The following is a 121,964-nucleotide window of genomic DNA, read 5'->3' on the forward strand; positions in this document are numbered from 1 at the left end:
GCACCTGCACGTAATGCAAGTCTGCTCCCACTGATGAGACCTCAATAAAGGTCGAAATAGGTCTGGGTAGTGGCCCTTTGCCTTTAATGCATAGCATCATACATCTCCTCGAGGAGATGGACTTTGCATTAAGGGTAAATATTAAGAATAGTGATCAGAGCTTATTCCACCTTTACCACGAGCTGCACTACTTTGCGGGTCACCTAGACTTGCATTATGTGCAGGTGCAAACTTGACTTATTTGTCTGTTTGATTACTTAAGAAATGGAGTAAAACCAGGTTTAAAATAGCTTGGTATCTTTAACATATATTATGCCGAAGGTAAAAAAAACTTTCTAATACTAGGAATGACACAAAAGATAGGGCACATACGTACAATAGAATCCAAATTGCGTGCAGTGGTGCATTGCGGCCTGAACTTAAATTAAATCAAAATTAAATTACAATTAAGTTATTTTTACACAATTTTGTATGACAATTTCCCATACTTTAGGGATGGCAAGAACATCATCGCAGTTTAGACTTGGTCTGTGAAGTAGGGCTTCAGCACTTTCTTTCATATTTATATGAAGATCTGTGTAAGAGTTTTGTCTTTTCCCAGTGGATCTTGTGGTTTGGGTTTTTAACTCTTGTGTTGAACGAGGCCTGATTTTTGCGGTTTGATGAGGCGGATATGGTCTTGATGATCCGAAATGCGTTTAAAAACTGATCTGCCTGTTTGTCCATAATAAGAAAGTTTACAGGAGCATGGAACCTCGTATACACTAGGTAGTAGCATAGGTGAAAGTTTGTCTTTAGGCGAAGGTAACAAGTTGTGGATCTGGTTGATGGGTTTGTAGGTGGCAGCAAGATTGTATTTCTTCATAATTTTCAAGAGCCGTTTGGAGATGCCTTTGATATAAGGTATGGGAAACCTATGGGCTTATTGTTGTCTAGGTTGATGTGTGGAGAAGTTGCTGATGATTTTTTGATTTGTTTTGAGATTGTATCCATTTAGAGTGGCTGTGTTTTTGATTATTTCCAATTCTTGTTTTAGAGAATCCTCAGAGGAGCAAAATCTGTGTGCTCTGGTTACCTATGATTTAATAATGCCAAATTTTTGAGAGGGATGATGAGCAGAAGTATGGTGAATGTAGCAACCTGAAAATGTCAGCTTGCGATAGACAGAGGTGGAGATGGAACCGTCTTCTTTTCTTTGGATGCGTAAATCCAGAAAGGGGATGCCCTGTGGGGATTCTTTTTCTAATGTAAATTTGATGCGTGGATGAGGAAGGTTGATTTTATCTAAAAACTGAAGTAGCTCTTGTTCAGAATGACTCCAGACTGCGAAGATATCATCAACATATCAAAGCCAGAGTTTTGGTTTGGGTTTAAATACGAGAATTTTTTCTTCAAGATGTTCTATAAACAGTTCTGCCAAGTTGGGTGACAAGGGGGACCCCATTGCTGTTCCCTCCTCTTGCTTGTAGATTTTTCCACGTGAAGTAACCGAAAGTGATAACAAATTTGAAAAATTCAACAATATCCGATGGAAATTTTTGATTTAACAAGTCTACAGTTTCTTTATGGGGGGATATTGGTGAAGAGAGAGAGAGACGATGTCGAAGTTAATTAGCACTTCAGTTTTCAGCAGTTGAAAGTCTTTTATTTTGGCATGAAATTCTGTGGAATTTTTTATTGAAGAGGTTGAATGGCCTATGTGGGACGGAAAACGTTGGATAAGAATTTTGATAACTTGTAAGTCGGGCTGCTAATTGAATCAACGACAGGTCTGAGTGGGACGTTGTTCTTGTGAAGTTTGGGTAAACTGTATATTCTCAGAGGTCTAGCATGGTATGTCTTGAGTTTTTTTTGAAGTTTCTTCATCTAACAACTTTGTTTCATCGAGTAACTTGTTCATTTCTTCAGCTGTCTTTTTGTGGGATCATAGTCAAGATTTGCATAAGTATTTCGGTCTTGGAGTAATAAATTCATTTTTCGGTCACATGAAACAGTATCAAGAACCACTGTGGTATTTCCTTTGTCGGCTCTGGTGGTGGTTATATTTTTTATTATGTTTTAAGGAAGTAAGAGCCTTCAATTCTGAAGGTGGAATATTTAAGACTGAAGGTTTGGCATCTAAAATTATTTTTGCTATTTCAAAACGATGTTTCTTGGCTTCAATACTGGGAAGGTGGCTGATGTTTCTTTCAATGTTGTGTATAAAATCTAGATATGGGAGACATTTAGGGGGAATGGCAAACTTATGGCCTCTTGCTAGAACATTTAATTCATCTTCTGTTAGTGGGAGGTTAGATAAGTTATCCACCCATTTTTCGGTCGGTAATTTATTGATATTTTTCTTAGATCGATTTAACAGGTTAAGGTATTTTTTCTGTACGTTAATGTTGCTTTTATCGAAAGCTTGGATCCCTGAGTTTTTTGAGATACTAATAATCACTTGTATCAACTCTTGATTTAGAGTGTTTGACAAATCTGCTTCTAGTTCTATAATTTTTAAATTATTTGTTACCAATTTATGTTTGGAATCTCATTGATTCAGCAGTAGTGAATGGCTTGCTTTTTGATAGATTTTATGGGCACATGGTGATTTAATCACTTCCTTTAGCTTGGTGAATGTTGGAATAAGTTTATTGCATCTGCACTTTTTTAAAAAAGAGATATGGGCACGTAGCTTACCCTGTTTCAGTTGGAGTTTGCCTAGTAAGTCCGTCTTCTGTGCTGTCATTTCCCTGTGCAGGAATAAGACTTGATTATATAGAGAAACCTGTGGAGAATTCATGACTAAATTTAACACATGTGAACTACAGTAGTAGGTTTTTTATTACATAAATATTTCGTTCTAGGTATCTTAGGACATCATCAGTACAGCAGAACAATACTAGGAATGACACAAAGGATAGGGCGCATACAAACAATGGAAAAATGGATGGTTAACTTATCTAACCGCCCACTAACAGAAGATGAATTAAATGTTCTAGCAAGAGGCCATAAGTTTGCCATCCCCCTAAATGTCTCCCATATCTATATTTCATACACAACATTGAAAGAAACATCAGTCCCCTTCTAAGTATTGAAGCCAACAAACTTCGTTTTTGAAATAGCAAAATAGCAAATTAGTAGCCCGACTTACAAGTTATCAAAATTCTTATCCAACCTTCTCCGTCCCCACACAGGCCATTCAACCTCTTCAATAAATAATTCCACAGAATTTCACACCAAAATAAAAGACTTTCAACTGCTGAAAACTGAATTGCTAATTAGCTTCGACATCATCTCTCTCTTCACCAATATCCCCCATAAAGAAACTGTAGACCTGTTAAATCAAAATTTTCCGTCGGATATTGTTAAACTTTTCAAATTTGTTATCACTTCCGGTTACTTCATATGGAAAGGAAAAATCTACAAGCAAGAGGAGGGAACAGCAATGGGGTCACCCTTGTCACTCAACTTGGCAGACCTGTTTATAGAACATCTTGAAGAAAAAATTCTCGCGTTTAAACCCAAACCAAAACTCTGGCTTCGATATGTCGATGATATCTTTGCAGCCTGGAGTCATTCTGAACAAGAGCTACTTCAGTTTATAGATAAAATCAACCTTCCTCATCCACACATCAAATTTACATTAGAAAAAGAATCCCCACAGGGCATCCCCTTTCTGGATTTACACATCCAAAGAAAAGAAGACGGTTCCATCTCCACCTCTGTCTATCGCAAGCCGACATTTTCAGGTCACTATATTCACCATACTTCTGCTCATCATCCCTCTCAAAAATTTGGCATCATTAAATCATTGATAACCAGAGCACACAGATTTTGATCTGCAACTTGTTACCTTCACCTAAAGACAAATTTTCACCTATGCTACTACCTGGTGCATATGAGGTTCAATGCTCCTGTAAACTCTCTTATTATGGACAGACAGGCAGATCAGTTTTTAAATGTATTTCGGAATGTCAAGGCCATATCCGCCTCATCAAACTGCAAAAATCAGGCCCCACTCAACATGGAGTTAAAAACCCAAACCACAAGATCCACTGGGAAAAGTGCTGAAGCCCTACTTCACAGACCAAATCTAAACTGCAATGATGTTCTTGCCATCCCTAAAGTATGGGAAATTGTCATACAAAATTGTGTAAAAATAACTTAATTTTTAAATTTAATTTAATTCAATTTAATTTAAGTTCAGGAGGCCGCAACGCACCACTGCACGCAATTTGGATTCCATTGTACGTACACGCCCTATCCTTTGTGTCATTCCTAGTATTGTTCTACTGTACTGATGATGATGTCCTAAGATACCTAGGACGAAAGATTTACATAATAAAAAAACCTACTACTCTGGTTCACGTGTGTTAAATTTAGTAATGAATTCTACACAGGTTTCTCTATATAATCAAGATACACCATGATACTTTTGGACTTTGCTAAGGATTTTGACAGAATACAGTATGGAAGGAGGATTAGATTATAAACTATTAGTTTGGATAAGAGTATGGCTGAACAGATTCTTATTAGCCATACTCTTATCCGTAAAACGTAACTGTAAGTCTGCAATATCTGAAACGACCAAGGTCGGATCACTTGAAATCTGTCCTTAGTCATTTCAGACTAGCAAACAGGAGAGAGAGAGAGAGAGAGAGAGATAAGATAGATAAATACAAACTTTTCAAAGGGTAATACTGGATACCAGTAGATGAAATTTTTCATTTTATAGAAGATGTAGATAGAATGAGAGGGCATCCATGTAAGTTGAGAATGAATGCAGTTAAGAAAAGGGGAGTATGATCAGGAGCAAGCCGAATGGCTTGCCTTTGGAGGTGGTGAGTACAGGTAGTGTGAATGAATTCTAGAAAAGGTATACAGCCTCCCTCACTGAGTCCCTAACTGCCTGAGAATCTGATCGGACTCTCAAGCAGTTAGGGAGGCCACATATCCCTCCCCCACACACCAACTGCATACCTTTTCTAGAATTCATTCACACTACCTGCACTCAGCACCTCCAAATCTGTAATGAAATTGTTTTATAATTTCTACTGTTCTATATATATATGAAAGGACATAATTAAATATACATTTTCTTACCTTGAGCTGTCCATCATCGGCTAATAAGTCATCGATCATACTACATAAAGAAAATTAAAATTAAAAAAATGAAGTTACAAAAATGTGAGAATTATTAGTAAATGTCTGCAAACAGCCTGAAGTTTTCTTTAAACACTACAGCAGCATAATTAGTTAAAAACCTGTAAAACAAATTTTCTTTTTAAATATTACCTGCACTAAGGTAGGCAGTATTTAAAAAGATAAATTGTTTTACAAAATAATAATAATCCATGAGACTTTTACAATGTTATTTTAACATAAGCAATATTCTGATGCAGAATCATTAGTAAATATTTCCTTAGAATAAAGTTTTCTTTAAACAATATAGAATTATATAACAAAAACTTTGTAAAACTAAATATCTTTTTGAATATAATACAAACAATTGATGTATTTTACATAAATTCTGAGTGCAGAATTCTGCACAGCATAGTTGTCTTGAAACTATGAAAAAAAAAAAAATAGCAGCATAATTACAGTATTTTACAAGAGCTTCTGAATTCAAAACTAGGATAATTTACAGGGTGCTACAAAATACTAAAGAACAAAACCAAAATCTAAAGAAGATGAAATCAGTTTTAATGAAGTATCCTAGTGGTAGCATCTCCTCTCCACCCCCCCCCCCACCAAAAAAAAAAAAAAAAAAAAAATCCATCATATACTGTCTTACCTATACCCTCAAGATACTTTTGAACTGCAGTTTCATAATTTCTGGTTTGAAATATATTAAATTTGTGACATCAATAAGCTTCTATGATTGTTATTCATATTAGAATGATTTCTGGTACTGCCACAATAATTTTTTTTAATCAATTATACTAGTTTTTTTACATAACTCAGGGTACTTATTTGAGTATGCAAAATGAAGTTAAAAAATGTATATCTGTAACTTTGCATTCTGTTAAAGCTACTGATATATGCATGTTGCTTAAGTCACATACATGCCTCAGTTTTCATTTGGAAAACATAAATGTTTAATCCATCAGGGCCAAAAACTCTACAAAATGAAGGTACTCTATGGAGGATCATAACTAGTAAGATGAAGCCTTGATTTTTGTTGTTGGATTTTTACTGTGAACATCTTTTAAATGATCTTTCATATGAATTTCTCCTGAGTGGTTCATCTGTCCTACATACAACAAAGGAACAGATTATTTTGTATATACCTGGATTCTTTAGATATGGATGAGGTTGCTGTAGGCTTAGGATTGAAGATACTTTTTTTCAAAGTTCTGAATGTCACATTCAAGTTATACTGTTTGAAAATAAAGGCTATTTGATCCATGATGTTTCTAATGAATGACGGCACCTTAATAGTTATTATTTTTGACTGCTTATTTTGTCTTTAGAAAGTTTAAATAAATAAATCCTCAATGTCTTTCACTTCCAAAGGGAGCACGTACACAGCACCTTTAGTGTTAACTTAGTGTTAACTAACTTTATTGAAGATGAAGTATCCACTCTTTGGCCGACTTCTTAGCAAAAGTCTGGAACACATTCCATTGGTTTGAAACACTGCCCAGAGCCTGGATACAATGCTATGTGAGATTGCAAACTCTCTGGCAATATCAGTATCAAACTTTCCAATAATTCTTCCCCATGTGAAATCATCTAGTGATGTCTTTGAGACATTACAAGACATCCAAGTGTGCAACTTTTCCTTCACAAAAAAAAAAGCTTCCTTCACGCACAATTCACTTAGTGCTTGAAGGAAGCACTAAGTGAATTGTGGTTATGTGAATTGTGGCTAAGTGATTATGTGGTAACACTCAACATCCTGTTGAGTGTTACCACATAATCCCTTTGGGTGCAATTCAAAAAAATTTAAAAGTGTGCCCACTTTCTACTCAAAATCATCAGCTATACAAATTGCCACAAGTTGATTCATCTGAATTTGCAGTTGTAATCTTGAAATGTGTTCGTCCTTAAGTTTTGAATATCGATGTAACACTGAAGGCAAAGGAAAAAAGTTCCATGCCTGGTCTTTAGAGCAGGGTTACTGGATTATCTAACCTTTGACTCACCAATATCTAGTACGTAAATATACTGGAAGTTAATAAGAAATACCAACCTTAACAAGCCATTACTAATAAAAACTTAATAGATTATTGTTTATAATAAATTTATAGAATAAGTTTATAATAATTAATAATTTTATTGTAAACTTCACAACCCCATTTCACTAACTAATAAAAGATAAGCAACTTTTAAGCTTAAAAAAAAAAAGTCAGAATTCTTTTTATTTTTTTATGAAATTAACATTATTAGAATGGATGTACTAAGTGTTAGATAATTCAAGAATCCTACTTTAGAGACCAAACATGGAAGCCACTTCATGTCTACAACAAAAAGTTGTAGACATGAAGTGGCTTCCATGTTTGGTCTCTAAAGTACATGATATTCACTGCTCAGTGTGATCTCACACTGAGCAGTGAATATCATGTACTTGGGATGGGACACTGTATATCAAGTGGGCACTATTAGGGAGGAAGCATATCCATCCAACTAATAATGTTCATCAATTCACCTAGACATACCACAAATTACATGCGCAATAACAGAGTTCTAAATAAGCAAATCATCCTATATAATTTATATGTGTATTTATTTTGCTTTTGTTTTCAAGAAAGAATTTTGTTTTATTCAGTAATGATTATGATCAGTATACACCTTTTTTACATAGCAACAAATCCTAGATATACTAATCTAATATCTTGCTGGAGATCACTCAAACACACTTCTTTTCTTGTAAAACACAGGATTCATTTTACTTGTAAAACACAGAAGCATTGATTTTTATTCCCAAGAATAGAGAGATTTTTACTCACTGCCCCTATTCATTCCAAAAAACTGGAATAAAAACATCCCTCCCACAGACACTACACAGCATAATGGGAAGCAAAACAAATTAGAAGTTTTATTTAATGCTAAATATCGTATCTAACTAAATACAATGCCTAAACAAACAATTTCAAAATTTGGTATAGAAAATACATCAAATACATCATTGGGTTCAGAAACATATATATTGAAAACTTTGTAAAACCCAACAAGGACAAGACATTTTATTCTCAAGTTCTTGCCTAATGTGCAACACATGTGAGAGACAACCCAGCATTAACACAAGTTTAATTTTTTTTTTTTTTAATTAAGTATTATTACTTTACAGGTACAATGTCGAGGTGATATCTCCTTTCGATAATTTGGGTTATAATCTCATAAAAGTTTCATCTCTAGTGAAACAATCTGCTCTCAGACACAATCTTGCCTCCTTTGAAACTACAATGCCAAGTGGGAAGATCAAGACTTTTTCCTCATTTAAAATTCAGACTACTATTTCTTGTCCTTCAACTCCAGATGCTCTGTGAACATGAGAGAAGTTATTCACATTGAAATAAGGACCTTCAATCACCACTCTTCAAAATTCCTGCTCAGCATATTAACCACAATTTTCCAAGAGGTATGCCAGGTTGGTGAAAAGAGGAGGAAAAAAAAAGCATGTAAGTGGCCTGAGACAAAACTCCAGCTCCACACATGGCCTATACAGAAACCCACACTATTTGTAAAAGTCATTAATAGAGCTATTAAATGTAGAGAGCTCAATGACAGGCATGCCTTCTGATTACCCTCAAAAGACTTTTGGGTGCAAAGGCATGCATGCCAATGGCATAGGCAGTGAGCTTTCTACATTTAATAGCTCTATTAATAGCTTTTACAAATGATGTGGTCTTCTGTATAGGCCATGTGTGGAGCTGGAGTTTTTGTATATAGATACAGTATTACCTAAAGAAAGCTGGCTGACCAGTATCATTCTTCTCAATCAACCACTGTAAAGATGACCAAGACAAATCAACTATCTTTACCTGGAAGGTCCATCGCATGCCTTCTGCAATCTTTTGCTAAAAGACATCAGAAGAATCATTGCCAACTGGGATATCAAAAAAAGGCTTCTCGTCCTCATGTTATCCCACCAACTGTGCTCAAGAAATGCTTCTGAACTAATGTCTGTCCTTTATCATCTCTAACATTACATCAGTGTTTCTCAAAGTGTGGTACGTGTACACCCCCCCCCCAGGGTACGCGAAAGGTCTTCAGGAGGTACGTGGCAATTTTCGGCTATGCATCATTAATGCATCGAATTATTATTAAGAAAAAATAATAATTTTATATGTATATATTTCTCAATAAATTATATTATGTAGGAATTCTCCAACTCAAATTGTGAGTTACTATTGCCACGACGTTCACGTCCTGGTGGTAGCAACTCACTTCCTACAGTAAACAACATGCCCTCTGTAACAGCATTAACTGAAGACACAAGAAAAACAAGTAGTTTTATTGTATCACTGAATAAGGTACAGAGATATTTGCAGTCTGTGTAATATATTTCTCAACAAATAGTGCAATTACAGACAACTGGGATAAAAATGGCATTAACTAATGAATAACATCTCCCCTCCAACAGAAACTGCTGTATAGACTCAAGCAAAACCATTTGTTGCCAGTGCAACAACATATGGTTTTGCTTGACACTACCCTGTCATGAACATATTAAAACTAAGAAATGTATAGTAAATGTGTTTCAGATATTGAATTTGGTTGAAGAGAATTAGCATTTCAACTCAATTGTTGGCTTGCCTTTGTCTTTGGTTCGTGCAATCTTTTGTTAATACCGTACCAATCATATGCACTTCTTCACACCTGCTTTATCTCTACTGGCCTACCATTGCTGTCTGTTTTGCGATCTGCTTTTACTTCTCATTAGTCATTCTCAGTAAGTCACAGAATTTTCAGTTTTTTTCTGAAAACTTTAATTTCCGAAATCCCTGCATATATCTCGCACGACGATTTTTTAGCTTTAATTCTGGGAAAAAAGTGCGAGTTATATTCGAGTAAATATGATAATTTTTTTAGCTTTCAAATTCTTAAGTATGGATGATTGGTTATAGACTGGATTTATAAAATGCACAAAAGAAATGCACAAAAATATAGAAAATGTTGATATATCAAATGAAATTGATAAGGATGTGTCATTTGACATCTCTAGAGAACCAACTAGGAAGAAGATGAAAAATCTTCGAAGGTATGATATGAATTACGGGAAATAAAGAGTAACCAATAAATTTCGTTCTATTAAAAATAAATCATATTTTTTGTTTACATGAACATATAAATTCAAATAAAATAGACATTTACAATGAAATATACTTTATTTATTTATTTGTTATTATTATTATTTTGATAAGGGGGTACTTGGTAATAATGAAAATTTAAGAAGGGGTATGCAGATATCTGAAGTTTGAGAAACACTGCACTACATCATTGCAATCAGCCAGGATCTCAGCCCTCAAGGCATGGAAAGCAAGTCCACGTACATAGCTGACTCCAAAAGAGAGAGAGAGAAAGAGAGAGAAGCATACTACTGCTACCAAACTATTGACTTCTGCTCTCTCACATCAGTGCTGCCTAAAGTGATGCAGAAGATCAACACTTGGAAAACTGCCAACTAATATGGACCACCATATGGATTCTGCCAATTCATAACAGATCACCTTGCCTGCATCACCCACTTCTAGACACATGGCATGTAAAGGTTTTGAAGAAACCCATACTGTTGCACACCTTACATTTCCAACGCATCTAATAGGGTTTGGCATCAAGAGCTTCTCAGCAAACTGTCATCTTATGGTCTGCCTTCCTTCATCATTGGATTGCTAGTTTTTTCATCAGGTCATTCACTGCATGTCATAGTGAAGAGTGTTCTCTCTTCAGATTTTCCTCTTAATCCAGACATTCCTCAAGGCCCTGTTACTTTACCCACTCTCTTCCTCTTATACATAAATGACCTTCTCTCACTGACATTAAACCTTATTCTCAGTTTTGTAGATGACAGCAGTCTCCATTCCTCCTATTCATAATAAACCTTGCAACATGTTGAAACATCGAACTTAAAGATGTGACAGTTGTACAGAAACAGCCTTCCTCCACCCCATAAATCTATTTCATCTCCATCATATATTTGTATATTTTACTTTCAAGATCTTTACATTCTTTTTTTTTTTCTATTTTATCCTTTACAGTTTTTATGTTTTTAAGTTTTTAATCTTTTAATATTTCTTTTTAAATTTTACAAGTTTTATAATTCAATTACTAATAATATCACTTCATTCATTACCAAAGTTAGTCTCATCTTTAATGATATCCTATTATTTATTTTTAGCTTCTTTTCATATCTCACTTTTAAAATTTTAAAAATCAACAGAGCTCCATCTTACTATTTTACCAATCATTGATACCATATTTGCAAATCACCATCTGCAATCTCTACATCAAATTTCACAGATCATTACTGCCAAAAGCACTACAAAGGTAGGCAATATATATGATCACTTCATAAAATTCTTATTTTATTTTTAAGTAAAATAGTTGCATTCAAAAGACATGTGCTGATCTAAGGAAGGGTATAATGTTTTTTTGTGAGGATAGGAAGACAAAGAAGGGTGGGAGGGAGAGTGATGCTGATGATAGCAGGGGAATCATGTCCACACAAAGTTGAGATACAAGGAGAAAAAAATAGTGACAGTGGTTTTGAAGCAGCATGGTGTGAGGCAGAGATTGATAGGATGAGATATTTACTTGAGTGTTGCTATTGACATGGGAATGGGAAGAATGGAGAAAAAGAAATGTAGAGGCAAATTAACTTAGTAAGCAAGTGATCATTATGGGTAGTTTTAATTATGGTAATACTGATTGGAATGAGATCACAACAGAGAATAAGATGAATCAATTTCTTGAGTTTCTAAGGAACAACTACCTTATAACACAGGACACAACAGAGTTAAGTGTCTTGGAACTAATTACATCATCAGAGGATGTGACTGTGAATGGCATTTCTAATATTCTCCAGTTGGCAAGTGCCTATGAGGTTATAAAGTGAAAGGTAAAGCATGGAAAGAGGATATGAGTAAAAAAAAAAAAAAAAAAAAAAAAAAAAAAGACATGCTGCTTGGGCACTAATCAAGAGATATTTAACAGCAGCAGTACTTGAGCACAGTGCAAAGATGAAATGGCTAAATAAAGTAGGAGTAATATAGATAAATGAAGGGCTTAAAAATGAAATCTGGAAGAAGGTACTATAGAGACAACACAAGATAAATTCTAGTAATAATCAGTTGCATGAAGAACAGAGAGCAAGCTAGGCAGGGGACTCAGTTGGCAAAGACAGCAAAAGTACAATATGAGAAGAAATTAGCCAATCAAGACAAGAAAAATCTTAGTTCTTTTAATATGTGGAAAGTTAAAATAGTGGATATAGATGAAAAATAAGTAAATAAATTTTAGAAAATCTCTGCAACAATTAGAATACTGAATTCAACAAGATGAGAAACCTAGGCTTAAATTTTATAAAGTAAAAGCAATTTCCACTCTTGTATGGTTCAGAAATTTGGACTGTTAAAAAATGATCTATGTAAAATATAGGCAGCACAAATCAGATTTTTAAGTACAGTTAAAGGATGCACAAAATTAAATTATATAAAAATGAATATATTAGTCATATTTATAGTTAAAATGAAAAGAAATCAAATGAAAAATCAAAGAACACAGAAACGGAAAGAGCATTTATACAATAAAGATACAGACCAACAATAGATGCAGATAAATACAGAGCAAAAGATAAAATGAGAAAGGAAGACCCATTGCAAGAGAGAAAAACCAGTGAAGCCAGAAAAGTCAAATGCCTAATTACAGATGAGAAGAGATCTGTAACAATGATAAGCCATAAACCTGAACACTTTTCATAATGTATTTAAGAACATATTTAGAGAGAGTCAGGTTTGATAGCTGATTATCAAGTATTAAAAAAAAAAAAAAAAAAAAAGTCTGTTTATCATCAAACAGGTTTGAACCATACAAATCATCAAAATTCCTTGGTCCTCGCTTGGTATATGATTTATCTCCATCAGTATAATACCATCTCCTTAGTTATAAGCCACCTGCAGCAAGATTAACTATTTTAATTTCCTGACGTTTCAACCTTCATATTAAGGTCATCATTTGGAGTATATACAAATATACAAGGACAAGCTGAGTTACATTTTGCACAGTATGCTAAAGAGACAATGATTTAATCAATGGTTATTCTACTGGCATGACCTCTAGTGAAAATATAATATTAAAAATAAATAAATAAATAAATAAAAATTAATAATTTATATGTATATATATAATAAAAAAAAACTACATCAAAGCTAAATTCTAATTAGGATAACATAAGAGAAACATTCTTTCATATAGATAGTTTTCTTACAGTAACACTGATGTCCTAGTTTAACATGACAATTACTATATTAGATTTAAGATTCTGGATTACTTACAGTCTGTTTCTAGTTAACTCTTAGAGAGAAAGGTTGAATGGGTAAAATATGTGCCTTCCATATGCATGGGGTTTTCAGACCATCATTATTGTTCAGATTAGGGTGGTTGATAAAAATCTCACAGGTTTCCTTAAATTTACGTTCATACCATGTTTTGGCATGATGTAAACAACTGGTGCTTTTCCGGTCAATTCTATGAACACTTTACATAGAATTGACTGGAAAAGCACTAGGGTATGAGCAGAGTACTTCGTAGTCTACGAAGTACCCTGCTCGTGTGATCAAGCCTACTACGGTCAAACAGGAAGAACTGTGGACATCCGCATCAGTGAACATAAAAGATACATCTGGCACTATCACTATGGCAAGCTGGGCCTAGCAGACCATGCTTTGGATACCCCTGCACACAGGATCAACTGGAAGAAAACAAAAGTACCACACAGAAGCTTTTACAAATCAGAGATTGTCCTTAGAAGCAACAGAAGCCCTGAAACATACTCCGATTCTCAACAAATATGGCTGTATAAATTTGCCTAAGATTTGGGAGAGTCATCTTAAGACATAACTAGTACCTGCTTTTTCTCTCGTTTTTTTTTTTTTTAGGACTTTAGTCTTTGTGTTGTTGCTACAATTTTGTTCAACTAGTCCCTTTGTTACACCATGTTGTTATGGTCTTGCATACTGTGTCAAACTGTGTTTTTGTGCTCTGAAGATGTTGGCTATAACACCAATGAAATATCAGCAATAAGTCAATAAATAATTATTTACTTATAATTCTGTGTTTTGATATATACCATCAAAATTAAACAACATGAACGACGAACACGTAAGCCTCTCTACACGTTTTACATGAGAGAGAAAACTGATTACACAGCTAGAAAAGATGAACATAAGACAGGTGTTCACTTAAAAAGCTTTTATACAATCTAATCAGTGGTATACATTTTTTTTTTTATGACTCCCACACATGAAAGATAAACCTATAGTAATTAGTACTATGGATGGGCTAAGGACAGTTTTCTATTTTTATGCATTTTTAATATACAGAAACCCTGCTAGAAACAAAATATGGAATTTTTATAAGTCACTTCATACCTCAAATAAGTGGGGCAGTGGTCTCAAACCAGATGATGAAATTCATCCCTCCTCCACCTAAAGGCATTCACAAACATCAATGCCAACAACTGAATTTGAACCTAAACCTGCAGACTGTTGGTTGGAGAAATTATGAATTCTACCATAACAAGATGAGGATGCTGGAGAAGCTATGATCTGATAAAGAATTACTGAGAATTATCCTCCCATGAGGAAATTTTCCTTTGAACCTCTTATAAAAAAATTCTCGGTAATGGATTATTTATTTGCTGACATAAAAAGCTTCCTAAAGCTCTGCCATTATAATTGGTCATTCTGATCTCTTTTGGGGGGGGGGGGGGTTGCATTGTAGAGAATGGGTATAATAGCCTTCTAAACTTGCAAAGTACATTTCTCCGCCAGCCCCTGGCAGAGCCCGCAGAGACAGATGTATTTTAAGATTTTTAGAGAGATACATTTGCTAATCTAAAACTATGTTGATAGCAGTTCGGCCCTCAAAGAAAATACAATAAACTGTTTTTACACGTTACTTATTAAGATTGCTTTCAAGGTTATCGAAGTTAGATAAATGAACTGACAGCACCAAATATGCTGCCGTTTAAAATTTATGACAATCAGAATTTATTATATGTATATAAATAATCTTACCTATCCATTTCGTTGCTACAATTATTGCAGTAACAGAATCACTGGATAATCTGTAAAGCTTTTGCAACCAAAACACTTAAGAAATACCTTCCGTTATACATCAGAAACAAATGCATTACAAAACTTGCAGATTTTTAATTCTGCGATCCAGAGTTTAGAAAATTGTCAACACAAAAAAAATTAAATATGCAATAATTCACATACAGTTCTGAAAGGTCTGCGATGATGTGGCATTGCATTTTGCGATTACATACATTGTTACAAATATATCTGAATAAATAATTCTGAGTAACAGCTTCGCTAATTAAAAACTTGTTTTAATTATTTTCCACATCTACTACCCTTCAAAGATCAACATCAGCGTCAACACTTCAAATAAACATGGCGAGGAGTAGTATTAAGTGACATCTAACGACAACCAGCGATACTAGTAATAAACTTATACATAAATTAAAGATCGAACCACAGTCATAGCTGGTTAACTAAAAACGTTCAATTTTCACTCTATACCGTTTTGGCCTAGCTGAAATAGAGGCATGCTTTCAATGGCCAGTGATATGAGCAACAATACACCATCTGTTTTGTTTAGTTTTATTTTTCTACTTCGGTGGGAACATATCAGTATCCAGTCGATATCGATGATGCTTTTTGGTTAGAAGACCGAGGATTCGCATCCTGTCTAGCCGGAAAGTACATTTATTAGGGTTTTTTCATATGACCGTGAGTTAACCGGTGGTGAGCTAGTAAATGGAATTCCAACCCTCTTCCACAGCAAACTGTGTGTTTTTTTCGTAAAACAAGCAAACTGACCAGAAGAACGCATGAATTTTAACAAACACAATACACCAGAACTCAGAGCCTCAGCAAATTCCAAACATTTACAGCCACTATCATTATCAGCCATTATCGATTCGCTGCTGTACAAATGATCCAAGACTGTCTGACGATTTGATCACTACAGCTCCAATTTTGGCCATTGCCACGATTATTTTACTTTCCTCAGAATCCAACTCCGTACAATTATTATCCATCCTAGGTATGGTTTTCCTGCAATATGCCCAACCGATTGCGACTACAAATGTTCTACTCTCCATATTAGATCAGATATTTTGGTCTGATTATCCAAGTATTTATTATACCGATCTAGCCTTGAGATAACAAGAATATATCTTTCAGCGCTAAATGTATTCTTTTTAGTTTTTGAGTTTAGGGTTAGATGGCAGCAGTCGTCTACAATACTCTCTTCATCGGATGATGAAATCATTAGTAGTTTGGGCCAGTTACCTCCGATTGTCTTAGGATGACGACTGAATCCCTTCTTCTTTAGCAACATTGGTTCCAACCAGGGATGTAGTCCTAAAAGAAATAGGGCCAGGGCTCTACCTCGGAAACAAAAATCTAGAACACGAAGTTCGGTATTATTATCATTATTATTGTTATTATTATTGTGACGGCCATATGGTAGAGAGATTGCCTTGTTTTCTGAAACGAAAATGACAAGTATGGCAAGCTGGTATTTTTTGACCGAACGCTGGAAATGCATTATAATTCTCATTATTATAATTCTTATAATTTATTATAATGAATTTAAAACTTTTGATAGTTTTAAAAAAGTATCAGGGCATCGCCCTGGCCCGACTATACCCCTGGTTCCAACAGAAACTGTAGACAGGCAGATAACATTTCTCCATTTCTTCCTATCCTTCCTAATTCTTGCTTCTTGAACATTGTACCAATGTGGGTTTCTTTTTTCTAAATATTCTCATATCTGGTATCTGCACTTTTTCCGTGGTATTCTTCTTGCTATCTTCCATTCAAATTTCATATTATACATTAGGCATTTGACAGAATACAACATGGAACTCTGTTACGCAAATTATAACAAAATCGTTTTCAGTCAGTATAGACGAAACACTTTGGTCAGAATGACTTGGGTTCGATTCCCATCTGTGATGTAAGGAACCTTTATCTGGTCTCTTTCGACTAAAGGTGAGTTAATCGATCTCATGCGGGGGTAAGGGTTTTTTTCACCTGAAAACTCGGGTTTTTCGTCCCCCAGAACAGGCAAACCGGTCCCCTCGAACACTCTCATCTATGGACATGGGACACACCGTGAGGCATAGGGCTAACGACTTTATCCTCGAACGGGTATCGTGGTTTCAAATCGTAATAGGCTATGCCTAATACGAACATAACGGACCACTAGACCTAATTTGTGAAAGAAAAAGGAGGAGGAGGATGTGGATAAGAGGATGGATACACAAATATCAAAAAGTGGTGTATCAAGGTGCAGAATCAAGACGAAACACACTAACTAGTAGTGTCCAGCAAGGTGAAGTGCAGTGGTGGCCTGCATAAGCACTGCGACACTGCAGCACCCCTAAGGAAAAAATGAAAAATTAAAATTTTGTTTGTGTTTGTAAATAATAACAATGCCTACAACATTATATAAATGTAGTACAATATGTTAAAGGTTACAGCTTATGTTTCGACAGTGACTGAATAGTTAATAATTGGGATTATTCGATTAACGCTTTACATTACGCAACGAATACACTGCGATCTAACGCAGTGTCGGAATAATCAAATTCGACCAATTGCAGCCAGTCTCGCCAATATTCGTTTGCGCTTGTGATTGCACGTTACAAGTCATTCCAACACTGCTTTGTTGGGCAGTGTATCATATGCTTCCGCGCGTTATTTCTGTGAGATACAAAACTTTTATTATTGGTGGTGTTCGTGGTGAGGGCGAACTATTTTTTGCAAAACTTATTTTATTCTGTTAAAATAACATATAACTATTTATTTATTATAGATACAAGGCTGAATTATGACCAATATCACTGTTGAAAATATGAAAATAATTTTATTTATTTTTCAATTATCGTTACATGAAACAAATACACTGCGATCTAATGCAGTGTGAGAATTATTTCGTTCGGCGAAATGCAGCCAGGCTCGCCGATAATCGTTTGCGCTTGTCATTGCACGTTACAAGGTCAATCCGACACTGGTTGGTTGGGCAGTGTATGATATGCTTCCGCGTTATTTCTGTGAGATACGAAACTTTTATTATTGATGTTTGTTTGTGGTGAGGGTGAAATATTTTTAATAAAGCAATTTTTAATATGTAAATTTATTTATTAATAAATTGGTTACTGATTAAGAAAAAAATAATTTTTTAGTTTTTTATTTTGTATATGCAGCCACTTAAAATTTTCACCGGCCGCCACTGGTGAATGCCCACTCAGTCTCTGAAAGTTAGATAGAGCTAAAACGGCCTCGTCTACTCCCTATACGTCAATAATATACGTGAGCATATTATTCACGTATAAAGGCATTAGCTGATTTTTTAGAACTAATCAACTGAAAAACGTATCTCAAAACGCCAATCACATATTCAGTTGTCCAAGATAAATAATTATTTATTTATCTTTTCGAAAAAAAATAAGATTAAGAAATAAATAGAAAAATAACATTATTATTATTATTATTATTATTATTATTTTAACGGTGTCTCCATGGAGTCAAAAGACTCATCGCGGGAGACCCGACATTGACACACTAACCATTATTTACACAATACCTGTCATATCTCTCCTTAAATTCATTCACAGTTGAAGCATTCACAACCAGATCTGGCAAAGCATTCCACCCATTCACAACCCTCCAAGTAAAAAATCTAGTCCTAACACCCTTGTTAACCACACTCTTACACAATCTCCAGGGATAGCCCCTCGTTCTCTCACATCCTGCATTGGTCTTAAGAATATCATCAGTATCAATCCTGTAAAATCCCTTTAACAATTTAAATACCTCTATCATATCTCCTCTCCTACGTCTATCAGCTAGTTTTTGGAGCCCACAGATCATCAATCTATCCTCATAAAGAACATCCCACAGACCTGCAACAATCTTTGTAACCCGCCTCTGAATCCTCTCTACCACTTCCGCATCACCAAGAAATCCTGGCGACCAGATCTGTGCACAATAGTCCAAATGCGGCCTTATTAATGCCTTATAGAGTGGAATAATAACTCCCCTATCCCTGCTTGTTAGTGTGTTCCTCAACAACCATGTAATTTGATGTGATGTTTTGGCAATCTTAGCAATATGCCCTTTAAACTTAAGTTCTCTGTCCACAATAACTCCCAAGTCTCTTGTCTCATCAACTTCCTGCAGTTCAGTTCCGTTAATATAGTAAACAGCATGCGATGTCATTCTCCCGAAGTGCATCACCTTACACTTAGCCACGTTGAACTGACAGCGATTTACCTCAGTCCATAGCGTCAGCCTATTTAAGTCATCCTGTAAAATATCCACATCATTTGAATTGATTATCGCTCTTCCCAATTTTGCATCATCAGCAAACAAGTGGATATTTCCATTCAAGGTATTTCCAATATCATTGATGTACAAATTAAACAATAGAGGACCAAGAACTAAGCCCTGAAGTACACCACTAGTCACTTGCCTTTTCCTGGACTCAGCTCCTCCGTAAACGACTCTTTGTTATCTGTCCGCCAGCCATCCTTTAATCCAAATCACCATCTTCGGATCCAAACCCATTTGCTCTAATTTATGTTACAGAGTTCCATGTGGAATCCTGTCAAAAGCCTTTGCAAAGTCAAGCAGTATCACTGAGTAAGGATTTCCTTTATTCAACTCCACTGCTACTTTATTATAGAACGTAAGCAAATTACTTAGGTAAGACCTACCTTTCACAAAACCATGTTGCCCCTTATAAAGTATCATATTGCTGTCCACCCAGTCCTGAATTCTAATTTTAACTAATTTCTCCAAAATCTTAACCACCACTCCAGATATATTGATTGGTCTATAATTTGCAACATCAGTCTTAGAGCCTCCCTTGTGCAATGGAACTATTTTCCCCTCTTTCCACTCTATTGGCACTTTACCAGAACTGAGGCTTAAATTAAACATCCTGGTTAGAGGAGTTGCTAATTCTCTTGCACATTCTCGTAACACATGGGCCGATATGCCATCTAACCCAATGGCAGTGTTAGCATTAAGGTTCTTTAATATATTAAGCACCTCAATTTCATCTATCTCTATACTCTCATCAGTCAATGGCACATCTGACACTGCACTATCACTACGAAAATGGTACACTTTTGCGAAATGATCACTAAGCAACTCAACTATTTGATTAGCTTCAGTAATTTCCTTACCATCAACACTTTTTAAAGTAATCGTTCCATGGATATTCTTCCTTTTACTAGCCACATAGCGAAAGAACTCTTTAGGGTTTCTTTTGGATTCATCAGCTAGCTTCCTCTCATAATTAGCTTTGGCTTTCCTTACCATACAGGCTACTCTCTTTGCCTGTACCTTATATTGCTCATTGGAACGCTCATCACCTTTTTCTTTATATGTCTTCCACAACCTTTTCTTTATCTGCAACTCTTGTTTAATAGTATTAGTCATCCATTTTACTCCTACTTGATTTCTCCTTCTGACTCGGGGAATACAGTCTGATACAGCTTTCTTCAAATACTCCTTGAGAATCTCCCACGCACCATCAACATCTCTCCCCTTGAATTTCTCATGCCATAATACAGCTGAAAGCTGACTTCTCAGCTTGCCATAATCACCAGCCTTGTAATTCCACATATACCCATTCTTAATAGAATATTCAGTACGTCTTTCAATCTCCCAGGTCAAGACCACATGATCGCTTTCCCCAAGTGGAGACATTGTAACTAAATTACTTATTGATATGTTCTCCGATGTTATGACCAGATCTAACACTCTAGAATTTCTTGTCCCTTCCATCACATGCTGTCTCAGGTAATTATCTCTTAACAATTGTATAAACTCCATTTCCTTTGTTCCTTGTGACCATTCCTTCCCCCAATCTATGTCCCCAAAGTTAAAATCCCCCATAATAATTACTTAACCTTTACTCATCGTGCTAATTTGCCAATACATGCTATCTACATTCTCCCTTATTCCCCTTGGATTATAGCAACAACCAATTACATATTTCGCCTTGTTAATCTCTATCTCACACCAAACAGCCTCTAATGAACTGCCCTCTACATTAAAAAACATAATGTTCAGGCTGCATAAAGATGGTTGATGGTTCCTGTCGTGCATTATTCCAGTCTTTAACTATTGAAGTGAAACTTGGAGAAGACTAAAAACCAGGAAGACAGGTTGCTTGATGTACAAAGAGCCATTGAGAGAAGAATGCTCCACATGACATAAAGGAACATAATTAGAAATAATAAAATTCCATAGATGATTGCAGTAGAGATAAGGTAAAGTATCGTAAGGCATGTAAATAGAGATGAGTTGGCCAGATTAACAGATAAAAAATGGACAAAAATAAGCACTAAATGGATTCCAAGAGAATGAAAGAGGAGAATATGTCATAAAATTATAAGAGAGAGAGAAAAATGATCTACAACGGTTTGGCATAAGATGGCAGACATAAGCTAAATGTCTGCCATCACATAACAAAGGCCATATCCAGAAATGAATGGAAATGGCTGAAAAAGGAGAGAAGATAATGTTCAGTTGAATAACATCAGAAAAGAGCCTGGGTAGCTCAGCATTAGCCTATGAGTCCATAGCAGTAGGCATCTAGAAGAAAGCATGTTCTAAGTTTGATTCTAGTCGCCGAGGAGAGGAACTTTTCTAAGTCTTTCCACTTCCCGAGATAGTCGATCTCTGACACGGATACAGAGGCGTAGCTAGGGAGGATCGAAGGGGGAGATCCGCCACGGGAGGCACTTTGAACCTTTTTGAACTTTGACAGTTCATTCTAAAATACAGTCTCGAGTACCCATTTCCAATTATTGTAATACAACTGCAAATTTTCCTCACAATTGCTGTAGGTGTTGCTAGCTGTGAGAGGAGTTTTTCCAAATAATATAGATTCAGAATTACCTACATTATTATAAAATATACTTCGCCAATGTCGTTGACGATTTTGCTAACAGGAAAGCAAGAAAAACAACATTTTAGAATGTTGAAATTAAAGTTTTACTTCAAAACTTTAATTTCCCTATAAGTTGTTTTGACTTTTTGAAGAATTTTTGGTGTGTATTGAGAGGGGCAGCAAACTCAGGGACCGCTCCAGGCGGCAAAAGATCTATAGCTACACCACTGCAGGGATAAGTAGGGTTTTTCTCCCCATTCCTCCACTGTCCCTTAGGACTTGATGAGCTCTTCTAGGATGGATTAAGTATGTATTTTATGACTGTCGATCCGTTTGTATTCACGGACAGGTTTGCCTGTTCTGAGGTACGAAAACCCCGAGTTTCCAGGTGAAAAAAACCCTCTACCCCCGTATGAGGCTAGCTAACTCACCTTTAGTCGAAAGAGACCAGATAAAGGTTTCTTGTGTCATGAATGGGAATGAAACTCAGGGCTTTTCGACCAAAGGGCTTCGTCTATATCGACTGAGCAATGGAGGCTCTGGTCACGAGGTGATAGAAGCCGATAAAATTGTTGAGTTACTGAGTGACCATTTTGCGAGGATATATCATCCTGGTGAGGTTACTGCTTTTACATATGTGACAGACACTAATGTGGGAAAAATTTGATGCAATTGGCGGTTCTTAGGATATTGCAGAATCTCGGTGTAAATACAGATATCGGGTTAGATAGGATATCTGTTCGGATTTAGTGAGAACGTGCAAGAGAAATGGCAAGGCCTCTGACTAGACTCTATGATTTAAGTCTTAGTACTGCCAGAGTTCCAAGGGAATGGAAACAGAATAAGATAAAACAATTCTGTTGCATAAGGGAGGTTCTAAGACTGCAGTAGCAAATTACAGGCCAATCAGTATCTCAGGCATGGTGGAAAAGTACCGAAAAAAAATTAGTCAGAAAGTTAATTCAAGAATGGGAGGATAAAAAATATGACACTATATGAAGGAGGGGGCAACATGGCTTTGTGAAGTGTTGGTCAATCATTAGTAATTTACTATCTTTATATAATAGAGTAATAGCAGAGTTCAATAAAGGAAATGGCTACATGATGATTCTGCTAAGGAATTTGACAGAATTTGTGTAACAGAATACTCTGTTACACAAATTAGAACAAAGTGGGGATGGATATAGCATTCGTTTAGTGGATAAGAGGGTGGCTGCTTGACAGTTTTCAAAAAGTGGTATATGGAGGAGAAGGATCAAGGTGAAAACAGGTGATTAGCGGTGTGTCACGGGGTTCAATGCTGTGACCTTTGCTGTTTAATTTGTACATAAATCACATAGGAAATAACCTGAAAGCAAATACTGTTGTTTGCTGATAATGCGAAATTAGGTAAAGTAATACTTAACGAACGCGATGTGCAGAGCTTGCACGACGAATTGATTAAATTCAGGCTGTAAATATGGGCAAAAGATAACGGATCTCAGTTTAACATGGAGAAATGTAAAATTATGCATTTTGGGATAAATATATATGGGATATCGATGTACATTGATGGAAATGTACTACAGGAAATAGATGAAGCCAGAGATTGAGGCGTGGTGGTGGTGGTAGACAAAGAGTTAAAGTTTAGAGAACATATTGTTATATATGTTGCTAAGGTAGCCCATAAGATTACTTGGCTGTTGAAGAACACATTAAGAAGTAGAGATAAGGAAGTTGTTATTCCTCTTTATAAGGCCTTGATGTGCCACATCTGGAATACTCTGCTGAAGTCTGTGACCCTGGGTTTCTTGGGGATGAGGAAGCAATGGAGAGAGTGGACTCAGAGGCGAGTGACCAAGTTGGTGAGTGGCCTATGGAATGTTCCCTATGAGGATAGATTGAGGATGTGTGTATTTCAGAAGTTAGCAGATAGGAGAAAAAAGAGGGGGATATGATATAACACTTTCGCATTCTACTCTATCATGCTCATCATCAGACTAGAGCAACAAAATCACTGAAAGGTTGGTCGATTGGTAGAGCCTAGGCGACTAACGGCTAGCAAAACGTTAAGCAAGTTTCAGCTCGGTTAGTAGTTGGAAGGTAGGCTGACCATACGTACTGTTTTGAACGGGACAGTCCTTTCGTTTTAATAAAAATGTAAATTTTGTCCCGTTTTTAATAAAACCTATAAATATACTTTAATATTGGTCGATCATAAATTATTATTCATAACCTATAATCGTATATCAATATCATGGATACCAGTAATTTGTATAACCATGGAGTCGCATTGTTCGATATAAATATCGATATCTGCAGTGATTTATTCAAAGAAAATAATAAATATATTTTGGCAACAATTGCGTCTCAGACGCGGCGTATGTTCTGCTGTAGCGTTAGTTTTTGCTTTGTCTTTATGCAAATCGGTGGCTTTGTTATTCAATGCAGGTGGTTTCAATTTCATAATTTTTAAAGTTTAAAGTTTTATTTTTTAACGCATGAAGTCTATTCTTGCAATGTCAAAGAGGCGAAACTGCAGTTTTAATAACGATCTCCAGAAAGAATTCAAATTTATTAAACTAGACAAGCTGTGTAGTGATGGAACAAAAGTGGTATGCCAACATTGTAATATCCATTTTTCCGTTGCATTTGGAGGTAGAAGCGAGATGATGACTGAGACGTGATGGTGATAGCGAAAGTGATAAAATTGCAGTAAGTGAAACTCTTGTTGCTTATCATACTGTAGGTCACGACCAAAGTTTTTTTTTTCTCTCAAATGACTGCTTGTCGACATTGATCAATAAAAGTTATGAATCTAAATTTTCTTCAGCACGTACCAAATCAGAAGCAATAATTACTAACGCAAATCACTATACATATTGAACAAAGTAAAATGTTTTTTAACCGTCTTACTTTTTTCCATGAATAGAGAATATTACATAACCCCCGTCCCATTTTTGCCATCCCAATGTCCCGTTTTTGTCTCAAGGAAATATGGTCAGCCTATTGGAAGGGGATCAATCGTTCGATGCTGTTGGCACACTCTCCCTCGATGAGCCTTTGGACTCCTTGAAGGTGTCACATAATAATAATAATAATAATAATATTAATAATTGAAACGTTTAAATTGCTTAAATGGTTCAAAATTAAGTGGATATTGAATACCACATTATTTCTTAGCCGAATAAGAAACTCAAAGATAGGAAACCTAATCTAGAGTTTCATGCCGAATATAGAATACTATATAAAGATCGGCGAGTCCAAGCATAAGCAAACACCTGGTAGTGCAATGCTAGGTGACTCGTAGTAAAGGTAGAGCAAGCTCCGATCACTGTTCTTACTATTTTTCCATAATGTAAAACACAGCTCCTAGGACAGGGGTGTTCAACCCGTCGATCGCGGAGCGATTTTTGGTCGATCTCTTGTGTATTCCTCCTTACTTACAAATTTAATTAAAACTGAAAACATAATATTTTATTTATCATTATTTTGTATTATTTTTACTTCGCTTTAAGTGTATTCTGTTGTTTATTTATTTTGTCAAATCAGTAATTTTCTTATGAGTCTGGGTAAATGAATTAATTTTGATCAGTGGAAGACAAACAGGGAGCCGAGTGAATAGGATTATAAGCAAAGTGTAAACACTCGATTGTAGCTTAAATATTAAATATTCCAACGCACATTACATCGATTTTTTACTTAGGTTAAGTCCCATGTGAATATTGTAAAAAAATAAACTTTGTTTGTCTCGGTATAGTTTGCATTAAATGTTTTTGTAAATAACTCTTTTGAAGCTAACTGTATAAACTGCTTTAATAAGAATATGTTAGAGTATTAAAAACAAAGGCAATGGTTTTGTCGCCGAAGCTGTACATGGCGACATTAGAAAGATTGTTATTGAAATTTGTATGTATGAGAAAGGCTTGCAGGCTCTAAGTGCAAACATCTCGAAAGTCAGTCAGAAAGAGTTCAAACAACTTTCCGATGGTCGGCAACTTACAATCAAAAGAAGGCGGAGCAGAACAAAAGGCGTGACGAACTTGAAACTTAAGATGAAAGACTCATACCGATTATTTGGGGGTTGTCAAACTTCATGCGAGGTCTCAGAGAAGGCCTAATAAAAAGGGACTGAATCAAGCAGAAGGGGGTCCGGGTTCCAGAATTTCTGTCAGAGAGGAGGCCGCACGGTCCAGAGTCGCCGTCAGAGAGACTTCCCGGATCCGCGTTGCTTGAGAGAGGAGTTTCCCGCTTCCAGAAAGGAGCTTCTCGGTTCGAGGCGTCGCTCGAGAGGATTACTTCTTCCAGGCCAGGTTAATGTTAGACATTCACCAGTGTGTTGCGTTTTCATTACAATTTGATGAATCAAACGACTTCACTGATATTGCTCAGTTAATGGTATTTAGTTGCATGGTATTTTAAGATTATTCAAGTAAAGAACTTTTGAAAATTATACCATTATTAGGAAGGACTAGGGGAGAAGACATTTTTTCGGCATTTGATGAATTTGTGAAACAACACAAACTTCCGCTTTTTAAATTTGTGTCTATTACTACTGATGGTGCTCCTGCAATGATAGATAATAAATCAGGCTTCATTTCATTATGTAAAAACGATGACAAATATCCAGATTTTTTAATGTACCACTGTATTATTCGCCAACAAGTACTGTGTAGTAAAAGATTAAACAAAAAAGTTGCTTTCGATATTACATTTAAAATTATAATTGTAATTAAAATTCTGTTCGAGGAAAAGCCCTGCAATGGCGGTTATTTAAATTACAGGCAGATGATGATAGGGAACTTCTGTTGTACAATACTGTTCGCTGGCTCAGCAGCATTCAATTTTTAGAAAGATTTCTTGTATTAATTAACGATATAAAAATTTTCTTGATGAAAACGGAGATATTTATCCACAATTGAGTGATAAAAGGTGGTTGTTACACTTATCATTTATAGTAGATTTCTGTACGAAATTAAGCAATTTAAATTTAGAGTTACAAGGTAGCGATAAAAATTTAAAATGTTAAGTTCAATAAAAACTTTCCAACAATACTTACTTTTATTAAAGAAAAATATAAATGACCGCGAATTTAGACATGTCCTATATTTATTAAAATTTTTTGAACAAAATCAAGAAATGCTTCGCTATGATTTAAAAGAATTTATTCGTGAAATAGAATTAGTCGAGGAAGAAATAAATTCAAGATTTAAAGATTTTAATAAAACTGAAATGATCAAAAAAAAAAATCAGCTAACGCCTTTTTATTCCCGTATATATAGTGAATAGAGGAGGCCGTTTTTAGCCCTATCTAACTTTTTGGAGTCTGAGTGGGCAGTTCAATCTCCACTGGTACCCAATCAGAGATAGCTTGACCAAGCCTATCACTAATTAAGCGGCACGCAGTGAAGAGTGGTGGCTCTACATGTGTCGCCATCTCGTGGTTGCTAACCCTAACACGCGTATTTAATGTCTGAAATAATGTGGGTTCTACGGTCGATTTTCTTGAGTTTCCGGGAGAAAAAACCCGCTTGCCCGTGTCAGAGATCGACTAACTCGGGAACCGGTCAAAAAAAGGCTTAGAAAAAAAAATTCATCTAGTTGCCGACTAGACTCGAAACCAAGATGATTGTATCTTTTATCAATAATCCATTTCAAGAAAACTTGAACATCACAGAAATTTCAAATAAAATTAGTGGGCTGTTTGATATAAACCAAGCTGAAGTAGAACTTGAGATAATAAACATTCAGAATAGTTTACATTTAAAAGCAATAAACAATGAAGTCATTTGGAAGTATGCACATGAAAAATTCCCAACATTAACTGATATTGCGCGAAAAATTCTGTCGTCTTTCTGATCGACATACTTGTGAGAATCCGCTTTTTCAAATCTGACCGTCACAAAAAATCAATTAAGAAACCAAATTACAAATGATCATTTGGTTGATTGTCTGCGATTGGCCACTTCTTCATATCAACTTGACTATGAAAATATTACGAAGTCCAAACAATGCCAAATTTCACATTAACTTTTTTTTTTTTTTTTAATCAGCCAGCATTTCCTGTAACTTGTGAGTTTGTAATCAATCTGTTGTTTTTTCTAACTTTGGTTTTTCCAAAATAGAGAAATAAATATTTTATTCCAATATATTTGTTTTTTTGTTGTATTAAAATAATTATAATTAAAAGTGATAAATAAATTTTTAAATACACAAATCAAGCTTTTAGTTGTGTATTTTTTTTTAGTTGTTTATTTGTGGGTAATGAGATATCAGGTTGGGGGAACGTGATCTATATAAGAGAGTAGTTCGCCGAATAACTTTTTATAGAAAAGTAACTCACGTAGTAAAAAAGGCTGAACACCACTGTCCTAGGAGATGTATTACTGTTCTACATTATGAGAGGTCACTACCCAGACCAGTTACGACCTTTTTTTTGAGGTCTCATCAGTGAGTAGGTAGACCTGGATGTAATACTAAGGTTTCAATGGTCAGAACTTATATCTTTACTGTACGAGTTGCCAAAAAAAGGTGTACAAATACAATTCCTGAAAAAAAAGAGCCAACAGGCTTCACTTCGGCAAAGTAAATTATTCAAAATTAAGTGGATATTGAATATTGCTTAAAAGGTTTTATAGGATTAATGTAGGAGAAATGTTTCAGCACTTGGTTGGAGGGGATAGAACAAGGAATCATCCGTGGAAGTTGGATAAGGTGTGGTTAGTAGGGGTGTGTGGACTAGATTTTTTGCTTTTAGATTTGTGAATGAGTGGAATGGATTGCCAGTCAGTTATGAGTTCTTTTTCTGTTAATGAGTTCAAGGTGAGGTATGATAGATTGCATGGCTAGTTTGGTTCTCTGCCAATGAGTCTTCAGACTCCACTGAGGTGCCCGTACAACAACAACAACAATAATAATAATAATAATCTCTTATAGGGAGTTGGCAAGGTCTTCTAACCATATCTAACTTTTGGAGACTGAATGGGCAGTTCAATCTGCACTGGTAACCTATCAGAGATAGCTGTTCCAAGGCTATCACTAATTATAAGCTGCAACCGATGAGGAGATGGGCAAACAAGTGCTGCAAGTTAGATACCAAGCATCTCTTGGTATCTAACTCTAACAGGATATAAATTAAAGATGACAAGAATTTGTATTCTTCATTTAATCCTTTAATCAACCATTATCCAAATGTGAGTAAAGAAAGTTTGTGCCTGTAGTAACTTCAGGACTGGGAAACTCGTACAGAAGCTAATAACTTCACAGCACTTACCTTAGTATCCTATAATGCAAAGCATATCTTTATGGACATGTGTAATTTGCCATGTAATTATTCCATGCGGTATCCTTTGACAAGGTACCGCATGGAATTCTAATCAGCAAACTGCAGCATATGGGGATGGATATAGGGTGGGTGAGATGGATAGGAGGGTAGTTGAAGGAGAGATATCACAGAATAGTTTATTCACTGTGACTGGTGGTGTGCCGCAGGGTTCTGTTCTTGGACCACTACTATTTAATTTGTTCATTAATGATATCAGAAAGGATCTGAGAGAAACTATTCATTTGTTTGCTGATGATGCAAAGTTGGGTAGAGCAATAGTGAATGCACATGATGTCAAAATTTTGCAAGATGATTTGGATAGATTGGCGGACTGGGCTAAGGAGAATGGATATCAATTTAATGTGGCAAAGCGTAAGGTTATGCATTTTGGGGTGAAAAGATTAGCAGCAGTATACCAGATTGGTGGAACAGTACTCCAGGAGATTGACGATGCCAGGGATTTGGGGGTGTTGGTGGATAGCCAGTTGAAGTTTAAGGGGCACATTGCAAAAGTGGCTAAATCAGCTCATCAAATCACTTGGTTACTGAAGAATACTTTGAAGAGCAGAGACAAGCAAGTTATTGTTCCTCTGTATCGAGCCTTGATAAGACCCCCATCTTGACTACTGTGCCCAGATCTGGGTACCAGGGTTTCTTCTTGATGGGGAGGAGGTAGAGAGGATCCAGAGGCAAGTGACCAAGATGATAGCAGGTCTATGGAATGAGCCTTATGAGAACAGGTTGAAGATTTGTGGGTTGCAGACATTGGTTGATAGTCAGAAGAGGGGTGATATGATTGAGACATTCAAATTACTGAAGGGTTTCTATAAGATTAATTCAGAAGATATTTTTCAGAACAGGTCTGGTGGCGGGAGGACTAGGGGCCATCCATGGTAACTGGGCAAGAGTGTGGTTAGCAAAGGTGTTAGAACTAGGTTTTTTGCATGGAGAGTGGTGAATGAGTGGCATAAGTTGCCAGAGTCTGTTGTGGGTGTCATGACTGTGAGTGGATTCAAGGCAAGGTATGATAGATATGCGGAAGCTGAATAGTTGTTGACATGATGTTTAGTTCCTCCCTCGATGAGTCTGAGGACTCCCTATAATTGCCCGTAATCAGTGCTGGATTTACGTATAAGCTAAAAAAAAAAGCTACAGCTTAGGGCCTCAAATAAAAAAACAAAAAGAACAGCTGATGTAATTTAAAACAGTAGGGGCCTCTGGGTTTTGTATAGCTTAGGGCCTCAGCGAGTCTAAATCTGGCCCTGCCCATAATAATAATAATATTACTGTGTATCCTTCTCCTCTGTCCATGGAAGCAGTCACCTTATTGTAATAAGTAGATTACTAAAACATGACCTTCCTTTAGCAAATCCATGGTACAGTGGATTTGCTAAAGTGGCGGCCAGTGAAATTTTAAGTGGGGGTGCTGCCTATAGAAAATAAAAAATTTTTTTCCCCTAATCAGTAACCAATTTATTAATAAATAAATCTACAGATTTATTTATTTAAAAATTAGTTAATAATTAGGAAAAAAATAATTTTTTATTTTTATTTTGTATAGGCAGCACCCCCAATTAAAATTTCACCTGCCGCCACTGAAATCCATGCTGTCCATCAAAGATAATACCATTGTTGTCAACCCAATTCTAAATCCTAGTTCTCACAAGCTTCTCCAACAACTTAACTACAACACCTGACACAGAGATAGGCCTATCGTTTGATGCTTGAGTTCGATCACCCCCTTTATGAAGTGGCACAATCTTGCCCTCCTTAGGAGCTTGACCAAGTGTAAGACTCTTATTAAAAAAATATGTCAAGACCGGTGTCAACTCCCTGGCATACGTGGTGATATATTATAAAGTCCCACAGCCTTTTTTACATCTAGTTTGCTCAACTCCCCACACACCTCTTGTTTACAGTCAGTCTCTCTTCCCCATCATCAACTGCTCTCAATCTCTGCATGAAGTCACATTCACAAGATTGAAAGACCTTTATGAACTACTCATTAAGTATCTCCACCACACCTTCTGCAACAGCTGTCTTTATACCATTCTCTCCAATCAATGTCATCCTTCCAAAATCATTCTTTCTTTTGCTGGCTACATATCGAAAGAACTTCTTAGGATTCTTTTTGGCTTCATTAGCTAACTGCTGTTCATACCTCTCTTTAGCTACCTTCATGAACCAAGTCACCTGCCTTGCCTGGTCTTTGTAAACCTCATGGAATCAGTTATTTCCACTTCTCTTATGCTGCCTCCATAATGCCCTTTTTCTCTGTATCATATGCTTAATCTCTTTATTCATCCATTTCAGATCTACCTTATTTAACCTTCTCATGCTTGGAATACATTTAGGCATTGCATCTACTAGATAGGCTTTGAAAATCCCCCCAAGCTGCATTGATCTCTTTTCCAGCTAATTCCTCATTCCATGCTACACCCGCAAGCTGTCTCCTGAGTTATTCATAATCACCCTCTTCATTTGGTGCAATAGTTTATGGCATAAAGTGTTTTTGCCACATGTGATCAAATATCAAATAATTACTTTCTTCAAAGAGATGAGTATTTTTTATATGGGCCAATATCAAAGAAAGTGATTATTGCAATAAAAATGAAATTATATTTGTATGCATAAATGCAGCAAAATGTAAGGTCTTGAGGTTTGGGACACTGCATAATCCATGGGAGGAGTTAAACTGGAGGAAGTAGGGGAGACAAGAGATCTGGGGTTGATGATTGATAGAAACCTGAAATTTAGGGGACATATTGCAAAGGTAGTGAAGGTAACACAGAGGATTGCTGCAATAATGAGAAGGACACTGACCTGCAGAGATAAAATGGTTATCATTCCGTTGTATAACACTCTGATCAGACCACACTTAGACTATTTTTCTCAGATCTGGTCCCCAGGATTTGAAGGGGACAATTAACCGTCTTTGTACCCTGTGGAAAGGGTACAAAGGCAGATAACAAAGATGGTGTCAGGACTGTACAATGTTAGTTATGATGATCGGCTGAGGGAGTGTTAACTGCAGAGTTTGGTGGATAGAAGGAGAGGTGATATGATTGAGACTTTTAAACTGTTGAGAGGTGGTTACAGGGTCGACAATGGGGAGTTCTTTCACTTGGTTGAACAGTGACAAGGGGCCACCCCTGGAAGTTACGAAAGGAAACTGTGAGAAAGAGGGTGAGGAGTGGTTTCTTTGCATGGAGGGTGGTTGAACCATGGAATGCATTGCTTGATGGAGTGGTGAGAGCGAGAACGGTCAATGCATTTATGGACTGGTATGATAGACTTTGTGTTTCCTAGGAGGGACCTCCCTGGATGAGTCTTGATAGACTTGTGTTACTTAGAAAGGACCTCCCACAATGAGTCTTTTGACTCCATGGAGGCCTGAATAATAATAATACTAATACTAAATATGAAATCTACGTGTATTTTAAATCACAATATTTTACTCTCTCTTTGTTTTTTAATAAAAAAAATCATACATATGCTTAACAACACTTATTGTCATTAATATGATTATTGGCCTGGTTTCCTTGAAATCAGAAGATTGAAATTCAGCATGGAATTCGATAACACACATCATAATTCTGTTCTTTGTATTTTCATCCAAAATACAGGAAATTGAAGTTAATTTTCTTATGTAAAAGTTTACTTTTAAAAAATAAATAAATAAAAATAAAAAAAATATATATATGTATATATATTTATATATATATATATATATATATTTACGCAAGAATATTTAAAAATCTAGAAATACCAATTTGCCCCAAACCCTTGGTCTATTTGCCACATGGGGCTCGTGGTGATAGGTTTAAATGTCAGAACCTCTGAAGAGTTCAATAATTTTCTAAGCAACCATGCAGCTGCTATTCGGGTATATCATTGATATCACTCTATTCAACAGTGATGGAGTCTTTTGTAATGAAAATATGACTATCCTTTGATCAAGTGATTTATGAATGACTTGGAGATCACTAGAACTAATTCCTAGATAGTGAATCAAAATAGAACACATTGGATTTCCAATAAAAAAAGACAATAAAACATCAGGAGCAATACACTATATCAATATTTCACCAAGGATGTACTGCTGGAAGTGGTTTATTCAGAATCTATCTGAATAAACTTTGATCATGTCTACATGGCTATGCTAAACTGTGAGGACATACATCCAATTCATTAAAGGGGGGGGGGGGGGAATCACTCCTGTCTTCATGAACCTTTGGGAAAGAGATTAATGACTGCATCATCATAGTTTCTCATCACTTACTACTTTGAAAATACATTATGAACAATTTAGTAAATTTATTAAAAATCTATCTGTTTATAGGTTACAGAGAAACAACTATTTAGATTAAGAATGGGTGAAAATTGCTTTCTGGAGTTTTTACTTCATGGAGTCTTTGTTGCTCAGTTGGTATAGATGAGCCCATTGGCTGGAAAAACCCAAGTTCAAATCCCTTTTTTATCAGACATTTTCAGTCTGGTGAGTTAGCCGCTATCATACGGAGGTGGACATTTTTTTTCTCCTAGAAAATCAGGATTTTCATCTCTTAATACAGGCAATCAATCCTGAAAACACACACACACATACACACACAGTTCTACAGACATAGGATACTGACTGTGAGATGGAAGAAATTAGAGCCTCTTCACCTTATTTTCTACTTTAACTGTACAGCTAAGAGAAGTTTTTCAGTTCTAAATTGGAAAAAAGTGCTGAAAAGAGCAGTTATTATTCTTAAGATAAAGTAAATTAAAGTTGCAAAGAAATTAAATTCTTGGATTCATCTTTTATCCAAGTGTAAGCAAACAAAGTTTGCATGTGAAGTTACTTTATGCTGGGCTACTTGTATACAGAGGCTTGTATGCAAGGATATGTGCATCACATTATGGGATACTAAGGCAATTGATGTGAAATTATTAGCTTCTATATACAAGTAGCCCAGTCGTGAAGTGACTTTCATGTACAAGCTTTGTTTGCTTACACTTGGATAAAAGATCATCCCAAGAATTTAATTTCTTGGCATCTTTAATTTATAGTATAACCAAGTGAAAAAACTTTTAACAAATAGGATAAAGTAAACTCGCTGATTATTAGGTGCTTTATTAAGAGTGTAATAACCAGCCAAACATCACTCCAAAAATTGAATTTTTCAGAATTCTTTGATACTTTTCACATGGTAAATTGGAAAAAAAAAAAAGAAAGAAAAGAAAAGAAACCTTTTATGTAAATAAATAAATAAAAAAGTATCATTAATTTAAGATTTCGTAAAAGAAATGCTTTTTTAAGAAAAAAATTAGGATTTTATTTATTTATTTATTTTGTGTGTGTGTGTGTGGGCGGGGGGGAACACACCAATTAGCCATCTGTGCATAGTGCTAATATGCCTTAATCCAAACTGCTGATTGATCAAACAAAATTACTTGTATACATGAAAAAAAAATTTAAATATAGGTACACTTAGAATGAGGAAAAATTGTATTCTCAGCTAATTACAAAAAAAACCTTGTCATGTGAAGTGTATTATATAAATTTTGATAATTTCCTTATGCAAGAGCCACAGTAGCTCAGTTGGTCTTTTTATTATTATTATTATTATTCAGGCCTCCATGGAGTCAAAAGACTCATCATGGGAGGTCCTTCCTAAGAAACACAAAGTCTATCAAGACTCGTCGAGGAGAGGTCCCCCCCCCCCCCAAGAAACACAAAGTCTATCATACCACTCCTTAAACTCGCTGACCGTTCTCGCTCTCACCACTCCATCAGGCGATGAATTCCATGGTTCAACCACCCTCCATGCAAAGAAACTAATCCTCATCCTCTTCCTCACAGTTTCCTTTAGTAACTTCCAGGGATGGCCTCTTGTCATGACTCCTTCCTGTTCAACCAAACACAATCAGATAAACCGCCGATAGCTCACACAAAATATATATTTAGGCATACGATTAACCAGCTTATACTACATTATAGTTAAGAAACATCAATTGGGAGACAGGTTGTGGGACCTCAAGGACATGTAATCCCAGATTATTATTATTATTATCTTATGATAACTGTGGGAAAAAGATTAGGCAAATCAGCAGTATTTCTAATATGTCATTATCTCTTTGTTAGGAAAAATGTTATTGACACTGGGTTTAAAATATATATACCCTCAGGTTTTAGAAAATGTATAATATTAAAATGAACAAAAAAAATTCACTAATGTCTTTTATTCCCCAGAGAGAGTAGCAAGGCTACTTACCCTTAACTAATGTTTGAAGACTAGTGGGTAACTAGCCTCCATTTGAGGCTAGTTGCATTCAAATGGAGGCTAGCTTGCATTCAAATAAGGCCACCCCCTTATCCACGGGTTCACTTTCCATGGTTTCAGTTATCTGCAGTTATCTTGGTCTAAAAATATTAAATTGAAAATTTCAGAAATAAACAATTCATAAGTTTTAAATTGCATGCCATTCTGAGTAGTTCTTGGTTATTAGATCAACTGTCGTGGTATAGCAGTGCTTGTGTTCAAGTTGCCCTTATTTTATTAATAATGGGCCCAAAGTGCAAGAGTGGTGATGCTGGCAATTCAGATATGCCAGAGAGAAACAAGTAAAGTGTTTCCTTTTAAGTGAAAAGGTGAAAGTTCTCAATTTCATAAAATAATAAATTAATAAATAAATAATAATAAAAAAAACATATGCTGAAGTTGCTAAGATTCAGGAAACTTACAGTATGTTGTTATAATTGTTCTATTTTATTATTAGTTATTGCTGCTAATCTGTTACTGTACCTAATTTATAAGTTAAACTCTATCATAGGAAAAAACATAGTATATATATAGGGTTTGGTACTATCCATGGGGGGGGGGGGTCTTGGAATGTATCCCTCGTGGATAAGGGTGGGGGACTATTGTAACTCTTGATCAAGTTAAACTAACCAATGCCAAAAAAACTCACCTCCCTTATTCCAAATACTGCTGGTATTAGTGTACATAAACTGCAACACCACCTTCATCCCACAACTTCTTTCACACCTAGGATTGAGTATCTCACTAAAGTTAAAAACCTGGAGAGCTACATTTGGCATTGAGTGAGCAGTCTCCCATTCACTCACCTCTACATTTCTGATTTACAATCACTTGCTTCCCTTTTAAATGTTAGTTTCCCTAACTCTGTATTTCCAGACTCTCACTGAATAATATCCTTTTCTCAAGATACTTAACTTCAAATCTATTCAAATGTAAACTGTCTTCCTTATATAAGTTGTTTTGTCCATTGAACTCACTCCACACTGTTCTTCTTGCACAACTTGCACATTGTCTCATTCACAATTATGACCATTCCTCTCAACTTGTCTCTATCATATTGTGGTAACAGACATAAACCTTACTCTCTTGCTTTTCCTATTCACTTGCACCAGTGATTTTTTCATATCTTCTCAACCAGATATGTAAATGACTTCTAGATATGAAAATATATAAATATATTATCTAGAGTCAATATTTATGCATTTTTATTTAGATGAACATATATGATGACTAATACAATTCAGGTAATGACTAATACAATTGTTATATGTAGATACAATTAACATTGTTTACAAATATTTTTATTATATTACTATTATGTTACTAATTTCAATAAAAATGCTTTTTTGTTAATAACTTTTCAAACTTTTTTCATTTATTCTAATTTTTATTATATTTATGATAGCTGGTTAGATGATTTCATAGGCATGCCTCTCTTCCATAAACATGGAAATTCTTTAGATACAGCACGATCTCCTGGCTGCAGTCCTCCAAGAAAAGGTGGAGATAGTTGCCATGGTCTAGTAACTATAACAGCATCATCTCCTGAAAGGAAGAAGAATCATGTCTTGTTTCCAGTCTGGTGTCATTTAATAAATTAATTACAACATACATACATCAATATTTCAGAAAATAATATTTATGGTTTGGAATATAATACATTATTAAATTAGATAGGTGAATCATTTTATTATTAATTTTCATAAAATATAGTTTAATAGGATTAAGCAGACAATACTACACTTAATTCTATAAATTAAGGAACAAAGAGAAAAATCACGATAATTCAAAAACTATATGATGCATTTTTATGCAAAATTTGCAAAAGTAGTATTATATGAGATGTGAAAAAAACATCTACAAAAATTGTATATATGGATATTATTATTATAGGTATTTCCATGGAGTCAGTAGACTCATCACGGGAGACCCAAACTAGCAAAACAATATCTGTCATATCTCTTCTTGAATTCATTTTACAGACGAAGAACTCACAACTAAGTCAGGCAATGAATTCCACTCATTCATCACCCTCCAGGCAAAAAACTTTGTTCTCACACCCTTGTTAACCACACTCTTCTTTAATTTCCAGGGATGACCTCTTGTTCTTCCATCACTATCACACAGCTGAAACATTTCCCCTGCATCAATCCTATAAAAACCTTTCAATAATTTAAATGTTTCTATCATATCCCCTCTTCTCCGCCTATCAACCAACCTCTGCAATCCACAAGCTCTCAATCTATTAATGTAGGGAGCATTTTTTACATCACTCACCAACTTAGTCACTCTTCTCTGAACCCTCTCCACAGCCTCCTCATCTCCAAGGAATTCAGGTGACCAGAAGTAAAACTCGGACTCGTGGTGAGTGGTAAAGCTGGTGAAAGTGCTGATCATTACGCAGAATGAATGCTCGCTGAGATTAACTGCTAAACCTTTATTGACATGAAACACATAGCAGCACACCACAAATGGATAATAATAAACAAAAACACATACATTCACAACTAAATGTCGCCATCCATACAGAGCGTGCACACACCACACTCTTCTTACTCAAAACCAAAACTAAAACTAAAATGTTTTTCTTCTCGCCGACGCTCCCTCTGCGAAAACAAATGACGTCAGTCACGCCTCCTCGCCGCCAGTACACAGTTTGAAGAGAACTCGCAAGCCTTCGTTACAAAAGTCCTTACACCAGACATGAGCACAGTAATCCAAATGTGGAAGTATCAATGCTTTATAAAGGGGAATCATAACCTCTTTATCTCTGGATGTCAGTGTGTTCCTCAACAACCAAGTAATCCTATGTACAATCTTGGACACCTTAGCAATGTGTCCTCTGAACTTCATCTCCCTATCTACCAATATTCCTAAGTCCCTAGCCTCATCAATCTCTTGGAGTACTGTTCCATCAATGTAGTACACAGCTGGTAATCTTTTAATCCCAAAATGCATAACTTTACCCTTTTCCACATTGAACTGACATCCATTACCTTTTGTCCATTCTACCAGCTTATTTAAATCATCCTGCAAACTTTCAACATTGGCTTGATATTTTATTACGCTACCTAACTTTGCATCATCAGCAAACAACTGAATATCTCCCTTTAAGCCATTTCCTATATTATTTATATACAAATTAAACAACAATGGCTCAAGCACAGAGCCCTGAGGCACACCACTGGTCACCTGCCTCGTCCTGGACTCGGTTCCTCCATACACCACATTCTGGTATCTCTCCCTGAGCCATTCTCCTATCCATATCACAAATTTAGTATCCATTCCCATCTGCTCCAATTTGCATAACAGTGTTCCATGGGGGTATCCTGTCAAATGCCTTAGAAAATCCAGAAGTATCACTGTGTAGCCAGTTCCTTTGTCCAACTCAGATGTCATTCTATTATAAAAAGTTAATAGATTGCTAAGGCAGAATCTACCTTTAACAAAATCATGTTGGCCTCTATAGAGTATCATATCCTGATCCATCCATTCTTGAATTTTGTCTTTAACACTTTTCCAGTACTTTTACCATTACTCCTGAGATGGTGATTGGTCTGTAATTAACCACCGCAGTTTTAGAGCCACCTTTATGTAAAGGAACCACTTTGCCTAACTTCCACTCCCTAGGGACCATACCAAAGTTCAAACTTAAGTTAAATATCGAAGTAAGAGGGGTTGACAATTCCTTTGCACATTCACGCAACACCTGAGCTGATATTCCATCTAAACCTACAGCAGTGTTTGCATTTAAATTTTGCAATATATTAAATACCTCTGATTTCTAAACTTCAATTCTCACATTAGTTATTGCTACAGGTACAGAGATATCCTCACTTGGGTGATAGACTTTTGAAAAGTGATCACTCAGTAACTTGACTATTACATCTGATTTTGTCACCTCAATACCATCAGCACCCACTAAAGTTATCTTAACAAGTAAAAGGAAGTCATTCTTCCTTTTACTTGCCACATAGCGGAAGAACTCTTTGGGATTACCCTTGATCTCATTGACTAAGGTCTTCTCATAATTTGATTTAGCTTTTCTTACCATGCTGATAACCTTCCTAGCTTGAGCCTTGTACTGTTCATGGGTGTACTGATCGCATTTCTCCTTGTACATTCTCCATAACATTTTCTTTTTTTGCAGATCAAGATTGATACTATTGCTCATCCATCTAATGCCTACCTTGTTTGTCTTCCTGACCATAGGGACACAATCCGATATTGCTTTCCTCAGATACCCGCTGATTTTATCCCATGCACTGCTAACATCTTTCCCCTGCAATATGTTCTTCCATGGGATGGCTGCAAGCTCACTCCGAAGCTTGTTATAATTGCCTAACATGTAGTTCCGTATATACCCCTTCTTAACAGAAAATTCCACAGATATTGCAACCTCCCAAGTCAATACCACATGATCGCATTCACCAATTGGAGTTAATGAGGGCACCTTACTTATGCATATATATCCTCTTATATATCCTCTGAAATAATAACCAGGTCCAACACTCTCACACCACATGCCCTTCAGTTATGTGCTGTTTCAAGTAATTATCTCGTAGAAGATGAATGAACTCCATTTCCTTTTTGCTACGTGATATTTCCTCCTTCCAACTGATATCACCATAATTAAAATCCCCCACAATAATCACTAAACCTGCACTCATTGCACTAATTTGATGATGCATGAATTCAATATTTCCCCATGTACCCCCCTGCCCTATAGCAGCATCCAACTGTATATTTGGTTGTGTTGGTCACTATTTCACACCAGACTGCCTCAAATGAACTCTCATTCACATGTCTATCATCTTGATATACTACTTTCTTTGGCTGCAACACATCAGCTATCATCAACAGTACTCCTCCCCCAGTTCTATCTTCTCTATCCTCCCTGAAAACACTGTACCCATCACATTCAATTCCAGTGACCACATCTTCTACTGATAGCCAAGTTTCACTAATGCCTACAACTTTTGGTGAGATTGCACTGACTAATACCAAAAATTCTTATTTCGAATGTTTCTTGCATTGGTGTACAAAAATTGCAGATTCCCTCTAGTTCTTGTACCGGCTTTAGAACTGATATACAAGGTCACTAATTTCAGTAGTCCCATGCCAATTTTTATCCCCTCTCTTCTGCAATTTATTCTGCGAATAAGGATCAATAAATATACAATCACTGCTAAAGTTTCTCTCTCTCTCTCTTACACTCAACCTTTTCAATATTAGTTCCTGCCCAATTACTTCAACTTGTTCAGAAAACAGTAATTCTTCAATAGCTTATGTCCTTCCATGTTCAGATGCAGCCCATCTCTAGCATACAACTGTCTTTTTCCTTCAAACACACTCCAGACATCAACAAATTCCAGACCTCTTTTTTGAACATTCTTGCACTCATAATTGTCAAAACGAGGCAGCACACAGACTATCCTCCCATTGACACTATTCCTCTTCACAACATCTAACAATGTTCTTAAATCTTTTGCTACCCGATTTATACCACCACTCAGGTCATTTGTACCTACCATAACTATCATCTTGTCTGCATCATGCCCTCTATTTTTTTGCTAAAGTCACTCTTTCTATTGTCCCACTCCTCAGGCATACCGCTCTCCATATCCTTAATCAGAGAATCACCATATATCTTACCACTCTTAACTTCATTCAAGTCCACACAAGCATCACTCATGGACTTATTTTCTACGCTATTCAGCATGACTCTCCCAGTTTCTTTACTCAATGCTCTTTTACTTACCCCCCCCCCTTCCCCACTCTCACGACATCTAGTTTCTTTTAGACCTCTTGTGGTTTTATTGTGTTGACTTCCAATCACTCCCATACTATTTATTACTTCACCATTCACCAAAGACTCACCCATACATAATCCTGTTCTAAAGTAATCTCTATAGTCCTAATTTCTCTGTTTTACACATTAAACTCAGTTTTAACTTCCAGTATCTCCTTACTGAGCACTTCCAATTCTTCATGCAGAAGATGGTCATTTTTCATTTTCATGAACTCCCGCCGAAGTTCTTCCGCTACGGTCCCGATGTCATCTTCCATTCCTAAACGCTCCAGCCTATCCTGACACTTCTCACATATGTCAACATTTTCGTTCTTCTCATTCAGCCAGACCGACCACAGATCCTTCACATTCTTCGGCGCATACATGTAGCAGTTTCCGCAACGCATCCATTGTGAAAAATCTAATGCTGAGCCAGCCTTTCGTGTAGAAGTAGAAGTCCTGCGCACCGCTGACATACGTTTCTTGTTCGACACCACCTTTACACGTTGAAGTAGTGAAACAAACGGCACCGAAAACACAATATATACAACACAGTTTCAAACAATAACACCACTGAAGGACACTTGTATCTAACCAATGCACAACTGCAGCACAATTTGAGACAAAAAGCCACACTATACTTAAATTTAAAAAACGTTTTCTAGCCTAACTAAACATGACCAAAATAAGATTGTCAAAGTGCCTCAATAAGGAATGTTGTCTCTCCTCACAGCAATACAGTGCTCACAATGATGTCTCATACTTTATAATGGTATCTAGGAGCTCAGTTGGTAACAACAGCCATTGCTCCTGCAAAGATCTCCTAAGTCACTGAATGGGATGGGGGTAACAATATGTCTACCTACAGCATCCCAAGAACTCTAAGAAGAGGTAGAAGTTAAGGGAAGCTGTGATAGCTTGTTCTGGAGGCAGTTATGGGTAATCTTCTTTAGGTGGCTGTGGTTGTAGGCTATAAGAGGAGACTGGTCCAGCATGGATCACAGAGGAGTGACTAGAGACTACTCCTGGAAATCTGTCATTGGAGGATGCTGATAAAGATAGCTGGAGGACTGATGTATTACTTGTGCTGGATAGGAGGTATGGAGATATTACCTATCTTTGGCTCCTGCTTCTGATAAGAGGATGCTTGAAGTTCCTCCAGTATGCATCTGTATGTAGCTTGCTTTCTGTGTCTCTTAATAGAACAAAACATCTACCAGGCATCAGTCTGACAAGGGCTTCATTGAGGTTGTGAACTCCTTGATGAGAGGAGGGACTCATATCAGGCAGTGACTTGTTCCTCTTCAGCACTCCACATGTTGGGTGCACCTGGATGTTATGCAGTGCAGTGAACACTGAGGACAACTGCAGTTGTGATGGCCCTGACACTAATGGAGCAAATAAAGTGTCTCTGTTAAAGAGAAAGAGTCATAGTTAAGAATGTTATAGTCACTCCCACCATTTACCTGCATTTGATTGATTTCATCACTTGGACATTCATAGCATTAGATAGAAACCATACTGCTTCAACACTCTCAACAGCCATCACAAATTTGTAATCAACCAATTGCTTGCTAATCAATTTTTGTAATCCACAAATCATCAATTTATCCTCATAATTAGCACTCCATAGACATGTCACCTTGGTCATGAAGACTTGTCATCTTGGTCCCTTGCCTCTGGATCCTCTCCACCTCTTTCTCATCCCCAGGTGATCAGACTATACAGATGGGGCTTTATAAAGAGGTAAACATCTTTATCTCTCTTGTCAGGGTTTTCTGCAATAACCAGGTAAGCTTATGAGCCATTTCAGCCACTTTGCAATCTGCCCTCTGAACTTCAATCCTTCTATTTACCAATACCCTCAAATCCCTAGCTTCATCAATTTCCTGGAGTACTTTCATCATTATAATACAAGTAATCTTTTAGTCCCAAAATGCCTAACACTATAGCAAAATGCACTTTGCTACATTAAACTCACAACCATTGTCCTTTGCTCATATAGCTAGTTTATTTAAATCAGTCTGCAAGATTTTTACATTATATTTCATTAACTATTGTCTACCCAATAACTGAATTATTTCCTATATTGTTAATATACAAACTGAATAGCAGTGACCAAAGTGTATGGCTCTGGGCACACTGCTAGTCGCATGCCTTTACATGGACTCTACTTCTGAAAAACTTTATATCCATTCCCATTTGTTGCAGTTCATGTAATAATAGAATTCCATGCAAAATGCCATCAAATGCCTTTGAAAAGTCCAGAAGTATTACTGCGTAGGCGTTACCCTTATTCACCTCTGCTGTCACTTTATTATAAAAAATGAGTACGTTACCAAGGCATCACCAACCTTTCACAAAACAATGTTGCCACCCCAAGTATCGCATTCCTATCCACTCATTGCTGGATTTTTCCTTTAACCAACTTCTTCATTACCTTGACTACTATTCCTGAGATGATCATCGTTCAATAATCTGCTACCTCAGTCTTGAAATCTTCTTTATGCAAAGGAACTATCTTCCCCTCTTTCCACCCTTGCAATCCATCCAGAAATGAGACAATTAAAGAATCTGGTCAAAGGCACTGCCAATTCCCTAGCATATTCTCATAATACACAGGCTCATATACTGTCTAATCCGATACCTATATTCAAATCAAGGTTCTGTAATATCCCATGTACATCCAGTTCATCTAACTCTATTTCCACATCAGACCTTGTCACTTTTGTTACTGCAATTTTTCCTAGCTGGATGATATACTCTTGCAAACTGATCACTCAGTTAATTCAACTCTTTTTGTCTGCTTCAGTTACCACACCACCATTGGGATTCATCAGAATTTTATTTCTCATTAGTCATTTGTGAAGGATTGTTCATTACGTATCTCAAGTCTTGTAAATTACTGATAATTTTTGCTTGAAATAATGGAAAAGAAGATGAAGCTATTTTGGTAGATGACTTTGACGATGCCAACAAGGAAACTGTTCTCGATGCCAAAAGTAGTGATAGCGAATAGGAGCTTCTTGGTAAGTCACACCATTTTCAGTTCTTTTCTGAAAACTTTAGTTTCCGAAAATCCCTGCATATATCTTGCACGACGATTTTTTAGCTTTTTTAATTTGGGGAAAAAAGTGCGAGTTATATTCGAGTAAATACGGTAAGTTTTTTAGCTTTCAAATTCTTAAGTATGGATCATTAGTTAAAGACTGGATTTATAAAATGCACAAAAGAGAGCAATATAGCAGATACAAGTAGCTGTAAGCAACAAGAAAATGTTGATATTGTATCTGGATCAAATGAAATTGATAAGGGTGTGTCGTCTGACATCTCTAGATAACCAACTAAGAAGAAGATGAAAAATCTTCGTAAGTATGATATGAATTACTTGAAAATGTGGATTTTCATGCACCGGAAATTAAGAGTAACCTATTCCAAATTTTGTTCTATTAAAAATAAATCATATTTTTTGTATACATTAACATATAAATTCAAATAAAATAGACATTTACAATGAAACATACTTTATTTATTTATTATTATTATTTTGATAATGGAGTACTTGGTAATAATGAAAATTTAAGAAGGGGTAAGCGGATATCTGAAGTTTGAGAAACATCCTAGACCAACGAGCCACTGTAAATTATCACAATTATCAGCTCTGTAATTCCATATATATACTACTTCTTAACTGAAAATTACACATATTTAGCCACCTCCCAGGTTAAGACTGCATGATCATTCTCACCAATTGGTGGAAATGTGATCATCTTGGATTACAGACAAATGCTCTAATGCATTTTCCAGATCTAACATTCTCAAACCATTGGTACCTTCCATCACATGTTGCCTCAGGTAATTACTCCTTAGTAATTCATAAATTCCATTTTCTGCCTGTGTGTCTATTTCTCCTAATATATATTCCCATTGTTAAAATCCCTAATTATTATCCTCTGCTAACTGAACTTATTTGCCATCAACTTTCAACATTCAACATCAATGATGATGTTGAATACTATCAACATCATCATTTACATCCCCTGGCCTATACTCTTTTTGACTGTAGTTCATCAGCTATCATTAGTAATATATATCTGCCCAGCCCCACCTCATCTTTTTCTCTCTATTCTAACTGAAAATACTATGCCACTCAACTAATACCAATAACTTTCAGCTAAGAAGAATGCTCAAAACTCCTCCTTTTTCTGAATGCTACTGCATTATCACATAAAGTGCAGCAGTCTCTTTACACTTTATATTAAGTATCCCTTTCTGATTTGTTACCTATGGTGCTATCTTAAGCATTCTTTATTTTTTTTATCACTAATTGCCTGCTTCCTCACCCCCTCTCCAATAGCTCTAGTTTTTTGTTGATTTTGAAGCTCCAATCTCACTCCATTCAAAAAAGTATTTTTTCCAGACTTTGAACACCAAATCTATTTAAGTGCAAACTTTCTTCCTTGTATAAGTTCCCTTAACTCCATACATCCTTTTTGGATGTATGGAGTTAGTCCATTGAACTAACTCCATACATCCAAAAACTGCACATCATTCATCCTGCAAAGCTGTGCATCGACTCATTTGCAATCATGGTTCTCTTCTGAACTTACCTCTATCATACCCTGGCAATTGACTATCTTACTCTCTCATTCTTCTCTTTTGCTAATTCAGTAATTCTTTCAGTCCTCCCTCATACTATACTTGTCTCCCTTCAAATCATTTATACCTGCCAAGACAATGAACTCTTTCAATTTGCCTTTCTGCATTCTAATATTAACCAACATTTCATTCTTCATATTATGCATACTATCATTCTTATGTTTGTCACTTTTACTTTCTCTCTCTCTCTCTCTCTCTCTCTCTCTCCATCACTGACATTTTTGCACCTATTCCCTGCTGCATTATCTGTGAGAGTCAACATGGATTTGTGAAGGGGTGCTCTTGTTTTAGCAATATGCTAGCCTTTTATGATAAAGTTACAAGAGCATTAGATGAGGGAAAGTCATATACTGCCGTTTTCTTAGACTTAGCGAAGGCATTTGACAGGGTGCCACATGATAAGCTGATATTTAAGTTGCAGCACATGGGTCTGGATGTCAGATTGGTCAACTGGATTCAGGATTGGCTGTCCAATAGGCATCAGAGAGTTGTGTATGGTGGGGCAGTTTCAAAGAAGTAGAGGGTTACAAGTGGGGTTCCACAGGGCTCAGTACTGGGACATATATTGTTTAACCTTTATATCAATGATATTATCAATGATATTATCCACTGACAATATCATTGATATTGTCAATACCACTGACAATATCAATGATATTGTCAGTGGATTGCAAGGAGATATTGATTTGTTTGCAGATGATGCGAAGCTGGGAAGGATTATAAGTAATAGTGCAGATGCGGCAGCCCTGCAAGAGGATTTGAATAAGCTAGATAGATGGGCAAATGAATGGGGTGTCAGTTTGATGCAGCAAAATGTAAGGTCTTGAGGTTTGGGAAACATCGATGGGACACTGTATGCTATGGGAGGAGTTATTATTATTATTATTTGACACCTCCAGGGAGTCCAAAGATTCATCGAGGGAGAGTGTGCCAACAGCATCGAACGATTGGTCCCCTTCCAACTACTAACCGCGCTCAAACTTACTTAACTGAGCCATTAGTAGCAGAGGCTCTACCAATAGACCAACCTTTGCCGGCAAATATAATGGAGGAAGTAGGAGAGACAAGAGATCTGGGGTTGATGATTGATAGAAACCTGAAATTTAGGGGACATATTGCAAAGGTAGTGAAGGTAACACAGAGGATTGCTGCAGTAATGAGGACACTGACCAGCAGAGATAAAAGCGTTATCATTCTGTAGTATAAGACTCTGATCAGACTACACTTAGACTATTGTTCAAAGATTTGGTCCCAGGATTTGAAGGGGATAAATTAACTGTGGAAAGGGTACAAAGGCAGATAACAAAGATGGTTACAGGACTGTACAATGTTAGTTATGAGGATCGGCTGAGGGAATATGGATTGCAGAGTTTGGTGGAAAGAAGAAGGAGAGGTGATATGATTGAGACTTTTAAACTGTTGAGAGGTGGTTACAGGGTTGACACTGGGGAGTTCTTTCGCTTGGTTGAACAGCGGGAAGGAGTGATGACAAGAGGCCATCCCTGAAAGTTACGAAAGGAAACTGTGAGCAAGAGGGTGAGGATTGGTTTCTTTGCATGGAGGGTGGTTGAACCATGGAATGCATTGCCTGATGGAGTATTGAGAGTGAGAACGGTCAATGAGTTTAAGGAGTGGTATGATGGACTTTGTGTTTCTTAAGGGGGATCTTCCCTCGATGAGTCTTGATAGACTTTGTGTTTCCTTAGGAAGGCCCTCCCATGATGAGTCTTTTGACTCTATGGAGGCCTGAATAATAATAATAATCTACCATATCACTTTCATTTCACTTTAATCTGACCAACACTTCTGATACTCATACTCTCACCATTCTCATTTTTAAACTAACCATTCACTTTCAGTAAAGAATGCTGCTGAAGGAGGTCTTCAGCAGCATTGTTTCCTAATTCACATTGATATGAAATGTATCATACAGAAGAACTTATATATCTAACACAAACGTAATCTAAATCTAATTGAAACCATATAAACTGCATCTAATACAATTTATAAACAATATACTGTTTTTTTGTTTTTAAAAAAAATAAAAAAATTCCAAAACACTCTAATCGCAGGAGTCTCAACCAGAAGCTACCTAAATTACTAAAATATTACACTAGTAAAATCCCCTCCATGCATTAAAAACTTGACTTATTGAACTTGGAATAAATTAGATTTCACTGTACTTAAGGTTGACATAATGGTAAGTTTAGATATGCGCAGTTGCCTTATTATGCCCACATGGGGAATTATGTCCACATAAGGTAGAGATTGAAGAGGGAAATGGTGGCAATGGTTTTGAGGTAGTGTGAGATGGAGGCTGACAGGAAAAGATTTAGTGGGATGATGCTGTAGGCTGGGGAATATGGATGGTAATGATGAAGCATATAAGCAACATGGGTTAGTCATCAAAGGAAGAGTTATTATGACAATATAGATTGGAATGAAGAGATAGCATTTGGGAATAAGGAAAATGAATTTCTTGAGAGACAATTATCTTAGGCAGTATGTAAAGGAGCTCACATGAGTTTTAGATTTGATTATTTTGTTAGAGAATGTGGCTGTGAATGGAGTATCACACTTCCCTTCAGTTGGTGAGAGTGATCATGAAGTGATCACTCTCACCATCATAGAGGTGCTAGTTGTATGTACTGTACATGCACACAAGGTGATACAGTCCATTCTAACAAGTATCCATGTGTGGAGAAGTGGTTAAAGTCAACATCTCAGTGTGCAACGCTCTAAGATTAGAACAACAATCCTGGATCAAGGTCTAGATTGCATGAGATAACACCGCAAGCAGCTGTTATCGTAGGTTTAAAAAAGCCTGTGGTGACAGTCCGCAAGGAGATGTGTTTTGCATTATGGGAGATAGTGAGATAGGAGTGATGTTAGCTTGCTCCACCTTTGCAAGGAGTTGCCCTGGTGTTGTACCACCTTACCCCAGTCCTGAAGATACTTTCAGGCATAAACATTGTTAGCTCACACTTGGATAAAGGATTAAACTAAATTTATTATACTGTGGTGACAGTGTTCTACCATACTGTCACAAGATGGGTCAGTACATTTCATGCAGGGTGAGATTTTAATTTGCCCACGTACTAAAGTCCGATTACTTCGTGTGGCAAAACAAATTCTACCTACAAAAGGAAGGTACAGCCATGGGCTCACCATTATCTCCCCCAATCGCTAACTTCTACATGGAAACCTTTGAGCAAAGGGCTCTTGATTCCGCCACGCTATGACCGACAGTCTGACTCAGATACGTCGACGACATGTTCGCGATCTGGCCACACGGCCGACAAACGCTAAACACATTCCTCAGCCACCTAAACAAACAACACGAATGCATATAATTTACCATCGAAATCGAAAACCAAAATTCGCTCCCGTTCCTAGACACACTAGTTACACATCTTCCTTCAGGCAGTCTATCCTTCACGGTCTACCAAAAACCGACACACACTGGCCAATACATACATGCGAATTCATACCACCACCCAGCACAAAAATATGGTCATAAACTCCCTTAAAAACAGAGCCACAATTATTTGCTCTAACCAGCAAGCCCTGAAACAAGAACTAAAAATCATTAGTGACACATTCATAAATAATGGCTATAACAAAAATACTGTCAATAAAATACTCTATAAAACCACAACAAAAAACAAATCTAGATTACAGTAAAACCATAGCCATCCCATACATTAAAGGGCTATCAGAAAAAATCAACAGAATCCTACAACATTATAACCTCAATGCCACCTTTAAACCACCCACTAAACTTAAAACCATATTCAGCTCCTCTAAGGATCCTCTCCTCCCATTAGCACATCCTGGAGTCTATTGCATCTGCTGCACCTGTAACTTACCGTACATAGGTGAAACGGGACGGACAATCCCTATACGCAAGAAAGAACACATTAGACACATCAAATATAATCATTATGGTGAAGCAGGCCTCTCAGACCACGCACTTAACACCTTACACCAAATCAACTGGAAAAGCACCTGCTCCTTACACCGCACAAAAACCTGGTATGAAAGAAAATTTAAGGAATCCTGCGAAATCCTGATAAACCACCCAAATATCAATAACAAATATGGTATGAAAATTCCAATGATTTGGATGGCACACATTCAGCCAACCTAATATGAAAGATTAAACATGTTAGGACTCTAGCCAATCCGCTAGTATTAGAAACCATTCCACTCCAACTGGCTGGAAAGATGTTAATATATGTATATAGTAGACAACACAAATAATAAGACTCTAGCATTGATGTATAATTTTTTATTTTTTATTTTTTATTTTATTTTATTTTTTATTTTTATTTTTTTTTTTCAACAGAGGTCAGGCCAACAATTGTGGTAGCGGTTGGTCAGTGTCTTTAACGAACCAGTTTGATTGTAGTATAGCTTGTTTCTTGTGTATATTTGTACGCTCCAGAAGATGACCTTGACATAAAGGTCGAAACGTCGAATTGTAGATTTTAGTTATATTAAACTAAAGTTTTTATTCAAACACGGTAGTTGTCTCCATAATTTTCAAAAATGCAGTAATAAATAAACTATTTTACATTTTGTACATATGCTGCCACTACTTCATTTACCATCCTCGTATGTGGAATTACAAGGCTGGTGATTATGAGAAGCTTATATTATAGCTTGGAGCATGTAATGAGGAATTGAACAGAAAAGAAATAAATGCTGCTTGGGAACAGACAAAGAGATATTGAACGACATCAACGTGTGAATGTATAAGATCAAAAGGCTGAATAAGATAGGTGGATGAATGACTCCTCATTCATCCACCTATCTCATCATTAAGCATGAAATCTGGAAGAAGAAAAAGTAGAAGCAGACGCTTTGGAAACAGCACAAGAAGAATAATTGTAATAATCAGTTACATGAAGAGTATAAAGAGCAGGCCAGGAGGATAATTCAATTGGTAAGGACAGTAAAGTATAGTACGTACAAACAGAAATTAGCAAATCAGGTCAAGTAAAACCCTAGGGAATTTTTTCGATATGCAGCAAGTAGAAAGAAGAATGATTATGGCAAGATAATGTTAATGGATGAAAGTGGTAAGTTGGTAACTGCAGAAAATATAGTTGAAGTATTCAGTGACCAGTTAATCAGGGTGTTTCATCATGTGTGAAACCAGGAGAAGTTCAAGTGTAGAGAATTAAATAAGAGAAGACCCACTGCTGAGAGAGAGCAAGAGGTATATGAGGAGTTAAGTAATATTGATGTCAATAAGACTTGATGACATCACCACATGTCTTAAGGGGATGTTCCAAGGAGTTAGCATCAGCCTTGACTTACTGTTTAACAAGAGTCTTGCAACAGCACAATTCCCAAAGGAGTGGAAGGAAGGCAAAATTATTTCACTTCACAAAGGTGGTGATAAGGCAAGGGATACAAATTATAGGCCTATCTGTATATCTGGAGTTGTAGTTAGATAGGATATAGAGGTGGGTTGAAAACAGTAATATTCTCTGTTTGGTTTGTTAAAGGGAAGTCATGTTTTACCGACTTATTTATGTACCATAACAAGGTCACAAAAGTATTGGACAAAGGAGATGCATATACAATTGTGTACTTAGATTTTTCAAAGGCTTTTGATAGGTTGTCGTATCACGTTGACTAAATTGGAGCAGATAGAATTGGATGATATATTAGTGAGTTGTATATTGGCTCTCAGATAGGTATCAGCAAGTTGTGTATGGGGTGCAGCATTCTAGAAGAGAAACGTCAATGGTGGTGGTGGGGTGGTGTGCCACAGGGTTCTGTTTTGAGGTCATTGTTATTTAACTTGTATATTAATGATAATGGGACAGGTTTAATTGAAGATATACAGCTGTTTTCAGATTATACAAAACTGGGGAGAGCAATGAGGACTGAAGCAGATGCTGTGGTCTTACAGGAGGACTTGAACAGAGTGTAAGGTTCTGAAATTTGGTAGGCAATAATGGGTTGCAAAGCATACATTTGCAACCCATTCTTTTATGCAAAGTATACATTTGCAACCTCCAAAATTTCGAAGGAGGGTGAGAAGACAAGAGACCCAAAAGTGGTGGTAGACAATTGACTGAAGTTCAGAGGTCACATTGCACAAGTTGTGAAGTCATCACATCAGATTATGGCAATGATGCAGAAGACCTTAATATGTAGAAATAAAGTGGTTATGATTCTATTGTATGAGGCCTTGATCAGGTGTCATATAGATTATTCTGCAAAGATTTGTCCCCTGGTTTTCATGGTAATGAGGATATATTAGAAAAGGTCCAGAGCAGTGGTGGCTCATCCATAAGAGCTGCAATGAATGCAGCTCCAGCATTGAGTATACTAGCAAGTAGTACTGGCTAGTATACTGAACACTGGAGCTGCATTCAATGCAGTCCTTATGGACGAGTCACCACTAATCCAGAGAAGACTAACTAAGGTGGTAATTGGTCTTTGGAATGCGAGATATGAACACAGATTGAGGGAATGCAATCTGCAAAGCCTCATAAATTGGAAGAGGAGAGGAGGGATATGACTGAGATGTTTAAGTTGGTAAGATGTTGTTACAAGATTAATGTGGAAGAAATTTTTCAGAGAATGAGAGAAGGGGATGGAACTAGGGAGGACATCTTGGATACTATAAGGAGGATGTGAGCAAGGGTACAAGGAGTAGGTTCTTTGCATGGAGAGTGACTGGTGAGTGAAATGCATTAACTGATAGTGTGTTGAATGCACACCGGATGAGTTTAAAGCATGGTTTGATGGGCTTTGTGTGTAACAATACTTTGACATTTATCATTTATTATTGTTACACAGAACTTTTTGTGTAACATAATACTTCCTATTATGGGTCTTTTCACTCCATGGAGATCCAATTTTAATACTACTACTAATAATAATAATAACGATAATAATATTTTCCCTGATTACCAGTTTTTTTGCTCACATCTTACAATCAGGTATATTCTTTTCAGAGTGTTGTGAATTTGATGACAAAAGGATTTATATGAGAAAGATGGGTTTACGTTAGGCATGTGGAAAAAAGTCTTGATGTGTGAAGTCATGGGGCTTGCAGCTTTCAGGCATGGGCATGGCTAAACCGGGGTCCCAGAGCTAAGTATGATTTATTTCAAGCTTATGATCATACTTTTCTCTTATTCTTTCACTCATTGCTTCTACCCTCATACTAACATTCCTCCTAACGAGGGTTCTTTACTTTAAGCTTTCTATCTATCACTTATCTCTCTTACTAACCCCAGTAAGAGATCCTCCATTCTCCCTGAAGCTATTAGAGTATTCGAGGGCTAGGGGTGTTTCCTCCTCTTCCAACTAACCATTAACATACCTAGTAGTGGGCAGCAGCGCTACTAGTTGTAACCTCTTGTAGTATACATGCTATATGAGATGGAGATCCAGAGGCCTGACTTAGCTCAAACGTGATAACCTTGGGCTACGTGACGAACTGTTCATCTCTCTGGTCAGGATACTACAGTAGAGAAGACAACGGAAAATCACTCTACTATTATCCCATAACCTTCATGATGATACAGACTTATAACAGAGGGGCAGCCGCCAGCCTGGCACACCAAGGTGGTACCTCTAAGCACGGAGGGGAAAGAAAGGTGCAACAAAGACCAAATTTGACTAGGCTGGGGAACTATGATGTCAACAAGACTGAAGACAATCCTAGTCACAAAAATCATCAATCAGATCATCATAAAATAACTCTCAGAAAGACTTTCAAGATAGGAACATGGAACATCAGAGGATTCCTGCAAACTGGGAAACTAGACATAATACAGCATGCAATGGAAGACAATAAGATACCAATCTTAGGGTTGTCTGAAACTCACTGGAAAGAACATGGTCATTTTACAACACATAAGGGAAACAAGGTGTTTTTCTCTGGTCCAGACTATAAGTGAAAAGGGAGTTGCCATCATTATTAATAAAAACATTAGTAAAGCAGTAAAGGGGGTGCTTAAGGGTCAAAGCTGTATAACTGAGAGGAGACCTCCACATAGCCTTTAAAGGAATGTGGAGAACCAAACAGGGCTTCTGACCTAATGTCCAATCCTCACCTTCTTGTGGTGCACCCTGTTGGGTATCTACTTGGATAGTGAACGAACGAGGATGGGCTGGCAATTTGGGATTTAGCCGACCAAATTGTATTCTTATTGGTTAAACCAAAATAAAAAATGATGGTAAGACATGACAAAATTTCATGCCGGCTGTTGCATTGCCCGGTTAAACAAGGCCCCCGTTGTTTTCACCAAGGAACCAGGGAGAACAGCGAAAAGTCAGCTACTGCAACAAATTTGAAAACAAACCCCAACTCAACATAACCAGAGTTAACGATCAGTACTATCAACATAAGAAGCCTGAAAGGCAAGGAAATGGAGCTAGCTGAGGAATTGGATAAGTACTAGATCGACATAATAGGGAGACTGAAACTAAAAAGACAAAAACTGTTGAGATCTTTCTGAGCAATAAATACAAAATGTTATATTCAGGCAATGACAATCAAGGAAAAGAAGGAGTAGCCATAGTATTCAACACAAAATACGAGGCTAATCTTCTTGAATGGCAGCCAGTCTCAAGTAGAGTAATGTGGACAAATATGAGAATGGGGAACTGGACAATGAGACTTATTTGTGCCTATGGTCCCACAGAAGGTTCTACTAAGGTAGAAATGGAGAAATTTTTTGAGGCTTTAGAAAAAACGACTGACACAATGAAAAAGGAAAAGTTGGTCCTTGTTGGGGATCTAAATAGCAGAGTAGGAAATGATTGTGAGACATACAAAAATATTTTGGGAAAATTTGGAGAAAAGAGCAAAGCTAATAATATTGGCAATTATTTGTTGGATTTCTGCTGAGGACATGGACTGGTTATTACTAACACCATGTTCCAACATAAAAATGTGCACAAATTCACATGGAGAGAAGAGGCAAGGAATAAGAAAAGTCTCATTGACTATGTTATTGTTGACAGTGATGTTTTCTCCCTGGTGCAGGACACCAGAGTGTACAGAGGATTTGAAATTGGAAGTGATCACTATTTAGTCTTGAGCAGGATAAAATTGAATTTCATATTGAAAAGAATGATATGTAAAAAGTTTTAAAGCGAATAAAAGTTAAGCAGCTCTCAGATGCGAACTGTAGACTAAATTACACAAAGATTATTGAAGGAAAAATGAAAGAGTTTGAGAATAGGAATCAAACCTTGGAGACTCAGTGGCAAACTCTGAAGAAAACATTGATTGATTCAGCCAGAGAGGCATGTGGGGAGGTTGTCTGCAAGGATAAAAAAATCAGAACTCCCTGGTGGACACAGGAAGTTAAAGAGGCAGTGAAGGAAAAGAAGAAAGCATATCAAAAGTTCCTGTCAAATAAGTCAGCTTGTGCTCTTAGAGAATACAGAGACAAATGTAAGAAAGCTAAACAGTGTGTAAAACTAGCTAAACAAAAGTCATGGGAGGACTTTGCCAAGAATATAGAAAATAAATATCAAGAAGGGGATAAAATATTCTGGAGGTTGTTGAAGAAGCTTAGGAATGGAGGAAACAGTGCTGTAAAAGGAATTAGAGATGATAAAGGTGACATGAAACGGGAGAAAAAGATATCCTTGAAGTATGGAGTAATTACTTTGAAAAACTGCTAAATGAAACAAGCAGTGATGACAGCACAGTGGTAAAAAACACTGACCAGGCATGCAGTCAATAATACATATCCATACTTGAAGTAGAAAAAGCCATCAAAGGCTTGAAATGTGGCAAGGCAGCAGGGGTAGATGATATTCAACCAGAAATGCCGAAGTATGGTGATATAAGAGTCTTACAGTGGCTGCACTGCATTGTTCAGAAAGCCTGGACAGAGGGACGAATTCCCGATGATTGGAGTAGAGCTCTCATAGTACCCATATAAAAAATGGAAATAAAACTGAATGTGAGAATTACAGAGATATTTCCCTACTAAGTGTTCCTGGCAAGATCTATGCAAGTATACTTGAGAAACGGTTGAGAAGAATTGTGGAAGAAAAGCTTGGTGAAGAACAAGCTGGATTCAGGCCAAATAGAGGCTGTCAGGATCAGATCTTCACTTTACGACAAATAGTCGAGAAAGCATGGGAATATAACAAAGATCTGTATTTAAGTTTTGTCGATTTGGAAAAGGCATATGACAAGGTGCCAAGATAGAAGCTATTCAATACGCTGCAGTTATATGGTGTCAATGGGGCATTATATCAAGCAATACTTAGTCTTTATTTGAGTTGTAAGTCAGCAGTTAGAAATGAAGGAAGCACAGGAAGATGGTTTAATGTTAAATCTGGTGTGAGACAAGGATGTACATTATCCCCTCTGTTATTCATTATCTATATGGATCACATCATGAAGGAAAGTGGTATTAAACATGATATTAAAATTGGAGATGTTAATGTCAGCTCTTTGCTTTATGCGGATGATGTTATACTTCTAAATAAATCCGCTACAAGTCTGCAAGATTCTCTGACTAAATTGAATAGCTGTTGTAATAGATATGGTATGAAGGTCAGCAATAAAAAGACAAAGACAATGAAAATAGGCAGAATCATTGAAAATGTTAACCGTGTTGTGAATGGAGAACCTGTGGAACAAGTAAAACATTTCAACTACTTAGGCATGATTTTTAGTGAAGATGGTAAATTAAATATAGAAATAGACAACAGAATCAACAAAGCTGGTATGATAGGAAGTCAATTGAATAAATTCATATGGAATAAGAGAGTAATTAGTCGGAACACTAAATTAGCTGTATTCAAGACAATGTCCAAACCAGTTTTAACTTATGGATCTGAGAGCTGTGTCAGAAGTAAAACACTTGACCAAAGACTAGAGACCGCAGATATGAGAGTCCTGAGAAAGATTAGAGGTGTGAACAGATGGCATCAATGGCAATATCATATTAAAAACGAGAATATTAGGAAAGAACTTGACTTTGTCAGCATCCAGGAATGTATTAGCAGAGCTAATCTCAGGTGGTATGGTCACTTAAAGAGAATGGGTGAAGAAAGATTAGCAAAACAAGTGTTCTCTGCCAGGTTGGCAGCAAAACGACCCAGAGGAAGACTAAGATATAGGTGGATTGATACGGTACAAAGTGCCTTAGACGATAGAAATATAAGATCTGATGATGTTGGAGTCTTGACAAGTAACAGACTGATTTGGAGGAAAATTGTAGATAGGAAGTTAGTAATGATGTAATTTTTTTTCATGTAGTACTATCATATCCTGTACACCCCTTGAGGGTACATGGCAGGAATTTGATGATGATGATGATGATGTAAAACAGTAAAAGGATAAAACCCAGTCAGTGACAGAATCATAACAGTAAGATTAAACACCATCCCAATTCCAACAATGCTGATTCAAGTTTATGCACCCACATCGAATGCAGAAGATGAAGTAAATGAAGAATTCTACAAAGACCTAAATGAAACTATAGATACAATATCAAGACAGGACATTAAAATTGTTCTAGAAGACTTCAATGCTAAGGTGTCATTCAATGCACATGATGATCACTTATATGGAATCATTGGAAAATACAGACTGGGAATTAGAAACGAACGAGGAGAAAAACTATTGGAGTTCTGCATTGAAAGAGAATTAGCAATCACTAACACAATGTACAAGCAGCACAAGAGGAGTCGATGTAAGAATCAAATTGATTACATTTTAATTGACAAAAGATGGAGGACATTAATCAATAACACCAAAACATTGCCAGGAGCAGATTGTGGATCAGACCATCTATTATTAATCTCTAATTTAAAGATCCATCTGAAAGCAAATAAGAATAACAGCAACAAAAGATATGACTTTTCACAAATACGCAACAAATTTACACTGGACATTGAATCAGAGCTCAATAAACAAAAAAGCACACCTCAGGAACAAAGCATTGAATCATATTGGACACACCTAAAACAAACCATTGCAAAATCTGCAGCCAAACACATCCCAATAAAAAAGAAGAATAGTAGTTCATGGATTATAAAAGAAACCCTAGAACTAATCGAAAAAAACGAAACAAATTAAAATAACAAACTGGCAAAACCCAAATTACCTGAACCTGAATAAAGCTATTAAGAAATCTTGTCAAAAAGATAAAAATAGCTATATTCAAAAATATCTGTAAAGAAATAGAAAGACACTCCAATTCTAATGAAACGGCAGATTTATTCAAGAAGGTTAAGGATATAACCAAAAAATTCAAACCAAAACTTAATATAATTGCAGAGGAAAATGACAAGATCTTAAATAACACTAATGACATAGCCAGAAGATGGAAAGAGTATTACACCGTGCTTTACAAGGATCCAGCTATTCAACAAGAAGACGAAGGAGCTATGGAAAACATGGAAACAGAACCGGAGATCCTCATAAGTGAAGTAGAACAAGCAATCAAAAATAATAAATTTAGTTTAATCCTTTATCCAAGTGTGTGCAAACAAAGTTTGCGGCTGAAAGTATCTTCAGGACTGGGGTAAAGTGGCACAACACCAGGCAACTCATTGCAAAGGTGAAGCAAGCTAACATTACTCGTATCTCAGTATCTCCCATAATGCAAAACACGTCTCCTTGCGGATATGTATAATGTTATGCATTAAGGGAAGGGCCACTACCCAGACTAGTTTCGACCTTTATTGAGGTCTCTTCAGTGGGAGCCAGGGCCAAGTGGAGATACCATGGCAGAAGCATTAGAAAGGTCATCTCTACCTATAAGAGTTGCCAAACGGTGTGCCACCTTTTTATTAAATTACTCTGGATTTGGAGAAAGAAGTTGAAAGTTTATTTTTCACTTGGTCAAACTATAATAAATTTAGTTTAATCCTTTATCCAAGTGTGTGCAAACAAAGTTTGCGCCTGAAAGTATCTTCAGGACTGGGATAAAGTGGTACAACACTGGGCGACTCCTGGCAAAGGTGGAGCAAGCTACCAACACTCCTATCTCACTATCTCCCATAATGCAAAACACATCTCCTTATGGATAAGTATAATGTTATGCATTAAGGGAAGGGCCACTACCCAGACTAGTTTAGACCTTTATTGAAGTCTCTTCAGTGGGAGCCAGGCCCAAGTGGAGATACCAGGCAAAAGCATTAGCAAGGTCATCTCCTCCTATAGGAGCTGCCAAATGGTGTGCCACCTTTTTATTAAATTACTTTGGATTTAGAGAAAGATGTTGAAAGTTTATTTTTCACTTGGTCAGACTATAATAAATTTAGTTTAATCCTTTATCCAAGTGTGTGCAAACAAAGTTTGTGCCTGAAAGTATCTTCAGGACTGGGGTAAAGTGGTACAACACCGGGCAACTCCTTGCAAAGGTAAAGAAAAAACAAGGCCCCAGGTCCTGATTCAATACCAGCTGAAATGTTGAAAAACCTTGGAGAGAATGCAGTCAACTGGATACACAATTTATGCAACAAAATCTGGAAGACTGAAAGATGGCCAAATGACTGGACCAATTCCACCATTATCCCAATCTACAAAAAAGGCAATCACAACAACTGTGAAAACTACCGCACCATTGACCTTATCTTACATACCAACAAGATTTTACTACACATTATTAAGGAGAGATTACAAAGTTTTATAGACCATCAGATCCCAGAAGAACAAGCTGGATTCAGAAAAGGTCGAGGGACTAGAGATCATATATCTAGCATCAGATAAATAATTGAAAAAGCAAGGGAATTCAACTTAAGCCTTGTAGATTACTACAAGGCCTTTGACTGCATGAGGTGGGATATCTTATGGGAAATCATGCAAGAATCAGTAATACCAAACCATCTAACAACCCTCATAAAGAATTTATATCAAGGAAATCAAGCAACAGTAAGAATTGAAAACTCACTGTCCCCTGCATTCCAATTTGAAAAAGTATCAAGACAAGGATGCATACTCTCACCATTACTATTCAACCGTTATAGCGAAACTATAATGAAAAGATATCTAGAAAAGTGGAACGGAGGCATTAAATTAGGTGGCTGAATAATCACTAATCTATGATATGCAGATGACACAGTGATAATAGCAACAAGCGAACAGGAATTAAAATCCATCCTGAATCAATTAGAATGGGAAAGCCTAAGCCATGGTTCAAGAATAAATCAGGATAAATAAAAATAATGATTTTAAACAACGCAGAAGAGATAGATGTAAAAGGAATTGAAATTGTCAACCATTTCAACTACCTTGGAGTGATGATAACAAAAAAAGATGGATGTGAAAAAGAGTTAAGAAGAAGAATAGCACTAGCTAAAAAAGCAATGACTGATTTAACCAAGATCTGGAAAGACAGGCACATCTCCAAAAAGACAAAAATTAAACATGTAGAAACCTTAGTTTTTTCAATCTTTCTCTATGCTTCTGAATCTTGGACTATGACAAAAGATGACAGAAGAATTGGGGCGTTCGAGCTCTGGTGCTGGAGAAGATTGTTAAGAGTGTCTTGGACAGAAAAGAGAACAAACAAAAGTATTCTAGAAGAACTGAATATCCATACAAGACTGATAAACATAATCCAAAAATGAATACACATACGTCCGAAATATTGTAGAAGGGAAGGCAACTGCCTAGAAAAAGCAATCATCCAAGGTAAACCGTGTGGGAAAAGAAAAAACCCTCCCAACAGATGGATTGACCAAATATCAAGAATCACTGAACTTAAACCAGAACAAGCAATAAGAGAGGCACAGGAGAGAAAGAAATGGCAAAGCATCATCAGGAAGGTCACGAGTCCTCAGACATGAGGAGATCCGAGAGAGAGAGAAGTCAAGGAACATCTGTAGTGATGTTCCTTAACTTTTAGGTTTTGCAACCTTCAATCTGTGTGTGTGTAACTGATATAAAAAAAAAGTAATAAAACTAGAGTTTATATAAAAGACAAGACATGCTAGCACATAGCAACAGTAAGGAAGTTTTTACTAACTGTCTCAATGCCTAACACACAGCTTTAAAAAAAGTATATAAAAAAAGTTAAAAATAAGAAACTGTTTTGACAATAAGATGTGAGCTTTTTGACTGGCTATGGTGAACAGAAAAATTCGAATATTAGAGATCTGGAATTCTGTACAGTAAATTTCAATCCTGTATCATAAATTTAAGTTTAATAACATAACAGTATTAACCACCTGAATGAACAGGAGAAATGCTGGCTTTCAATGCATTAATGTATTGTTGCAAATGAAGTTGAAGTATCAGATCTAGAAGTACAACTCCAATAAGTTGGGATATTTGGTTTAAACTATTTACCATGGCCCAGTACCAATGCAAAAATTAAAGCAAAAGTACAATTAGCCAGGTTACAACAAATATAGCTCAAATTAGTAGCTCCCATAGCGCAATTGAATGAATAGCAGAACATTGTGCTCTTCGATTGGAAAAGATCTGGGTTCGATTCTCATCGTGACGAGGGGAATCCTTATATGGGCTTTTTTCTTTGAAGGTGAGTTAGCCAATCTCATATGGTGGTAGCAGGGTTTTTTCTCCTGGAAACTTGGGTTTTTCATCCCACGTACAGACAAATCGGCCTTCAGAACACACACAATTTACAGACAAAAAATACTGTTGTTGGTGAGGATGGTTGATGGTAGTATTGTCGTAGTTGGAGAATTAAGTAGTGAGATGTATTTAGCAAACTGGAGTAGTATGCCCTCCCACGATGAGTCCTTGGACTCCCTGGAGGTGTCACATAATAATACTAATTATGCTTTAGTGTATGTAATCCCAAGTTCAGCACAAATTTTGTTTCATTTATGGAATATGTTATTCCACAACTTAAAAAAAAAAAAAGAGAAACTTTTTCAGCTTTGGAAATTGGTTATTTTTAATATTAATCCCACTCAAGAAAGATTAGAAACCCATATCACATTTTATTCTGTAGTTAGGATAATGTTAGGTAATCTGAGAACCTTGCTCTGGAGTTTTAGGTCACCAATAATGAAATAGAAATCATTTTCTACTTACTTTATGTAGATAGACTCTACTTTCTTCATTTCTACAGTAGGTAGAAAATGACTGCATTAGATAGAATTTTCTACCTAATGACATTCACAAACATCCATGTACTGTAGGATTTAAACTTACGGCTTACCAGTTGAACAGTGGATTATGCTATCTACCCAGCCACACATATTACTAGGTTTTGCAATGCAATATAGGAAGAGAGGACTATAGCTACAGTAGGCAAGCTGCCACTAATCCACTATAATAATAAACAGCCTAACAAACGGCCACTAATCCACTATAATAATAAATAGACGGCCTGTAACTAGTGGTGTGCTGCAAGGTTCTCTTCTTGGACCACTACTATTTAATTTGTTTATTAATGATATCAGAAAGGATCTGAGAGGAACTATTCATTTGTTTGCTGATGATGATGATGCAAAGTTGGGTAGAGCAATAGTGAATGCACATGATGTCAAAATTTTGCAAGATGATTTGGATAGATTGGGCTAAGGAGAATGGATATCAATTTAATGTGGCAAAGCGTAAGGTTATGCATTTTGGGGTGAAAAGATTAACAGCAGTATACCACATTGGTGGAACGGCACTCCAGGTGATTGACGAAGACAGGGATTTGGGGGTGTTGGTGGATAGGGAGTTGAAGTTCAGGGGGTACATTGCAAAAGTGGCTACATCAGCTCGTCAAACCACTTGGTTACTAAAGAATACTTTGACGAGCAGAGACATGCAAGTTATTGTTCCTCTATATCGAGCCTTGATAAGACCCCATTTTGACTACTGTGCCCAGATCTGAGTGCCAGGGTTTCTTCTTGATGAGGAGGAGATAGAGAGGATCCAGAGGCGAGTGACCAAGATGATAGCAGGTTTATGGAATGAACCTTATGAGAACAGGTTGAAGATTTATGGGTTGCAGACATTAGTTGATAGGGGGAAGAGGGGTGATATGATTGACGATGGCCCCTAGTCCTCCCACCACCAGAACAGGTCTGGTGGTGGGAGGACTAGGGGCCATCCATGGAAACTGGGCAAGAGTGTGGTTAGCAAAGGTGTTAGAACTAGGTTTTTTGCATGGAGAGTGGTGAATGAGTGGAATAAGTTGCCAGAGTCTGTTGTGGGTGCCATGACTGTGAGTGGGTTCAAGACAAGGTATGATAGATACTGTGTGGAAGCTGAATAGTTGTAGACATGATGTTTAGGGCTGCCCTCGATGAGTCTAAGGACGCCTTGGAGTTGCCCGTAGTAATAATAATAATATAAAACAACTTGCACTTCAAGCATTAAAAACATCTACCGGATCAAAATATTTTGTTTACATAACTAGAAAATATCCAGTTAAAATTAATTTTTAAAAAATGTGTTCTCCATTAGAAAGTTTGTATTACAGTAGCAAAACAATTTAGCTAAAAAGCAAATCAAAATGTTTTTTGCTTACCTAACCATCTAGTTGAAAGGATTCGTCGCCTTGTATTCATAGAAAGATTTCCAGGGGCACCATGTAGAGTTTTCATGTGGAACACGATACAATCACCAGGCTGTTAACAACAGTTTTGAGCCATATAACTCATTAGAAAATGAAATTAAAAAAAAAAAAAAAAAAAAAAAAACTTTATTTAAGGCAGCAAAACTAAGTCTAAAGAAATCATTTTTGTTGCTTAAAATTGTTTTTCATTCTTAAAAAAAGATATTGTATTGTAGCAACACTCAACTCTCAATACAGCAATTGCCATTTCTAACAAACTCATTCATTATAATTTCCATTTTATGAGGGATAGAGCAGATGTTGAGGCTTTACAGGAGGATTTGAAAAGACTATGTGCAGGCAAGTGAGTAAAGCTAGCAGTTCAATGTTGCAAAGTGTAATGTTCTAGAATTAGGAAAGCAAAGATGTGCTGCAGAGTACACAACCAATTACAGATATCTTAGAGGAGATGGACTATATCACAAGTCTATCTCCTTTAAGATAGATAAGTGATCTAGGGACAAAGGTGGACAAGGAGACCTAAAAGTTAGCAGACAGCTAAAATTTTGAGGACATCATAATGTATTATGGCAATCAGGTAAAGAACAATGACATGTAGAAATAAAGAGATTATACTAGCATTTTATAAGACCTTGATAAGGCTGCATATGAATTATTGTGCACAGATTTTATTAACTGGATTTTCAAGGGGTCTGAAATGATTAAATATGGTGGCTTCTAGTCTCTGGAATGTTGAGTATGAAGAAAGATTGAGGAAATACAATTTGCAGAGCCTTGAGAATAGGAGGGATAGGGAGATATAATTGAAATACATAAGTTGGTAAGAGGAGATTACTGGATCAATACAAAAGAAATTTTTCATAGAATGAAGAAAACAGGGATAGAAGAATAGGTAATCCCTGGAAGATGTATAAGAAGAGTATGAGGAGATGAGCAGCAGGTTATTTATTATTATTATTATTTTTGCATAGACAGTAGATGATAAGTCAAATGCATTATCTACGAATGGAAAAACAGTGAATGAGTTTAGTAGATTTGATGAACTGTGTGCATGTGTGTGTGTGATACGAGTTCCTATTTAGCACTATCATCATCATTATCAAAAGCTTTTTCCAGTAAATTAAAGATACCAAGAAATTATATACTTGGTTTAATCCTTTTTATCCAAGTGTAAACAAACAAGTTTGTGCCTGAACTATTTTCAGGACTAGAGCAACTCATGGTAAAGGTGTATGACTTCACATCACTTGCCTTAGCCTTAGTATCCCATAATGCAAAGCATATTTCTTTGCGGACCTGAAAATAGCAAACTTACCCCAGTCCTGAAAATACTTCAGGTGCAAACTTTGTTTGCTTACACTTGGATAAAAGATTAAACAAGGTACAGTTGGATCTTGTTTTATGTGGTAGATATGTTCCATAGAAAACCACATATAAAAATTCGCACAAAAAAGACCTACCTTACGTTGAAAAATTAGGGATACATTCCATGCTTTTCTAAAACCGCATAAAACTGAAGCAATGAATTAAAATAAACCTAAAATGGTATAAAAATATATAAAAAAAAAAGTATAAAAATTCAGTAAAATAAGAATGCCTAAGTTTATTTTAAAGCTTTATTCATTTAATTTTGCTGAAATGTTAACAATTTTTTTTTTACATTTTTTCATCAGAATTATTGTTGCTATTAGACAACATTCGTCAACGTTTGCGAGATCACTTTCATCACCAGAAGAGATAGTTAGCGCATCAGATCAGTATCGTAAAGGCAATGGTTCTTCACAAACAGAATTAGCTTCACTCTCGTTCTGCGCTGAATCTTTTCTTCTGATAATGTAATCATTAATTAAACTTTGAGATGAAGATTTTAATAATTTTTTATAATACACCTTGTGATATCCAGAAATACAGTTCTTCGGCTCACGTTGGAATTTAAAGGCTCGTTCAGAATTTGTGTCATTAACAAGAAAATGATTTTCCAATTTACTGCATAGTTCAAGACCTTCTTGAATTATATTTGAAGTGAGGGGGAGGACAGGTTTTTCTTCCACTTCACTATCATTTCCTGGATCTTTGAAGATATCTATAGTTAATTGATATCCAATAACATCATCAATACTTAAGCCATTATCCACAAGCAATGCCAAAGTAATGATTTCAGCTGATAACATAGATGCCACATGATTTAAACAGTCCAAAATAGAAAATTTTTTCCAAAAGTCAGTTACTGTTAATGATTCATTTTCTAGTTCATCCAATATAAATTGAAAAGTGTGCTTAATGTAATATTTTTTAAAAGTAGCAATTATACCTTGATCTAATGGTTGAATAATGCTTGTTGTATGGAGTGGAAAAAACATTACCTGCCATTTGGATGCTCTAAATGTGGAAACATGGTGCATTGTCAACAAGTAATTTGTTGAAAATTACCGGCCAATCAGCATAACAGGAATCATTATCAAGGTCTTAGAGAAAATAGTCAAGAGGAAAATACAAGATTGGATAGAAGAAAATGGGATACTGTATCGAGGACAGCATGGTTTTGTGAAGGGTAGGTCATGCCTCAGTAACTTGCTCACGTATTATAACACAGTGACGGCTGAACTGGATAAGGGTAATGGGTTTACGGTGATTCTACTGGACCTTGCCAAGGCCTTTGACAGGATACCACATGGAATTCTAATCAGTAAATTGCAGCATATGGGAATGGACATAGGGTTGGTGAGATGGATAGGAGGGTGGTTGACGGAGAGATATCAGAGAGTGGTTTACTCAGGAGTAGAGTCCACAAGACGGCCTGTGACTAGTGGTGTGCCACAAGGATCTGTTCTTGGACCACTGCTGTTTAATTTGTTCATAAATGATATAGGAAAGGATCTGAGAGGAACAGTTCATTTGTTTGCGGATGATGCGAAGTTGGGTAGGGCAATAGTGAATGCAGATGACGTCAAAATTTTGCAGGATGATTTGGATAGATTGGAGGTCTGGGCTAAGGAGAATGGATGTCAGTTTAATGTGGCAAAATGTAAGGTTATGCATTTTGGGGTGAAAAGATTGACGGCAGTTTACTGCATTGGTGGAACCGTGCTCCAGGAAATTGATGAGGCACGAGATTTAGGAGTGTTGGTAGATAAGGAATTGAAATTTAGGGGACACATTGCAAAAGTGGCCAAATCAGCTCATCAAATCACTTGGTTGCTGAAGAATGCAGAGACAAGCAGGTTATTGTTCCTCTGTATCGAGCCTTGATAAGACCCCATCTAGACTACTGTGCTCAGATTTGGTCACCTAGGTTTCTTCTTGATGGGGAGGAGGTGGAGAGGATCCAGAGGCGAGTGACCAAGATGATAGCAGGTCTGTGGAATGAACCGTATGAGAACAGGATGAGGATTTGTGGGTTGCAAAAATTGGTTGATAGGCGGAGGAGGGGAGATATGATTGAGACATTCAAATTACTGAAGGGTTTCTATAAAATTAATTCAGAAGATATTTTTGAGAACAGGGCTGGTTGTGGGAGGACTAGGGGACATCCATGGAAACTGGGCAAAAGTGTGGTTAGTAAAGGTGTTAGAGCTGGGTTCGTTACTTTTAGAGTAGTGAATGAGTGGAATGTGCTCCCTGAGTCTGTGGTGGATGCTGTGACAGTGAATGAGTTTAAGGCGAGGTATGATAGATACTGTATGAATGTCAAATAGTTGTGATGAATATGATTTGGGGCCTCCCTCGATGAGTCTAATGACTCCCTGGAGTTGCCCGTAATAATAGTAATAGTAATAAAAAAAAAAATAAAAATAAAACTTTAAAATAGAGAGCTTTTTTTCATATATTATTATTACGGGCAGCTCCAAGGAGTGCTTAGACTCATTAAGGGAAAGCCCTACATCATGTGAAGAACAACTATTCAACATTCACACAGTATCTATCATACTTCACCTTGAACTCATTTACAGTCATGCCACCCACAACAGACTCTGGCAGCTTATTCCACTCATTTACCACTCTCCAAGTAAAAAACCTATCTCTAACACCCTTGCTAACCACACTCTTACCAAGCTTCCATGGATGGCTCCTAGTCCTCCCACTACCAGTTTTATTTTCAAAAATATCTTCGGAATTAATCTTATATAAACCCTTCAGTAATTTGAATGTCTCAATCATATCACCCCTTTCCCAGCAATCAACCAAATTCTGTAGCCCACAAATCTTCAACCTGTTCTCATAAGGTTCATTCCATAGTCCTGCTATTATCTTGGTCACTCGTCTCTGAATCCTCTCCACCTCCTCCCCATCGAGAAGAAACCATTGCTCACTCAGTAATTCTACTTTATCATCTGATTCGGTTACCTCCCTACCATCAGCATTCTTTAAAATCATTCTGCCATATACATTTTTTCTTTTACTTGCAACATATTGAAAAAACTGTTTGGGATTCTCTTTAGCCTGCATGGCTAATGTTCTTTCATAATCTGCTTTTGCTTTTCTTACTACACTTGTTACCCTTCTGGCCTGGGCTTTATACCATTCATGTGCCTGCAGGTCACCTTTCTCCTTAAATTACCTCCATAGTTGTTTCTTTTTTGCAGCTCAAGCTTAATGATGTTATTCATCCATTTAATCCCTACTTGATTTATTATTCGGACTCTAGGTATACAGTCAGCCATTGCCTCCTGCAAACACTTCTTAACTGCCTCCCATGCACTATCAACATCCAGCCCTTGCAGTTTTACAAGCCATGGCACTAAACTAATCAAACTCCTAAGCTTGTCATACTTACCAGCATGATAATTCGACATGTACCCTGTCTTAATTGTAAATTCCACACCTTTAGCCACCTCCCAAGTTAAGACCCAATGATCACTCTCACCAATTGGTGGCAGTGTGGTCATATTCGTTACAGTCAGATCCTCAGATGCAATTACTAGGTCAAGCCCTCTGAGACCCCTAGTATTTTCCATTACATGCTGTCGTAGATAGTTATCCCTTAATAACCACATAAAATCCAATTCCTTCCTCCCGTGTGTCCTCTCCTCACTCCAATCAATGCGACCATAGTTGAAATCTCCCATAATAATTACCCTCCTTCCACTCATTTCTTCTATTTGCTTGTGCATACTGTCACCACCATCTTTTCCATCACCTGGTCTATAGCAGCACCCAATTGTATATTTAGTTCTGCTAGCCACAATCTCACACCAAATGGCCTCAAATGTGCTCTTTTCTGTATCCTGCAATTCAGCTTCTATTCTCCTTGGCTGTAGCTCGTCAGCTTTCATCAACAATACTCCTCCCCCATTTTATTCTCCCTGTCATTCCTGAACACAGTATACCCCTCACATTCAATCCCACTAGCTATATCATCTTCAGTCAGCCATGTTTCCCTAATGCCAATAAGTTGTGGTCTGGTTATTCCTAATACTCCTAGCATTAGTATACATGAATTGCAGACCTCCGTTGGCCCCATTCCTACCTTGATGCCTCCTACTAACTATCCCATTCAGGCTTATTATACTAATTTATACATACATACACTCAACTGCCTCCCTAAGGTCTGCATATCTACTTCCCCCACCCCTTAATAAATCTAGTGTCCCTGATTCTGCACATCCACTTCATTCAACAACACTTTTTCAAGTCTCCTTACACCAAATCCATTCAAATGCAAACCCTCCATCTTACATAGATCCTTTCAACCATCGAACTCACTCCACGCGTCCACAAATTCCACACCACTCGTCATGCATAACCTATGCATAAAGTCATTTGCAATTATGGCCCTCCTTCTAAACTCTTCACTGTCATACCACGCCAAAAGACTAATCATCCTAACTCTCTCACTCTTTTCTTTTGCTACCTCAAACAATTCATTCAGGTCTTCTATCATTTCCATTTTATCTTCTTTCAAATCATTCGTACCTGACACAACTATCATTTGTTTCACTCTTTGCTTTTCTCCCTAATAGACTCACTTACATCCTTAATGGTTGCACCAGGTTGGTACGATTTTGTCTAATTCTCTACTATCACACCTTGTACTAACTAATCTCCATACAGCACTCTAATATATGTTTCCGCTTCTGGTACAAAGCAATTATTGAAACATTCAGTAAATACAGCAGTTGTTACCCAGGCCTTTGTATTAGCCATCCAATGTACCGGCAGCTGTTTTAGATCTTTGCCTTTTAGAGCAGGTGGTCTTAGAGATCGATTTACTAGGAGGTGTTTCAACATTCGATCCCCTGATGCATTGCAGCAAAGTAACAACGTTATTCGATCTCTGCTTGGTTTAAACCCAATTGCTTTTTTTCAGACTGCGATGTAAGTTCGACTAGGCATTTTATTCCAAAACAATCCTGTTTCGTCAGTGTTAAACACTTAATCGGGACAATATCCACCATCTTAAATAATTTTGGCTAACCTCTCTTGAAAATTTTTGGCTGCTTCTTCATCTGCTACTGCAACCTCACCTGTAATCTTCACGTTATGAAATGCATTCCTTTTTAAAAATCTGGTTAGCTCTCCTTTGCTAGCCGAAAATTCTTTATCAGCCTGGGAAGCAGAAGTAGATGGCTCCAACTGCTTCATCTTTCATAAAATTCCTATCACCACTTATAGGAATTCTTCTTTGAGTTAATTCTTCAATCCAAATTATGAGCGCTCGTTCCGTTTTTTCTAATAAAGCTTCATTTGAGTATGATGATAATTTGGCACTTAGTTTTGTGCCAGAAATGACAGATTTTCTTATTGCAACTTCAATCTTTTTAATTGCTCTTATAGTAGATTCGTCTAAATTAAAATGTTTACCAATCGCCGTAGATCCCTCTCCTTTTGCTAAGTGATCTAAAATTGCGATTTTTATTTCCAAAAAAAAAAGCAATTTCTTTGGTGCTTTTTTTCTCTATTAGGCCAAATTAAATCTTTAAAATAAAAATTAGTGAAATTTAGACTTACGCTAATGAAAAGACAAACACTTACTCACCTACAAAATTAAACATCCCGGACACTTACTGCTTACATGTTACTCACGTTACGCCAGAATGTGCTGCAACACGCTGTTCATTATGTACAATGGTGAAACCTCGAATTTACATAAAATATGCACCGCATAACTTCAAAACAGCATAAAAAAGATACGCATAAAAAGAGACCTGAGTGTATAGAATTTCTTGGTATCTTTAATTTATAGTATAACCAAGTGGAAAGACTTTCAACAACTATCTAATCCAGAGCATTTTAATAATAAGGTGTGACACCTTTTGGCAACTCGTATGTAAAAATATGACTTCTACATTACTTCAATCTTGGTATCACCTCTGGGTCTGGTTCCCACTGATGAGACCTCAATAAAGGTTGAAATTGGTCTGCATAGTGACCCTTCCCATAATGCATAGCATTATACATACCCATAAGGATATGTGCTTTGCATTATGGGATACTAAGGCAGTGATGTGAAGTCATACCACCTTTACCATGAGTTGCCCCAGTCCTGAAAATAGTTCAGGAGCAAACTTGTTTGCTTACACTTGGATACAGGATTAAACCAAGTACAGTCGGGTCTCTTTATATGCAGTAGATACGTTGTATATTTGTTATATACAACCGCATATAACAAATCACAATTACATTGAAAAATTAGGGATACGTTCCATAATTTTCTAAAACCACATAAAACCGAAGCAATGAATTAAAATAAACTTAAAATCGCATAGAAAAGTTTATAAAAATTTAGGAAAATAAGAATGCCTAAGTTTGTTTTAAAGCTTTATTCATTTAATTTTATTGAAAAGTAACAATTTTTAGTCCACGCAGTTAGCCTAGTGGCTGTGCACTTCACAACCATATGCCTGGGGAAGGAGTGTCCTAGGTTCAATTCCCATCGGTGATGTGAGGAGCTGAAGGATCTTCCTCAGCCATAACCAAGTTAGCTGGTCTTGGGTGTGGATAGTAGAGTTTTTTCTCCAGTTTATCATGGGGTTTTTCATCCTGCAAAGCAGGCAAACTGGCCTTGAGAATTCAACACTACAGGACATAGGATACATCGGGGCGTATGGCTGACCACCTTATACTGTGAACGGTGTGAGGTCCGAAGATTAATAAACCCTCAACACCACAAGGTAAAGGAGGATATAAAGAAGATGAGATGAGTCAACAATTTATTTTACATTTTTCATCAGAATTAGCATTGCTATTAGACAATATTTGGTGACGTTTGCAAACTGGTGGGGAGGGAAAACAGCAACAGCCGTGCCTCAGTAACTTCATTGGTTACAGCATTGCCATTCATTCCCCCCCCCCCTGGTGGTGATAACAACAGCCGTGCCTCAGTTAGAACTTCATGGGCTACAGCATTGCCATTCATCACCAAAGCTTCCAACCGGCTTCGACCTTTATTGAGGTCTCGTTAATTGGAGCCAGACCCAGAGGTGGTACTAAGGTGGAAGTAAAGGAGAAGTCATATTTACCTATACGAGTTGCAAAATGTGTCTCACCTTATTATTAAATTACTCTTGGATTGGATTTAAAGAAAGATGTTGGAAATTTTTTTTTGGTTAGACTATAATAAAGTTAGTTTAATCCTTTATCCAAGTGTAAGCAAACAAAGTATGCACCTAAAGTATCTTCAGAACTGAGGCAACTCATGGTAAAGGTGGACCACGCTCTCATCTCAGACCCAGAGGTGGTGATACTAAGGTGGAAGTAAAGAAGAAGTCATATTTACCTATACCAGTTGCCAAAACATGTCTCACCTTGTTATTAAATTACTCTGGATTTAGAGAAAGATGATGGAAGTTTTTTCCCACTTGGTTAGACTATAATAAAGTTAGTTTAATCCTTTATCCAAGTGTAAGCAAACAAAGTTTGCACCTGAAGTATCTTCAGGACTGAGGCAACTCGTGGTAAAGGTGGACCAAGCTCTCATCACTACTTGTCTTAGTATCTCCCATAATGCAAAGCACATCTCCTTGCGGACGTATAATGCTATGCATTAAGGGAAGGGCCACTATCCAGACCAGTTTCGACCTTCATTGAATGTTCAAGTAGAGGTCAAACTCCAAAAACTTAGCATTGTTCCCCTCAGTAACAGGCTCACCCTGCCACTGAGAAGAACTCTCAGCATTGGCTCTACCCTGTGGCAGGCTCACCCCACCACCGAGCAGAGCCACTCATTTGCTCATATGTCATCTGAGGGTGCCTCAGTTAACTTCATGGGCTACAGCATTGCCATTCATCACCCAAGCTTCCAACCAGTTTTGACCTTTATTGAACGTTAAGTACAGGTCAAACTCTAAAAACTCAGTGTTGTTCCCCTCAGTAACAGGCTCACCCTGCCACTGAGAAGAACTCGCAGTGTTGGCTCTACCTCGTGGCAGGCTCATCCCACCACCGAGCAGAGCCACTCATTTGATCATATGTCATCTGACGGATAACAGCAACAGCTGTGCCTCAGTTAACTTCATGGGCTACAGCATTGCCATTCATCACCCAAGCTTCCAACTGGTTTTGACCTTTATTGAACGTTCAAGTACAGGTCAAACTCCAAAAACTCAGTGCTGTTCCCCTCAGTAACAGGCTCACTCTGCCACTGAGAAGAACTCTCAGTGTTGGCCCGTGGCAGGCTCACCCCACCACCGAGTAGAGCCACTCATTTGAGCATATCTCATCTGAGGGGTAACAGCAACAGCCGTGCCTCGGTTAACTTCATAGGCTACAGCATTGCCATTCATTGGTTACTCATCTTGAAATGTTCTCCACCACCTCCCTATCCCTAAAATATGCAGAGGAATAATAATCTCCCTATCTTTACTTGTCAATGTGTTCTTCAGAATCCAAGTAATTCTCTGAGCTATTTTCCAGTCTTGCAATATGTCCTCTGAATTTCAAATCTCTATCTACCATCATCCCCAGATCCTTAGCCTCATCAATTTCCTGTAAACTAGTACCATCAATATGAAGTGAAGTGTGTAATCTTTTCATCCTGAAGTGCCTTACATTTTACAACACAGAACTGACAACCATTTTCCTTTGCCCATATTACCAATTTATTTAAATCATCTTGTAACATATCTACATCACCTTTATTGCCCTCCCTAGTTTTGCATCATCTGTAAACAACTGAATGTCCCTCTTCAAATCTTCTGCTATATCATTAATATACAAAAGAGTAGTGGTCCTATTACAGAGCCCTGGAGCACTCCAATAGTCACTCTCATTTACCTTGATTCCACTCTATCACACACTACCTTCTGATGTCTGTCTATCAGCCCCCAATCCATGCTACCAGCCTCACATTCATTCCCATTTGCAAATAGCACATAAATTAATGATTGCAATCAGTAGTGCACTCAGGATTTAATCTTGGGGGGGGGGGTGCCCGAGTTGAGTAGACAATTTGAGAATACACACTACGCATCGCATATGACTTATGACTGAGCATCTGCAATGATCGCTAATTCGTAAGTAGTATAGAAATAGAAGACATGACACAACATAAATTTAAGAAATGAATTTTAATTAGGAAAAGATTTTTGGAAAATTTTTCAGTATTCTTTTTCTTTGGAGGGGGGTAGGGCTCCCTCCCCCCCCTCTGGGTGTGCCACTGATTGCAATACATAAAATCTAAAAGATTATCAACAGTCTTATATTTAAAAAAATTACCTGTAGTTCCCATTGTAGTATTTTATATTTCTCTCTGTTTCCATCAATATCAGGAACAGTTTCATACTTCCTATCACATGTATGTAACAGCTCATATTTTAGCGAAGTTGCAAATTTTCTTGGATGAAACCATGTATTCCATTTATGAGATCCAGCAACAAACTGTATTGTGGTATTCAATGGAACAGGATCTACTGGAAGCCAGATGGAACATACCTTACAAAAAAAATTTTTTTGAACACAATATTTAAATGCAAATTATTTTTAAATTTCTATGGTAAAAATTGATTCAAATCTCCATATTTGCAACTAGAAAAGCCATATGACATTACTCATATTATTAACAGTTTATTTGATCAAATGAAACTATGAATGCTTAATTTAAATTATTTAAAATTTACTTTAAAGTTGGAGGAGTGATTTGGGAAAGAACGGGCAACTATGGGAGAGGGATAATCATTACGGTTACCTGAGATAGTTCTCATTGTTATGTTGAACTGTGTTCACTAGAGCAATGCTTCCCAAAATTATGGATGTCAAGGCCCCCTTGGAAAAATTTAAATATTTTACGGCCCCCATCGAAAAAAAAAATCGTAATATAGACATATATCATTGTAATATTTATTGTATTTATATTCAATGCAAAACATACATAGGGAATATTGCAAAAATCAAATGCAAATATTATAATTTTAGCATCTTACATACACATTTGACATGGCACACTGGAGAGTGGAAAGAGGAAAATGACATAAGATAGAATTGCAAACAGATAACTAATTCGAGTGGTAGAATGGCAAACAGATAACTAAAACAAGAGTGCCCCCTTCACAAATCCATGCTAACCTGCATAAATAATATTGCCCTCATCTGCCCAGTTTGTATTTCTTCTGTGGTTATTAAGATTTTGGAGAAATTGGTAAGAACTTTATACAGAATTGGGCAGATGAGGGCAATATTATTTATTTATTTATCATCATCATCATCAAATTCCTGCCATGTACCCTCAAGGGGTGTACAGGATATGACAGTACTACATGAAAAAAATTACATCATTACTAACTTCCTATCTACAATTTTCCTCCAAATCAGTCTGTTACTTGTCAAGACTCCAACATTATCAGATCTTATATTTCTATTGTCTAAGGCACTTTGTACTGTATCAATCCACCTACATCTTGGTCTTCCTCTGGGTCATTTTGCTGCCAACCTGGCAGAGAACATTTGTTTTGCTAATCTTTCTTCGCCCATTCTGTTTAAGTGACCATACCACCTGAGATTAGCTCTGCTAACACATTCCTGGATGTTGACAATGTCAAGTTCTTTCCTAATATCCTCGTTTTTAATATGATATTGCCATTGATGCCATCTGTTCACACCTCTAATCTTTCTCAGGACTCTCATATCTGCGGTCTCTAGTCTTTGGTCAAGTGTCTTACTTCTGACCCAGCTCTCAGATCCATAAGTTAAAACTGGTTTGAACACTGTCTTGTATACAGCTAATTTAGTGTTCTGACTAATTTCTCTCTTATTCAATATGAATTTATTCAATTGTCTTCCTACCATACCAGCTTTGCTGATTCTGTTGTCTATTTCTATATTTAATTTACCATCTTCAGTAAAAATCGTGCCTAAGTAGCTGAAATGTATCACTTGTTCCACACGTTCTCCATTCACAACACAGTTGACATTTACAATGATGCTGCCTATTTTCATTATCTTTGTCTTTTTATTGCTGACCTTCATACCATATCTATTACAACAGCTATTCAATTTAGTCAGAGAATCTTGCAGACTTGGAGAGGATTTATTTAGAAGTATAACATAATCCGATTAAAGCAAAGAGCTGACATTAACATCTCCAATTTTGATATCATTTTTAATACTACTTTCCTTCATAATGTGATTCATATAGATAATGAATAACAGAGGGGATAATATACATCCTTGTCTCACATCAGATTTAACATTAAACCATCTTCCTGTACTTCCTTCAATTCTAACTGCTGACTTACAACTCAAATAAAGACTAAGTATTGCTTGATATAATGCCCCATTGACACCATATAACTGTAGCGTATTGAATAGCTTCTCTCTTCGCACCTCGTCATATGCCTTTTCCAAATCGACAAAACTTAAATACAGATCTTTGTTATATACCCATGCTTTCTCGACTATTTGTCGTAAAGTGAAGATCTGATCCTGACAGCCTCTATTTGTCCTGAATACAGCTTGTTCTTCACCAAGCTTTTCTTCCACAATTCTTCTCAACTGCTTCTCAAGTATACTTGCATAGATCTTGCCAGGACCACTCAGTAGGGAAATACCTCTGTAATTCGCACATTCAGTTTTATTTCCCCTTTTATATATGGGTACTATTAGAGCTATACTCCAATCATCGGGAATTCGTCCCTCTGTCCAGGCTTTCTGAACTATGCAGTGCAGCCACTGTAAGACTCTTATACCACCATACTTCAGCATTTCTGGTCGAATATCATCTACCCCTGCTGCCTTTCCACATTTCAAGCCTTTGATGGCGTTTTCTACTTCAAGTATGGATATGTATTCCTGACTGCATGCCTGGTCAGTGTTTTTTACCACTGTGCTGTCATCACTGCTTGTTTCATTTAGCAGTTTTTCAGAGTAATTACTCCATACTTCAAGGATATCTTTTTCTCCCGTTTTCATGTCACCTTTATCATCTCTAATTCCTTTTACAGCACTGTTTCCTCCATTCCTAAGCTTCTTCAACAACCTCCAGAATATTTTGCTACCTTCTTGATATTTATTTTCTATATTCTTGCCAAAGTCCTCCCATGACTTTTGTTTAGCTAGTTTTACACAGTGTTTAGCATTCTTGCATTTGTCTCTGTATTCTCTAAGAGTACAAGCTCACTTATTTGACAGGAACTTTTGATATGCTTTCTTCTTTTCCATCACTGCCTCTTTAACTTCCTGTGTCCACCAGGGAGTTCTGATTTTTTTATCCTTGCAGACAACCTCCCCACATGCCTCTCTGGCTGAATCAATCAATGTTTTCTTCAGAGTTTGCCACTGAGTCTCCAAGGTTTGATTCCTGTTCTCAAACTCTTTCATTTTTCCTTCAATAATCTTTGTGTATTTTAGTCTACAGTTCACATCTGAGAGCTGCTCAACTTTTATTCGCTTTAAAACTTTCTTACATATCATTCTTTTCAATATGAAATTCAATTTTATCCTGCTCAAGACTAAATAATGATCACTTCCAATTTCAAATCCTCTGTACACTCTGGTGTCCTGCACCAGGGAGAAAACATCACTGTCAACAATAACATAGTCAATGAGACTTTTCTTATTCCTTGCCTCTTCTCTCCATGTGAATTTGTGCACATTTTTATGTTGGAACATGGTGTTAGTAATAACCAGTCCATGTCCTGAGCAGAAATCCAACAGATATTTGCCATTATTATTAGCTTTGCTCTTTTCTCCAAATTTTCCCAAAATATTTTTGTATGTCTCACAATCATTTCCTACTCTGCTATTTAGATCCCCAACAAGGACCAACTTTTCCTTTTTCATTGTGTCAGTCGTTTTTTCTAAAGCCTCAAAAAATTTCTCCATTTCTACCTTAGTAGAACCTTCTGTGGGACCATAGGCACAAATAAGTCTCATTGTCCAGTTCCCCATTCTCATATTTGTCCACATTACTCTACTTGAGACTGGCTGCCATTCAAGATGATTAGCCTCGTATTTTGTGTTGAATACTATGGCTACTCCTTCTTTTCCTTGATTGTCATTGCCTGAATATAACATTTTGTATTTATTGCTCAGAAAGATCTCACCAGTTTTTGTCTTTTTTGTTTCAGTCACCCCTATTATGTCGATCTGGTTCTTATCTAATTCCTCAGCTAGCTCCACTTCTTTGCCATTCAGGCTTCTTATGTTGGATAGTACCGATCTTTAACTCTGGTGATGTTGAGTTATTTATATCATTTGTTAAAAGTGCTTGTTTTAGTTATCTGTTTGCCAATCTATTCCATTCTACCATTCCATCACTACCTTATGCAGTGGTACTATCTTACTCTTTTTCTACTCTCTAGGAACTTTTTTCATTTCAAGACTTTCATTAAATAGCCAGTTTAATGGCATAGTCAGTTAAGTTTAGATGAGACATCAGCTTAAGTTTTGGAGTTTTGCAAGAGAACTGGCAATGCCTCTGACTAGGCCTTTTAATTTAAGTCTCAGCTCTGGCAGAGTTCCGAGGAAGTCGAGAGAAGGTAAAATAATTTCCTTGCATAAGGGAGGTTCTAAGACTGCAGGAGAAAATTACAGTCCAATGAGTATCTTAGGAGTGATGGTAAAAGTATTGGAAAAATTTGTCAAAAAGAGAATTCAAGAATGGGTGGATAGGAATATGGTACTTTATGAATACTTTATAATGGAATGACAGCTGAGTTGGGAGAAGGAAAATGGCTACACAATGATTCTGCTGGATTTTGCAAAGGCATTGGACTGAATACCATATGGAACTCTGTTACACAAATTAGAACAAATGGGGATGGATATGAGACTGGTTTAGTGGATAAGAAGGCGACTGCTATACAGATATCAAAAAGTGGTATATTATTATTATTATTATTATTCAGGCCTCCATGGAGTCAAAAGACTCATCGTGGGAGGTCCTTCCTAAGAACATAAAGTCTTTCAAGACTCATCAAGGAGAGGTCCTCCCTAAGAAACACAAAGTCTATCATACCACTCCTTAAACTCATTGACCGTTCTCGCTCTCACCACTCCATCAGGCAATGCATTCCACGGTTCAACCATCCTCCATGCAAAGAAACCACTCCTCAGCCTCTTGCTCACAGTTTCCTTTCATAACTTCCAGGGATGGCCTCTTGTCATCACTCCTTCCCGCTGTTCAACCAAGCGAAAGAACTCCCCAGTGTCAACCTTGTAACCACCTCTCAACAGTTTAAAAGTCTCAATCATATCACCTCTCCTTCTTTTTTCCACCAAACTCTGCAACTACATTCTCTCAGCCGATCCTCATAACCATCCTTGTACAGTCTTGAAACCATCTTTGTCATCCGTCTTTGTATCCTTTCCACAGTTAATTTATCCCCTTCAAATCCTGGGGACCAAATCTGAGAACAATAGTCCAAGTGTGGTCTGATCAGAGACTTATACAATGGAATGATAACCCTCTTATCTCTGCAGGTCAGTGTCCTTCTCATAATTGCAGCAATCCTCTGTGTTACCTTCACCACCTTTGCAATATGTCCCCTAAACTTCAGGTTTCTATCAATCATCAACCCCAGATCTCTTGTCTCCCCTACTTCCTCCAGTATAACTCCTCCCATAGAGTATGCAGCATCCCATCGATGTTTCCCAAACCTCAAGACCTTACATTTTGCTGCATTAAACTGAAACTCCCCATTCATCTGCCCATCTATCTAGCTTATTCAAATCCTCTTGCAGGGCTACTACATCTGCACTATTACTAATAATCCTTCCCAGCTTCGCATCATCCACAAACAACTGAATATCCCCTTGCAATGTCATTGATATAAAGGTTAAACAATATAGATCCTAGTACTGAGCCCTGTGGGATCCCACTTGTAACCCTCTGCTTCCTTGAAACTGCTCCATCATACACGCCTCTCTGATACCTATCAGACAGTCAATCCTGAATCCAGTTGACCAATCTGACATCCAGACCCATGTACTGCAACTTCAATATCAGCTTATCATGTGGCACCCTGTCAAATGCCTTTGCTAAGTCTAAGAACATTGCAGTATATGCCTTTCCCTCATCTAATGTTCTTGTAAATTTATTATAAAAGGCTAGCATATTGCTAAAACAAGAGTGCCCTTTCACAAATCCATGTTGACTCTCACAGATAATTACCCTCATCTGCCCAATGCTGTATACGGTCCCTCACTACTTTCCCCAAGATCTTAACAACTACTGATGACACACAAACTGGTCTATAATTAGACACTTCCAGTCTGTTACCACCCTTATGCAATGGCACTATTTTACCTTCCCTCCATTCCCTGGGCACCTTTCCCACAGCCAGAGTTTCATTGAAAAGTCAGGTTAAAGGCACTGTCAGTTCCCTAGCACATTCTCTCAAAACTCATGGTGAAATACCATCCAGTCCCAAAGCTTTACTGACATCCAGAGTACTCAGTATCTGAAACACACTCTCCTACTGTACTTCTAAACCTCGAACCTGCCCTATCCCACTAGCATTAAAACTGACTCCTCCAGGATGAAATACTCCAATTAAGTGTTCATTGAACAATTCCACTATGTCCTCTGCATCAGTCACTCTATTCCCATTTTTATCCCACAATATCATTCTTCCACAGTCATTTCTATCAAGGCAAAAATAGGTGACTAGTGGTGTATCACAAGGTTCAGTGCTGGGACCACTACTGTTTAATTTTTACATAAAGGATATAGGAAATAACCTGAAAGGAAATATTTAGTTGTTTGCTGGTGATGTAAAATTAGATAAAGTAATTGTTACTCAAGGTGATGTGGAGAGCTAGTAGGAAGATTTAAATTGGGCGTCAATATGAGCAAAAGATAATGGGTATCAGTTTAATATGGAGAAATGTAAAGTTATTCTTGGGATAACTAGATTACAAGCTGTGCGCCATATTGATGAAGAGGAATAGATGAAGCTAAAGATTTAGGGGTAGTGGTAGAGAGAGAGAGAATTAAAGTTTAGAGGACATATTGCTAAGGTATCTCATACCTTAGCAACTTTAGTTATTCATCTTTATAAGTGTGTGGATTGCAGAAGTTAGTTGATGGGAGAAAAAGAGGGGATATGATAGAAACATTTAAATTACTTAAAGGATTTTATAGGACTGATGCAGGGACTGATTTCAGCATTTGGGCAAGAGGGGCAGAACAAGGGGTCATCTCTGGAAGTTGAATAAAGGTGAGGTTAATAGGGGTGTGAGGACTAGATGTTTGGTATGGAGAGTTATGAATGAGTGGAATGGGTTGCCAGAGTCAGCTGTGAGTGCTTTGCCTGTTAATAGGTTAAAGGAGAGGTGTGTGGATAGTTTGGGTCTCCTGCAACGAGTCTTTGGACTCCATGGAGGTACCTGTACAATAATAATAATAGTTATATGGTTACCATTTACAATAGAGTAATAAGAGAAGTGGATGAGGGTAAGGTATACACTGTCATTTTTTTGGATTTTGCAAAGGAATTTGACAGAGTATCACAAGACAAGTTGGTTTTTTAAGTTGTGACATATGGTTTTGGATATCAGGTTAGTGGAATGGATTGGTAACTGGCTTTCTGACAAATATCAGAGAGTTGTATATGAGGGGAACAGTATCAGGATGTAGGAAGGTTACAAGTGGGGTTCCACAGGGTTCAGTACTAGGACCATTAGTGTTCAATCTTCATGTCAATGATATTGTCACTGTACTGTAGGTAAATATCCAGTTGTTTACAGATAAGGGAAGCTTGGGAGGGTTATTAATAATAGTGCTGACATTTTGGATTCAAGAAGATGAATAAACTAAAAGGTTGACACATGAATGGAGATATCAGTTTAATGCAAAATAAATGTAACGTTTTGAAATTGGGATCCACGAATGGGATGCTTCATATTCACTCAGTGGTATTATACTGGAAAAAGTGGAGGAAACAAGGGATCTTGGAGTGACTATAGATAAAAATCTTAACTTAAGAGGACATACTGCAAAGGCCGTGAAGACAACTCAGGGAGAATTGTTGCATTAGTGAGAAGGACATTAACCACAAGAGATTAAAGAGTGAACTATTTAAACTTATGTGCTGATTTGAACTCTTTTTAAGGTTTAATGGAATAAGTACAGCATATATAAATAGTTAAACAATGCGTTTAATTATTTAATTAATTGGACTTTCCTGTCTAATGGTTACAATGTCAAAAATATCAACAAATTAATTGCTCCTCCAATTCTCTCTCAACATGCTCACCATACTAATGCTATTGTTTCTTATATCCAAGACCCTTCAGAAAAAATAGCCAGAACTCTAAAAAAGCACAATCTCTACACTACATTTAAACTTTATCTGAAGCTGGACACACTCATCTGCTCTCCCAAGGATCATCTACCTCTTTTCTCTGTTCCAAGTGTTCACAAAGTTCCTTGTTCCTGCAAGTTATCATATCATTGTCAAACTGGGAGATCTGCTAACATCCACCTAGAAGAACATAAAAATACATCTGCCACCATACGTATGGTCAGTCAGAGTTTGCTAACCATGACTTGGATACCTTGCACAGAATCAAATGGAAAAAAAAAATTATGGTTCACCAAGAAATACAATTTTGAAAGATTTTTTTTTTAGAATCAGTAGTAGATTTAAAAAATTATTATTATTATTACATGACACCTCCAGGGAGACCAATGACTCATCGAGGAAGGGCACCTACTCTACACCTTCTGTCTCCACCACTAATTACAATGAATCGCAACTACAATCATCATCCACACCAACGCTATCTACTGCCCACCACCACTAGTATTTTCACAAACAATCACAAACGTCCATGCCCACAGCAGGATTCGAACCTGCAGCCCTTTGGCTGGAGAGCAGATACACTAACCACTCAGCCAACCAGACCGGCAAATCAGCTTAATCTTGATAAATATGGTTATATTAAACTCCCCAAGATTTGGGAAACATTAATTCTTAGGCCTCCTGCACAACACATCTAAGGCCAGCCTTAGTTTCTGCAATCTTAATATGTTTCCGTGACAATCTCTCAGTGAATGAGATGAAATAAAGGAGTGATTAAATGTGCTATTTAATTATTTACATGTGCAGTATTTATTCTGCTAAACCTTAAAATGTGATATGGTCACCAGGATTTGAAGGGGATTAAATAACATTGGAGAGGAAGCAGAAATGGATGAAAATTATATCAGGACTGTACAGCATTGATTATTAGGACTGAGTCATTTAAGCTGTTGAAAGGTTACTATCAGACTGAAACTGGGGAGATTTTTCAAATGGTAGAACAAGGACAAAGTGCCATCCCTGGAAGTTGCAAAAGTTGTCTGAATGAAGAGTACTAGGAGAATGGGATGTATTGCCTGAGAGGATGGTAAAAGTGCAAACAGTGGATGATTTCAAGAAGCGGAACAATAGACTTTTCACGATGAGTCTTACGACTCCATGGAGGTCAGGGAAATAATAATAATATGTACAGACCAATATAGAAAATATTCTGTGATGTGAAATAAAACTGAAGGGTTAATATTTTCTAATGAAAAAATGAATGCTTCAGTTTTATTTCAAGACATAAACTACATAAAAAATCATGCAGTTTTAGGATAATTGTTATTTTGATGCTAACTATTAAAATTAAAAATTAATACAATGGTTAAGCAAGCAGTTAACAAATCACATTCTTCTGTAATGGCGTCATGGAATCTTTTCCATGAATAATTAAGAATTATAGAATTTCTTCGTTGTCAGTTTTCCAATAAGTAATTAATCAATATTGCCACTCCATAAGTTAAAGATATCTCTGAATGAATCTTCAGATTACTTAATTCCATTGATCTCAGAGTTGTTTTCATCCACTTAATAAACTTTATTACTTTCTATGCTCTACAAGCTTCCTCTTTCAGGCCTATTCTGGTGTACATCAAATTCCATGCACCTGTGGTTTATCATACTTTGGCCAGACTGGCCAGATCTGTGGCTGCCCATCATAATGAACATCTAGGTTAAATCAGGTTCCAAGAACTATAACAATCTGGAGTTGCTGAACACACTGCTCCTCCAAGCATAGGATTCTATAGACAAATACTAATGCCCGATAAAAGCTATTTTCTTATGGAGCATTTGTATAAATAGAGTTTCTATATCTACAGAATCACTAATCTGAAAAGATGAGATGGGCTTAAGATCCTTTGATGTTGTTTGGAATTTAGAGCAGTTATGAAATATGCTGCTATATTTTATTGTGGTTAACACATTCTCAATGTTGAGTCTTTTTTATGTTGACTCATGCCTTATTTAATTTTGGATTCATACTGAAGACATCTTGATACCCAGGAGAAAATTTTATGGTATTAAAAATATCAGTAGCATAAAATTTTCCATTGTATTGATTTTATAAATTAAAAAAGCTACTTATATTTTAAATTAGTTTTAATTAGTTGACATATAAAAATAATTATTATATAACTATTATAGCTATTAGTCCACGTGGTTAGCCTAGTGGCTGTGCGCTTCGCAACTGTATGGAGTGTCCTAGATTCGATTCCCGTCGGCGACATAAGGAGCTGAAGGATCTTTCTCAGCCATAGCCAAGTTAGCTGGTCTTCGGCATGGACAGTAGGGTTTTTTCCCCATTTATCCTGGGGGTTTTCATTCCGCAAAGCGGGCAAACCGGCCTTGAGAACTCAACACTATGGACATAGGATACACCGGGGCATAGGGCTGACCACCTTATCCTGTGAACGGCTTGAGGTCCAATGATTAATAAAACCCTTGACACCACAAGGTAAAAGAAGAAAAAAGGAAGATGAGATGATGAGATAGCTATTACTTGCAAAGTAAGTAGCAGCTACATAATAATTTTACTTTACAACAAAATACCTCACCTTGAAACCATCAATAGGATAGTAAGACTGGTCTTGATGCCAAGGAGTTTCCTTTGTTGTACATGGTTCCTTCACTAGTACATGCTCATGGTAGAAGGCAGCATACTAAAGAGAGAAAAAGTTTAAAGTTTACTATAGATGTGTGAAAATGTGATAAAATCTATATTCAGGGAAAGGATGTAAATATTTAATTTAGTGTTAAAGTCTAAAAACCAACATGCAGCTATGTTCCCTTTTCAATGCATAATTCTAACACTTATAAATCACTAAATATAATAGATTTGCAATTGAAATATATTTTTCTGATAAAGGTGTATTCCGAATATATATCTTAATTTTCATAGATAGGGATATTTTTCTGTCTTATGCAAAATATCTCACTATCTAATGACTTACAAAGTTTATATTTCTTTGTAACATCTATAGCCTGGTTAATCACAGTCTTCTTCTAGATCAATCTTTTGATTTACCATCCAGCATCTAATGAATTTTTGAATATTATCATAAATTTATATGTATAAGAGAGAGAGAGAGCTTTAAGTGAAAATGGTTTGATAATTTATTATATTTTCATATTTTTTGTCCATTCTGTTACTGAGATTCTGTCTAATTTTTGCTATATCGTTTATATCATAATTTAAATTCATTGTTATCATCTCACTGCATCCTCTTATTGCATCCTCTATGATAGGCTGCTTGAAGATAGACTTAAGCTCAAGTTTAGTTGCAGACTAGAGCAACTTTTTCTAAGTCTTTCTTCAACAGGTTCTAGAGTTAGTCGATCTCTGGCATGGACAAGCAGGTTTTTCCTCCTGGAAACTCAGATTTTCGTGTAGTAATAAACAAGAAAATCGACCATAGTACTCACACTATTTCAGACTATAACATATCCCGTTAGGTTAGGGCTGACAAAGACCTGTTAGGGACCACAAGATGGCAGTGGTCCCTAACAGGTCTTTGTCAGTCTCTTCATCGGTTTCTGCTTATAATTAGTGATAATCTTTGGGTCAACTATCTCTGGGGGATTCTGGGCCATTTTCCTGAGTATATGAGGCTAAAATGTATGCAATGATTTTTTTTTTTTTTTTAATTATGACAAGGCTTTCCCATGGCTCTGAGAGCCTTGAATTCATTAATTTCAATATAGAAAAAATTTGATTGTATCTAATTGTTTTAGAGCTATGTAACAAATAAATAATATATAAAATTAATAAAAAAAAAAATGGGAAAAAAAAATCTTAGCTCATTCAATAAAAATGTACTACAAGTTTTAAAAATCTTCATGGACGGGAACCACATAAAAAAAATAATAAAATAAAATAAATGAAAACTGGAATCACCAGTCGGAATCAATACAAAGATGCACATGTTTGCTGAATGGCCAAATAACACTAAAACTTATTTATCTCGGTTTTAGTCATTAAATCTTTTTATTAAAATGTATCATAACAACCAAGTCAATGTTCCTGAAAGCATATATATATATATATTCCAGATACCAAGTAATTTTATATAAATTTGCTTTTCAATCCTATTTTCCAAGTGAGCAAACAAACAAACAAGTCAGTCAAGTTTTCGCCTGCACGTAGTGCAAGTCTGAGGAAATTCATGGTAGTGCCACTCTAGGCAACTCGTCGTAAAGGTGGATTAAGTTCTGATCACTTTCCTTAGTATTTTTCCCTTAATGTAAAGCACATCCCCTTGCGGAGATCTAAGATGCTATGCATTAAAGGCAATGGTCAATACCCATACCGGTTTCAATCTTTACTGAGGTCTCGTTTGTTTGTTTGTCTGTCTGTTTGCTCACTTGGGAAATAGGATTAAAAACCAAGTATATATAAAATTACTTGGTATGTGGAATACATAATATACCCAAGTTAAAAAACTTTCCACATCTATCTCTCATCCTGATATTTTATTTAATAAGGTCAAAGCACCTTGTGGCAACTTGTTTAGGTAAAATTCTTATAAGCCCTGCATTACTTCAACCTCAGCATTGTCAGGTCTGGCTCCCACTAATGAGACCTCAAAAAGGTTAAAACCGGTGCGGCTCTGGCTCTGATTTGAGAGGCTCTGCTTGGGGATAGGTTTTTACCTGTCTCCGAGTGGGGCAACCGCTGAGATTATGGCTCTGCTTGGTGGTGTGGTCAGCCTGCCACTGGGTAGAGCCAATGCTGAGAAGTTCTTCTTGGTGATGGGGTGAGCCTGTCACTGAGTGGAAAAACGCTGAGTTGGGTGATCTTTCGAGATGGTCTAATTTTTAGAGCCTGCTTCACCTATACAAACGTCGAAACTGGTATGGGTAGTGACCATTGGCTTCAATGCATAGCATCTTACATCTCTGCAAGGGGATGTACGTTACATTAAGGGAAAAATACTAAGGAAAGTGATCAGAGCTTACATTTTTGAAATTATGAATTTTACAACCGTGTTAAAATAACTTTTTATTATCCTGACGTTTCGATCTTCATATCAAGATCATCATCATCTGGAGCATACATAAATATACAAGACAAGCTGTGTTACATTTCAAACCGTAAGCTAGAGAAACAATGATTTGATCACATGCTACTCACTAGCATGACCTCTAGTGGAAAAAAAGAAAAAAAAATTACATAAATTACATCAAGCTAATTTAATTACATGAATAAACATTCTTGCTTATAGATGGTTTTCCTTCCAGTAATAGCGATGTCCAATTTCTATTATTACAATTGTTATTTTTGATTTAAAAAAAAAAATTATTTATAAATTACAACATGAATAAACTTTCTTATAGATTTTTTTTTTTCTTTAACAGTGATGTCCTATTTTTCAGTATTAAAGTTATTATTTTAGATTTAGGATCCTGGATTTTCTAGAGTCCTGTTTATAGTTGTTCTTAGAGAGGAAGGATTCGTGGGACGAATATATGCCTTCCATATGTATGGGATTTTTAGACCATCATTATTGTTTAGATTGGGGTGGTTGATAATGATCTCACAAGCTTCCTTAAATTTGCATTTATACCATGTTTTGGCGTGATGTAGACAACTAGTGCTTTTCCAGTAAATTCTATGTAAGGTGTTCAAGAGTATGATCAGAAAGGTCAGCTTTACCATAATTATTATATTTGATGTGTCGTTTGTTCTTTTTATCCGATCGGAATTGTGCATCCTGTTTCTCCTATGTATGGTATGTTGCAGGTACAGTTGTAGAATCCATAATTTCAAAAATGAATGCTGATCACCATGTAACACTAAAAGAAAGGATTATGATCAGAGCTTAATCCACCTTTACCACGAGCTGCCTAGAGTGGCACTACCATGAGTTGCCTCAGACTTGCACTACGTGCAGGCGCAAACTTGACTTACTTGTCTGTTTGCTCACTTGGAAAATAGGATTAAAAACCAAGTTTATATAAAATTACTTGGTATCTTGAATACATACATATATGAGGGGCGTCCAAAAAGTAAGTTCCATTATTAAATATTTTCACTGCAGTGCTGTGATCACAATGGTGCGCATGCGTGTTGTTGAGTTTCTTGATTCGTTAGCAAGGTGTTAGTGGATTTTCAGAAATTCTTGCAGTGTGTATGCTTCTTGGTGTGTGTTTATAATGTCTAAGAAAATCGAATTGCCCACATCATATGAAATTGGGTCAGTTACGTTTCTTGAATGCGAGGAACATTAAAGAAGCTGAAATTCATCAGCAAATTATTGAGGTTTATGGAGAACACAATGAGTGATTCAACGATATGAAGATGGGTAAGACTTTTTAATGAAGGAAGGAAGGACAGGTGTGCACGATGATGAACGGAGCATGCGATCATCTTTAGTAACTGACGTTTTGGTGTGTACAGTTGAAGAGAAGATTCGACAGCAGAGGGGATTTACTATGATGTCACTCTTGCTGCAATTTCCAGAAGTTTCACATTCATGTCTTCATGAAATTGTGTCGGAGAAACTGAATTATCGGAAATTGTGTGTACGCTGGGTGCCGAAGTTGCTTACAGAACAACACAAAGTGAATGGCTGGGCAGTGCGTTGGAATTCTTGACACGCTACCATGAGGATGGGGATTCTTTCTTGAGCAGACTTGTCAATGGGTATGAGACTTGGGTGTCACATGCAACCCCTGAATCCAAACAACATTCCATGGAGCAGAGGCACACCTCATCAGCAGTCAAGACGAAATTGAAGACAACGGTTTCCACTTGGAAAATCATGTGTACTGTGTTTTGGAACAGATGAGGCATTTTGCTGGTAGACTTCTTGGGTCAAGTCTCCACAATCAACATGAGTATGTGTACTGCCAAACCCTTAAGAAACTGTGTCATGTGATCCAGAATAAACAATGTGCCATGCTTTCCAGGAGCGTTGTTTTGATTTTCATGATAATGCCACCCACACATGGCCAGCATAACACAACAACTTCTCGTCACCTCGGGCTAGGAACAATTCCATCATTCCCATATAGCCCTGACCTTGCACCAAGCAACATTCACCTGTTCAAACATCTGAAATCTATCCTTGGTGGCTGGTGGTTTCAAGATGACGACGAGGTCAAAGAAGCAGTTAATACGTGGTTTGCATCACAGGTGGCAACCTTCTATGATGAAGGTATACAGCTCTTGGTGCCCCGTTATGATAAGTGCCTGAACAATAGCAGAAATTATGTAGAAAAGTAGTGAAAGATATCTAGTTTAAATTCCAATAAAGTTTTTTTGTAAGTATATTTTTGTTTCTCTGACAGCCTATCAGAACTTACTTTCTGGATGTCCCTCGTATATATATCATCATCATCAGTCAATTGCGTGTGTTCGTTGGCAGATTCGAAAACATCACTCTCATCATTTTCAAGAATCAAACTCAAACCATTTCCAATTCAGTATATTATTAATAATAATAATATCAATAATAATAAACACATTTACTGCATGACCAGAATAGTAGAAATACAACCTCAATTATAGTGTGATCTGCCATAATAAGGTAAAGGTATTCTACCAGCTAACAAAAATATTTCTTGCTTCTTTAATGATACAAGTAGCAGGATCAGTGGTGCACCCAGAGAGGGGCCCAAGGGGCCATGGCACCCTCAAAGAAAAAGGGAAAATAAACACGAAAATTTCCAAAAATCTTTTCCTAATTAAAATTCATTTTTTTATTTATGTTGTCTCGTGTCTTCTGTTTCTATACTGCTTATGAATTAGCGGTCACATAAGGTGGGACTATCCTATAGTTCTCTGGAATCACAGCTGCTGTGAACACAGGGTGAATACAGTAGTGCTCAGGTAGAAAGAGCACTACTTCATTTGCCCGAGCTGGGTGAGAGAAGATCACGGGTATCATGTATTGGTGATCATTGCACATGATAACAGACATAGGTGTATGTGATGTGTAGAGTATATTCTCAAATTGTTTATTTAATTCGCCCAAAAGTAGACCAGCCACTTCTGACAAGATCAAGATCAAGATAAGATAAGGAATTGTGACGTGGTTAGTTGTTCAGATGATGACGTCATTGTGTGTGTGTGACGTCATGGGTTTGGAATGTTTGGAACTTTTCTGTGGAACATCTGTGTGTGTGACGTCATGCTGTTTGTTTTGTTCGCATATGGAATTGTGGGTGATGGATTGAGATAAGGATTCGTGTAGTGATTGGTGGGTCACTATGAACAAAATAGAGGTAGGGTGTAATGGGAGAAGCGACAACCTTGTCGTGGATGTGTGTTGTTATCAGATGAAGATAAGTGACATATTTGTTAGTTGTAAATAAGTGACGTCATTGTTTTGAATGGAAAAGGAAGATATATTAGTGGATAAGGATTCATGCTGTGATTGGTAGGACACTATGAACAAAATAGGGGTAGGGTGAATGGGGGGAAGCTACGTCAGTGTCCTGGATGCGTGCTGTGGTGAGATGTAGATAAGTAAATGGTTTGCGTATGGCATTATGGGTGATCGATAGTGATAAGATAGAGTTTGGAATTTTGCTTTGGGGGGGGGGGGGGGGGGCTTCTGTCAGGGACATCATGTGGTATGTTTGGTTCACATTTAGCATTGGGGTGATGTTTAGAGATAAGGAATCATGATGTTATGTGTTTGGAAATTTCTGGGGAACGTATGTTTGTGACATCACGTGGTGTTTTGGTTTGCCTATGGAATTGCAGGCGATGTTTAGGAATAAGATATCTGGGAATTTCGCAGGGTGACACACATCCGTCATTGTCGTCAAGTTTTGTCTTTGGTTGTCTATAGATGCCAGTACTAATTTTCCAATATAGTTTGGGGTATTTCTTTCCTGTTATAGACTATGGGAATTCTTAGAGTAGACTCGAGATGGCGGCAGCGTTTAGACCTTTTCTGAATAATTTAATTATATGCTCGTGTCCCCTGAAACACACACTCTTTTTCTCATATACATAACTCATCCGAATATTTCGATTTGTCTACATTTAAGATCTTAAACTTCATTACTTTTCTAATTAACGTTATCTTTTTTACAAAATGTTTGGCTATTGGTATTTTTAGTTTAAGAGAAAAACCAAACGGCATTTTAAAAAAAATAAATTAAAATAAACGAAGACTTTAAATGGATTACAACAACTTTTGTATATAGTCTAGAAATTCTAATGATAATTTAAATAACTTAGTCTTTCCAGAATGGCTCTTTTTAATGCGAATATATTCCAAAATAGTTGAATTTTATATCCACAGCACAACACAGACACAAAACACATGAGTTGAAAAAATGATATTTCTGTAAATAACCAGAAAATCTAGTTGACTACATCCGTTAGATTTCCGTCCGTTTGGTACTCTTCGTTAATTCCTTCGCACGGTACCTCATGCTATGTTTTCCCACGTTTTCTGTAAAAATGACATCCAGACTTGAGGGTACGTGCTACTTCCTGTTTTTGGAATTCTAGTAGATTTGGTAGGAATCGTAATTTTTTTTTTCTATTTTACTTTAAAAATCAGTTAACTCCATTTTCTAGCCAGAATAACTGAGCAATAAATAAATAAATGTGTGTGAATTTTTTTTTCTCCCCACACTGTAGATTTTTTCATTAGCCTTTCTTGAAGATTACTCATCTATATCCGGTCTTAGTTTTCGGTCCTTTTTCAGTCAGACTATGGGAACTTTAGTTTACTCATTTTGTAAATTTATTTTAATTTATTTATTTTTAAATGCCGATTGATTTTTCTCTTGACTGTAAACTAAAAATTCCAATAGCCAAACATTTTATAAAAAAGATAACGTTAATTAGAAAAAGTAATGAAGTTCAAGATCTTAAATGTAGACAAATCAAAATATTCGGATGAGTTACTTAAGTATAAAGAGCTAATAAGCTTCATTTCGGCAATGAAAACATTACTAAAATTAAGGGGATATTAAATCCCACATAGTTTTAAAACCGAATAAGAAACTCAAAGATAGGAATCAGAGAGTTTCTTGCCGAATATAGTAAACTATAAAGTATCGGCGAACACTAGCGTTAGCAAATGCAAGTGATCCTAGGTTAGTGATCCACGGTAGTGTTCGCCGATACTTTATAGTTTACTATATTCGGCAAGAAACTCTCTGATTCCTATCTTTGAGTTTCTTATTCGGTTTTAAAACTATGTGGGATTTAATATCCCCTTAATTTTAGTAATGTTTTCATTGCCGAAATGAAGCTTATTAGCTCTTTATACTTAAGTAACTTAATGGTTGCACCTACTTGGAAAACTCGTTCGCAGAGTATATAAGTTCTTTTCGCTATACACTTCGGTATTAGGTCTAGCCACTCACTGATGAGGCCTCAAAAAAGGCTGAAACCGGTCTGGGTGGTGACCTCCCTCCATAATGTAATAACAGCATACTTTCCCTAGGAAATGTGTTTTTACATTATGGATAATACCTAACAATAGCGATCTGAACTTTACTCACCTTTGCAACGAGTTGCCCGAGTTTGTACTACGTACTAGGATCACTTGCATTTGCTAACGCTAGTGTTCGCCGATACTTTATAGTTTACTATATTCGGCAAGAAACTCTCTGATTCCTATCTTTGAGTTTCTTATTCGGTTTTAAAACTATGTGGGATTTAATATCCCCTTAATTTTAGTAATTCGGATGAGTTATGTATATCAGAAAAAAAATTGTGTGTTTGAGGGGACACCAGCATATAATTAAATTATTCAGAAATGGTCTAAACGCTGCCGCCATCTCGAGTCAACTCTAAGGATTCCCATAGTCTTTAACAGGAAAGAAATATCCCAAACTATATTGGAAAATTAGTACCGTCATCTATAGACAACCAAAGATAAAACTTGACGACAAGGACGGATGTGTGTCACTGCGAAATTCCCAGATATCTCATCTCTAAACATCGCCCACAATTTCATAGGCAAACCAAAACACCACGTGATGTCACAGACATATGTTCACCAGAAATTTCCAAACACATAACATCACGATTCCTTATCTCTAAACAGCACCCACAAAGCTTTATGCGACCTAAACACACGACGTGATGTCCCTGACAGAAGGGGGGGGGAACCAGAGTGAAATTCCAAACATTCTAAACTCTATTTTATCACTATTCATCACCCATAATGCCATACACTATTATGTGTGTGCTATAGACCAGGTGATGGAATAGATGGTGGAAATAGTATGCACAAACAAATAGAAGAAATGAGTGGAAGGAGGGTAATTATTATGGGAGATTTGAACTATGGTAACATTGATTGGAAGGAGCAGAGGATATATGGGAGGAAAGAATTGGATTTTATGTGGTTATTAAGGGATAACTTACTGTGACAGCATGTAATGGAAAGTACTAGGGGTCAGAGAGTGCTTGACCTAGTAATTGCATCAAAGAATTTGGCTGTAGCGAATATGACCACGTTGCCACCAATTGGTGAGCATGATCATAGGGTCTTGACTTGGGAGGTGGCTAAAGGTATGGAAATTACAATTAACACAGAGTACATGTGGAATTATCTGGCTGGTAAGTATGACAAGCTTAGGAGATTGATTGGTTCAGTGCCATGGCATGTACAACTGCAAGGGCTAGACGTTGACAGTGCATGGGAGGCTAAGAAGTGTTTGCATGAAGCAATGGCTGACTGTATACCTAGAGTCCGAATAATAAATCAGGTAGCGATTAAATGGATGAATAACACCATTAAGCTTGAGCTGCAAAAAAAGAAACTATAGAGGGAATTTAAGGAGAAAGGTGACCTGCACCACATGAACAGTATAAAGTGCAGACCAGACGGGTAATGAGTGTGGTAAGAAAAGCAAAAAAGGATTACGAAAGAACATTGGCCATGCAGGCTAAAGAGAATCCAAAACAGTTTTTTCGATGTGTTGCAAGTAAAAGAAAAAATGTATATGGCAGAATGATTTTAAAGAATGCTGGTGGTAGGGAGGTAACCGAATCAGTTGATATAGTTGAATTACTGAGCGAGCACTTTGCAAGAATATATCATCCAGTGGCGACATTGCAGAAATCAATGAACCAATAGATTATATGGGAATTGTGGTGAGTGAAGTGGAGGTGAGTAGTCTATTGCAAAACCTCAATGTCAATCCATCTGTGGGATTGGATGGTATACCAGCTCGTGTCGTACGTGAAGCAGCTAAAGAATTATCACAACCCTTGACCATTTTGTTTAATTTGAGTCTCGGGTCTGGGTTAGTTCCGAGCGGGTGGAAAAAGGGGAAAATAGTTCCATTGCATAAAGGAGGTTCCAAGACTGCTGTTGTAAATTACTGACCGATTAGCATATCAGGAATCATTGACAAGGTCATGGAGAAATTAATCAAGAGAAGAATACAGGATTGGATAGATGAAAATGGGATACTGTATGGGGGACAACATAGTTTTGTGAAGGGTAGATCATGCCTCAATAACTTGCTGACATTCTATAACACAGTGACGGTTGAACTGAATAAGGGTAATGGGTTTACAGTGATTCTACTGGACCTTGCCAAGGCCTTTGACAGGATACCACATAGAACTGTAATTAGCAAACTGGAGCAGATGGGGATGGATATAAGGTTGGTGAGATGGATAGGAGGTGGTTGATGGAGAGATACCAGAGAGTGGATTCTTCAGGAGTGGAGTCCAAAAGACGGCTTGTGACTAGTGGTGTGCCACAGGGTTCTGTTCTTGGACAACTACTTTTCAATTTGTTCATTAACGATATAGGAAAGGATCTGAGAGGAAGTGTTCACTTGTTTGCTGATGATGCAATGTTGGGTAGAACAATAGTGAGTGCACAGGATGTCAAAATTTTGCAAGATGATTTGAATAGTTTAGAGGACTGGGCTAAGGATAATGGATGTTAGTTTAATGTGGCAAAGTGTAAGGTTATGCATTTTGGGGTGAAAAGATTAGCAGCAGTATACCACATTGGTGAAACTGTACTCCAGAAGATTGATGAGGCTAGGGATTCGGGAGTGTTGGTGGATAGGGAGTTGAAGTTTAGGGGACACATTGCAAAAGTGGCTAAATCAGTTCATCAAATCACTTGGCTTCTTAAAAATACTTTAACAAGCAGAGACAATCAAGTTATTGTTCATCTGTGTCGAGCCTTGATAAGACCCAATCTAGACTACTGTGCCCAGATATAGGCGCCAGCGTTTCTTCTTGATGGGGAGGAGGTGGAGTGGATCCAGAGATGAGTGACCAAGATAATAGCAGGACTATGAAATGAACCTTATGAGAACAGGTTGAAGATTTTTGGGCTACAGAAATTAGTTGATAGGCAGGAATGGGGTGATATGATTGAGACATTCAAATTACTGAAGGGTTTCTATAAGATTAATCCAGAAGATATTTTTAAGAATAGGACTGGTGGTGGGAGGACTAGGGGACATACATGGAAGCTGGGCAAGAACACTCTACTAACACACCTCGTTAGTACGAGGTGTGTTAGTAGAGGATTTGACAAAATCGTACCAACCTGGTGCGACCATAAAGGACGTAACTGCGTCTATTAGAGAGCAAAAGGAAAGGGTGAAAGAAATGATTGTTGTGGCAGGTACGAATGATTTGAAAGGAGATAAAATGAAAATGATAGAAGACCTGAATGAATTGTTTGGGGTAGCAAAAGAAAAGAGTGAGAGAGTTAGAATGATTAGTCTTTTGCCACGGTATGACAGTGAAATGTTTAAAAGGAGGGCTATAATTGCAAATGACTTTATGCGTGGGTTATGTATGACGAGTGGTGTGGAATTTGTGGATGTGTGGAGTGAGTTTGATGGGCGAAAGGATCTATATAAGATGGATGGCTTGCATTTGAATGGTTACGGTGTAAGAAGACTTGAGAAAGTGTTGCTGAATGTAGTGGATGTGCAAATTCAGGGAAACTAGATTTGTTAAGGGGGGGGGAGTAGAGATACAGTCCTTATGGAGGCAGTTGAATGTAAGAATGAATATAATATGCCAGAGCAAATAAGGACAACAAATCTGAGTGGGATAGTTAATATAAGGCATCAAGGTAGGGTTGGGACTAATGGGGGTCTTAAATTCATGTACACTAATACTAGGAGTATATTAGGAACAAGAAGGAAGAGTTTTTGGCCATGGTTGGCACTTCCAGACCACAGGTTATAGGTATTAGTGAAACATGGCTGACTGTAGATGATATAACTAGTGGGATTGAATGTGATGGGTATAGTGTGTTCAGGAATGACAGAGAGAATAAAATGGGGGGAGGAGTATTGTTGATGATAGCTGATGAGCTCCAGCCAAGGAGAATAGAAGTTGAATTGCAGGATAGAGAAAAGAGCACATTTGAGGCCATTTGGTGTGAGATTGTGGCTAGCAGAACTAAATATACAATTGGGTGCTGCTATAGACCAGGTGATGGAAAAGATGGTGGTGACAGTATGTACAAGCAAATAGAAGAAATGGGTGGAAGGAGGGTGATTATTATGGGAGATTTCAACTATGGTCGCATTGATTGGAGTGAGGAGAGGCCACACGGGAGGAAGGAATTGGATTTTATGCGGTTATTAAGGGATAACTATCTGCGACAGCATGTAATGGAAAATACTAGGGGTGAGAGAGTGCTTGACCAAGTAATTACATCTGAGGATTTGGCTGTAACAAATATGACTACATTACCACCAATCGGTGAGAGTGATCATAGGGTCTTAACTTGGGAGGTAGCTAAAGGTGTAGAATTTTCAATTAAGACAGGGTACATGTGGAATTATCGGGCTTGAAAGTATGACAAGCTTAGGAGTTTGATTGGTTCAGTGCCATGGCATGTACAACTGCAAGGACTAGAAGTTGATAGTGCATGGGAGGTAGTTAAGAAGTGCTTGCATGAAGCAATGGCTGACTGTATACCTAGAGTCCGAATAATAAATCAAGTAGGGGTTAAATGGATGAATAACACCATTAAGCTTGAGTTGCAAAAAAAGAAACAACTATGGAGGGAATTTAAGGAGAAGGGTGACCGGCAGGCACATGAATGGTATAAAGCACAGGCCAGAAGGGTGACGAGTGTGGTAAGAAAAGCAAAAAAGGATTACGAAAGAACATTGGCCATGCAGGCTAAAGAGAATCCTAAACAGTTTTTTAGATATGTAGCAAGTAAAAGGAAAAATGTACATGGCAGATTGATTTTAAAGAATGCCGATGGTAGGGAAGTAACTGAATCAGTTGAGATAGTTCAGTTACTGAGTGAGCACTTTGCAAAAGTATATCATCCAGGTGGTGACATTGCAGAAGCGAATAAACCAGTAGATTATACGGGAATTGTGGTTAATGAAGTGGAGGTGAGTAGTCTATTGCATAACCTCAATGTCAATACATCTGTGGGATTGGATGGTATACCAGCTCGTGTTGTACGAGAAGCAGCTAAAGAATTGTCAGTACCCTTGACCATTTTGTTTAATTTGAGTCTCGGGTCTGGGTTAGTCCCGAGCGGGTGGAAAGAGGGGAAAATAGTTCCACTGCATAAAAGTGGTTCCAAGACTGCTGTAGTAAATTACCGACCGATTAGCATATCAGGAATCATTGTCAAGGTATTAGAGAAAATAGTCAAGAGGAAAATACAAGATTGGATAGAAGAAAATGGGATACTGTATCGGGGACAGCATGGTTTTTTGAAGGGTAGGTCATGCCTCAGTAACTTGCTCACGTATTATAACACAGTGACGGCTGAACTGGACAAGGGTAATGGGTTTACGGTGATTCTACTGGACCTTGCCAAGGCCTTTGACAGGATTCCACATGGAATTCTAATCAGTAAATTGCAGCATATGGGAATGGGCATAGGGTTGGTGAGATGGATAGGAGGGTGGTTGACGGAGAGATATCAGAGAGTGGTTTACTCGGGAGTAGAGTCCACAAGACGGCCTGTGACTAGTGGTTTGCCACAAGGATCTGTTCTTGGACCACTGCTGTTTAATTTGTTCATAAATGATATAGGAAATGATCTGAGAGGAACAGTTCATTTGTTTGCGGATGATGCGAAGTTGGGTAGGGCAATAGTGAATGCAGATGACGTCAAAATTTTGCAGGATGATTTGGATAGATTGGAGGTCTGGGCTAAGGAGAATGGATGTCAGTTTAATGTGGCAAAATGTAAGGTTATGCATTTTGGGGTGAAAAGATTGGCGGCAGTTTAGTGCATTGGTGGAACCGTGCTCCAGGAAATTGATGAGGCACGAGATTTAGGAGTGTTGGTAGATAAGGAATTGAAATTTAGGGGACACATTGCAAAAGTGACCAAAACAGCTCATCAAATCACTTGGTTGCTGAAGAATACGATGACAAGCAGAGACAAGCAGGTTATTGTTCCTCTGTATCGAGCCTTGATAAGACCCCATCTAGACTACTGTGCTCAGATTTGGTCACCTAGGTTTCTTCTTGATGGGGAGGAGGTGGAGAGGATCCAGAGGCGAGTGACCAAGATGATAGCAGGTCTGTGGAATGACCCGTATGAGAACAGGATGAGGATTTGTGGGTTGCAAAAATTGGTTGATAGGCGGAGGAGGGGAGATATGATTGAGACATTCAAATTACTGAAGGGTTTCTATAAAATTAATTCAGAAGATATTTTTGAGAACAGGGCTGGTTGTGGGAGGACTAGGGGACATCCATGGAAACTGGGCAAAAGTGTGGTTAGTAAAGGTGTTAGAGCTGGGTTCGTTACTTTTAGAGTAGTGAATGAGTGGAATGCGCTCCCTGAGTCTGTGGTGGATGCTGTGACAGTGAATGAGTTTAAGGCGAGGTATGATAGATACTGTATGAATGTCAAATAGTTGTGATGAATGTGATTTGGGGCCTCCCTCGATGAGTCCAATGACTCCCTGGAGTTGCCCGTAATAATAGTAGTAGTAGTAGAATGGTTAGCAGGGCTGTTAGAGCTATGTTTTTTACTTGGAGAGTGGTGAATGAGTGGAATAAGCTGCCAGAGTCTGTTGTCTGTGCTATGACCATGAACGAGTTCAAGACGAGGTATGATAGATACTGTGTGAATGTCGAATAGTTGTTCTTGACATGATGTTAGGGTCTCCCTCGATGAGTCTATCGACTCCTTGGAGTTGCCCGAAATAATAATAATAAAAAAAATAATAATACACAAACCATTTACTTATCTACATTTCACAACAGCACACATCCAGGACACTGACGTCGCTTCCCCCATTCACCCTACCCCTATTTTGTTCAGAGTGTCCCACCAATCACGGCACGAATCCTTATCCACTAATATGTCTTCCTTTTCCATTCAAAGCAAAACGTCACTTATCTTCATCCGATAACAACCAATCACGTCACGATTCCTTATCTTATCTTAATCTTGATCTTGTCAGAAGTGGCTGATCTACTACTGATATTTTCCCATGGAATGTTTTTTTATTAGTTTTTTTTTTCCTAACTTAGGATACAGATCGACAAAAATGGTTTTCTGATAGGAACCCAAGACTTACCTAAACGTTGGGCATCGGGTGAGCAGAATGAAGATTATATTGAAGACCTGTAAATAAATTTTGTTAAATAACTCTTCGATTATATAACAGAAGTACAATATGCAGAATTTTTGAAATTACCATCGAGGTTTCACGCTATTTATTCTTTTTTCTATCTTTTTTTGTGAAAGTCCAAGATTCTGAATCTATATCGAATAATAGAAAATATAACAGCACTGACACGTAAATTTTACATTGTGAGATATTTTTGTTTTTCTAGAGTTTACCTGATATGTGTTCTTATATAAGTGTTAAAACAGTCAATTTCATAGTGGCATGGATATCTGCAAATGTCATTAGGCGTGTGTTAGAGACATTTTCATTGTGTGTGTGTGTGTGTGTGTGTGTGTGTGTGTGTGTGTGTGTGTGTGTGTGTGTGTGTGTGTGTGTGTGTGTGACCATCACCCTTCTTACCAAAAACCTTAAATATCATTTTTTTTAAATCCAACTGTTTGGTCTATGGATCTCTGATTATCCACCATCACGGTACTAAAATCTACGAGAGTTTACAAGGTGAGATTATAGGTGGGAGTCATATTAAAAAAAAAAAACAGAAGTATCTTAATAAACCTGTATATTGATATTATGCATGGTCACACGTCTCGGGTATATACGATTTGAAAGAAATTTCTTGTGAACCATTCTGTAAAGTTTTGGAAACTTACCTCAGATTCCATTAGCCTTCCTGCTACTTCAGCCGCTACTGAACCACAAATGAAATCTTTAAATTCCTTTATCCATTGCCAATTACCATAGTCATCGAAATACACTCCATCTCCCCCATCACATTTCAAACTTTCGGAGTATTTACTTGGCTTACTCAGATTTTTCTCAATTCCTTTAGCGATAGCATCTAACCAGTGACTTTCAAATACACCTCTTAAGCAAACGGCACCATTTTCCCTATATTTACTGATAACTTCAGCAGTTAGAATGTCTTCCAGAATCATTGTTAAGCAGTACGCTACTTGAAAATGGCGACAGTTGGTAGTTATTTATATTAACTTTAAGTATAAAAATAAATGTGCCAAGAGGTCAAGTGCGGCGACCGTCATGACGCAATATACTTTATCATTCCCGATATGGCGTAATATACTTTATCATTCCCGATATGGCGTAATATACTTTATGATCACCCAGTTAATCACTTGAGCCATAATAGATCTTTGACGCTGTAAAGAATATTTATTAACGATCTGTTTTGTTTTAAATATTGTATTTTTTTAAAAACAATTAAATGTCTGAAATATTTTAAAAATTATTACGAACATATAAACACGCTATAACGTTAATGAATATTATATCTGAAAACATAATTATTTTAAAGGTGAAAATATTACCTACAGGTGCCAAAAATTTATTATTATTATTATTATTATTGTTATTACTACTACTACTACGTGACACTTATAACGACTTATCGCTGGAGGGTACTCTACTCCACTGAACACAACTCACTATCTCTATTTTTCTCATTTGAACTATACCCATCAATAGACACCGCCATCTACCGCCTACTACTACTACTACTACCAACAACAACAACAACAGTAATTTTTTGTTTGTAAACTGCGCGCGCAGTTTACAAACAAAAATTGAAAAAACATTAGTACACCGTATGAGATCGACTAACTCACCTTCAGTTCCAAAGATCCATATAAAGATTCCTCTCGTTTCGACGAGAATCAAATTCAGTCTTTTCCAGTAGAAGGTGCAATGTCCCGTTGTTTTTCCCAATTGCGTTAAAGGCACTTAAATCGTAGATTTTATATTATAGTATCCGATATTACATATTATCTTATATTAATACAAATATATACATATTATATCTGAAAAGCACACAATTAATTAAAAAAGGCTAAAATATTATCTATAGATGCCAACTTTTTTTCCGAAGTCTAATTTCAGCATAAAATCTGATTATGCGATTTGCCCTTTTTAAAAACACTCGATAACATTTCATGATTTCAAAAATATTTAGTCAGTTGTTTAGCATCAAAATGAAAATTATAACATCTCTGGATTCGTACTTTGTAGATTTCGAGGAAACAAATCTGCATAAAACTACACAGTTTTTGAGATGCCAAGTATTGAGAATAATTAATCTACTAGAGCAGTGGTTTCCAAACTGATGTGCAATCTCTCCTTGGTGGAATAACTTTGTATTGAAGAGGAGTAGAATGCTGCAGTTATGCAATATGTTATTTAACTGTCATGTTTGAACTGTTGATATGAATGTCATATTTCCTATTTCCTTCCCAGATGAAAATTAAATATAAGACCAAAGTTTGCTTGGATTTCAAATATATTTCCTATTTCTTTACAGATTAAAATGAAATATGTATACTTGAGTATATTAGTAAACATTTAATTTGGAGTCTTTTGAATTTTCTAAATTTAAAAATTAAACGTTTTTTTCTTTATTCATATATAAATATATTTCAATATTTATTATTATTACCAGAAATCTGCAGAGAATCACGAACTCATCGAGGGAGGCCACATCACCAACTCTAGCTGTAATATCTTGAGTTCATTGCTACTACCTGCATTCTTCCCTACCTCCAAAGGAAATTTCTACATTTCTACACATACCATGTAGAATGTGTCATTCTAAACATACCAACTAAGGCTCTAAATAACAGGTACGCTTACTGGCCGCCATTTCATGTTCAGAGTTCACATTAGTTTGAGCTCTTGATTTTTTTCGACTTTATAGCGAACGGTAATATTTAATTATATACATATAAAGCAGTACAACCAATAATAAATGTCATGGGAAGTCTTTCCTTTACGAATTAAATGAAAAATGAATGCTTATGAACGGCATACAGCTACTTCTTTTACTGATAAATGATACGCGATATATAAGTACACTGTATAACCATGGCTTATGTATTTTATCAAAATCGCTAATACTTAATTATTTAATGAAAACATATACATATAAAGCAGTACAGTACAACCAATAATAAAGAACATGAGAAGTCTTTCTCTACGAATTCCACGAAAAATGAATGCTAATGAACGTTATACAGGATAAATGATACGAGCTCTAATCACCAAGCCTACCTTTTATTTAGAACCTTAATACCAACCATTGAATTAGAAACCCTTATGCAAATGTACGTAAACGTGACTTACGAAGCGTATATGCAAAATACTTGGTCACGTGCTCACCAAGCTAGGCAAATATTTAAGAATGCTGCTGGGCAGTAATCGTGAATAGTGTTGATCACAATGGGAAAAAGAAAGGATCCTTCGATAAAGAGATGAAACGAGCAGAGCTGACTGGTTTCTCAAAACGTGAGATTCCCAGGTGTTTAATCAGCACACTTTGCTTGTCTTAGAGACGTAACTGTGGTCCTAAGGACTGTCAGTCAAGAACGAGATTGCCGTCGTCTGAAAAGACTTCTACTGACAAACAGAACTTCCTGTGTGCAGCAATTGACCGAAGCATTTAATATAGGCTATTCCCGACCCGTATCGCACAGAACTATGTGCAGGGAATTGGAGAGGATTAGTGTTGGCAGTCACATGCCTATACAGAAACCACTCATTTCTGCGAAGAACCGGAAAGTTCGACTACAGTGGTGTGAGGAACAACGTGACTGAACACTGGAAGATTAGAAAAAAAGTCATGTAGTTCGACGAGTCGCGTACGCCTTGTTCTGTACCGACGGTAAGCAGAGTTTGGCTGGACCCCCCATAAAGCAATGAACCCAGCTTGCCTTGTAAACACAACTCAAGATTCTCGAGGTAGTGCATGGTGTGAGGAATATTCTATTGGTACGGAGCAGGTCCTCTGATATTGCTAAAAGTTCGGGTGTCCTCCAAGGAATATCTGAATTTTATTGCCAAGCAAATCCTGCAATGTTGACTTTTTTTCCAGTAGGTGACGGTTGTTTGATAGATAGCAATGCTACAATCCATCGCGCAAGAATTGTTTAGCAGTGGTTCAGCAAGCATGACACCAACTTCCACCATCTTAGCCTGGATCTGAACCTCATTGAGAATGTATGGCACATCTTAGAAAAATAGATTAGCGAGTAAAGTCCTCATCCGTTAAATCTGAGCCAGTTAAAAGACTGGTGAACGCATGGTATGATGTAGACGTAGATAGAACCAGTACCTCGTGGAACCTATGCTAAACTGCATATGGCTGTAATTCGGGCTGAATGAGATCCAACACAGTATTAAATAAATGTTTTTAATTCAGTGGCAGGAAGAATGCAGGTAATATATATATATATATATATATATATATATATATATGAAAAAGTTTTAATGACTGTTACCGAGATATAAAAAGATGACAAATATATTTAAAAAGATACTACTAGTTTCGTTGAATAGATCAACATCCTCAGGTATCACAATCAAAGAAATATATAAAAAAATTACAGAGACTTAAAATTGTAATAACAGAACAAGTATAAAAAGACAGTAGCGTGTTTGAAAAACAAATGCGAATATGAGTTCCAAACAAACGTATACTACACGCTATCGCGAGTGCTCCAGTACTGAACAGAAGCAACGTGTGCATCAGAGAGATTGTAACTCAAGCTGTTGTTGATATGAGAGGAATCCAGAGAAATTTCCCTGGATTCGACAATCTTTCTTTCGAGTTCATCGTAGCACACATGGATGTTAGAAGTTTGAGTCCAGTTTACAATGTGTTGGCGGCCTTCGTCTGAGTTAGCTGAAAAGAGAACGTGGCTAGAGAGAGCGCTAGCTCTAGTCCTGTTATAGGAGACATCTCTACGGTGTTCATCCAAACGTAGAAGGATGGATTTGGCAGTCTGCCCATAGTATGGGCAGACTGCCAAATTGATTGTGGGCAGACTTTCCACAATCACACAAAATCTTGTACACTCCTGGAAACTGAGTAGGAAGATGTTTCTGTTTATGTTTGCTAAGTAATGAACGAAGTTTTGGAAGCGTAGTGAAGCAAGTTTTGAAGTTAAATTTCTTGAGAATCTTGGCCAGTTTTGGTGAGAGAGAGGATGTAAGGCAAGGAGATGACGGCTCTTGGGGAAGAGGGATCTTAAGAAGTAGTTGAGTGCCTGGGGGAAAGAAATTTGTCAATTTTCTTTGGAGAGAAACCATTGTTAATGAAAGTGTTTTTAAGAAAAAGGATATCTCTTATAACAGGACTAGAGCTAGCTCTCTCTCTCTAGCCACGTTCTCTTTTAAGCTAACTCAGACGAAGGCCGCCAACACATTGTAAACTGGACTCAAACTTCTAACATCCATGTGTGCTACGATGAACTCGAAAGAAAGATTGTCGAATCCAGGGAAATTTCTCTGGATTCCTCTCATATCAACAACAGCTTGAGTTACAATCTCTCTGATGCACACGTTGCTTCTGTTCAGTACTGGCGCACTCGCGATAGCGCGTAGTATACGTTTGTTTGGAACTCATACTCGCATTAGTTTTTCAAACACGCTACTGTCTTTTTATACTTGTTCTGTTATTACAATTTTAAGTATCTGTAATTTTTTTATATATTTCTTTGATTGTGATACCTGGAGGATGTTGATCTATTCAACGAAACTAGTAAACTAGTAGTATATTTTTAAATATATTTGTCATCTTTTTATATCTCGGTAACAGTCATTAAAACATTTTCATAATATTCAAACCGAGTAAAAATTTTGTGTGTGTGTGTGTGTGTGTGTGTGTGTGTGTGTGTGTGTGTGTGTGTGTGTGTGTGTGTGTGTGTGTGTGTGTGTGTGTGTGTGTGTGTGTGTGTGATTTTTACGGCTGTAGTTGTAGTTTATAGACCATGTACTTTACAGCTGGTCTTAATTAAATCAGAATAATTAGAATATTCAGAATCTTTACATTTTTTTCCCCTTATCAAATGACAGTGTATTGTTCTTGTTCAGAATATATAAGCTTCTCTTGACTTTTCCTAGTGACTGATGTACATTCATGAACCAAAAAAGTACGACCACCTAGTCTGTTTCCGGCATTCCATGTTCTCCCCTGGTTGGCCTGAAACATGCTAGTGGTGGCAACATCCTGGTATGGAGATCGTTCTCATGGATATCACTAGGTATTCTCAAGCCCAATGAACGCACCTCGACCGCTAATTCTTGCATGAGGATTGTTTCGGACGGTATTGCTTTAAATAGTGACAATGTGACCAGATGGATCTAGACTCTTCCAGCAAGTCAACATTCCGTGCCTCGAGGCTCGCACTGTGGACGATTCGAAGGTCACATCCAAGCATTCCATGTGCTCCCCTGGCGGCTTAATTTTCCTGATTTGAATCCCATCGAACATTTGTGTGATCAGGTGGAACTCAACATCTGCCAGTACCTCGCTCTGTTGCTGCTCTCCGGGACGTTATTCTAGTCGGTATAGAATACTCCAAGACACCTCCGTGGTCTAGTGAAGTCAATACCAAGACAGGTGCAAGTGGTTCTCCCCACCAAAGGAGGCCTAACTCGCTACTAGGATGCATACTAACATGCGAAGCAGTTTGAGTACGCTCTTATCCAATATGCAGTTATAGTTATTTTGTAGGTGAGACTGAAGCAGTCTTAATATAATGTGTAGTGGCATATATAATATAGGATTAACAACATATGTTTTCACACTATTACACATCTAAGAGGGGCATCTTCTCTTGGCTTTTAGAATATCAGTTTTGCCATTTTATATCGCAGAGATCTAATGCATTCTTGTTGCCATTCTGATATAAGCGTCTTACTTTTATTCGCAGTTTCTTTCTTAGGGAGAGAGCTTATGTAAAGCTGGCCAACTTCGAAGTGTAATCCAAGATATTATATTGTATTAACGTAGGTAATATTCATGGTTTTATCAGAATAAAGTTTGTTGGGTACAGAAAGGTAAACATCGAAGAGTTAAATTTGCTTGGTTTCAGAAGATTGAGTTTGTTGAATTAATAATGAATATCACTTTGTTTCATCAGGTTGAATTGTAGTGTGTGTGTGTGTGTGTGTGTGTGTGTTATGAAAAAATTGAATGACTAGAACCGAGATTTAAGTAAAAAGGTTTTAATATAAACACACTACTAGTTTCGGCCTGTAACAGCCTTCTTCAGATGACATTATAAAAGAAAAAAACACACTAAACATTGAGGGTTAAAAGACTATGAACAACATAGACAGTCTTTATACATAATTAGCATGAAAACGTTGTAGTTGTATTTGAAGCTGTTCTTTCATTTGTTGCATTGTTGGGAGAGTGCGTGCTTGCTGCATAACGTAGAACGCCAGTACATGATTACAGCTGAATGACTATCTGGGAGGTTGTAGCTTAAGTTGTTATTTAGATGAACAGGATTGAAGATGATTTCTCTAGATTCCACAATTTTTCTCTCTATTTCGTCACTGCAATAGAAGATGTTAGTAGATTTTTCCCAGCAGACTTTGTGACTTTGGTTATCATCATTAGGATTAGCCGAGAAAAGGTTAAGATTAGCCTAGACATCACTCAGAAGAAACAAATAGATTCAAAAGCAATATATCTATTCCTTAAATAAGTACTGTTTCACATAAATTAGCAAAAGTTCTAAGAAAATACAATATCAGAACCTTGTTCACTCCACTTCCAAAGATCCGTTCCTTAATTAGCCACCCCAAACCTTGTCATCATCAACTCAAATACCCTGGTGTATATAAAATATTATGTGACTGCGATATTCCTTATTTCGGGCAGACAGACAAATCTGTCGAAATGCGTATGGAAGAACACATGAGAGACATTACTTACAAGAGAGAGCGAGCGAGTGCATTATCAAGTCATATCCTTTTCTCGGCTAATCCTAATGATGATAACCAAAGTCACAAAGTCTGCTGGGAAAAATCTACTAACATCTTCCGTTGCAGTGACGAAATAGAGAGAAAAATTGTGGAATCTAGAGAAATCATCTTCAATCCTGTTCATCTAAATAACAACTTAAGCTACAACCTCCCAGATAGTCATTCAGCTGTAATCATGTACTGGCGTTCACGTGATGCAGCAAGCACGCACTCTCCCAACAATGCAACAAACGAAAGAACAGCTTCAAATACAACTACAACGTTTTCATGCTAATTATGTATAAAGACTGTCTATGTTGTTCATAGTCTTTTAACCCTCAATGTTTAGTGAAATTATAAAAGAAAAAATGTCACCGGAAGAAGGCTGTTACAGGCCGAAACTAGTAGTGTGTTTATATTAAAACCTTTTTACTTAAATCTCGGTTCTAGTCATTCAATTTTTTCATAAAACTATGTATGGTAACCGAGTCAATGATCATTCTGTCATATATATGTATATATATATAAATAACATGAAACATATATTAAGAGATAGACATGTTTCGGTAACATGAAATTGCTCATGAAAAGAAGCAAGCTTTTAAGATAAGAAGACCTCTTTTTATTTAAAGCACAAAACTGTCACCGTTCCTCATCTTAATTTAGACTAACTTCAAAGAGGGTGGGGGGGCGGGAAGTTAACTGTGTCTCTTAACTTATCACGGTGGCATATGGCGGTTAGTCATGAACTCTTTAAAGCGACGGTTGAAGAAATTAAAGGTAGAGAAACCGTTTGAGCTTAGAGAAAAGATACAATATTGTTCAAGGAATTTGGAGTAAGAAGCTTGGCAGCAGAAGGACAAAATGTGAGGATCACATATGACAAAATTACAATAAAAGGGGAAAGGAAACATAACTACAGAAATAGAGGAAAGGATGGGTTTAGAATACTGCAAGGAATGAGATTAAAACAAATAAAGAAATCCGCTGAAGTAAATGGAAGATTTAATATGCAAAAGGAGGAGAAATGAAAACCAAGACCAACTGAACCAATCAAAGAAAAAATTTACAAAGTTAAAGCGGACGTAGAAAATCGGAGTGATTTGTGATTTTCTACAGTTAATTTTTTAATTGTAGAAAACAATTAATTAAAAATTGAAAGTATCCTTGGTTCATCCACGATACGAATGTTGAAAAAAAACTACATGAGTAGGAGTCACGTGTAAAAAATTTATATACAGGGAGATGGAAGACAAAGTAAGGATAGTATCCAATAATCTTAACAAGGAAGCTAAGTTGTATTGGGCATGTGGTTATCTTGAAAATCAGAAACCATAGCTGAATAAATGTACCTGGTAAGTTAAAAAAAAAAGCTTTTGTATTTACTAATAGCTAAACTAACATGAAGAAAGGTGGGAGTCTGCTATTTTAAATAAAAAATAAAAAACAAGGGATAGCTTTTACTTGCTTCTGATCATTTTTTTTTCTTTGCAACATTCGTTCAGTTATTAACCTATGCATGACGTTAACCAAACTAAAGAGAAAATAAATTGCTGCAATATTTAATTAACAACACTAATTAAGACCATCACCAGTGTGTCATACCTCAATTACCCAAACAGATTTGTCTATTTCAGGAGCAAAAGCTTGCTATTACAAACCTTTGTCCAACATGACTAAGCTTTTGTGTAAGAACGCTAGGGAAAAAAAATTCTTCGCTTCCTTCGCTGGAAAAGAAAACGCAAAGAAAATGCATCTCTTACGTTTTCACGAAGACATCATAGTTTCTGACAACATTATGTTCCATCTTCGCCATGAATTCGGTATTACACTATCTGAAAGACACGATCTCCAAAGAGACTATACTGTCCTTTTTAAATGGACAGTAAAAAAAAAAAAAGTGTTCCCCCCCCCTGGTTTTTTTAGAGTTTCACTCGCTTGAGAACGTTGCTTGAATTATTCGTCAAACATATCGGACACTCTGGCACTGAAGTTGATGCAAGGAAGAAGTGTCAACTGGTATCGTTTATCTCATACGGAAAAGCGCACTACAATGCACATTATGTACTACATTAGTGTCCAAAACCGAAGGACGAACACTATTTTTGAAGATTACAACCGCAAATTCAGACGAATCCGCTTTGGCAATTTGTATAACTGATGATTTCGAGTAGAAAGCGGGTACAAATTCAAATTTTCGAATCGCTCGCAAAGGGATCAAGTGGCAGCACTCAACAGGGTAAAAGGCTGCCATAAACGAATTGTGCTTGAAGGAAGCTCTTTTCGTGAAGGAATAGAGTTGCAAACTTGGATATCATATAATGTCCCAAATACATCATCATCTAGATGATTTCACGCAGGGAAGAATTATTAGAAATCTTGAAAAAGGCTGCAGATTTACTGATATTGCCAGAGAGTTTGGAATCATGCACATATATGTATCCAAGCTCTGGGCAGTTTCGAACCAACGGAATGTGTTCCAGGCGTTTGTTAAGAGGTCGCCTTCGCTCTACCACGGAGCATGAAGACAGCGTGGTTATAACAGCAAACTTATTGCTGTAATAACAGCATATAAAAGCCTAATAACGTAATCGACGTACCACGGCAAGTCGGCTCCATTCAAGCATAGGTACACGGATATCTCGACAAACTGTAGCAAGACGTCTGCGACGAAAGCCTGTAGTCTGAGTCCCTTTACACACAGCTCATTGTAGAGCATGTTTTCAGTGGTGTTGTGGCCATAAAAATTGGATAAGACACTAATGGGCTAATGCTCTTCACAGATGAGAGCCGTTTTAGTCTTTCCTCCGATTCTAGACGGCACTTGATTTGGCGTGAAAGTGGTGCTGCTGCTGACCATTGCGAGAATGTTCTTGAAAGGGATAGGTACGGCGGTACTGGGATCATAGTGTGGAGAGGCATTACGCTTAATGGACGCACCGAGGTATAAGTGCTGGAAAAAGAGACTATGACCGGTGAACGATATTGCAATGATGATCTTCAACGTCGTGTTTGATTGTTCCGTGGTGCTGTAAGCGAAGAATTCATTTTTATGGATGACAATGCCTGCCACATTGTACACGAGTAGTGAAGATACTTCTGGAGACCGAGGATATTAATCGAATCGAATGGTCAGCACGCTTCCGATCTCAACTCCCACAGAACACATTTGGGACGCAATAAGGAGATGCATTGCTGCTCAAAATTCCCCTCCAGAAAACAAGCAAGACTTCATCCTTGCTCTGAAGGAGGAATGGGCCAGTTTGCCTCAAGAACTCATGAATCACTTAGTGTTAGCACGGTACGACATTGTGATAGCTGCATCGCAGTTTGGGGTGGGCATATTCCATACTGAAATGTCTCACCGCATAGGTTTCTGTAAATTAATTCGCTAACTAGGTCCTTAGGAAAATTGCAACTTTTGCCAAAACGTATTGCAATTTAATTTGTATGAAATTTACAACACATTTTTGTGTAATATAATTTAATATTACACAAAAAAATAAATTTAAGTCCATATTTGGACATAAATGTCATGAAACTATTTTCATACATAGGTAAAAATGCAGTTTATCCTTAGCTTTTGGACCACCAGTATATCCAGATGGATAATATTTCAAATTTCGGATACTGGTGAAATTAAATACAGCGTATTTGCTATTATCGACATAATTGTACTAATAATTATCATTCTATTCATGCTCATTAACTCAAATATTGCGTCAAATATTGTAAGCTAAGAACACAACTATAGAACCAAAGTACTAAAAAACAAGTCCAAACATTAATATATTTTTAAAAAAAAGTGATTAGAAAGGTATTATTTCTGGGAAAATTCCCATGTTACTCCTCTAAGTGATTAGAAAGGCTTATAGGTATCATACTATTCGAAGTATCTGACGGCGCTTACAAAATTGAAGTTCAGAGGATATATTACAAAAGTGGGCAAAAAAAGGCACAGCAGAATTGTATGCTGAAAACATACTGACAAGTAAGGACAAGGGACAAGAGATTACCATTAGAAGATAAGTAAAAGCATAGTTAGCAGAGAGGTGGGAAACTATTTTTTGCTTAGAGGGTGGTGAGCAAGCGGAACATATTGCCAGAGGTGGTTGTGAGTGCACTGTCAGCAAATGAATACGAGGAGAGGTATGATATGTATTGTGTGAATAATGATTAGTCGGGGGATTCTTGCGATAAATCCTTGGACTTCATGTGGAGATAATCTTAATAATAATAGTAATACCAAATCATTTATCAGCGTTTGCTTATTGATCTTCTTTATATATCTTAACACCTAGTTCTAAGCATTATTAATTGATTTAATAAATCATAAAATTAAATTAATTAATTGCAACTGCAATAATTATAAGATTAGTGTAAAAATTATTTAATAAAAAGAAGGAGAACAAGGAAAATGTCTTGAAATGGAAGCGACATTAATCCATGACGCGTAGCTCAGTATATATCGACAATGCCTTTTGGCTGGAAAGACCTGAAGTTTAAATCCTTTCTAGAAGAACCTTTATAAGATTTACAAGTGAAAGTGAAAGGCACTTATATCTTGAATTTTCATCCCGCAAGAGAAATAAAAAAAAAGTTAAGATAACGCACGCAGTTAACAAGCATGATGCATACACTGATCTTATAGGCTTAGTTACTTTGACCCATAACAACAACTGCATGAAGTTTGAAGCCAAGGATTTATTCAGTAGTAAACATACGTGATGTCTGTGCAAAAGTACATTTCTTTTCTGTGGAAATCCAGTTTTATATCATAAAAATGAAAGACAAAGTTACTTTCATTACGCCCTTATATGTATCACTCCATAAGTTGAACATACTTTTAGCAAAGGGAGTAATCCACTTTGATTACTCAGAGGGAGAGAGAGAGAGAGAGAGAGAGAGAGAGAAAGAGAGAGAGAGAGAGAGAGAGAGAGAGTGATGTGTGTGGGAATTCGAGAGGACAGAAGGCTCAGTGGAGATTGTGAAGAAATGTGAAATCAGAGCAAGCGTTGAAGATGTATTTGGAAGAAGAGTAACTGAAGAGGAAATGCAAATGAATTGACTGCGTTGGTCGAAACTAATGATTTGCGATGTGTGAATGAGGAGCACAGCATTTGAAAATTAGAAATGTTAAGGCGAAAAAGTGCGAGGGGAGGATTTCTTAGTGTATCGTTGAAGGTAGATGTGAAGACAGAGGTTTGAGTATGTGGATGTATGAAAAAAATATTACAGTAGGAAACGGCTGTTTTCTGAAGTTGGTCATCCGCGTGGGAGTAGTATTGTGAAGGTTGTTAGAATGCCTTTCGGGGGGGGGGGGGGAAGTAGGTATGCTCGGGCAATGAAACGAAATTTAATGACGGGTTTCCCAGTGTAAGGTATGAAATGAATCATGGTAGAATGAAAATTAGGACTGCAGAAATGGTTTCAGTAGAAGTAGCAAAATCCAATGTCTTGTCGAATGACAGGATGAGAATCTATGGAAACAGATCGGGAATCAGCAGTAAACTGTTATATTCATATTTATATTTATTTATATCAATGTGCGGAAAGTAGAGAATAAAGAGGCAGCATTTGTGGTAGCAATGATCAGTTACAAGAGTCATTTCGATAGTTCCACACATTGTACTGCTACCACAAACTCTTTATTCTCTACATTCTATATATAATGTGGTACACCGGTTGGCAACTCGTATAGGTAAATATGACCTCTTCTATTGCTTCTGCCTTAGTATCTCCAAGTTTGGGTCCGCCTCCCATGCTGGATAGATATATATGAGAGGTTCTGCTTGGGGTAGGTTTTTGCCTATCTCTGAGTAGAGCCACCGCCGAGATTATGGCTCTGTCTGGTGGTGGTGGGGTGAGCTTGCCACTGGGTAGAGCCAACGCTGAGAAGTCCTTCTTGGTAATGGGTTTGTCACCGAGTGGAACAAAGCTGAGTTGGGCGATCTTTCGGGATCGTCTAATTTTTAGAGAGGTCTTTACTTAAATACACCTCAAAAAAAGGTCGAAACCGGTGCTGCTCTGGCTCTGATTTGAGAGGCTTTGCTTGGGGATAGGTTTTTGCCTGTCTATGAGTGGGACCACTGCTGAGATTATGGCTCTGCTTGGTGGTGGGGTGAGCCTGCCCCTGGGTAGAGCCAATGCTGACAAGTTCTTCTCGGTGATGGGGTGAACCTGTCACTGAGTTGTACAACGCTGAGTTGGGCGATCGTTCGGGATCGTCTAATTTTTAGAGAGGTTTTTACTTAAATGCACTTCAATAAAGGTCGAAACCGATCTAGGTAATAGCCCTTCCCTTAATGCATAGCAGTATACATATATACAACATATACATATATACAACAGTATACAACAGTCCGCAAGGAGATGTACTTCGCATTATGGGAGATACTCAGACAAGGAGTGATGAGAGCTTGGTCCACATTTGCTCGGAGTTGCCTGGTGTTGCACCACCCTACCCCAGTCCTGAAGATATTTTCAGGAGCAAACTTTGTTTGCTTACACTTGGATAAAGGATTAAACTAAATTTATTATAAACCAGCATTTATTTAGCAAAATACATTTGCAGGTCTTTTCAATATAATCTCCATTCTGCCTAATCACTGCTCCTCATATTACGCTCAGCAAACTTTTTGTTTTTTTAACTCATGTGTTTGATAAATCAGGTCATTTCAGGAAACCTTCCCAGTGATAGTGAAAAGTTCTCCATGGAGTGGTTCTTTCAACTTAAGAAACAGATCAAAACCCGGCTCATATTAGGATGAACAGAAGAAGGAAGCACTTGCCTTCTGTACCTTTCCATAAGATCAGCTACTTCACGTAAAAAATGTACTGTAGCTAGTCGTCGTGATATATTCTATCTGATTTAGATTCTTCCTACATTTTGAAGTTATGTTTCGAGGAACAAGAATGCCAGAAACAGGAAATTAGCACACGCGAATCTTTAGTATGGCTTACAACTAACATGTAGTTAAACCGTTACATCACTTTGGTCAATAGGAACAACCCCTTAAACTTGGAAGGAGACAAAATAGTACCACTGGAAGCATCCAAACCAGTAATGGTGACTAAATTCTATACCAGGAACGGCGGTGTTGGAAACTAGAGAAAGAATACATAGAATAGATTGATCATAATATAAATCTTTTCAGAGGACAACACAAGTTTCTTAAGGGGGAAGACTTCTTACAGTAAATAAGTGACTGAAGAAGAGTACCCATTGTATTAGACGGAAGAGATGCATATAGTGATATTTCTAGATTTTGCAGAGACGTGCTTTTGAATACCGTTTAATATTGTTGAAATCGAGTAGGCTAGGAATGGATGGGCAATTAGCAGCCTGAATATCAGAATGGTTGGCCAGCGAGTTGTGTATGAAAGAGGCCTGTCTCAAACAACAAGCCAAAAAAAAAAAAATAGTAAGCAGCCTATTGCAGAGTTCTGTGCTAGACTGCTCTTTACATCTTTATATATTAATTGGGGGGGGGGGGAATAATATCAGAGAGCTCTGATGTGATGTTTCTAGAAGAAGATTTGAATAAGTTGGCGCTTTGGGCAGATGTCCAGTTGAATATTACTAAGTATAAAGTCATATACTCTGGCCAACCAGAAGAGATGGGGATACATTGCAATGTACTGGTAGAGTCACTTCAGCAGGTGTAGGAGATAAGGAATTGTGAATGTTGGCAGATAGTAAAATGAAGTACGTGGAACACATACATTATTATTATTATATATGGGCGCCTTTATGGAGTCCGTAGACTGATCGTGGGAGATGCACTGGCATTTCACCAAGCACTAACCCTCATTTTCCCAATGTCTGTTATACTTCGCTTTGAACTCACTCAACAACAAAGCAGTCTCACCTGACTTCGGTAATCCTTTAATTATTCACCACTTTCCAAAAAAAAAAAAAAAATACAGTGCTCACACACTTCCCAACTAAATTCTTACTCGATTTCCAGGGATAACCCCTTAGTCAATCATATACTGGACAATTTCTTCTGTATCAGTCCTATTAATCCACATTTTTCGCCTATCAACCAATTTCTGTAACCCATACCTTTTGAATCTATCCTCATAAGGAGCATTACATTACATACCACCATTTTGGACACTTGCCTCTGGATCCCCTCCATCTCATTCACATCTCCAGTGACCAGATCTGCGTACAATAGTCTAAATGAGGTATAGCGAAGCCTTATGAAGGGCTATAATAACCTCCTTATCTTTGCTTGTCAGTTTGTTTTCAATAACCAGTTAAGCTTATGAACTATTTTAGCCACTTTTGCAATATGACCTCTGAAATTTAAATCTCCCAATTACCTATATTCATTAATTTTCTGCAGTCCAGTTCCATCAGTGTATAGCTGGCACTGTTTTTATCAAAAAATGCATAACATTGCACTTCGTCACATTAAACTGATAGTCATGTTGCCATTACTATCAGTCTATTGAAATCATCCTACATGACCTCTACATTATCTTTATTAAGTATTGCACTACGCAGTTTTACATCATCAGCAAACAACTGATATTTCCCCTCAGACCATATCATACACAATTAATATACAAGTCAAACAGCAGTGGATAGAGTACAAAATCCTGTGGTACACTAGTCACACGCTTTCTCCTTGACTCTATTCCTCCACACCTATTCTCTTTCCCTGTTGTCAATCCATCCGTCATCCTTCCTGTCATACACTGCAAAGTTTGTTAAAAAAAAATTGATCTCACAATGCTAAGGATTGTGAGATGGAGAAAAAGCCTGTATAAGATATTTGTCTTATACAGTGGCACTATATAAGACAAAGCCTTATATAGTGCCATTGTATAAGGCACTGTTCAGGCCAAATCTAGAATTCTGGGCTCAGATCTGGTCAGGGGAATCTGCGTGATAACAAAACATTAAAGAAAGTCCAGAGGCTTGTGACTAAAACTATCTGTGGAGTGTGGAATATTGAGCACAAGACAGATTGAAGAATGTGCTCTGCAAGAACTTGGAAGATGGGGGGGGGGGGAATTGTGACATGACTGAAATATATGAGTTGGAAAGTCGTCTATGAAATAGATATAAACGAATTATTGCACTCAGTAATGGATAGCGGGAGACCGATCGGTCATTCCTGGAAGTTGTATAAGGATCATAGAAGTAAGGATGTGAGAAGATGTTTTGCCTGAAGAATGGTGCATGAGTGGAATGCAATGCCGGAGTTGGTCTTGAGTGGATCACCAACTCTAAGCGTACTTTAACAAGATATGATACACATTGTGACCTCGTGAAGGCATGAAAAATAATACTAATATTCAGGGCCGTCCCGTGTGCGGGTGTGCAGATTGTGGCCAAAGGCGCCTGATCAGGAGGGGCGCCATTTCAAGACAATAAATGATAGTAAATTTTTATAAAATGCTGCTATTCATGAAGAAAAACTTGACTACATAGATTGCGCGACATCAAATAAACAGGAAGGCGATAAAAAGTAGTTAGCCGCTTTGCTTTGACGTACTGCTTTATGAGTGGTGCATCAAAGCAGGTTTTGAACATGTTCAGTACGTCGATATCAGCATGTCGATATGTGATCCGCGCACTCCGCATTCTCAGAAACAACTGTTTTGACTACAGTATTTTCAATAATGAGAATAATACCACGAGTCACGCCACTCCAATGTATGTAACGTTGAACTGAAATTTTGAATGTAGTCGTTGATATAGCAACGTTGTGATATAAACGTGTGTAATTATTGCCTCAATATTATAATTGCGTTGTGATATAAGTGATACATCTCAAAGTAAGTAACTATATAATAATATTTATTACTGGTATTACAACATTCAGCTTACTATAATTAAAATTGTAATATCTTTATTAAAGACTAGTTTATACCTGCGGCATCGTACGTATGTATATACATTTACTTGGATAGGACACTTTCAACTTGATTTATTTTACAGATTACGTTTTTGAAATTTCTTGAAAAAAATTCAAAAAAATTCTTGAATTGAAGTTAATTTCATTTTAATTTATAAATTATATTTTATGGGGGCGCTGAAATATAAGTTTGAACAAAGGCGCCTCTTACCCACGGAGCGGCACTACTAATACTAAATAAAATTTAGAGTGCACATATTGCAATCGCATACCATATCAAATATTCAAATTAATATTATGAGCTCTTTAGAGTCATCTTTGTTTTCAAGCTCAATATTATTATTATTATTATTATTACGGGAGGCTTCAAGGAGTCCTTAGACTCATCGAGGGAGGACCAAATCATGTCAAGAAAAACTATTCAACATTCACACAGTATCTATCATACTTCACCTTGAACTTATATACAGTCATGGCACCCACCACAAATTCTGGCAGCTTATTCCACACATTTACCACTCTCCAAGTTAAAAACCTATCTCTAACACCCTTGCTAACCACACTCTTACCAAGCTTCCATGGATAGCCCCTAGTCCTCCCACTACCAGTCCTATTTTCAAAAATATCTTCGGAATTAATCTTACAGAAACCCTTCAGTAATTTGAATGTCTCAATCATATCACCCCTTTCCCGGCTATCAACCAATTTCTGTAGCCCACAAATCTTCAACCTGTTCTCATATGGTTCATTCCATAGTCCTGCTATTATCTTGGTCACTCGTCTCTGAATCCTCTCCACCTCCTCCCCATCAAGAAGAAGCCCTGGCGCCCATATCTGGGCACAGCAGTCTAGATGGGGTCTTATCAAGGCTCGATACAGAGGAATAACCTATTTGTCTCTGCTCGTTAAAGTATTTTTCAGCAACCAAGTGATTTGATGAGCTGATTTTGCGATGTGTCCCCTAAACTTCAACTCCCTGTCCACCAACACTCCCAAATCCCTGACCTCATCAATCTCCTAGAGTACAGTTCCACCAATGTGATATACTGCTGCTAATCTTTTCACCCCCAAAATGCAAAGCCTTACATTTTTCCACATTAAATTGACATTCACTCTCCTTAGCCCAGTCCTCCAAACTATCCAAATCATCCTTCAAAATTTTGACATCCTGAGCATTCAATATTGCTCTACCCAACTTTGCATCATCTGCAAACAGATGCACAGTTCCTCTGAGATCCTTTCCTATATCGTTAATGAACAAATTAAACAGTAGTGGTCCAAGAACAGAACCCTGCAGCACACCACTAGTCAGAGGCCGACTTTTGGACTCTACTCCTGAATAAACCACTGTCTGATATCTCTCAATCAACCACCCTACTATCCATCTCACCAACCCTATATCGATTCTCATATGCTGCAGTTTACTGATTAGAATTCCACGTGGTATCCTATCAAAGACTTTAGCAAGGTCCAGTAGAATCACTGTAAACCCATTACCTTTATCCAGTTCAGCCATCACTGTGTTACAGAACGTGAGCATGTTACTGAGGCATGATCTACCCTTCACAAAACCATGCTGTCCCCCATATAGTATCCCATTTTCATCTATCCAATCTTGTATTTTCCTCTTGACTATTTTCTCCAAGACCTTGACAACAATTCCTGATATGCTGATCGGCCGGTAATTTTCAACAGCAGTCTTGGAACCTCCTTTATGCAGTGGAACTATTTTCCCCTCTTTCCACCCCTTTGGGACTAACCCAGACCCGATACTCAAATTAAACAAAATGCTCAAATGCACGGAAAATTCTTTAACCGCTTCTCGTACAACACAAGCTGGTATACCATCCGATCCCGCAGATGAATTGACATTGAGGTTTTGTAATAAGACTATTCACCTCCACTTCATTCACCACAGTTCCCTTATAAGCTGTTGGCTCTTCCATTTCTGCAATGTCACCACCTGGATGATATACTCTTGCAAAGTTCTCACTCAGTAATTCTACTTATCAACTGATTCGGTTACCTCCCTACCATCGGCATTCTTTAAAATCAATCTGCCGTATACATTTTTTTCTTTTACTTGCAACATATCAAAAAAACAGTTTGAGATTCTCTTTAGCCTGGATGGCTAATGTTCTTTCATAATCCGCTTTTGCTTTTCTTACCACACTTGTTACCCTTCTGGCCTGGGCTTTATACCATTCATGTGCCTGCAGGTCACCTTTCTCCTTAATTTCCCTCCATAGTTGTTTCTTTTTTTGCAGCTCAAGATTAATGAAGTTATTCATCCATTTAATCCCTACTTGCTTTATTATTCGGACTCTAGGTATACAGGCAGCCATTGCCTCCTGCAAACACTTCTTAACCGCTTCCCATGCACTATCAACATTCAGCCCTTGCAGTTTTACATGCCATGGCACTGAGCCAATCAATCTCCTAAGCTTCTCATACTTACCAGTCCGATAATTCCACATGTACCCTGTCTTAATTGTAAATTCCACACCTTTAGCCACCTCCCAAGTCAAGCCCTAATGATCACTCTCACCAATTGGTGGCAATGTGGTCATATTCGTTACAGTCAAATCCTCAGATGCAATTACTGGGTCAAGCACTCTTTGACCCCTAGCATTTTCCATTATGCTGTCGCAGATAGTTATCCCTTAATAACCGCATAAAATCCAATTACTTCATCCCATGTGTCCTCTCCTCCTTCCAATCAATGTTACCATAGTTGAAATCTCCCATAATAATTACCCTCCTTCCACTCATTTCTTCAATTTGCTTATGCATACTACTCCACCATCTATTCCATCACCTGGTCTAGAGAAGCACCCAATTGTATATTTTGTTCTGCTAGCTTCAATCTCACACCAAATGGCCTCAAATGTGCTCTTTTCTCTATCCTACAATTCAACTTCTATTCTCCTTGGCTGTAGCTCATCAGCTATCATCAATAATACTCCCCCCCATTTTATTCTCCCTGTCACTCCTGAACACACTACCCCCCTCACATTCTATCCCACTAGCTACATCATCTTCAGTCAGCCATGTGTCACTAATGCCAATAAGTTGTGATCTGGAAGTGCCAACCAAGGCCACAAATTCTTCCTTCTTGTTTCTAATACTCCTAGCATTAGTATACATGAATTGCGGAAGCCCGTTAGTTCCATCCCTACCTTGATGCCTTATACTAACTGTCCCATTCAGATTTGTTGTCCTTATTCGCTCGGGCATATTATACTCATTCATACACTCAACTGCCTCCCTAAGGTCTGCATATCTACTCCCCCCCCCTTAATAAATCTAGTTTCCCTGATTCTGCACATCCACTTTATTCAACAACACTTTTTGAAGTCTCCTCACACCGAATCCATTCAAATGCAAACCTTCCATCTTATATAGATCCTTTCGTCCATCTAACTCGCTCCACACGTCCACAAATTCCACAAACAAACAAACTATTCAGGCTCAGTCTAAAATAATACGTCCGTTCACATCAAAAGCCAACAACAATCATGATCAAACCAATATGTTCGGAATATTATTGGCTGTTGTTATCTCGTGTGGATGTTTTTTTGGGGGAATGGGGGGGTGGAGACGAAATGAATAAAAAGAATTTATAAACTTCTGGAATCGAAGGTCCAGAAAAGCTTTTTTGAGAAAATTTAGTTTGCCTGGTCGACCGAGCAGTTAACGGTTACAGCACTTCAACTAATCAACAGACTGTGCGTTTGAATCCCGTCATAGACATTGATGTTTTTGACTATTTTTAGATGGGATGAATTTCATCATCCGGTGTAAGATCCCTACCCCTGCTTATTGGAAGCCTGAAAAAGTTCCACGTTTCTTCTTCGGAGTAGGGTTTTCAGACAATGTGAATAAATAAATAAATAATGATGAAATACAGAGGAATATAAATAAAAGTAATGCTTGACTCATAAAATGGTCTAAAAACTAATGAAGGTACAATGATCAAAAATAAAATCTGATGCGATTCATTCCTGAGACGGAAATTCTTTTTTTTTTTTTTAATTGTTCCTATTCTTCATCATAAGCTCCCAAGTCATTCTTTCCTTTTGAAGGAATATTTTCCTATACAGTATAATCATTTTTTATATAATCATTCTTTTACTAACAAAGTTTTTAAGCCATTTCATGATTTAAACATTGTAAGTTTTATTTTCTTTTTTATATGCTTCTAAATTTTATTTAAAATGCATTGTGAGCATTTCTAATCTTTAAAATCTAAAAAAAAAAATCTAAACATGCTTTTATAAAAATGCAACATTAGTAAAATACAATATTTATGAAACAGAACATTAGTAGATATCACAGCACCATTAATAAATATTTATACAATATTTAAATAGTAAGT

The 121,964-nt window shown here is 37.1% G+C and overlaps 1 protein-coding gene across 1 annotated transcript; it reads right to left on the bottom strand.

Annotated features, from left to right (window-relative positions):
• Positions 1–36,950: 36,950 nt before the first annotated feature.
• On the bottom strand, positions 36,951–101,022 carry LOC150100375 (putative phytanoyl-CoA dioxygenase). Its single transcript, XM_090402760.1, has 5 exons — positions 100,601–101,022; positions 84,965–85,069; positions 74,344–74,559; positions 63,643–63,742; positions 36,951–37,287 (listed from the first exon to the last, which is right to left on the bottom strand). The coding sequence occupies exons 1-5, from the start codon at positions 100,883–100,885 to the stop codon at positions 37,139–37,141; spliced, it is 855 nt and encodes a 284-aa protein (XP_090258886.1). The 5' UTR covers positions 100,886–101,022; the 3' UTR covers positions 36,951–37,138.
• Positions 101,023–121,964: the final 20,942 nt, after the last annotated feature.

Source organism: Typopeltis vanoorti, chromosome 13 (genome assembly GCF_054136105.1).
Source record: "Typopeltis vanoorti isolate ZY-2024b chromosome 13, IOZ_Tvanoo_1.0, whole genome shotgun sequence".
Lineage (NCBI taxonomy): Eukaryota > Metazoa > Arthropoda > Arachnida > Uropygi > Thelyphonidae > Typopeltis > Typopeltis vanoorti.

Excerpts from the sequence above, each read along its gene's own strand:
- LOC150100375 (XM_090402760.1), bottom strand. The coding sequence starts at position 100,885 with ATGATTCTGGAAGACATTCTAACTGCTGAAGTTATCAGTAAATATAGG. Across the intron at positions 63,743-74,343 it reads TACTACAATGGGAACTACAG|CCTGGTGATTGTATCGTGTT; the intron begins GTAATTTTTTTA and ends TGTTGTTAACAG. Across the intron at positions 37,288-63,642 it reads CCTTTCAACTAGATGGTTAG|GAGATGATGCTGTTATAGTT; the intron begins GTAAGCAAAAAA and ends TCTTCCTTTCAG.